Source organism: Molothrus aeneus, chromosome 4, assembly GCF_037042795.1.
Source record: "Molothrus aeneus isolate 106 chromosome 4, BPBGC_Maene_1.0, whole genome shotgun sequence".
Classification (NCBI taxonomy): domain Eukaryota; kingdom Metazoa; phylum Chordata; class Aves; order Passeriformes; family Icteridae; genus Molothrus; species Molothrus aeneus.
The window spans coordinates 48,300,735-48,412,932 of NC_089649.1; the positions used below are offsets into that span (position 1 = coordinate 48,300,735).

Genomic DNA, 112,198 nt, shown 5'->3' on the forward strand with positions numbered 1-112,198 from the left:
CGTAACAGCATCTGGGACCAGCCAAACCTGGTAAAGACCTGCTATTTCTGAGAAATCAAATTCTGTGAATCATCACCAGCCTTGGCTGGAGTGTTGGAAGAAAGACAATTCAGGTTTCTAATGTTGTGATTATCTGCCCATTGAAAGGAATGTTTTAGTAACAGAAGAAAGTTTAAGATCAGGACAAAACTTGTGATGGCTTACCATTTAAAATACTTTATGCATAAGCTGGGGTCAAAGAAGATGAATTCTTTGGATTCTCTCTAATGTAGCTCTCATTTTTTAAGCATTATAAGTTTCGACGTTAGAAACTTCTTTTCCTCTCGTGACTTACTCATCATAGTGGTTCACTAACTGATGACAATGATCATGTATCATCTTTTGGACACTGAGTCACTCTGGAAATGTGGATTTCCTGGCTTCTTCTCAAGAGAACAATATACTGAAAAGACCAAATAGAGAAGATGGGAGAATAGTTCTTAACAGTCTGTTTCTTAAGATATCAGTAGGAGAGAAATTATGATTACGGATCTTAGGGTTGACCTCCCAAATAGCTTTGTCATTACAAAATATGAAGTCTGTCTCTGAAACTCCCCCTCTGGGGCAGTAATGACTTGCATTAGGAGTCTGAGATACATCTACCAATAGCCTGATAGCCTTAAAAAGCCCAGTGCACTCAACTGTTTGTATTAACAAGGAAGTGCAGACTGATTACACATGATCACCCATTAGGCTAAATATTCCTAAAAGCAAGCAAAAAACCCCAGGTGGTTGATGCTTTTCAATAAATAATGTAGAAAGATTGTGAACCACTGTGGTTTGGTAATGGTTCAACTATTTACTAAGTTTACTAAAAATAGATGTCATGACACCTTTTGGGCACACAATCCATTCTGGAAAATTTATATTTTTCTGATCCTTTTTCTCTTGAGTGCACTGGAAGGCATCCTATTCTGTGGCTTTTCTTGTCACAATAGATGAAAAAAGCTCTTACTCTTCATGTTTTTTTTACTCAGTCTATTGTCTAAAAATAAGTTTGCTACTTGTATCTTGATATAAAGCTTTCCTCAATTTTGTACTCACTTCACAAACGTGGGCCAAATACAGCAAATTCAAGATAAACAAAGCCAGAAGTGTACACATTCAGATTGAAAAGGAATCCTCTTTCTGCAAGGTATGGAGTCCTTTCCTCAAGCTGACAATTAGTTGAGTCAATGGACACATGGAATCATAGAATATTCTGAATTAGAAGGGACCCACAAGGAGTTGAGTCCAACTCCTGCCCCTTTCCAGCCCATCCCCAAGTCACACCATGTGCCTGACAGCATTGTCCAAACACTTCTTGAACTCTGTCAAGCTGCTGCTGTGACTACTTCCTTGGGGAGCCTGTTCCGGTGCCCAGCCACACTTTGAGTGAAAAACCTTTTCCTTTTATCTAACCTAAATCTCCCCTGACTCAGCTTCATGCTGTTCCCTCATGTCACTGGTCTGGTCAGGAGAAAGAAGAGATCAGTGTCTGCCCCTCCCCTTCCCCTCACAAGGAAGGTGAAGACTGTGATGAAGTCCCTTCTCAGTCTCCTTTTCTCCAGGATGGACAGACCAAGTGACCTCAGCTGTCCCCCATACAGCTTCCCCTTAGGATCTTTGTAGGTGAGATTCTGTCCTGACACTGGGCTGAAAAGAAGGTTCACTGTGGCTAGTCAACGGTTAATGAGAAAAAAATTCTTCACATATGAAGTAAAAAATATGATCTGATAGGAAAATTCCTTTATACACTACCGCTTGTGAACATATAATTAAACACTCATTCAGCTGTGGGCTTGATTTATTTCAGACCAACTCAGGAATATCCAATCAAGTTCTAGTCTTGCCTATTTAATTGATTGAGGAGAAAGTAACTTAATAATTGTAATTTAATAAGACTGAAAGCAAAAAATGTGTTCAAAGCATTATTTGTCTTTGGATATGGATTATAAAATATTCAAGATGACCCTCATTTCTTGCTGGATTCCAAGACCCAGGCTGCTTTTCATGCATGGCTTCTTTTTATTCCTTCCGTAGTAAATCTCAGTTTTTCAACAGAGGCTCAATGTATTGAGGCTTGAAGTCTCATATGTTGTGAGCACTCAAACTGCTTTATTGTCTATTTTTCCAAGATTACCATCACTTTCTCCCTTTTTCCACAAAAAAAAAATTGGCTGCTAATGTCGTGTCCCTTCACTATATCTGGGAATATTTTGCTATTATTCTTTCTTGGAATCTCCATATCCACTGCTTTCTATTTTAACATCTTGAGTAATTTTTTAATGAAATAATTAGCAAGAATAAAAGTCATTACCATTCTTCATTTCGTAAGATATTTGTAAATGTTAACTAAAATCCTTTGTGCAAGTATTTTATTATATGTGTATGTGAGGTTATGACCATTAAAGAAATTCTTCAGTCAAAAAAGCCTCAATGTAGAAACCATCTATCTGCTGGTGACACAAAACTTGCTGTGTTTTTTAAGTGAACATAGCGCAGTATCACTATGGCTTCATTGCAGAATGTTGCTGTATATTGCTCAGTTACAGATAATAAATATAAATATGATATCTAGAAAGAAGTAGCTGAAGGATATACCATATTTATTCTTGATCTTAGAGGAAGGTACAGAGTAATATATTGCCACTGTCTTTGCCTTTTGAAAGAGATTTGGTGCTGAGGCATTATTTTTACTTTGAAAACTTTCTTCTTAGAACAGATTTCATTGTTAAAAAGCCATGTTGGTAGAGGACAGCTTGTGCTGGCTGCTTTTCTATATCAGAACGGCTGAGTGTGCCTCATACGTCTTGGCAGAGAGGCTGCCTTGCACTACTACCAGAAAAGTTGTGGATGCCCCATCCCTGGAGGTGTTCAAGGCCAGTTTGGCTGGAGCTGTGAGCAACCTGGTCTGGAGGAAGACCAGTTCCAACCTATCCCCATGGCAGAGGGGCTGGAACTAGATGATCTTTAAGGTCCCTTCCAACCCAAGATGTTTTTGGGTTCTATGATAGGCTAGAACTCAATGAAAAATTAGCAGCAGAAGAATCTCTGGTGGGAGGTGGGGGGAAATGGAAAGGCATGACTAAGAAAATGCAACAATGTCATTCCAAGATGAAGTTAAAAAGCATTTTTAGGGAAAGATCCAAACCGGGGGGGGGTGCGGGGGGGCAATAAAATGTCTGGCATGATGGTAGCAAGGATTAGCATTGCCTAGCAGCTATTCATTTTAATATTACATAGGAATTACAGCTGTGTGCCAATCCATGTGCAGGAAGCAATTAGTGGATAAAAATAACATAAATCCAAAAAAGGTAGTTGAAATCCAAGTTCAGAAAAAATTCTTTGTCTAAGTAGCTAAATTGAATCAGCTATTAATAATGCAGTGATCTTCTGAGACATTCAGCCCATAGAAGTGATTTACTCTCAATATGCCCAGAAAGCAGCATTCTAAAAGGATAAGCAAAAGTTTCAGACTACAGAGGTTTCCTGCTGCTTATGTACTTATGGCTCCTTCACTGAAAAGAAAGCAGCAGGTACATGCTGGGATCTTACTTTTGACATGAGATTCAAGGCAAGACTGGATAGACATCACAACCTAAAAAGTAGAAAGTGTTATTCCAGTTTCAAATTGACTCATGTATAGGCACACAGTTTGTGGTACTTGGGAGTGGGGCTGTGGCTGAGCCTCATCCCCAGTGGGTACAGCTGTGAGGAGCAGGTGAGCAGCATTGACAGCAATGAACCATGGAGTGCTGAGGTTACTGACCAACCACCAAAGGGAACAGAGGGCACACAGTGCAATGTGTGAATAATGAGGGGGATAAAAGGCTGGGCTAAAGAACAAGAAGGGCAGATGCTTGATGCCTTTAAAAGAGATGTGATGTTACTCTGTATGGGCAGGTGCCTGAAGGCTTCTGATGTGGTTTGGTGTTACTATGTTAGGGTGAAATTGTATGGTGATGTTCTGTGTGTCATGGCCATCTCAGCTGCGGTGTGTGCTGCGGCATATGCTGTCATACCCATGTATGTAAATCTATTAGTTAATTGTATTTTCAGGTCTTAAGGAATCAATCTTTCTTTGTCAAAATGTATGTATGCAATAGTAGATATTGTTAGGTCCAACAAATCTCTGCTAAATAAAAATCTTGGCTGACAATATGTTTGCAAGTACAGCTGAGCCTGTGAGATAGTTGATGGCTGACATGAAGGCCAGTTCTGCTCCTCTTTCTGCCTCCCAGTCAAGCACCTTCCTTTCTGGATTCCAGTGCAGCTTCACAATGATGGGGTCCTGTTCAATGGTTAGTTTATTCAGGGACCTGAGCTGACAAAATTAGGGTACAGTTGTTTACTTTAGGGTTTGAAACTGGTTCATTGCAAGTGAGACAAATGCTAAGGCTATAGAATAAAGAGAATGTTGAGACCACTTGATTTCAGCCAGGGGTTAGTTTCCTTTAGCTGTAATATGAAACTGCCTTTTACTTTCTTATAAAAATATATGCACTTAGGTAGGTAGATACAGGTTATAAAGAAACAGCTGTGTCAGTAGAACTGGACATGAGATGGACATAGCTTCTCTGCCTTTATATTTATTGACATCTGTTATCACCTCCTTTTGCTATTTTCTTCCTCTTCTCCCCTAGGACTGGCACATTTACAAGTGGTATGGACAAAACCTTAGATCCATGTCCTAAGCCACTCCATCTCTGGACAGTCTGGGGAAAGAGGGAGCCCTGTGCCATTGACAGAAAGATGGCTACTGCAGAAAGGCAGATGCTTGAGGACTGTGACTTTAGCCATGGTTCTGTGCAGTGGGTTACTGTTCATTAGTGTCATGCCTCTATTTTGTTAACAAGAGGCCCAGAAACTGAGATCAAATACTGATGTCCTGACTGTCTGAATTACTGAACTGATAACTTGCTATCTGTCCCTGTTTTGGACCATACCATTTCACTTGCTATGTCAGAGTGTCCTTAAACATGTGGACACTTGCCTGCCTTGTTTTATTTAGCAATAAAGACATATCTTGTGTGATTAAGAGAAAAGTCTCCAGTGGAAAATGCTCTAATATCCCACAGCAGTAATTTAATCCCAGTCCTTTTAAGCTATGGTCACCTTTCATACTCCCTCTAATGAGGCAAGAACTTCAGTGTCCAGGAGCAGGGTGAAGGCTCCATTCCCCATGACTTGTGATTGATATGAGTAGGTCTTAGCTCTGCAGGAGTGAGGTCTCAGTTGCTGATCCATGAAGGGGCTGGGCTCTGGGCTGAAGACTTAAGTCACAGATAAGTAATTTATGTATGCAGAGAAAGAAAATGTTGCACAGCTACTAGTTAAGAAACCTGATCCTGGCATTCAAATTACATTTACTATCTCATCTGTGAATCTGGCTGAAGTTTTGGATCAGATCATGGAGTGTGTTTCCACACTTGTTTTCCTTACATCAAATCAGCTATTGAAAGAAAATGGAATTTTATCTGAGTTGTTGCATGATAAACTCTTGGGTCACATGTTGGCACCCTTGCATTCTAGGTACCTCTAGGATCAACCAGCAATCCTACTGCAGTTAAATTAATAATGAGGATGTGACCTCAGAAAAAACAAAATCATCTGGACTCTCTTGAGTATTTGGAAAAGTAATTCTCTGACATAAAGACCCCACTAAATAGTGAAAGTGCTTAAAACTTTTGAAAGAGTGTTAAAGTTAGTATATTGTTCCCCTTGTAAACCTCTTGGATAGAATTTCATGGAGAAGTTGACTTTGGTTTAATTGAAACACATCAGAAGGCAGTGTTCTGGTGTTGTTTAATTACAACAGAAGGAAAAACAGCAATAGCAAAAAGTACTTGAGCAGTAATTTCAGCAGGTACATCAGCACTATAAGAAATCTCATTCTTGCTTATCATTGTCAACAGGGGGGGCATTGTTCCTTCAGCTCTTTCCAGTGAATCACCAGATTATCACAAATCAGTCCCCAAGTGCTATTTCAATAGCACGAATTGGAAAAATGAGCAATTTGCTGATGTACTCTCTATCTGTTCATTTTAAAATCTGTTCATTTAAAAAGTCTTTTTCCAGTGGATAATATGGGAAATTAACTTTGTGTGTCCTCCTGTTGTTGCCATAGGCACATTATTTCTGGGGAGCAGTATCTTCCAGGCATACACACTGCAGAGCTTTCCACCAGTACACCTCAGCACAAAGACTGCAATGCCAGTTGTACTGATTCCTGTGCAATAGTGAATGGCAAACAAGAAACCTAAGATCAGTCTAGAAGCTTGAAATGCTTATTAAGTGTCCATGTAAAAACGATGTTCATTTGGAATGGAGAGTAAGTTGAGCTGAGACATATGCTAGGATGGGATTTCTACCCATTTTCTTTAAAGATGCCCAAGCATGTACCCCTGATGACACAGTTGAATGTTAAGCAATGAAGGCACGGTCCAGTTTGGTGAAGGTTTTAATTGCAACTATGCATAAAGACTGAAAATATTCTAAGTGTCTCTTGAGGTTCTTTTGAGAGCTGAAATTAAAATTCAAAGGGAGAAAGTGATCTTGTTTTCTAAGATCTTAAAGAAAAAGATATATTTTTGCATAAAGAAAGAATAAGCTTTCCTTGTAAAACTTATTGGGTGTACTTCACCCATACCCTTCTGCATAGCAATCCTCATGTCAGAGCTGTCTCAAACATATTTGAAAAAACAGTGTTATCAGTTGGAAAGCCAGTGTCTATCAGATGTCAAAGTGCTGGGTTCTACTGAATTGAAATGTTTGATTAGAAGCCCCTTTCTTCCTTTTTGAGATTAATAATTTTCAAGGAAAAAGAAAAGATAGCTAATGCCAATAATTCATCATTCATATGTTCCATCTCTTTTCTGATGTTGAAGCTGAAATCTCATTTTGCAGTCAAAATAGTGTCTTTTGAGTAGGACAAGGATAGTGAGCATGCTATAGATGTATTTCAGAGAGCAGCTGAAAAAGTCAATTCAAATAAAGTTCCCTTCCTTCCTCATTCTGGTACCCAAACATTTAATTGACTCAACTACAGCTATTGTAAAGTGTCAATCTAAAATGTTAAAATGAGATTATTGGAAATTCTTGTTTAAATCTCTTGACTACAAGCAGGCAAAAATAATCCAGGCTGTAATTTTATAGTAATTTTATAGTGTTGATATTTGATTATATTTAACTCAGATTCTTTACCCTGTGTAACTCGTGTGATCTTTGCACAAAAAGCAGTCATTTATATGTTCAGTAGTACCTCTGGGATGGAAGCAAATATTGCAAATCAGGGCAGTACGATCACAAGAGTTCACTGGCAAAAATACTGATGATATGAAATAGCAGTCATGTCTCCTGAAAGCAGAGAGAAAAGATTTCTGTTGACCATGATGACTGAATTTATTAAATGGCTTTTCAGTCTACTTACTTTATTGTGAAAGGTCCTAAATGAATGCAATTTACTAATGTAGTTGGTTTCAAATATATCTGACATATTTGTGTTCCTGGCTTGATGAAATGTAAGAATTTTTTTTCTCTTGTTGTCTATTTAAACCTTTATTTGGACTGCAATACTTATTAAACATGCAAATGCACCATACAAATGCTTAGAGGGTAATAGCAGAGCTATAACTATAAATTCAGAGGAAGAAAAACATAATGCCTTAGTTTGTCTCTTCCCTCACTTATTTTAAGGACTGATTATTTAACACACTAATTCAACCTTATTATCCATATTAAAACTTCGCATAAAATAGTATGCTCAGCATCTTAATATATTGAAACAACAAGGGATACAATCTTTTTGAAGTGGCTGGGGAGACATTTGCTTTATATTCTAAAATGAATTTTTATGAAACTCCTACATGTGAATGAGAAGTTGGGTTAACAGCTCTTTTAAATACTCTTGTGAAATAGCTTTTAAAACCAATGATTGCTTTGCAAAAACCTCTAGCAGCACAGCTTGCATTTTCATGCAACACTTTCCTGTCTTATGTTGCATAATCCATTGGGTTTTAAACTTTTTCTCCAAAAAATGTTTTGTGTGACTTGTGTATCAGACACCTATGACAATAGGATATATATTTCTCTGCAGCACAAGAAATTCAAAGACAAATTACTTTATTTTACAGTTATATTATTTGATGCAATACATTGATTAAAAGGATTTGCACCAGTGGGGAATGGAGTCCATCACCTATAGACAGAAGCTTGGACATTCAGTTCAAGTAAGGATTTACAGATTATGGTGTTTCTATTTTGCTAGCTACTTACTTGCTTTCTGCTCTGCCAAAAGCAGAATGGATGCTGAGCTTTTCTGTACAATTGGAGTAAGTGTCCTTGAAAATTCAGCATACCCACTCACCACTCTTCATTCAAATTAGACAAATCTGAAGCATATGGGGAGAAGAAAGAGTAACTTAACTTTTCTCTCTGTATTTTTTTTTACCCAGGCAAATTCTTCAGAAATCTCAGTAAGAAGTGCAGAGTAATAAAAACTCAGTGCGTGTGTGATGGGAGGTTATTTGCTTGCCTGTTCTTTTTTTCTTTTTTTTTTTTTCCTCCAGTACATATCCCTTCTGGAAATATCTTTGAAGAAACATGTCTTCAGAGCAATATCCCTGAATCTTCTCATAATCTCCATCCTGTTTGGTCATTCCTTTTGTTTCTATATAGCAGCCTGTGGTCCCATAACTGAGATGGAGTTTGTTCTCTTGTATGTTGACAGATGAGTTCCCATAGTGTCACACAGAAGTCGGAAAGTGACTGGGGTGCCATTATGGGAGAGATGGGTCAGAAGGTATTTGGCAGATAAATATCTGCCTAGAATGTAAGAACCAAGTGCCTCAGTATCTTATAAAAATAGAAATCAGCTTGATTTTTAAAGTAGTCACCTCAGGAGAAGATATTTGTAGAGTAACAGGCCGCTGTTCTGAACACTGTTTGAGCTCTCCCTCTTTCTGGGTAGCTAAGACAAGGTTTGGATTCTGCTTAAGCCCTACTTTGGATACAGCCTCAACTGTCTCAGCACAGGGTGCCTAGGACCTAGGGACTGTGCACACACCAATGACTGGAAAAATGAGGGACGGGCCAGGCTTTGACAGGTCCATTTTCCTCCTGGGTGCCCTATCTGAGGTACGACTGCATATGCAGAAGGCAAATTGGCTCTCCAGAATACTACTCCTCTGGCTGTAAAGTACATGTACGGAGTTAAAGGGATTTCTTGAGTTTCTTGGTATGTTTGCACTTGACTGATAGAAATAAAGGTATTCTAGCTGAATAAAGGAAGAATTTCTCATAGTTATATCCCTTTAAAGTGAACCACTATTGGCAAAGCTTTGATGAGAAAATACAAAATTGTCTTCAATATACATATATAAGTAAATTCTCACCAATTTAATACTGTTTGAATGGGAATTATATCCTTCTGTCTTTAGGAAGGCCTGGAAAATCAAATGGTACAATTAGAGTCACAGGATACATTCATTGTTTGGTTGCAATCAGGATAAGGCTCGGACACCATGGCAGATTTTAATTTGTAAAGTCTATGGGTTCCTTCTCAAAGATTCTAAGAAATGGAACTGTGAAATGTTGGCAGGCTTTAATTCACTATATATCTCCACAGGAAGGATTTTAGAGGTCTGCAAATTGAAAATGTTTGAAACCAAAGTGCATTAGGTCATTACATAAAAGGAGGGAGAGTAGGATGATAAAAATACATATTTCAAAGCTTTATTTAAAACTCTGGGCCTTTTACTGGAAACATAAAAGTATACAAGTTAAAACAGAGATCACTGTGTCTTCATAGTATTGGGAGAACTAGTGGTCCAGCCTGCCCTTGTAAAAGGAAAGAGAGAATGTGCAGAGAGAGCCAGAGGCTTGCCTGGCAGGTAAGGGAGGAAGGGGAAGGGAAAGGAATGCTGGACACTGGCTGACTAGTAGTTTCAGCCTATATACAAACAGCCTGGATATTGCTGAGATTTAGTTGTATTGTAGTCACTGTATAATTAATTCATTTAAGCCTGGAGAAATGTCTTTGTCATTTTAAATCTAGGTAAACCCCTTCATCCATTAGAGCACAATGCAGTATTTTGAGGTGTGTGTGCATTTTTTGAAGGCATGGGCACTTGACTGAATCTCCAGGTGGAGATTCTTTCACGCTGCAGTTCAGTATCAAAAGCAAACCCCTCTACCTGGCAGCAGGGCTGTCCTGGAAATGCCTTTCTGGCATAACTAAGGCAGCGTCTGCTGGGCACGGCATGGCTCAGACATCAGCAGTCCCTCTCCTGGCCAAGTGTGTGAACAACCATTCCTTGAGCTCTAGGAGACATTTCCTTTTTTTTTTTTTTTTTTTTTTTTTTTTTTCCCCTGAGACTTAATTGCTTTTTTGCTGCAGAAAGACATATATTCTAACTTCAAATTTTATGGACATCCTACTACATTTATCGCTGTATTTTCTTCTTAAAAATAGGGGAATTGTCTTTTTATGATTTTTACAAAATCATAAAATAACATTTTGCAAAAGCTTTTCTGTATTTCTGGTTTGTAATTCTGGATAAGGACCTGGAAGTGAGTTGATAGAAGTTGTAAGCCTCTCTGTTAAATGTATCTGATAATAACAGACCAAAGTAGGAGAAAACTCTTTGCTTTTTTTATTTATACTTACCTATTTATCTTTAAGTAATCAAGGTTAAAAACAGGGCTGTAGAATTCACTGGAGAAGACACTCCCTTGTGAAACAAGGAATAGAGGGGGTACTCCTGACCATTGAGACTGGCTTTGACAGATGATCACAGTCTACGAAACACAAATTTTTAATCCAGCTTTAATAAAGGAACACAACAGTATCCAATCCAGCTAGTAAAGAAGTTTTTCAGTGGACTAAACACTTCTGTCGCTCTTATACCTGTGTAAAACTGACCTCTCTCTACCAAAAAGCTTTTTTTTTTTCTATATTTTCTTGTTTCAATGACATACAATTCCATGTCCAGGTACCTCTGAATCTCTGGTTTCTACTTTTAGCCTTAGATATCAAAGTTCCTAATTGAATTAATGAGATAATTTTCTTCCCTTATTATGGTCTTCTATTAACTTTTCTCATTTCTCTGAGATTTATTATCTAATCTTTGCTTGCCAGTGGCTGGAATACATTTGCCATTTGCTCTTGAGAGTTCTGGGTACAGTAAGAAAGATATGCATTCTAATCACATTCATTCTTAAATGACTTTGATAACATTTTTCATTCATTTTTTACTTTCCATCCCTTTTAGGATGGAAATGAACAATGCATATCTGCTTAATCAAAATCAGGCCTAATCAATCACACTTTTTTAGTGTGCAGATATATATATATATATATATACACACACACATATGTCATGGCTCATTCTCTCTAATAGAGAAAAAATAAATTTGAGGTAGTAGCATATTGAATAAATTATGGTGATGCTGTAGGGCCTGTAATTTTTACTATACAGTAAAATGAAAATGAGATGTTATATTATTAAAAATATTTTTTAATAAATACTTTTTGACAGTTTTGTAAAAATACTTTCCCGTTCAGCAGAAAATATCCAAACTTGATCTTCATCCATGTGTAGATTTTTATAAGACACTTTGAGACATCTCACTTATTTCTGACTTCTGTCAGCATGTATCTTACTCTTCTGAGGTATTCACAATATATGTTTTTATAAAATATACAACAATGATGTCACTGGATTCATGTTGAGCCTTAAGGAGAAAATCCTAATTTTACAAAACAAAGGAAAGAACTGTAGAACTGTTGTTTTCTGTGTCTTTTTGGAAGAAATTTGTCTCAACCAGCTAATATATCTCAAAAAAAAAAAAGTAAGTTTGTGTTTAAAAGTTCTAGAGCAGGAATGGTAACATATTTTAATACTGTATCTTTTTCATAACCATGATGAGCTGATGTAGTGTGGTTGCCTGGAAGAGAGCAGGTTTCATGTGTAAGGAAGCAGTGTACACATTATTTGTTCAAAAATACAATTTTCTGCAAGACAGCTCCATCCGAAAACTGGATGGTGATAGTATTTAAATATCTGTGCAATAGATGCTACCAGTATTGCCAAACTAACACCCATCAGCAGTGTCTGTAGGCACTTATGATAAAGTGTGCTCCTCAGTTTTGTACCATATTTATTATAAAATTGTTGCTAGAATTGATTTTTTCTTCTACCACCAAGAAATAGTGCTGAAACATTCAAGAGGTACAGAAGTAAAATAACTCCTATAGTTTTCCCAGTCAACACTGTCTTTCAGGAGAAAATATAGTTGAAGATGATAAAAGAGGGCTTTCCAGTATTTTCAAAGTTTAGTCAAAGAATGAGAAATACATCACAAAACAACAAGCAGAAAAGTGATGCTCAAACAACTGGTTTGCTCCCTTTTTCTTACCAACAGTTGTGTTTTTCTCTCTCACAGTCTCCTGTTGCAGCTGTTCCACTTTGCAGAATCCCTCTATTTTTGTGGGTACATCTATTTGAGACCTGTGGTTACTCACCTCTTTTCTTCTTCAGCAGCAAAATCTCTTTTTTCTTTGATATTTCCTAAAGACACCTTGTCAGAGCTTCCTACCTCCTTTTGCCCCTCTTTCTTCAGCCTTCACTGTAGTAGGCACATGGAAACAACTCTTGACTTTCTTCTGTAATGCAAGTAATCCTGTCATTTCCATGGCCCTTTTGGACAGATATTCCAAATTTCAATTCCTTCTTCTGATACATACATTTAAAAGCTGATCATTATTATTCCTGACAGGACCACATATACATCATATACTTTATTTCTCCTGCAAAAATCTTCCTGGTGTGTCCTAGGACCACAATTGCTTTACAGTGCCACTTTACATCAGTGATTCAGAGGCACCTCTCTTCTCTGTTTCTGACTAATGAACACTGAATTTAGGAACAGTACAAAAGAAGCTACTTGCAGACCTGGGACACACTGTGCTGAAGATCCTGACACAGCTGGAGCATCCACCAGACACACCACCTAAGGGGTGCCCAGCATATCTGGACCTTTGCACATGATCCTTTGACAATCTCCCTGCATCTCTGCCCCTGTTCATAGTGCAGCAGTAGTGGTCACTGTCTCCTGAGTAGACTCTGAGGATCTTGAGGAATTTTTCCCTTCTGTGAACACAATGAAAGCTCTTCCTTTCTCTTTCTCAGTTATTTTTGTGCACAGATTTATTTCTGTTCCCCTCTCCTTTGATGTTTCATGCCTTCTGAAAAGAATATAGTCATTCACAAGGTCTTAACTATTCAAGGCCATAAACACTTCATTTTAAACAGTTACCCTTAAAATCTTTGAACTCCCCCCAGTCCAGCATTAATTTTCCTGGGTTACTCGCCTTGAGTTAATGAGTTCTCTGTGCTCATTGCCCACAGCTTTGATTTGTTTTAGAGGTTTCCTTAGTTTCTCAGAAAAAGATTTCTTCTTTCTGCATATGAGTAAAATGTAAAAATGGTCTTCAGTATTCTGCAAGATTATTAATTCAGGAAGATGAAAATCACATTGTCATTCTCTATGGGGAAACCTATTATGATATCACCATTAAGTACTGATTAAATATACATTGTCCTTGTATAAATATATTATGTTAATAGTCCTTCCATGATCTTATAATACTTCAGGATTATTCCAAAACCAATATATGTAGAAAATTCCATTTTTTAGTTGATAATGTATTAATTTTCCTCTACATCCTCAGTCCATCAGATCACAGGTACAGAAAAGACATTGTGGACCATATGCAAAATTTTAGTGTCTTAAATATGTTTCATAAATACTGTCTGAAAATCATTAAGTTTATAGGGGGACTCATCCTGATACCTGCAGATAAATCTGGGTTAACAGCACTAAAGCCATGGTGTTACCGACCACTGAGTGTTCACCCTGCCACCTCAAAGGTGCAAACATTATCAAGCAACTTTTGTTGCTCCTATTCCCAAATTCCACACTGTTAACAGAATCTGAGCTGTTTTGAAGCTTCTTCACATTTCTTTCCCAAAAAAATCGCAGTATACAGATGCTCTCACTCAAGCACAGGTATTTGAGTGGAATAATGTGCTAGTTCCTGTCATTCTTCTGTGAAACACATCCAAAGGATTTGCCTTCAAAGCAGGCTCTGAAGTGAAAACCCTTGGAAAGAATTATGGGTCCTGTGGAAGTAATGAGAATTGGTTGGGGTTTTAACACTACAGCTTGGGTTTGCCAGGTGACTGCAATGCAGAGATACATAAAAACTTGAGGAAACACAGCAACAATATGCAACTGGTGGCATGTGATTAATGTTTTACCAAGTTTTGAGAGAGTTGAAGTACAGAACATGTAAAATAATGAAAACTGCAAACAAGCACTCTTTGTTAAAATAATATGTCTGAACAGTATTCAGAATAAACTTAAATTTACTCTTTAATTTTCAGCCATATAAAACCATACTGTGTCATTTGAGAAGACTTGCATGTCTTTACAAGTACTGTTTATAATTTTTGAGACTTGTTATCAATGCAGCTGATGTACCAGTGAAGTACAAAATTCTTTAATGCCAAAATATTTTTTTCACTTTAAGGGATAGAACACCAAAGACTCATTTTACATTTACAATAATGTTCACAAAATTAAAATATTAGTAACAATTAACTTTGGAATAGTAATTTTCCCAGGGTTTTAATGATGTAACACAGGAGCAGCTTGAAGCCTGTGAGATTTTTCTTAAAATGAAACAGGCTGATAAAAAATGCAGAAAGCTGAGAAGAAAATCACCCTAAAAAAGAAAGACAATTGGGTAAATAAATTATATCTAAAAAAAAATCTTTACAATCTCTTTGAATAACTTGATCCATTTGATTTTTTTTAAATATTTTTTTAATTAATGATAAAATTAATTAGAGAAAACACTCTGTTTATACTGAATTAAAGATAGATGTGCTGCTATGCAGAAAGAAAAAAAATAGTATTTTCCATTTCTTGAATGTAGTCATGAGGGATTCAATCCAGTCCCTCATGAGTAAAATCCAGAGAAGAAAGACTTTTCTCTGCAATCCAAACTACCCCAATGAAAGTCTGTGAATGCTACAAGACTGCCAAATTGGGCTGCAGGTACATCTCTGTGAATGCTACAAGACTGCCAAATTGGGCTGAAGGTACATCTCTGTGAATGCTATAAGACTGCCAAATTGGGCTGCAGGTACACCTCTAATATAAACAGTGCACAAAGACTGTCTTGCATGTTTCCTTCAGTTTCTTGAATGTAAGCTCTTGGTTTGTGGTAGACTTATCTCTTTTTTTTAGCTGCAGATTTTAATGTAGGCTTTAGGTTTGGAGCAATAGAAAGATCCTTATACAAAGAGAATCCCCTGCTAGTCCTTTACAATTTCAAGAACTAAATAGGATTCCATTCAGCTACAATTTTTTCCTTGAAGAGAAACTGAGAATTGTAACAGCCACATATACTTTTTTTATAGTGGAAATCATCCTGTTGGGCAAATACATAATTTAAAAAAATTACAATCAAGGATATGACAATATGAGGTTCCTGGTGAACTGTTGCCTGTGGTAAACGGGAAGCAAAAGAGAGGAGTGGGAATTCTGTGAGGACTGTAAAGCTAGAAGTTTAAGCTGTGTGACTCAGTAAATTAGATTAAAAAATGACTTTTTTCTTCAATCTCTTGCATCCCAGATCACTGTCCCTCTGCCTCTGGTGTTTGTGACAACAGATTGAGGTGCTGAGAGAGAGTCAGTGCTGGGGAGCATCTTGTCCCAGCTAACAAGCATGTTTGTGACATATGGCCATCCTCGTGCCTGCTTTTCAGTATAGTGGCAATTTGTGGTTAGCTAAAAGCTTCCTCCATCAAATGTGACCCTGCACTCACCTGGTAGGGTGGGGAAGGAGCTGTCCCTGTGCACCCACAGCATCCCTTAGGGCTTCCCAGGAAAAAGGGACTTGCAATGCACTAAAGCAAGCCTCTAAAACCAGGTGGCACAGTGAGGAAATTGTGCAGAGAGAAAAGGGAAACCCAAACAGGGAAGAGGGGCCTGATGCCATGTTCCCAAAATGTGGCAGGCAATTTGTCCACCCATGCCAGGGACTGGCCAGGCCAAGGTGATAACCTGTCCAGTTCTTAGAGAGACAACAGAGACCATCAGAATGAGCACAGAGCACAAAGGCTCACCACAGAATCAATTAAAAAGGACACAAGCTCTCTTCTCAAATAATCTTGGTGATATTTAATGAAGTCTTACCCCAGACACCCCTTTTTGTGTGGAAACTTGAATAGCACCATGCAGAGCTTTTGGGTAACACAGTTCTTACATGTAGACAGAATCATATTATTTTTATTGCAGATCCTGTCTTGTGTCCAGCAGTTGCTACCCAGACTCTCACAAATAAAATACTGTGTTGACATAAACTATCTGCCATATGCAACTATTTTTACATTCTCACAACATCCAGGAGATATGAGGGCAGCTGTTTTTCCTTGAAAATCCCTTGGCACTTACCAGCAGCTTTGACTCAGCTTTGTGAAAATGAATATTTAAATGCAGCCCAGTTTTCTCCCCCTTTGGAGCATGGATGGCTACTGCAGACTCACATATGAAAGAGAAAGCATGTTTTGGATTCCCCTAGTGAGTCATCACCCTTTCACTGGTGATTCACTGTTTGAAAGGAGAGGAAGGTAAATCAGGACTGTTTATATGAGCTGTCATCCATTTATCTGGTTATTTATTTATTTCTTTTAGCCTGGAGTATTCTCAAAGCAATGGAACGCAGCTGGACTGACAGTGGCTGAAGCTTTTTCTCAGGCTCTGGGCTATACTTGGCATCTGCATGTTTGGAAGTGAGGAGAGATGAGATGGACAACCTTCATCCACACTAAGATCTGTTGTGCTTAAGCAAGGAAGAGTGAAGGAAGGGTTCATACTGCCAGCTTAGGTGCATGCTAGGAGAAATCATTGGGTAATTCTACCTCCTCCACCAGGGCAGGCTGAGGAACCCATCTAACCACCTCCTCAGGTCCTGGGGTGGTTCTCCTCTGCCCAGCTTTGAAGCTTTCTTGCAGCAAGGGGCAGTTTATGAAACAGCAATACTTAGAGTAGGCACTGAAATCCAGCAGTTTGTTTATGCAGTTGTCTATATTATGATTTAATTGTTATCCTGCATAATATGTCATCTGCAGTGTGCTGAAAAATTAAATTCTTCTTTTAAATGCATAAAAATACTGTAATGGCAGTCAATTAACCCAGATATATATAGCTCCATGCTTCTGCAAAATGTGAGCAGACTGTTATAAACTACAGCTACACCCCTAAGCAATTATATGGTTTATGTTGTTTTTTTTTCCTAAAAAACATGGGACATAGCATAACACTTCTCCTCTTAGACTCCATCGATGCAGAAGCTGCATTTGTGTTAATGCAAGTATGGAGTGATGTGATTTTTGTTGTTGTTGTTGTTCTTGCTGAAGCTAGGCAAGACATTTCATGTTAGAACTGTCTTTGGATTATTTGTTGTTACTGATAGAAGAACACCTTTGTGTGTGTTTTAGCTAACATTAGTAAAAGACAGGAGGAAACTCTTTGAAGTCTTGGGAGGCAGAATCATTTTTAAAATGCAAACTTTTTGCCACCCAAGATAATGTAGTCTTGGATCAGGAACAAAAGCATTCCTGACTAGGAACAGACTGCTAACTGAATTCTGGCCATTTTTTTGAGGAGAACTGAAATAAGGCCAAAGGATGAATTTTTCTAATAAGGAATTTAGAAAGACATCCATTATTTTAAATTTATAATTTAAAGGCACTCTTGGTAGGAATAAATGCCCCATGGTTATTTTCTGCTCAAAATCTGGCACTGCCAGAACTGCCAACTTCAGCAATTTTCAGGCAATCTGAAGGTCTGTATTGTGCTTCTTGTTCTAGAGTGACTTGTGCTTATTCACAAAAGACAGTATTTTTGAACCAGTTTGTCTGAAAAGTTCATCCCTCCTCAATCCCTTTGTTTGTCATATTATACTCCATTTAGCTTTCTGCTTATTTTAACTGATCTTTCATGTTAATAGATCCCCACAAGCAGAATTTAAGTAATTAAATAGATATTTTAAACATAGAAATATCACTGCTTAATCGTGTCATCTGCCTACAGCCTGCATTATGGTGCTGGAAAGAGATGTTCAGAAGCACATTCTCTAGGAAGTTGTCTGAGGCCCTGAGGCTTAGGCAGATCCTGTGGTCATTGATAAATTCATGTGCATCAAACATTATTTAGGATGGCCAGTATCAGCTATTGACAGGGGGAGATGAGGCCTTTGCAGAAACAAAGATAACCACTGACGAATGATTCCTCATATTACCAGGCTGCACAGTCAGCACATGGCAATTTTTAGGCCACACAAAGTGGCAGAAGTCTAGTGTCTTTCCTTTCTTTCTATTCCTGGAAAAAGAGTTGATTATAACTGGCCATAAATTTGTAAAATTTTCTCTGAATATCAATTTCATTGTAGCAATACAAAAGGATTTGGTTTTGAGCTTTAAAATATATTCAAACAAAGGGGAACTCAAAATAGTTCTATATTGTAACACTGATTTTTTGAAATTAAGTATATTTCTCTCTTTCTAATAAAAGTTCTACTTGCCCCAAACTGGACACCTGAGACATGAAACACCATAGAAGTGTGTTGCTTTACCTTAAAAACATCTTCAGAGTCCAAGAAATACTCAACGGAAAGATAAACTGTATTTATACAAAAAACACAAAAATAATTATATTTATAGAACAATTTAACATGTATTTTCATTTCCAGCATCCTACCTTGTCTACTCAAGCAAAGGTCTCATTTTGCTGTAAGCTATACAACAGAAAACAGGGATTTGCAGATGAAGAAAAGCATTGCTTTTATAAAAACAGATCTCCCTCTCAACTCAGACCCAGAGTGATTAGCCAGTTCTATTTACTGGAGCTTTCCTGTCCCAGCTGGTAAATGTGTTACATTGCCCTCTGTCGCTTGTCCTGCATTTCTCCCACCAAGGAAGATCTACTCTAAAGGGATGAGGAAAGTTTCATTACTCCTGATAGACAGCAAAGACTCTCTGCTCACTCCTTCTGTAGATATCTTTTTTTTGGAGAAAGCTAAAAATCCTCATCTGGTATTTAAGGTCCAAATCTGGGAGAAGTATAATCCTGGGAAAGAAGAAACATTCATCAATATTTAAGGTGGGAAAGCTCATTTCTTTTTCCTGTTCTGCTGTACTTCTCAGGGCACATTGGAAAGCAACTTAAAGCCGATTACACACAGCTGAAATAAAGCTGGCACTGGCCCTTTGCTTCTGCTCTTGCTCTTCAGTCAGGAAGACTATGATAGTCAGAGCTTTTGGACAAGCACAGAAACCCTTCCCAATCTGAAAGTGACACAGTCAAATTGAAAAGTTGCTCAGACACTTACAATGATGGGTACTGCACAAAGTTGCAAGAATTTTTTGTGTTTCCTTGTTATACTAGCATCTAGTGATGGATGGTGCATCTCAAAATAATTTCAACTCTTAGAAATTTGTGCTGCAATTTTGCATAAGGAGGAGGAGTTTTGGACACCTGAACCTTCTTACAGAAATCTGATTTCCATTATGGTTTTAAGGGGCTCCTGAAAAAAGCCAGCTTCTTCCTTCTTTTTTCTTAGACTAGGAATCATGTATCTCTATGATGAGCCAGTCTAGGGTCAAAAACGAATTCCCCCCTCAACATTTTATTTCATCATTATTTACAGAAATAAGATAGCATACATGTTTAAAATTACATAGAAATTATGTCTTGGATATATATCTCAACACTTGAGCTTATATTTAACTATTTAATTAATGGAAATAGAAATTTTAAAAGGATGAAACAGTCTATGAGAAAATTAATATCATATTGAAATATGTTTTATGTCTTTTTAGAGATAGGAATATTTATAAAAAGCAGAATTTATACTAAAAATATCCACTTATCACATACAAAAATTTCTGATATATCACTTCGATTTTCACACATATGCATCACTTCATTTAACTCCAGTGATTATTGTTTATATCCTTACAGCTCAGAGTGCTGCTGGCCTAGATATAAGGGTGGGGATTATTCTCAAGCAGTACAAAGTAAATGCTGATTACCTCAATCTGCCAATTGTTTTTCCGGAAATGTTATACTGAAGAATGTACCCCAGATCAGAATTATGCATTAAGTTCTGTTTTGCATTACTTGATTATGTCCATGACAGAAAATGATTACTGGGACCTCCCTAGTGGCTACAAATCGGAGGTATTGTTTTTGAGTAATTTATTTTGTCTGAAGGATGGTGTAACTGTGTCATATAGATGATTCTTTTAAGCACAATTTTAAAGGAAGCATTCAATCTAGTGTTTTTCAGTCTGGATAATGACTTGAGGCCTTGGCTTAACCTCTCCTGTGTTTCTATTACCTCTAAACTCTAAGAAATGGTTATGAAATGTCACATACCTACCCTGCTATTCAATTTGTGCTCACAGAGGAAGTCATTCCAGTCTCACAAAAGAATTCTGAAACATCGTTTATCAGCCTGTGCAGAGTTTTGAGATCCTTGGCAAGGGGGATAATAGGATTGTAAGGTCCTTTGTTTGTTTTTAAGATTTTTTTAAATATCAAAATAGGGATTGAATTCTATTTATATATTGCAGCAAATATAGCACAAAAGAAATAAAGCCTTTTAAGTAAAATATGTTATTTATACTTAGAAAGTAACAATTTGGAGACCTGCTGCATTTCTGTGGACTATTTCAAGTCCTATTCAAACCAAGGGCATGACTCCCCACTTTCCAGGGTGCTTGCATCAGGACTCAGGGGAGTCTCACAAACCCTGGTGAGGTGTTGGATGCCGCATATCACTTAGAGTTAATTGAAATCCAATAATAAATGACAGCATTCAATACCATACCAGAAATAATAATGCAGAAGGGAAGAAAGGTTCCCTGCTGACTGTGCACCTGAGGGGGCTCAAACACACTTTTTCTAATCACCTAGAGCTAACACATTTGAGCTATGCTTCTATGCTTGCATGTAACCCAACAAAACAATAACAGCCCAGCAATACCACAGTTTTCTTCCCAAATACTTTCTAGTTCACCAGCAGCACAGGTTGTAAGTATGTGAGCCTACCAGAAAACCCCTTCTCTCTGTTAGTAATTATATTGCCTCTGATTTTTCTTGTTGCCACATAGTTTGTCCCTGTACTCAGCTTTTCTGTGATTTGGAATGCCTCACAGGCCTGTCCAACTTGTTTAAAATGGGTATGAGGGTTTATTTAAAAATTTTAATCTGAAGCATGACTTCAACGCATGAAGCTATGGCAAATCTCAAAGAGCACCATGGGTAATTGTGATTAGAGCCTATAAACTAGCACATTTTCCTTAGGAAAGTCTATGAGCACAAGCTCAGCATAAATACATACCTGCCCTGTGTGGCCTTTGAGGAGTGACAATGTGCTATCACAGCAACAAGGAGCCACTGTGACTGCTCTTCTTAATGAATCTGTTTTTTAAAATTTTTTGTTGCAACTTACATATGAAAATTAGATTATAGCTTCAGTATTATTATTACTGGAAGTATGTTTTGAAAAAGAATGGCATGAAAACCTGAGGAAAAAAAATCATTCTGCTTGGATTACATAATGTGTTTCATATAAGAATAAATCCTGAAGACTTTACTTTCAGTGATTCTTTTTCTCCCTCAATTTTGATATCTGTGAAGTCACTTTTTCTTAGGACAAGTAGCTAAAACTAGTTTTCTTTACTATGAGGGTTGATTCTGCATCTAGTATCAGTTGTTAATTCCTAATATCTGGGACTTAGAGGCAGATCCAAAGAAGACTTTGGATCCACCATGGATACCTAACTGACAGTGAACAGAACACATTTTCACATCTGTACAGGGAGAGATGAGGGCCTTGTGTCTTAGACACAGCCAGGGTTAGATGGTTGCTGAAAGAGTGTTTTTCAGATTTCAGCTTTTGCTCCCGTGTCCTAATCTTTGTAATTTTCCATAGTTTGGGCTGTCATTTTACAGGTTATTCTAAAGCAAAGATATTCAGCTTATTCCCTCTCTCTTCTCAGTCTTATTCCAATTTACAAAATATCTCTAAGTTGGAAGGAGCAAATTGTCTTGATTGCCCAAGTTTATTTCTTCCTTCTTCTGTTTCTCATCCTCTACTGTGGAGTCATTAAACCATGAAAGGAGAAGGAAACAAGGACACCACCAATTGCAAACTGCAACAATTAGGAAGCAGGAACACCCCAATTCAATAGGTAGCCTAAGAATTTTTTTCTTATTTCTTTCCTACGTCTCTTTCTCTCCTATTTCCCTCCCCTCCCTCCTTGCCCCCCCCTCCCCCCGACCCCTTCCATGTCTGTGCATCCTATTGTACATGTTCATGTTGGGACTGGTATTGATTCAGGACCAAACTTCATCAGAATAATTTCAGTTAAACACAAAAAGCGGGCCAGTGACATTAAGAGGGGATAATTGAGATGGTGCTTTGGGCAGTTAGATTGAAAGGAATGGAGATAGATAAGGATTGGTTTAAAATGCAAAAAGAGGGCTGAAATATTATTGCCAGCGTTATTTAATTATTTCCGAGTTAACAATGCAAAATGAGGGTACACTAAATATAAACCCTTATCTTTAATTATTAAGCCTGTCCTGTTCTACTTGTACTGGAAAACCTGAAATCAATGGGAACGAATCCCAGCAGCGATCCAGTTAGTACCAGAGAAAGATTGCATATACGAAAGGAGGGCAGCGTACTTTAAAAGACAATACAACAGAAAGTAATGCAATTTGAGGCGGAAAAAAGGAAAAAAATACAAGCGAGGTTTGTTTCCTTGTCTGCCTTCATCCTGAGCTCACATTAAATGATAGACTTTTCTTCTCTCTGCATTCCAATTAGACTGTGCCAGTGGGCAAGCGGGGAAGGGAATGTTAATGAGGCAGCCGGCAGCGGGCTGGGAGCCGGGGCTGGCGGCTCCCCGCTCCCGCCGCAGTCCGGGGCAGCGCGGCGCGGCTGCCGCGGCTGTGCCCCGCCGAACGCGCGCTTGACCGGAGGCGACTGAGAGGCTGAGGAGGGAGGGTTACGGAAAATGTCTTGTACCGCTCCGGGGACCGCTTTTCGCCCCGTTTCTCGTTCGCGCACCGGCAACGCTGCCGCGCCCGCCCGCTCCGGGCTCCGAGGCCGCGGAAGCCGCCCCGGGCCGGTGCCGGTGCCCCTCGGCGGGGACCCAGCGCCCCCCGTGTCCCGCGCGGGCCGGGCAGCGGGGGCGGCGGGCGCGGCCCCGTGACGGCCCCTGGGGCAGCCCCGCGCCCCGGCAGGAGCGGGCACGCGCGCGCGCGCCCGCCGCTCGGTCCCCGCTCGGTCCCGGCCGCGCCCGCCGCCGCCGCCCCGCGCTCCCCGCCGCCGCCTGCCCCGCTCGCCGGCGGCACCCGCCTCCCCTCCCTCCCTGCTTGCCTCCCTCCCTCTCCCCTCCCTCCCCGCCTCGGCCGCCCGCCCGCCCGCTGCTCCCAGGTAGGGTCCCCGGGGGTCCGCAGCTGCGGCGGCAGCGCCCGCCCGTGTCGGGGGCTCTGCTGCGCTCCGCAACTTCTCTGCCTGCGGGGGCTGCCCCCGCCGCCGCCCCGCGCCCCTTGCGCTCCCCGGCGGCGGCCGCCGGTGCTCTGCCGAGCAGCTGTCAAACGTGCTGGGCGCTCGGCGGCGGCGGGGGGCGGCTCGCCCGCGGTCGGTCCCCGCACCGAGCCCCGGCGAATGGCATGACTCTGCCTCCCGCCCGCCCCCCCGCCCCCCCGGCTGCGGTGTGCCGTAGTGAGGCGAGGGGTGGTTAAACCCCCATCCTCCCATACATACCGTTTTTATTTTTTGTTCCTTTTCGTCTCGGGGCTTTCACATCACGGAACAGGAAAGCATCTGATGCGCCGGCTCACATGCCACTTCTGATCATACATTGCCTCCTTGCACAGAGCAGGATCGTTGGGAAAGATGGAGATACAATAAGTTGCTAGTACCGAAAAGTGCTGCGGAAATCCAGTGGTTTCCTTTCTCCAGTGAAGTGACATATTTTCCTCGGGTTTAAGTTGAAAGCACTGCTTGGCGGAGACTGACTGTGGCTGAGAGTGGGTTTGTGTTTTTCTTGCACCGTTAGGTTTTGCAAAGAGCAGCGATGAAGAAGAAGCTGGCACTCTCCGAGATGCAGTTGGTTCTTCTCGTTTTATTGGTGTGGCTACCAACGAGGTGAGAGGATATTTAGTTTCGTTGTTCAGTGCGAACGTGTATGTTACAATCTGCTAAGGGTAAGCTTGTGTGAGGGGTTATAAAAGTACAGTATGTAGTAACGTAATAAAAAAATCTTTCTTAGCTGTTTGAATGCAGTATTACATAGTTTCGAGAGCAAATGCAGTAGAATGTAGTTTAAGGACCATAAAAGCCTGATCTCTTGTCCTTAAACGGTTTGTGAATTGATGCTTTATTCCACCATTAAAATAACAATTTCTTTAAATGCTTTTTTGGATCTTAAAGACTTGAGCTACTGCATGACTGTGATTCTGTACCATACAAAATGGAGAAATAGATTTTTATGAAGTCTCACTGCAAATCACTGTCCTTAAAATAATGCTCGTATATTTATTAATATGGCCATGCCTTTTTTTTCCCTTGATTTTTTTTTTTGTGGTCAAACATAATAGAATTCAAAATGATGCTTAAGCCTTAAACCTCTAGGTGGAGATAGCATACAACTTCACAATCACATATAATAAAACAATAGCATCATTTATTAATCAACTTTTCTTATGTTGTGTAAAGTTCTCAATTTCTAAAGTGACAGCATAAGAGCAAGTAATTTTTATTACATTACACTTTTGTGTTGCTCACAGTCTCTAAACACAATAATTAATTGTAGTTTGTAACTTTGATTTACTTGCTTTGGCTGTGGCTGCAGTAGGTCTTGTCCTAATATGGTAAAGATTGTATGCTATATAATGCAAGTTTCCTATGATTTAACATGTCTCCAATATTTTTGTTTGTTTCCCAGTGAACAAAATATTTTCTGAAACTGTATTTTCTATTTCACTTTATACCTAACTATGGTGCAGTATTAGTTGAGTCACAGTGGGCCAGATCCTGCAAACCCTACTCAAGTGAGTAATCTTACTGACGTCAAAGAGACTATAAGCGTTATTAAAGACTTTATGCCTGAGTAAAGTTTGCAGGATTCGACCCTAATTTGATGTAATTATATTGATCTAATATTTTTAGTGGGATCTTGAGTTCAAAAACTGTTGTATCTCAAAAAGAAGCTTAAAAATGGCAGAGACGTACTCTGGTAGTCCATGAGTACAACGATACATTTTACAAACCGAAAAGGTTATTGCAACTAAGAAAAAACTGACACATGAGTAAAATCACACATGGCATTTTCATGGGTTCTTTACAAATTATCTGATTTGGGTCGATTCTATGGTTTATATGATGGAAAGCACAGACTGCAATGATTTACATTTAAATACTTCTTTATGGCTTTGAGCTGGGACCAACATACAGCCTTGTCTTTAATCCTTTTATAGCTTGCTTTAGTGAAAATATCACCCAAACCTACTTTTGGTTTGGAGGAGGAGGAAACATGCTTGCTGTTTTGGCATTCAGAATATCTTCATTTCAAGATGATTAATACTCAAACATTTAGGGTTAAAAATTTAGGTAGCTGAAAAAGATATAAATGGTAATGTGCGTAGCATATGATGCTTTACTTCCTTGATACCAGTGTGCTGGTTTTAAGTAGTTAAGACTGATGAGCTCATGTATTTCACATGCATGGTGCTTAAAATTGTTGGCACGGTAACATTTGCATGTGTAAGGCTTTCTGTGTGTCAGGGCTTCCCTGGCACAAACCCTGTTGGTCTGGGTGCCCAGGTTCCAGAGGACTGTGGGGCACCACGGCTGGCTGGGCAGCAGGTTCATATTCCAGCTCCTAGAACGTCCCACTGAGATTTGATCCATAAAGGCTGTAATGTCTCTTTCTTTATTGGGGAACTTTGAAGCCATCAGTGTTCTACAGATTCTTCTTGACACTTCATTTATGATTCCTTTTTCCATCCAACATTTATAAGGTTTGTCTGCATCTGATGGAGTATCAGACAGTGCGTTTTATGACAAAATAGCATTTTAGAAAGATGAAGGCTGTCCACAGCTACCCTGCAGCTTGCTAGTCAGCACTGGTGTTCCCTCCCACCAACTGCTGGCGTCAGAGGACTCCCTGAGCATGATCGCTGGAGTTTTCCCTCATGTTAGTTCTTCTGGTCATGTACATTACATGACCATTGGGTGGAGGCAAATCCACAGGATTTATCCAGAGATAGAGTATGCCTAAGTGAGGACAGATAACAGAGCTAGAAGGAGATGGGTTTGTGCATGGGAACCCGGGTTATCAGCCCAGGAGTGACATCCTACCAAAGCCTGGGAGGCTCTTCTAGGGTTTTGCACCAGTGCAGCCTCCACTAATGGTGTTTGGGGAGCTGGAAGCAGCACTCACAGTAATGCAATGATGCATACAAGTACAGACTACTTGAAAATGACTTCCTGGATATTTTAAGTAGTATTCTGTTGACCCTTATATGTCTGAACTTGTTATATAGAAATTCTGTATTTGCATACTGTTAAATACACCTTTCCTGTTGGAATGCAGCAAGTAATGACCTGTCTGAAAAAAATGCATGTTGAGTGTATGTTAAAACATACTTAGCACCTTCTAAAATGTAAAATATCCATTTAGATCGGTGCTGGCTGACTCCCTGGAAGACGAAGCTAAGAATAACATCACCATCTTTACAAGAATTCTAGACAGACTTCTGGATGGTTATGATAATCGCCTGAGACCTGGATTAGGAGGTAATACAACCAATTAAAGATTGATTTTAAAAAATCAATTTTAATGTTCAGATTTTATGCAGTGATATTCTTCCTTCGGGGTTTTTTTTCCCCTAACAACTGGTATGCATCTTGATAAATTATTTATAACTACATTCACCCAGATGAATCATTTGAAGTTTGAGGAAGATAACATCTATGAATGGAAAGAAGGCATTTTCACACATTTATCTTAAGTAAAAAGAAAAAAATCTGGTGTTTTAACATAGTAAAACAGAATGTGAACAAAAATAACATCTAAAGCTGTTATTCCAGTCAGGGAATTTTGGTTGAACAAGGAATCCAGGCTTAATTCCCTGCAATCTAAAAGGTGTATGTTTTCAGAAATCTGCACAAGTGTTTTGTGCAATGCATATAAATTCCACATTTGAGATTTGTTCCTTGGCCAGTAAGTTCAGTGAAAATGTTTTGATTTTGACTTCTTTGGAATTGGGGTGTCAATGGTAATATACATTTAATTTCTGGGCACCTTGCACTTATTTGAGCATTTGGAAAAAAAATAGAGAAAAAGAGAATATTGGAGGACAGAGGTCACTGCACTCTTGTGCCATGACTGTCAGTTATTTTTCAAAATGTCAGTTCACATTTTGATTTTAAAGCTGTATGCCATGTTTTGTCAGTATGTGTTACGTTGGCAAGAAATTTAAATAATTTTTGTGGTGTTGAAAATATTACTGTGTACAGAAAAATATCTATGACATAGGGAGGGGCTGAATATCTCAGTTTTGACAATATTTTGTCTACTACTATTGTTTATCTGTGTTTATACTATCAACATTGACATGTATGATTCAAATATACACTTCTACTGCCATTATTATTATTTATAACGGTTTTGGTAATTGTAATTTTCAACCTGGAGACTGTTTCAGCTTGGTGAAGCTAATTCCAGTACAAAATCCTTGGGAGCCATTCCTGTTCCTGTTGATTTCAGGAAGATCAGGCCCAAAGCTAGAGACACACTCCAACTTCCATGAAAATTACAATAACAGCTCTGATCAAATTAGGCATTAGTTAAAGCTCAGAGTTTTTATCCAACACTATTCCATCCTGACCTGTGGCTCTGTTGCTGTTCTGGTCCTGGGGAATTGTGGCTTGAATCTGACGTAGCAGAAAGTGGGAGCTGACGCTGACTGAAACAGATTTCTCATTATGCATTGCTTTTAAACTAGGATGTCTTTTCATTTCCATTTCTGGCCTCTGTACAGTGAAGGCTTGTGAAATATTTTATATTCAAAGATTTCTTAATTTGGATGATACAGGGGACCTATAGTACCGTTGATGCCAGAATTTATATAGTAATTTTTTACGTGGAGTTTTGATTTCTTTGCAATATACTCAAATTTAGGAATTTAGGCATAGTGTAAACATACAATGACTTGCAGAAACATTTCATATCACCAAACTCATGTTGAATTGACAGGGCTTTTAATATAATGCATTTTATTAGAAAAATAGTCAAAGTTTTCTTGCTTACAAGGAATAAGCCATTTAATGAGAGCAGTCTACAGTTCCTTTGCATATCAAGCAATTTTTTTATTATTGAAATAATATTTTTGAGAACATGAAATACAGACCTAATGGATTTTTCTATTTTTCACTAAATTTGCTTCAAAATAACCTCCTTCTTTTTCTTTATGAAACCTCATAGATAATTAAAACATACTCTGAGAACAAAAAATTAAAGAATTAACATCTGTTTGATATTGGTATACATGGCAATCAACCCATGCAGAATATGTGTGAAATGAAACTGTGTCATGCATATTAAACCGTGGAGATTCATGACACATTAATCTTAATCCTCAAGAATACTTCAGTTGTGGATGGATGGATTCTTACAGTTTTAAAGAACACTTGTAAATGGCAGTTGTGATAATTCATGATACAAAGCATACCAAACAAGGCTTTTGTACATAGTGCTTAGTAATTATTTAGCTTCATATTTCAGGAATTTTCTAGCAGTTTATTCCTTTTTCTATACTGACCTGTAGTCTGAAAAGAGATGTGGAAATAATTAACCTTCTGTTTTTTAACAGTATGTGCCTAGTAAGCCTGGGATTTTCTAAAAGTGTTTTTGCAAGAGATGACTGCATTCTGACCATGCCACACATCATTAATTTAAGATACCTAGTCTCAGTTGTGTTTCACTTCCCTTTATATGAATCTGAAATAGCTCATTTGAATGCAGCAGAATGTTTACTTTGGCATAGCAGTTTGCATTGTCGTGCACATATCACTGCTATGACTGGGATCACAATCTGGCCTAACATGCTACAACAGAAATAGTCCAGGGTCTGAGATCCTTCTGAAGTTGTCTGAAAGCAAGAGCTGTTCATCAGCCCACTTTCACTTGCTGTGAAAGACATTTTCAGAGATGTTTTGCAGCAAGAATTTAGCTCATTGTAAAAAACTGCTCCTTTAGTAATGAAATATTTTGGGTTGATATTACCATTTTATCTAGTTATTGACCAACAAAAAGGAAATGTACAGGCTTCTTGAAAGTCTGTATATTAAATCCAGCTAAATAAATGTCTGATTTGGAGGTTGTTCTTGAATTAAGGGATAGATTTGTAATTAATTTTACTGGGACACAGTCTGACTACTGACAGTATGTAACTTGATGCTTTACTGATGCAATTCAAAGCAGAGTACTATTTTCTATAAGCTGTTGAGGAAGGTTTAACTTTTACTGGTGGTACACCTCAGTCAGATAAACAGGTTTTGGCTGTTGGTTATTGGCTATCCTAGCAGCTGGGATCCTTGAGTGATGTATGAACACTACAATGATGAAATGACCTGCAAAATGGGTGTGGGCAGGGGGAAGATGACACTGCACCATCTCCTGAAGCCAGAGACATCTCATATGACTTAGCTATATACCCCAGCCTGCTGTATTGATAGGGATGAGCATGGGTTTATTTGAGGGGAGATAATATTTTCTCTGTACTCATTTTATGCTAAGCACAGGATTGCAGCTGGAACACTCTTGACTGTACTTTCAGCTCTGAAGTGAACCATTTTACCCAAACATTCCATGCCATTTCTGTTTAGTCAACAAAATAAATTACAAGTTTGACTTCAAACCAAATTTTCCTGTATCATTAGCATTAATTTATATGAAATATAGCCATGCAAATGGCAACTCATACAGACCTTCATTGTTTATGACTTTCTACAAGTAATGAAGGTATTTTCTTCTTTTTATTTGCTGTAATGTTTGCAATACACTTAGGCTAACATTTTTTCATAAATCTTTTGCTTTTTATTAGCAAGTAGAAAAGCAAATACACACATTAATGGGCACTAAAACTAAGCAAGGAACCAAAATATCTGTAAGTGATTGAATTATCTGTCTGCTCTCCTCTGCCCCATGAACAGACATGATCATGCTGGGTACTTCAGTAATGTGACTATCTCCATAAGTTATTCAGTCTTCTTTACTTTCTCACATCTGAAATTAGCCTTTCCAACAGCTAAAGAACTTCTGTCTTTTCTACTCTCAGAAACTTATAAAACAGAACTGAATAGAAAACTTAAATGTTGGAGAAAAGAAACAAGCAGCAAAGCAAAAGAAAAGGGAAGTTACAAGGGCAGAAGACTGGACTTCATAGCCTAAAGTTTCAAGTGCCATATTGATATTGAAAAGATCTATGGAAATGTCAGGATCCTTCTGCAAACTGTGGTCAGTCTCATCAGCTTCAGGAATGGTGTTCTTATTGTAACCAAAGAGTTGAATGATGGTTGTTAAAAAAAGAGGAAGATAAGACAGTAGGTAGGTAAAAATTAAATGCGCTGTGAATCTATTTTGAAGGAACCATCTCTGCTTTGAAATGTCCTGATTGCTTTAAGCAAGCATCTGCATTGCATTTCTCACACAGACAGACCAAATCCTCTTTTTTCCCAACATTTTGTAAATCGGTTGAACAGGAAAACTGAAAAGAATTGAGGGGAATTCTTTCTGACTATTGTTATCAGAGAGATGGTCAGCAATGAGCACTTGCTGTGTGTGATCTTTCATCTTTGGAGAGCTGGATCTTTCATTGCATAGAATCAGTATAATGGTATATCATTATCAGAATATCAGACTTGGTGATTAAAAGTTTTGTGATGTGCTCACCAATATGAGCACAAGGGAAACTCATTTTTTCACATATTACCTTTGTCTCCTGCCTGGATCAGGAGAGCTGTATCCATATATATGTGTGTGTGTGTGTGTGTGTGTGTGTGTGTTTATCAATTAGCTGGAGGTTTTCAGTTGCCAGGAAACGCAGCCATGGTCATATGCTGATAATCTGGAATATGTTGAATTTAGGGCACTGTATTTATATATCACTGTGATTCAGAGTTTTTAATGAGCTTTGGAAGAGTTTGTAGCTATAGCAGTCCCTAGCCTGGGGACCCTCATTTGGCTAGTCCCCTAGCCAAACCTAATGGTGTTTGTCAGCCCCAAATATGCTTAATGCAAATTCAGAGTATCATAAAGGAAGGTTCTTTGTCTATTTTTTTTTTTTTTCTGCAGAGCACTACTAGAAATCTTCCACTACTGTTTTTAAAGGGAAAAAGTGCAGCTCCCCATCTCAGTTCTGGTTGCTTCCTTAGGCTTTCTTTGATCCAGGTTAATATTTTGGAAATGGTAATATCTCTCTGCCAGTGCTAGTCCAGAGCAATTCAGAGCAGCACTTGCATCTTCTAAAAGCCCACTGTCCTTGTAGCTATGCTGGGACACAAAGGGATAAACTACTGTAGGTATGCTCCTCTTTTGGGCATACCTGGAAGGGACTCATGGAATATCTGGCCATAATGGTGCTTTCAGAGGAGTCAGTGAGAAACTCATGTTAGAGCTGTGGATAATGTATATTGGCAAAAAGCATTCCTTGTAAAAAATGGAGAAGCAATAGAGAACAGGATATGAACATCTCATTAATAACTTATCCAGGGCATGCAGACAGTGCTAAGATGCAAGAACAGAACTAACTCAGTAGCTATAAGCATTCCAGGGAATGATTCATTAGGAAAGTGGAAGGATAAAAAAACCTACAGAAACCTCTTTGATACTTAAGAACAAATCAGAAAAATTGTCTAGTATAGTGTAGGGCTGAGTAACTAGACAGAGGTTATTTGGTTATTTATTTATTGAAGTCTGTGAATAAATCAACAGTGAAGACATATAAATAAAATTAATGCTACAGCTATGCAGAGTACTGCATAGTACTCTGGGGAAAGTGTTGCACAATGCAAAGCAAAAAAGTCACAGAATCACAAAATAAGCTGATTTGGAAGGGACCCACAAGGATCATTGAACCCAATTCTGGGCCTCAACAGCACCATCCCAAAGAGTCAAATGCTCTGCCTCAGATGAGTTAACAGAAATATAGGTACTGTACAGTAGTTATATGTGCCCATAGAGGAGCTAGTCTGGGAGGCTCTCCCAGTTCACTGAACATGTATATTTAGTACTTTTTTTTTCTCTCCTGGCAAAGCATCAGCATTTGCTTCTAATGCTAGAATTACTGCTGACGACACCAATGCTGAATTAGAGCTTTGCTTACTTTTGTCTTATCTGCAAGGAAGCTGTGAAAGCAGATACTGCAGATTTCTCTGGAGCTCATTGGTGCTCATTGTAAATCAGACTAATGGGGTGCTTACATTTCTTTTCAGTCAGATTTGATAGACAAAGAAATCAAAACCATCACTTTTTATCTGTCATGCAGTTATTCTGGGTTATTTAGGAAAGGGTTGAGAAGCAGTGGTCTTGCTGGTATCCAAGGTATTCTACTGTTGATTACTTTCCACTAAGGCCTTTTATCTTGTTAAATCTTGCAATGATTTTTTTTTCTGTCTCAAACATACAACTACTTGTCATTCAGGCTGACTAGTTTAAATAGCTAAGTACCAAAGGAATGCAATATCATAGTTCCAAAGTTTTTATTACCCTTGTATAATGATACAATTTGCATAAAGCTACCTGAATTGGAAATATAATTATTATTTAAATAATCTAACTCTAAAACATTTTCAGAAATATTTAAGCACATTAGAAATTCATCCAGGATAACTTTGGGTATTTTTATGGATTTCATGGGCTTTTACTAGTGGATTTTAACCAATCAAAAAGTTAATTTAAAATGTAGTAATCAATGTATATGTTACTTACAATGAAAAAAATTATTATTCAATCTGTACAAATGAAGAGATTGTATAATACAAAATTAATGCTATTCTAGGTTACACTTATAAAGAATATCAGGGAAATCCTTTCATGTTTACGGCTGTGATGCACCCATGGAGTACTCAGTTTTGTATATTCTTTTTATAGGAGACACACAGAGAATTACATTTCAAATATTTTCTTAAGGAAGATATACCAAAAAAAGAGTGCTAATTAAGAATGTAAGAAGGAAGCTATAGAGATCTCTTGTTCAGTTTTATAATTATCTAAAGATATTCTGAAGATTTTGGTGAAGAGCTATTAAATCAATTATTATTTTATTATAAAAGCATTGATGGTCTTTGACATTTTGGGTTTAGATGCATAGGATGCAGACAATATTTGGAATTCACTGCCCTCCATAAAGGTGAAAAAGTGGACCTTGGAAGATGTTTGATTTAAGGAAAAATGCCAATTATATCACTGTGGTATGACTTGCATCACTATTTAGTGATGTTGATTTCTACTTGTGTGACAACAACCAATATTTAAGCAAATAGTGAAGCATAACTTTCAAGACAATTAATTGGCAAGTTTTGACATTTTATTTTCAATGAAAATTAAAAACTTGGGATTAAATGGGCATGTATAACTCCTTCAACTTCTTTGTGTAGAAAAGACTGGGGTTTTCATAACCTTTGTTCTTGAGCCCTGTAATGGTAAATATACATTTCAATATATCTTCCGTATTTTAGCACCTATAAAGAAAAAACTGCCACGAGACGTTCATTCTGCATAGCAGAATGGGCTCTTACTACATTTAAGGCCTGATTGTGGCAAAACAGTGTAACAATACTGTGTCTTTATGAGACATACTCTAAAAGGAACAAAAAAAAAGAATTATTTTCATCCCCTCCTTAGCTTTTCTAGGCAAACTCATAACTGTTATAGTTATAATATAACTCATAACTATTATGCCAATGCTGATGATTTTCAACAGATACAGAGATAATGGCTGCTCAGAGTTGTGGTGGAGTTTCCATCTTTGTGGAGACCCTCACAATTTGACAGAATATGACTTGGGTAACTTGCTGTGTTTTCAGAGATTGCTCTGCTTTGGATCTTCCAAAGGTTCTTTTTAAACTTAGTTGCTCTAAAATTCTTTAACTGACGGCCAGCAAGACATTGAAATAATGGCTGCAGCTTTCCATCTTACTTGGAAAAGGTAAAAAAAAATTAGTATATTAGATCTTGAAGATATAGCTGAAGGAAAAAGTTTGTGTAAATGAAAGGTTTAAACTGCTTCAGAACAGCAGTGTTGTATAACTCTTGAGCTTATTATTCACAAAGACCCCACTGAAAAAAATAAGATTTTGGGTAGACAGGATCTGCAAAAATGAAGAAGAAATACCCTTGTTTGTAGTCTTAGCCACATTTTTCCTACGATCACCTTATGCTGAAGTCCTGAAAAGGGTTAAATATGTGAAAAGACAGTATTTTAAAGGACAGGCACTGTATTTCATCAAATCCTTTTCAGTTTACTTCAGCAATGTACAGGGAAGTGAAAAGCAGCGCAACACTGTGCATCCTAGAGATCAACACCTCCTCAGGAAGCATCCAGGAACCTCTAATCACTACCCTTCTAAAGTGTCCCAAGATACCTTCCAAGGCTCGTCCTGTTTCATTCTTCTGTTTTTATATTGCCTTTTTCATTCTAAATACCTGTCTATTTTGTCTATTCTTATAAAAAATGCCCAACTGTCTTTTTTGACCAAAATTTGATGAATTTATCTAATTCCGTCTAAATATAGAGTTAGCCAAGTCCAGGTGAGACCTGCCATATCGATGTACAGCTGCTGACATCCAGCTGTACCTGAAAGATTTCTTATTCAGTGGAACTGGATGGAGGAGGTTGAAATGATGTGAAGACAGGCTCCTATGTGGGTAGAAAGCAAAGATTATCCTTTACCCACAGATAAAATGGTTTTCCTTTTGTGCCAACACAGTTCTCTGGTGCTGTTGACTGGTCTGAGACAGATCTGTTGCTTCTGGCAGTTCTCCTGACTGCATATTCCTGTTTCTGTTTTCTTGCAATGCTACCATTTCGTGACTGTCTTTTAGAATAACCTTTTCAATGCACAATCTAGTGCATCCAATTTTTAGAATTAATAGTGTGGAGAGAGAGATAGAGGTATTTCATCAGAAAGGATCATAGAGGAGGACCTTGTAATTGTCTATATATAAAAACAGCACATGCTTTTATTTTTTTTCCCAGTATTTTGGTCTGTTTTAATTGTTAGTATTCATGGCTATAATAAATATCTAAAAGTAGCTTCTAAATACTTCAAATAACATATATGAAGTAGAAAAAAAAGCTCTTTTTCAACAACCTAGCATTAGCGTAATACAAGCCAAGGTGAAAAACCACTATGAGCAATAAATATGGGAAAGGGAAGGAGGGCAGAACAAAAGAGATGATGAGAGAAAGAAGATAAAATTGTCATACTAACCATTGACAACTTTTAAAAAACTTGGCAGATTTAAGCAGCTGAATGATCGTTTTTTCAAATATCCTTTGGAAACTTGAAAGTAGAATAGATAAGAAATGTTATCATTATGGTATATGCATGCATTTAAATTTCTGATATTAGAGTTGTTCAACAATGAGTCATCCATCTCAAGAAACAGGTATAGAGGATGTGTTGCTGTACTATTCACCAAACTGCTAAATTAAAGCAGCAGCAGAAGATTTTGAATTAATACTGTCAAAAGTCTAATAAATTTTTTTACTGTCAAAAGTCTAATAATTATAAGAATCAAAGGACTTTAATATGCCAATATTAATCTTTAAACACATTTTTATATCTGTTTTTTTAGATGTTAATGCTCTAATGAAATTAATCACAAGTTAAAATAAATTTTGTTTACCACTGTCACCCAATTAATAGTTTGCTTTATCATGCAGAGTATTTCACCACTAGTTTGTGGAAATTGTATGTAAATCACAAAAGTATGATTCTGCTAATCTTCCAGAAGTGGTATTGCTATTTGGGAACCATTTATGTGATTACTGTGTAGCACATGGCTCCTGATTTACATTCCTTAATTCCTTGCCATATGTTGAGGGCTATTTAATAATTGGAGCATTTAACACTGTGAAAGAAATGTAAATCAATTCCCCTCTTACCTGGGATTATTGTGCATCAGAGAACATTGAACACTGCAGTGAAGTTGTGCAGCTGCAGAGATTGGATCTAGTCTGGCCAAACTGCATTCATTTTTTAATGTATATACATACATATTTGGTCCTCCCCATGCATTTTTTTTTGTTGAACCAGTAGAGATCACATGTCCTTACCTGCAATTTGTTTGAGAAAACCTGGGTGTCCCATGTTCCATCTGCTTAATCTATGTTTTTTTACGGACTATAAATTAAGTATTTTATAATCTGGTAGTGTTATGACTAATAGAGTTGATTGAAGATAAAATGCAGTACTATGGACCACTGACCTTCACATATGGTTCAATAGAAATCAGTTTAAAAAGTGGTGTATGCTGTAAAATTTTCAAGACTGCTTGCATTTATGATATTTGGTGTGAAAGTAGTTTCCTGGAGTCACCTATCTTCATTTAGCATCTTCTTCTGTTTTAATTAAAAAACTTGCATACTGTCCATCTCTTAAATACCAAGATGACATGAAGGCAATGTATGTTCTGACTGAATGATTGCCCTGAATGTTGCTAGTTCTTCTTTGTTTGTCTCAATTGCTTGGTGCTGATTCTCTCATCCAAAAGAGATAATTGTCTTCCAACACATTCCCTCCTTTTTCTTTCTTGTATCCATTCCTAGTTGTTCTAAGACAATAGGTTCCTCAGACTTCTATCAAGAAATTGGGAAATATTATTATTATTATTATTATTATTATTATTATTATTATTATTATTATTATTATTATTATTATTATTATTATTATTTTCCATTCTTGCAAGTGTGTAAGCCTCTCAGCACAACACCAGAGAGCAGAAAAGGAATGGAACAGGTGAGGAAGTCTGTGTTTATATTCAAGAATTTAGAGATGGGTTCAAGGGACAATTCCTGCCCTTAATACACCAGCATAATGTTCTAGATGTGTCATTCTGAGTGACAGTCTAAAGGCTACTGTAGATGCCTGTTTATTCTCACTATTTGAAATAATAATTTAAAGGCTCACCGAATGAGAAGCAGCTGAAGAGAGTTGTATTGTGGTGTTTATAAATGAGAAAACCAAAGGTTTTAGTCATAAATGCAATGCTGTGTTTATATAACCACTCTGCCATCCTAAGGCATTCCATAGCATTTCATGGACTTGTTTGTGTCAATAGTTTTAAGTGAGAATCAAAAAGTAAACTTCTTTTTACCAGATCTTTAAATGTGAATTTGGTACTGCATCATCTCATGCAGTTTGTGAAAGGAAAAGGGAAGAGACTTCCACCTGGGAAAATAAATGAATAAATAAATAAATAAATAAGTAAAGATGAGAAAGGAGAAATGTAAATGCCTGTTACTTGAGATAAGGAAATGGTCACATTTTTAATAATCCCTTTTCATCTGCTGGGTACTAAAAGCTGTCAGAGAATTCTTAAAGAATAAATAATCTGGTTTGCTACTGCATGATAATGCTATTTTTAAAGTAATTGACTGTTTTAAAATAATATCTGCAGTAGATATTACCTGCATTTTCACAAATATTTCTGCTTAGAACAATATGCACTTTAAGGAACGGGGTTCTGATTAAATTCATATTAGGCATTGTTTCAAATTAAAAAAAACCCACCCTCTTTTTTAATTTATGCCTGTAGAAAATCCAACCTGTTAATTTAATATTACAAGCAGATTCCAGTCCCAAATATATAGTCTTTCCACATATAGAAACCTAGTGGATTCTCAAAGTTCCATGGAAAGCCAGAGGCAAATTCTCTTGTCATAGGCAAAAATAAAAGACAAATTTGAGGCTGCTTAATCCAAGCTCTGGGAGTACCCTGGGAGTATGTTTTAGAGGAGATTCAGGGAAACACTGTTATCTGTAAGTAGCTTGGAGACATTCTAGTGACTCAGCTGTGGGACTTTTGAGTGCCACAGTACACTTCTTGTACGCACTAAGACCTTTTTTAGTATTAACTGGATAATCGACGAATAAATGACAACTCTGTAACATATTAAAATGAGAATTAAAAATTGCTTCATTGTTGTCCATGCCAGTACTTTTTGCTTATTTGGGAGATGCTTCTTGAAGTATTAAAATGATTCTCTGTTGGATCAAGCCATGAACTCGTCGTTTGTCAGGACTCCTGTTTAGCAGGAAGCTTATTACCCATGACCATCCCCTGAGTTGTCCTGCCAGGCAAAAAATGTTAATAAAAAAATTAAAGACAGCTTGGCATCCAGTCTGATTTTTGCTGTGTCTTGAAACCATAACTCTACTCCTTCCTTCCCTGTGTTTCAGCAGCTGTGATGCTCAGGAATGTGTGAGGAAAGTGTGTGTCTACGTGTGCTTAAGCATGCTGGGTATTTAGGGTATTAACATGCACACAACCTCTGGCTGATTTTAGTAATTCATCTGGCTAGCTTTTTTGAGAATATAGAGTAGTCTGGATAAACATTAATTTCCTGTCCTTCATAGCTATTTTACCTGGCTTGAAATAGGAACTGCTGCCTAGTCGATAGGAGGATTAGAACACTCTCTAATTTTTTTTTTTTCATAGTGTATCACAGTCTTCTGAAATACTATTATAGAATTTCATTCAGCATTACATATGAAAAATATATTTGAGGATACTGCTGCAAAAAGATGCATTAAAAGTGCCCACTAATATGCAGCTCTATTAAATAAAAGCACTACCTCTTTCTACCATTGGTTGCTGTCATGCTTGAATGCAAAGTACAAGGCTAGCAAAAGATAAAAGAGCTGCAGCTCCATTTTTAATGACTATACAATCCAGGACTATAATACCCAGACACTAAGCACAGACATTAAAATTAATCTGTCTGAAAGGATCTTCATTTTCAATGCTTCCTTATGTCTGTTGATCTCTAGAGGACATCATCAGCATTTGGGACTTTGGAACATGTGAGTTTCATACTTTGTTCTGAGAGCAGCAAATTTTGGGAAGATGCCAGCTTCTGGTGATGTGAGTGCTTGCCACAGAACAAGCAAGACAATCCTTCCCAGAGCTTCATCACAGTTTCTCTCAGCTCCAGGGTGGCAACTTTTTTGCTGTGGCTGACCACGGATACAGACATCATCCAAAGGCTTCTGCTGAAGCTGGTAGTCACTAGGCAAAGACTTTTTCACTGACTTCACTGGGCTCTGGCATGCAACCCAAATTCCTCCTTAAATAATTAACATGGCTAATAAGCACTGTGACAGTGTCTGTTTTAGCTTAGAAATAGTAGTGTAGCCAAAGAATGAAATGCTCTGTGTATATCATATGCATATGTATATCTATGGATATCTATGTTTCCTGGACATTCCACTGAATTCTGTGGCCATTTTATAGGTGCTTGATGTGGAATTGCGATGTTCTTCCAAGAAATAATAAGAATTTAGGGTTTTTTAAATGTTTAGAATGTGGGAAGGTCCTGAAGGACAGCATACTTTCATAACTTTGTACTTTCACTGGCAAGTTGACATGTTGCATATTTAATATATATATATGTGAACCAAAGTGGCTTCTGAAATCTAATTTGGATAAAATCTAGAATGAGTGATCTTGGTTAGAAAAACAGCTGGGCCTATGTAAGTGATGGGCAAGCAATGAAATGCAGCAAGCAACAAAAATGAAGTTTTTGAAGAGCCAGTAGCCACTATACAATAAAATCACTTGTTAAGAAATCCAGACTTGGTTGCATTATAACTGCAAAGAGAAACTGGAAGCTGCTACTTTTTAAAAATGATACTGCTGTTAGGGCTAGATGTGGTTTGAAATGCAGGAGGGACCATCAGAGTGAGTGTATCAAATGGGATGCTTTATAAATGCTATGACTTGGAATAAAGCACAGAGATTAAACCTGAAATTAGCCTAGAAGTGTAAAGCAGCAGAATTTGCCAAGGTGTTCCATGACTTTAGGTACTGAGGTCATAAAATTCAAACATTTAAAAAAAAGAAGAGAAATAAAGACCTCTGAGTATAAGTTTCTGCAATCTGGAATAATTTTGGGAATTTTTCTGCCTTACCTACATGTTATGATTTTCTCTCTAGTAGCACAAATCTCCAAACAGAGTAGACAGAAATATGGTCTCATGCGAGTAATAACTTTGCCCTCCCTACTTGTGTGATGACACCAATTCAGGTCAGTTCAAATAATTACTGCTCTACTTTATCAAAGTCTGCTCCCTTCCAGACTCGTTTGAGTGCTCTTTTTGTCTTCCTCTGTCTCATTCTTTAGACAGTGTTGGGGCAGTCTGGTTCATTTTAGCTCCATCATGCTCATCCAGTTAATCTGAACAATGCAGCAGTCATATTTATTACTCAGCCTGGTAATTATAAACACTCCTCATCCTGATGGAAGCTGTAGTGTCTAAAGGGACCAGATTTAGTGCTGATGTTTTAGTTTTCATTTGTGTGACATGTGGTTTTGGTTTGCTGCCAAATGTGTTGTGTGTTTTCTAAATTCCTCTAACTTCAACATTTAAGTAATCTGTTTCAGCAAGATCACATTTCTTCCAGCCAAACTCAACTATATTTTCAATTTCATGTTTCTTTTGAACATTTTGTTCAACTTTAACTAAAAATTTCTCACACTGGTAGTTTATTTTAGAGCTGCATGCTTTTAAGTTATTTTTATTTTTATTTTTATTTTTTATTTTTTATTTTTATTTTTTTGCCTTCATGGTATATGAGGATGTAATGAAAAGGGAAGAAAGGGAGATTTGGTGGATTTCATGGTAGTCTTATGGGAACAAGTTTATGCCCATGTGTTTAGATTGCTCTTCCCAACGATTCAATTTACTTTTCAACATTTTGTCTCTCCCTTTTTAACGGTCAACACTAATGTTAACAATTATCCAGCTTTTACAAGTGTTTATACAACCAAAGCATCCATATACCTTTACAATGAACCTGTAAATTGGAGGAATACTCTATTAAAATGATAGGGAAAAAAATCCAAAAAGCTGTCTAGATAGTTAATTGCTTCCTTAATCACTTGGCAGTCAATACCTCTGAGATTGTCAAAATGTTGCCGGAGGCGACAAAAGTCTATGAAGTTCAACAGTAATGAGTGAGAGTACATATCTTCTTTTCCCAGTGCAAAGAACCAATTAAGTTATGCACTTTTGGGTTGTTTGAAATCTCTTTCATGTTAAAGTAGTGGCAGGATTCAGGCTAGACACTGGATGGTTGATTGGCCCAATGTGATATGAGCTGCACCAGTCAGTACAGCAGCCTTCTCATCAGGGATGAAGTACATTCTAGATTAAACATCTTAGTTACTCATAAGGCCTGATTTGGAAAAGGGATCTAAATCCATATTTCCCACTTTCCAAACCTTTTATGTAGACACGGGGCTTTTGATCATCCTGAGAAAGTGGCTTCTTCCACTGGAGATGTTTTACTTATTTATTTGTATAAAATAGCTACATATGTGTCAGAACATGGACTCAGATCTCTCTTTTCCTGCTGCCCTTTAGAGGCATAGAGGCATTCACGGTCTTTGGCCAGTTGGCCCCACAAGACTGAGGGCTTAGGTTTGTCAGTTTCCACATCTCCTGGAGCCCACATACAGTGGAATTCATTGCTTCCAACAGCCGGGCATCCTATGTGGAACATGAGAAAAGCTGGGCATGTTGGCACATCACAGAGATGGTGTTGGCATAACTGTCTACAAATGTGGCTCTTAAAGTTGATAAACTGAGTAGAAATCTGTCAAGCTAAGTAATTAAAAATGCTGAAGAGGAGCAAGCAGCTGAAGCCTTTCCTTACCAACACATGTGAAACAACCAAGTTTGGGTGTGAAAACTTTACTAGTCTCCTTTTCATGTATTCACAGGGGTGTTCCCTCTCATGTCATTCCTCCTTTCCTTGAAAGAGCCATGAGAGAAGCTGATGGTCGGATTTAATGGAAACTTCTAAAATAGAGAGCAGCTCTTGTCAAGTGCGTGCTCTAATTTAAAGAAAGGACATGAACTCAGTTACTGTGTGTCAGGTTCTGTCTTTACCACAAAGGTGAATTTTCTAAGACACAGCATTCTTCCTCAGTCTTTGGAAGGAATTATTCTGCTTTGTGTAAATAATTAGATCTTGAGCAGAGGCTTCAATTTAAGTCTGCTCTATCCCATGAGTACTGCTAGGCTGTGGAATCAGTCTCTTACTCGTTTTCTTGCTTTCTCTCTCAAAATCTTTCTGGCTCAGTAAATTTGTAATTATTTATAGTTTGAGGAACTCGTTGGGACTTGGTTGAGAGCCAATTCTTTAGGCTACTTGGCAGCATTGGGATTTTTTTGCCTTAAGGTGGAAATATAAGCAGCCGGGGAATTTTAGGTACTGACAATGTTAGACAGAAATTTAGGAATAAAGGGGATTCAGACAAATATAAGCGCAAAACTTAGTCATTATGATCTGGATCACAGAGGCATTCAGATTAACTTTGATTGATTTAAATGGAAACTTGGAGCTTAAATAACTTTGTGCAGCTTGTCCAATGTACTTTAAGAGATAATTGAGCACCAAAATCAGTCTTTAGCGCTATCCTTGAGCAACTTTCTCAAGTTTGTGGAGAAAGCATAAAATAAAGTTAAAACTGCACCTCAAATATCACTTATATCCAAAGTTCATCATTCACAGGACCCTTTGGAAATTTAAATTTGTGATCTGAAATAATAAGGTTTGCAAATTAAAGGTCACTTGGGAGAGAGAGAAGAAAATGTAGTAAATATAACGTTTGTGTGTGTGATCTGCACTCTTCTTTTTCGCTGAGAGTTAAGCCTCAAATTTGTCATATACATGTGAAAATTATCTTTGTAATGAGTAAATTTTCTCTCAGCACAGAATTTTTTTGTTTTTTAATTTGATATCTGGTAATGGTGCTAAGGCAGTTCAAACCAGCATCTTCTACATACAGCACAAAGAGTAAATACTGATTATAATATCACATTATTTGTGTTTCAGATGTGCCTACATATCATTCTGTGCACATTTTGTGGGTAACCTACACCTAAAAAAGCTGTTAGTTTAGCTAAAAACATATCTGAGAATGTTTTCACAAGTCATATTTTTTGCTACAGTAGAGAAGGGTGTTGACAGCTAAGCTAAATTCTTTTTTCCAGGTTAGTGTGTTTTTCTGATGGTCAAAAAGTCTTACTCATCTCTAAAGAAACACTAATGTTTAACTGAATTATTGTCTTATAGCAAATTCTTGTCATTTTGAACAAGTTTTAATTATTTCAGAATAATGAATACTGCTTTGCTGAAATAAAAGAGTAGGCTTATATGCAGCCCAAGTATTCTGTTAGTGTAAATGACATAATAGTATTTATGGTACTGCTTTACAGGGCTGCTGAATTTTTAAGTTCTGAATAGGCCTTTGGAGGGCCCCTGAAAGACTTTATATGGAGCTGTCATTAATTTAATAAGCGATATAATATCTGTAAATAGAAATCAGCTCTTCAGAGGTAAGTCAGTTGGGGTCTCTTAGCCTACTGGCTTTCAACTCCTGTCTCTTCCTCCAGACATTTTCTCTAGAATATATTCTTGTTCCATCAACACCATGAGAAATTAAGTACAGTGTCTCATTCTGGTCTTATTTACACCAATGTGAATCAAGAGTGCAGCTGTTAATATAATACTTAGTAGTATTATACTAGAAGCTCCAGAAGTTAAACGGTAAGCTTATTCTACATAAGCTTTGTTAGAGAGGGAGATTTGAAAGACAATCGTGGCCCATATGAAGACATTTTCTTGCTGATAGTTCATGGATAAAGTGAGGCCATTGGAAGTGAAGTGCTAATGTTAAGGGCAGAAATGGATTTTTTCTTCTCACCGATGACTTCAGCTTATAAATTGGAAGTGGTTTTATGTAGGGCATAAGTTGCTTTGAGACTGTTGTAATTTAATAGTGGATAATGAATGAAGATGCTGAAGTTGGATAAATAAAAATGGTTGCATAAACCACCTAAACCAAAAATAAAGAAATGGCAGAACATGATTTTGAAATATCTGTGTTCCCACAGATTTTGCTGCTGTTACAGCTCTGTGTTGCATGACCTCCTCTGATCCCCATTCCCTGCCAGCCAGTCAGTGTCTTGAGCTGTCAACAGACACACTAAGGAGCTTGTCAGATAAAGGCAGCATGTTGAGTTGGAACAGTGTTTGATGGATTAAGACCCTGGCTGTTTCACCTGTGCAATTTCTGACTGGTATTATGAATGACATTTTCAAGGCCTTTGGGCAACATTGCCAAGCATGCCCCTGGAGACCATATTACAATGTCAGAACAATGTCAATTCCAGATAAATAATTTTTTATAGAAAAATAATTAAATTAACATCAAGCTTTTGACAGCATTTCCACAAAAACTCAGAAATCCTCAGTTAAATTTCCCATAGCACTGCAACTTGACCTCCTTTTTTTTGTTGTTGACATACTTATTTAAAGAGCAGTATTTTATTTTTGCTTCTTTTTAGTTTTTTTTTTGCATGCTTTAGCAGCCTTTCAGTTACAGCCTTGCAGTGTTCTTACAGGCACTATTAATTCTACATTTAAAATAATGTTTGTCTGAATATTTTTATAGTATACATTAGAACTGCGTATGTATACTTTAAAAGTTCTATCCCACCAAGAAGACTTTCGATGGTTTTGGATTACCTCAAAGAGATTGTCTTCTATTTTAGCTGCCCAAAACCTGTATTTACAGCTTTATTGAATAAAAATTGAAATTAAAAAGAATAAAAAGCCCAACCCAATCTTTCAGGCCTGTTTTCTTCTGAAAACAGCCTTGACACATTAATCAATAACATAGCCAGTTTCATGCAAACAAACATCTGGAACCTTTCTGAAGATTTTGCAGTGATCACACTCCATTCTTCTCTTCTTTTAAACATACATAGAGTGAGCCATGCATGTTTTGTCCCTACCCTCTGTGAAGAAAGGAATCTAGATTATTTTGGTGAGAGGGGGAATGAATAATACTCAGGTCATTCTCAAATATGGGAAATACTCTAAAAATTTATTTCAATAAAGGTAATGCTTTCTCAGCATTCTTCAGGAGAGGGGGAGCTCTCAGGTATGCAGAATCCTGCATGTCTATCTACCTCACATCACAGACTGGAACTCTGTGTACCCTGTCAGGGATGCAGGCAGCTGAGAAGGGACATATGAAAGAATTCGAAAAAATTTTGAAAACTACTGTCAGACAGCAGACCAAAGGAACTCATTGAAAATTTAAATGCCTCTGTGGAATCTTAACGTTTTGACAAACTGGTAAATGCTCCTGAGGAGCCTTTTCATCTGACTTTTCTGATCATCTCTGTTACTCAGCCTGGATTGGTTTAAACTTCAGCCACTGCAAATTCTATGCCAAGCAGCCTACTTCAGCTGAGCCATCTCTTCTGCTGAGGCACAAGTCAGCAGGATTTCAGACCATCAGAAAGGGTATCCCAACAGCTGGAGAGCTGGCATAAAGGAATTGGTGATGCCACTGATACCAACTCCAGCTAAGTGCTGAACCACTTTTCTAATTTTTTGACAAGTCAATGATGTTGACATTTTCCAGTGTGGTTACTTAGTATTGGACATCTGTAACCAGACTTGGCAAACACCTGTACTTCACCTTACTTGCACATAATTTAATCCTTCTGCCTCAGCTTCCCAAGGAAAATTGAGGATAATAAAATTATTATCTTCATAGAGGACTTGTTATAATTAACATTTTTTTTTTAAATCCTAAATGTAATTAAAATACACAGCAAACATTCCAGCTAAGGACAGATAAGGATGTATAAATCTTCTACAATTTGTTATATTATTGATTTTTCTTCCTTTCTGTTTTTTATTTTCCCCAGTAATAATATCATGTCAGTTCGAGTAAGGAAGGGGAATCAGAAGAAACCAGTGCTTGAGAACCATGTGCAATGTGATCTTAATAATTACTGGGTTTTTTTTTTACTTCCATGGGATGTGTTTTTCTTCCTTCCTTTATCATTAATTTTATTGACTATATTTTGTCAGTTTACCCTTGACTTCCATCATCTGAGAAACTGGTCTGATCTAAGTCAGATAGGGAATTTTTTAAACATTTATGACCAAAGTAAGTTAGAAATGGTGCTGTAATAGCCTTTGCAGAATTTTAGAGTCATGTGATGGTGGCAGCTACTTGTTATATTCTTTGCCTGAGATTTTTTCCCCTAAAAGAAGCATCTTAAATAGAAATTATATCCTTACCCTTTGCTGTTCCCATTTCTTTGTATAACTTTCAAAAGCAGTGATTCAGAATAACTTAAGAGCCCACAAGTATAAATCAATCTGCCCCCCTTCCTCCCAACAGAGTGTTTTTTAAAATCTAGGCTGTTTTTCAGTATGGGCCTCCATTGATTTCAGCACTTTTGAAAATCAGGCCTTTTAGTTACATGCATATGTGTCACTTGAGGAAACAAATTTTATAATCCCAGTGGGAAAAGCTTGTCCTTTTCTCAAAAAAACAAGCTCAATTTTTATGCAAACACATGTTGCATTGAACATCTTTTAGCTGAGTATATTCCTTGGCTTTTCCACAAGAACTGATGATCCAGAACTGTTTGAATCTCTGGTGGGCTAAGTACGATGACTGGTGCTGTTCTTGACAGAATACGAGTTATAAAAAGCCTGTAACTGTGACGCCTGCTGGATGAATTTTGATTAGAGAGCCCATTTGAAACTGTGCTTTGTGCTTCTGAATTGTTTGTTTGACAAGTACATACTCCTTCAAAGCAATAGCTACAATATTTGTTGTAAAAAAAGGATGATGTATTTTTTGTTTTTGTTGACGTTTATTCAGAACCCTCAAGTTCAAATTTGTAATTCGGAGGTACCTTTATTTTAGCACTATGTAAAGTAACAAGGAAGAAACAAACACAAGATTCAGGCTGCTAACACAAATGGTAACAGGAGTAATTCAAGATTTATTACATTTCAGCTTCTTTTGTCTTTAAGGACTTGTTTTCTTTAAGGTAGGGTATGAATAGAAACTTCTTAACTATGAAGAATTTGGAAAATAAGAGGTAAAAATATAAAAAACTGCCATTTCTTCCTTAGTGTACTTTTTTTTTAACACAAACCAACAGGGAGAATCGATAGACTGTTCTAATAGCAGCTGTGGTCAATATGTTTGCTCTCCTCTCTGTCTTCTCTACTCATTTCTGATGGAAAAATAGATCCAGAAGAGTTTAGAAATCATATAACAGAATATGGGAATTTTTTAAAAAATTAAAACTTGGAATGCAAGGCAAGCTTGAAGATTCCATGTCCTGTAGTTTATTCTATGCAAATATTAAAATCATTCCTCTGTGTCAAATAAAAAAATCACATACAAATAACTGGTAGCATTAGAATAAGTTTACAAGAGGACCATGTTTCCAAGCATTTGGTGGGTGGGGAGCATGCAGGTAAAGATTTGCCAAGTGACTTTGTTGCCTATAGTAGGGTTCCTTCAAGTTATACAATTATATTTGAATTTAGCCTTGATACTCTGCTGTTGGGATACTTGATTGTCAGTCATATTTTTGTAACACCAGTGCTTTTCTTGAAATTTTAATTAATATTTTGTATTGTCATCAGTACAGGCCAAATTTCACAATTAGTCCCTGCAGCTCCATTTTACCTCCTGAAGAGTAGCTCTCTTGTCACTCTCCCATTTCATTCCAGTCTGTGCCAGGTAACCATTTGGAGATAATAATCTTTTTTTTTTTTTTTTCTGGAGAGTCTCCCACAGGCAGCATGAAGTCCCTAGTCCTCTGAAATGTACTTGTGGCTCTTGTAGGATACTTCAGCCATATCTGTACTTTATCCTTGTTGAATAGCAAAGGCTGTGCAGACTCAGCACCTTTTCTGTCCACTGACTTAAAATTTGTTTGTAAGAAGTTTGGAGTAGAAATCAACTTAGCTTGTGTAAGGATGCTTCATAATGGATTTCAGAAGTCTCTATCATACAAATAAACCAATCTTAGGACGTGCAGAGGATTTTTAGGAGTCAATCTTTATTTATTTGCTTAAAAAGCAGACATGATCCTGGGAAAAAGATTCTTTTTGGTAGGAAGGGCTTTTTGGAGTCCTATATTTCTAGCGTTTGGCTGAAAAAGGAAGTTTCCTTGCAGATGAGAACAGATGAATATTCCTCGTCCATGCTCCAGAAGTTGTCTGAAATCACTGTATTTTTGCAGCTACATCCCTTTGAAAATGCACTGCTTCCCATGCAGCTGCTCATGGAACAGTGCTGGCCTTTTCCTGGTGCCTGGTAGAGACTGTTCTCATGAGTGAGCACCACTGGTTTCTCCCAGTGAGGAGCAGGGATTGTACTGTTGGCCTCCATATAATTAGAAGTAAAATTGGCTTGTATCATGTATTTGTTAAAAGGCAGCTTTCAGGAAAATAGAAACTATTATCTACCCACATTTAATAATGATTAAATAGGGAAATATAATATAACAGCAGGATCACTTATACAACAGGCAGTTGTATTATTTTTGGGAATGGGAAATTCTGCAATGAGTCAAATTGCACCTAGTTTTATTCAAATTTTTCTTTTCCAATCAGCAGCTGGCTTTAAGGCAGAGAATTCCTTGTGTTGTCTGTCTAGAATGCTGACTGTGTGTCTAGAATGCAGACTGTGGTTGGCAACTGCTGTTAAGAAATTTCCTGTGCATGCTGCCCCTCTTAGTGAATATCATTCTATTTTGAGCCTAATTGAAAACTGAAGATAGAAAACTAAGCAGTTATTTTTCCCTGCAGTACAATATCTAATATTCTGATTTCATGGCTGTCTGACTGCAATGATTGGGAAGGACATTTTCTCAAAGTGTTCACAGTACCACAGCAATGTGTCATGAGCATTGCCTATCAAGGAAAGGAACTGCTATATTAAAATATGTGCCACTTAAAAACACACCCAATTGAAAAGTAGGATCCTGTTGTGTTACATTTGGTACAGTCAATAATTGCCTTTTCTTGTCTTTTTCTTTGAAAAAGCTATTAAGAATGTAGAAAACAGCCTTCAACTAGAAAGACTTTAATAGGAGAGATCTGCAACAACAGAGGTAACACCTCTGCAACAAAGGCATTTTGTGTTCAGAACTCTCCTTCCATGTTAAGTCCACGATGCTGGGGCTATTTTTGCTGGTAGAGAAACGGGATATGTGTATGTAGTTGCTGGTGATTGTATAGCTAAACAGGCTTAAACAAACTACTCTGTGGTACAAATGCTTGTTTGTTAACCTCTGTGTTAAGTGGGAAAGAAACCCCCAGTATTTACAACAGGACACTGGTGAGGGGTAGTAAATAAGGAGACAAACCTGTTCAAAATGTCCCATAATCTTACATAACAATAGAAAAAGTACTGTCAATTTAAAATGTTTGCTTGTTTTGTTTTTTTTTTTTTCTTTTTATATCAGATAGTATTACTGAAGTCTTCACTAACATCTATGTGACCAGTTTTGGACCTGTGTCAGATACTGATATGGTGAGTTCCTGAATCTTTTGCATATATGGGTAAATGGTGTAAGATATATATAAACTTCCTTTAAACCTGTATTCTTTTACTTATTGTGGATGGATTTGAAACAATCTTACTGAAATCAGAACATGCCAAACCCCATGTAGTTTGAAATTTGAAAATTGATTTATGGACTTTTCATGATAAGTGTGCTTGTGTTAGCTGTTTAATTTAGACCAGTAAATCTTCTGCTTTTTCCACTGACTGTACTTTGGTTTATATTCTGGAGAAATCTTGATATGGATGAACTGGATTCCTCTTGCATGAAAACCTGAAAACCTGGAGTGAAAGGAGCACTCTTAATATTGGCAATAGACTGAGGGACCTGATGGAAATCAAATCTAAAACTTCTTGAAAGACATAGCTTGGAAGCTGGGTCATCAACATGATTGTGGGGTTTTGCAGATCTGTCCTTGATAGTTTGCATTGTTTAGTAAGCATTTAAAGAAGTCAGTGACATTAGAAAAGAAAGAAATGTTCAGAATATTGCTCTGGATTATAAGGAATTGTTTGTAGGCTCACTGCAAATAATACAGAGATTAGGGAGAATGTTTCAAACTGGGTAGAAAGACCTGATGGATATAGCTGTCTAAAAGGAAAGGGAAGGACAGTCTCAAACTTACTTTACCTGTCATGCTCCTGTTCACTTGCCTGGTGTAGGGAAAGTGGTTTAATTGACTCTGGGAAATGTGTAGGAGAGAACAAAATTCTCAGAAGAGTCAGCAACAATCTTTTACTTGCAAAATGTAGAACATCAAGATAGAATAAGATACTTGACTGATGTTAAAAAAACATCCAAAGTAAGTACTTCACAAAATTTATTTTAGCAAACTTAGCCAAGCTTAACAAATCCAGATACAGGACACTGAATAAGGCATTGACAGGAATTTTTTAGTCTGGCTGACAATGTATTTTGAGAAGAAATGAAGAAAGAGAAGGAAAGGATAAGAGCAGAAAGATACCACCATCTGTGGATTTAGTAACAAGACTTGATTTTGATGTCCTTTGGTCTAAATGGTATCTTGATCCATCAGGGGTGGGAGAAACCCACAAAACACAAATTCCAGAGGGTTTATATATGCTTAGCTTTAGATGGAATGCCCAGGCAACTTCCCTGGGGTAGGGAGTTTTATGCTGTCTTTTGCAGCACCTTGAATCTGTTGCAACACTGTGGATCCTGCTCAGTCCTCTGGTGGAAGACCCCAGGAATTATTCTGGGGGTATTTTTGGGGTCTTTGATGGTTTATGAAATTTTCTAAGACATGACAACTGCCTCTCAGTCAGTGCAGTTGAGCCCCTTATGCCCCATCAGATGGGATGAACATCTTCAGGCCTACGTGTGAATGTCCCAGTATGTCTGTCCCCCAGGTGGGGAGGAGTTTCACAACTGAGCCACTTGTGTAAGGAAGGACATCAGCATGATAAAAAGTATTAATCCACCTCACAGGATCTGCTACTTTTTGGCCTCTTCCCTCATCTGTCTCAAACCCCAGCTTCTTGATAAGCCAAGGCTGCTTTGTCATGGTCATCCCCTGGTGCTCACACCCTCTGCACCTGGGCTGTTACTGTGCTTATCCTCAGCAAAGCACCTGCTGCTTTTGCAAATGGCGGATTGTTTGAGCCATTAGCCATTAACATCTCAATCTTTCACACTACCCTTGCCAATCCTGCAAGAAATTATTTTTGAAGTGTTTCAAATATTCTTTATTATGTATGAGACATATTAAATACTACCTTGGTGTAGCTGTAGATACTAAAAATTAATATTTTTTAAAGTAAGACAACATTTCTTTTTCTATGAAAAAAATCAGGTTATGCATCATACAAAACAGGGAACATTATGATGTTATGAACAAGTTTATGAAGTTAAATTTTTCATGGTACATTGAACATTTTAAAAGTTATTTGCTTACTGGTAAGTTAAAAGTTATTTGATTACCAGGTAATCATAGCTTTGGAAAATATATTCTAGTGGGGTTTTGTGTGGTTTTTTTGTGTTTTCAAGCTCTGTTTTGAAAGTTATGAATACACAGGTAAGACTTCAAATGAAAGGCCATGAAAGGTGATTTCACAGGAGAAATAGACTTTTGTTTATATTACTGTACATGTTGCTGATTCTCCTGAGGTGTTTTTTTCTGATGATTTTAGGTTTATGAAATATTTCTTATTTTGTTAATAATTTTGTAAAAAAGGTATCCACGGCTATGTACAAAGATGATATGAACATCTTGATCTTGTTGGTCTAGTATCTCATGACTTCAGACTGCTGAAGTCTTGCATTTATGGTATTCCTGTGTAACAGGAATATGATATTAATCCACTTTTAAAGATGATTACTGAGCCACAAGGAGACTAACCCAAGGCTGTGCAAGTCATCTGTGCTTAAATGGAAAAGTAATGAAAGCTCCCTGAGCCTATTCCCTCCCTCCCAACACACTTCTGACATCAGTGGATAAATGTATGGAGAACTCTGGGTGCTTATTTGCATAGACATATAGACAGTGCACAGATCTGTGCAGAGTTGTTAATCAAAGCAGAGTGCACTGCATTAGAATGGCAGCTGTTACTCTAATGGGTAGGTTTATTTGCACATAAGTAGATAGATAAGTAAGAGCAGTTTAATTCTTATTACTACAAGCTTCAGGGTTAATTTAGCTTGTTCTGTTGATAATTATAGAATAATTTTGAAACGTATGAGCAGTCAATGAGAAAATTCCAACATGTGAGTTGTGAAATAATAGCTTCCAAACCATCACATATCCTGTCGAACATGAAGGTGACATTAGGGTTTTAACCATGAGTACTTTTTCATTTAGGAGCTGCATGACTGAATCAATAATTTAAACTATTATGTAGAGAATTCGTTGATATTTTCTTCTGTAAATGCTGGAAACTCAGGGATATTATATATTTTTTAAATTTCTTCCTTAAAAGGCTTTATTGCAAGAATAAATTTGACTCTTGCCCATGTCTTCTAGAATTTTTAGAGGATCCCAAGCTCAGATTTTTTCAGGAAGATTGGTCCCATCTCAGGAAGTCCTCTCCTGGCACAATGTGAATGGTGAGGCCCTCAGTCACGTGAGGTATTTAGGCTGAACACTGCTGTTGCCCAAAACTCTTAGGATTATTGCTGCCCCTAGGATTCCTTCCACTGCGGTTTCTAACAGTAATAAGATCATCAGCTGTGTGACTGCACCCCTTTACATGATCTGTTTTGCAGTTTGTTTTTTCCTCCTTGGTCAGTGTATTGTGAAGAATGATGGTGCTTGGAAGAAAGGTGCTTTTGAAAACAGGAAGGGACTCACTGACATGTGAGATGTTTAATATGCATTTACAATATGGAATAAGGAAGTGACAAACAAGCAGTGATGGGTGGATTGGAGCCAAGGACACAGTTCTTACGTAGTGTTGATACACAAAGTTGATAAAATCTAATTCTGACCTTTGTTGTTGCATTGCTATGAATTCATGAGGTCTCTGTTTCCCTCACTAGCTGTTCCCATTAATGGTAAAGTGGTATGGTGTTTGATCTGTGACTCAGTCATTGCTGAGTGTGGGTTTTTATTCACATTTGCTGTATTTCTCCAGTATCGCAACTTTGCCAAAAAATCATTATGTCCAGGGGAATTTGATCTTTGACTGATTTGAAGCTAGCTGGAATTGCTGTTGATAAATTCAGGAAGTAGAAGCTGAGGCTGAGATTTTTCTCTAAATGTGTTAAAGTCAAAAACATTTGTTGCGTGTAGTGGATTAACATTTTGACTAAGTTCAAAAGATGCTACTCTCTGTTCTGACCAAAATAGTCAGCTACCAAATGTGTTCTCTCTTGGCCAGGAGTCAGTTGCAAACTGTGCTTCAAATGAACAAAAATATTTTGGTATCTATACCTTTTGTGTCAAAGAAAAGCTATTGTATGTCAACCACTCCATCTAATGTCACATATGCAGTGCCAATATATAAGGATTTTCAACTTCCTTTCGCAAGCTAATGAGAATCAAGGAAGGCAAAGCAAAACACGAGTTTAAACAGATTTTATTTTTGCCCTTCTATCTTTTTGAGTTGTTGTTTCTCAGAAATGTTCAAGTTCAGTATTGTGATGCTATGCCTTATAGGCTTCCAACCCAATCAGTGATAAAAATTTATTTTGACATTAGCCTGAGAGAAGAAAAGCTGCATTATTTAGAAAAACAAACAAATGAAAAAATTGGACAGAACAACTGAAAAACAAAGCATCTCTTAATTTTCTGAAGTGTTATAGGATTAAGTTCTTGTTACAGGGGCTAATTAAAGCATTTATCATGAAATTAAAATGTTTAATATTTGAAAATTCAGAGATAAAGGATGAACTTCTTTGGACTATAATTTGTAGGATATAAAAGGATTGAACATCAAACCTGATTATTTTTCTATTTTTAAAAATTTGTTTGAAATCTGGTTGACTGTACCATCACTATAAATCTACATGCTGCTCACTTGAATTTCCTCACTGAAAGCTATGTATTTTTACCTCTTTTTCTCAGCTTGGTGTCCTTCCAGGCTGTCCTGGCACTTTGGCTCCTAAAATTTCTCCCACAGCCATAGACATAGTGCGGATGTCTACAATTGAAAAAATTATACATATAATAAATGACACCTATTTACTCCTCAAGCAGTAGTTATTTTATGTAAGACAGATTATGTAGGTACTGAGTCCCTTATATAAGGTCTGCTGTGAAGAAAGATTTGCCAAGATGCAGCAAATTTTGCCTCAGAACAGTCTTTCTGATTGTTGTTGGGAATGGTCTTTCCTGCTTTCCTCCAACACATGGTTAGTAGGTGGCAGGACTTGAATCAGTTTAGCTTGAATATTAAAACTAAGACGCCTTCTGAAACTTTTGTATTTCAACTTGCAGTCTTAGATTTTCATTGCTATTGGGGAGTTTTGTTTATTGTAGTTGCACCTTTATTCCCAAGTCGCTTGTAAACAACAATTTTTCCTAATTTCTTGATGATAGACTTCCTATTTTTCACTTTGAACTCAAGGAACAGGAACATTCCTTTGTAGATCATCATACACAGCTGGTATGTGTATGATGTGTATATTCATCACTACGCACACTTCCATCTCATCAGTTTTCAACTGAAATGTCAATAAGTGTTTCTGATTTTTCAGATACAACCAGATTAGAAATTTTCAGTGAAGGCTGAAAGTTAAATACAGAAATAAGCAGAAGGTTTGTTACAGAATTCATCACTACAATTGAGGATGGTTCTTTAGAGGTAGTGACTGACCTTAGAACTCTGTTTCTTTTTTTCTCTCTGTTTTTCAAATTTCGTCACTTCAGTTTGTATTTCAGATTTTGTTTGGGAATTTTTTTCTATGCAACTTATTTTTAGCTCTGTTTCAGAGTCTAATTATTAGGTAGAATTCCTTAAGAGAAGCTTTACAGAGCTGGTATGATATTTAAGTCTGGACAGAATAAGGGAATGCATCAAGATGATTAAATTTTCAAATAGATTAGAAAAAAGGTACTGCAGTTACTTTTACGTAGTTATTATTTGAACTCAGTAAGAGAAGACTAAAGAGTAAAGGAAATGCTACATACACCTGGAATTTTTGGGACGAATTGGGGAACATCTAGGTTGTGTTTTTATAATTGATATATTTCTGAAAATCAACATATTGTTGGCTCAGGTAATTGCCTTTGCAAGTTAAATCCATACACTGAAATTTTGATGAGAATATCTCACATGATCTCTTGCAGAGTTTCTATCCATTTATTCTGTTGGGAAGGCTTTTTCCTTTGTGCAAAGTCCTGCCAAGGGAATCAGTATTGGAGATTGATTTGTCAGAGGTTGTGTCCAAGCCTGTCACTGCCATTAGCTCTCTCTGTACCTTTGTTTGGATTCCTGTTCCTGGCACCAGGCATCCACTGTGTTTCAGGGTTGCTCTTTCTCCATGTCTGAATAAAAAAGGGATAATGACAAGTGTTTTTATTTTCAGTGACAGCAGAAAAACATCCTGTACTCTCTTTTCTAAGTAATCCCTATTTGTATCTTGTACAGAACTCTCTTATCCCTCCTTGGTGCTTCTTTTAGACTCAGCTTTCATTCTACATCAGGTATATGGAAAAAAAGAGAGAGAAAATTATTCTGAGAAGGTCCTTTTCATAGATGAATATGAATAGAAAGACATTCTCTTCCCTAGACGCTATCATTCAAACTGGTTAAACACATTTTTTCCAATTTTTTTTTAATACTTCATGTTTCGATTAAATGCCTAGACAGAAATGACTGAGGTTGACAGATGAGGCAGAAATAAAAGGCTTGAAACAAGTTCTTCAAATAGAGAAAAATTGTGCTACAATTCCCTAGAAATACTCCACATATTCTTGATAGTATGAAAGGGCATATGTATCTGGCAGGCATTACTTATGTATTTAAAAATGAATACATGTTCCTTTGAAATGCAGTGATGGGAATGTGTTTCAATTTTTAACAGGGATGTGAAGGGTTTTGATGAAAACTAACCAACAGTGCTGTTTCAAACCAGAATCCTCCTTCATCAGAATATTTTCAAGGATTCCATTCACTAGTATGTAAGATCCACACACTGAAGGACCTGATGGAAATTTCTGTCTGTATGCTGTTTTTTATGTCTATGTTCTGTGTTGTGCACACATCAGGAGGTAGGTTTGGAGAAGAGAAAATGGACTCAGTTTATATATCTGTGCAGTGTGGTTTGATGTTGATAGACAAGGGCTTGTACAGAGCCTGAGTAGTCAGTACTTATTACTGGAGCATTGAGGGGATTTGGAGGAGAACTCTTTCAGTCCTCATATCGTAAGACAATTTCTTGTTTTTAGAGAAGAGAAAAGTAGAAAGTGAGATGGATTGTTTGTCCAGTCTGGTAGGTGGGCCTAGGCAAAGCCAAGCAGTGCAATGATGAAGTAGCTTATGCAGACTGCTGTAGTGTGTCAGTCCTTCCTTCTGTGTGCCATCTGCACCCTGCATGGATCTGCCCACAGAGACAACCACCAAGACAACCAACTAGTGATGTGATCCTCCTACTGTAAAGCTAAATTCAGCACTCACTGAAAATATCTACTGTGCAGGTTTAATAAATTGAACTGCAGAAGTTGCATCACAAACTTACACTCGTCACACCGATGAATATCAGGTTATGGTAAGAGTGCATATAATGGGCAGATTAATTTTCTTTGACTAATTACATTTTTTTGAATCTTCTGTCTAAACCCCTTCTTGGTTTTCTTGCAAGTAATTTTGATGCTTAGATACATACTAATCATGTTAGTATTCTGCTGCACCAGTTACATACTAAGGTTGTTAATGTTTTTTAAAAAATCCAAAAGAGAAATTACACATTTCCTTAAGGCAGATATGAAAACAAGAATGTACATTTTAAGAACTAAAATGAAGAAATTATACTGATATAAAAATAAATATTAACATGCAGTCCCTATATTAGCTAGGCAAGATTTAGGTCCATGAATCTGAACGGTCTCATCAGTGTGTCAACTGCAGTATTTCTAATGGTTTTAAGGATTCAGTGGAAAGCTATATGTGCCATTTCCCCTTTGCTTGCTTTTAATTTTTTTAATTTGTGTTTTAAATGTTTTATATTTTGCATTATTTAAAATTTGTTTTTGTGGTTATATATATATATCTGTCCATTAATGGCTATGAGAGTGGTCAGGAAAAAGACAAATACACTTTAGATAAATGACTCAGAAAAATCTTTACAAGTAGGGAATGAGGAACTCTGGCTTGAACTATTCATTAAACAAAATGCTGTGTTCCAGAAGGTAATTAATAAAATGTTCCATCTGCTTCAGGACAATACTGCTTGCTAATGGACACTTACAATTTTTGAGCTATTTGGAACACGTCCATCTTTACTCCAGATGCTAAAACTTCCAAAATTTGCCAACCATTATTGGAAAGGAAGAAAGTACATTTTTTTGTTGTTTGAACAGATACAAATCTGGCCTTAGCAAAAAAAACCCAAAAACACAAACAAACAAAAAAAAAACCCAAAAAAAACCCCAAAAAAACCCCAAAAACTGTCATGTAGTGGGGAGGGATTGCTTATACTCAGGTCAGTTAAAGCTTCTGCCAGAGACACTAACATCTTTTTTATGGTATGTAGTGTTACGCACACCAACTGCATATTAAAAGAGGAATAAAATTCCTTGCCATTTTATTCTTCATTGAACTGGCAGAGGGTCAAGTGTTTCTTAAAACTGTAGCAAGAATCTCATTGCCTGCACCTAAAATTTCATGTAAGGTAGTATAACACGTATTTGAAAGATTATGTTTAATCATAGTGCATTAGAGTCTGGCTGTATAAGCACCATTTTAGACAGGACACAGTAGACAGCACTTTCTTGTCTAGAAATTATCACAAGACTCCTCTGAAAACTTGGAAGTATGATCCTGTGATTTTGAGGAGATACTGCACTGTATACTGCAGAGTGGTTAGGTTATATCCAGAGAGAACAGGTGTTTTTCATAGGAGAATATTTGCAGAATGAATGAAATTATATCAGGTATTAATCTGAGTATTTTTTCTGGAGTCCAGATTTGCCTTTGTCATGGACATTAGTCTTGACTGAAAAGTAAACATTACACAGCATTTATCACAAAGTGATATATCAAACATATTGAATAGGAATTAGTCTCAACATCTTTATGTAGCAGCTTTTTGTAGCTGGCTTTTTATCATATTGATTATATTCAATGTACTTCAATTCCTTCCTATTTTTTCATTTTTTAATATGGTAAACATCAGTAGGGATATTCCTGATCATAAGTAGAATAGATTTGGCACAGAAGGGAACGTAGGGTCAGTGAATATAGCACTGGGCTGCAAAGGCAGGGGTTGTGTTTTGTTCATTTTAAATGAACAGTGACAAAATTCAGATCCTAATACTTCCATTGAAAAAAAATGCAAAGAAGTCTGTAAAAGATAAGTTATTTAAGAGCTATGAGATTTTACTACTATTGTGGAAAATGGAAACAGAAGGTGTTTGTCATCATTCACACCAAACCTTGGTTTATCCTGTTTCCATCTTCTAAATGAGATGTTCTGAAATAAAGATCTCCAGCACAGACCAGAGGGTGTTACAAACCACCCTAAATGTGAGGGTAACTCAGGTTCTTATTAATTGATCCTGAGAGCAGATTAGGGTGATATAACACTGAATGACCGGTGTTTATAAACACATACATACATATATATATGTGTGTGTGTGTGTGTGTGTGTGTATGAGTTAATTTTGGAAAGCTTTGGTTCAATGGAAAGGGGGTATGTAGCCATTTTGGTTATTAGTATCAAGAGCAATATAGCAGTACAAAAGCATAAAAATAACACTGAAGAAAATTTGTGAGGAAATGAAAGAGAAGGAAAGGAGAATAGAAAGATATCACCACACATGGATTCAACAAGACTTGATGTAGTTTCAGCATTTGTTAGTCAAAGTGATGGCCACACTTTTGATCTGCCAGGGGTGTGGGAAGACCATGAAACATAGAGTTAATATGTATGTTAGTATTATGTTCAGGTTTACATGGGAGTGCCCAGACACCTCTCCTGGGGAAGGTAGCTTTACACTGTCTTTTGCAATATGTGGATGTGTTGCAAGTGTGGATCATGTGCAGACCTCAGGTGGAAGACCCCAGAAATGAGTCTGGCAGCTATGGCCTTCTCCTGCCAGACCCAGCCAGGGCTTACTTCCAGCACATCTGCAGAGTTGGCTTTTCTTGTGGATACATTGCTTCAGCCTTGTCTACTTCTCCTTAGACCTGAGGTAATGGGACAATAGTAGCACCTTTATCTTATCTCAAGTTCCTATCTGGAGGCTTAACTTGCTGTCCAAATTTCCAGGAATTCACAGAGGCATACTGGGGAGAGGGAGAGAGGGGAGTTCTGTGGTCTCAGAAGAGCAGTTGCTTCTTTATATGCTTTCCCATAGTGGGCTAAGTCCTTTGGTGATTACCTTAACAGTGTTTGAGCCATTAACCATTACCTGTGGATCAGTCAGAGATTTCCCAGTAGGATCTTTCAAGGCTGCAGCTCATTTTACTGCTCATTCTTTCCTGTTCATTCTACTTCCTTAGCTGTTGCCATGCAGCAGGTGCAGGGTTTTGTGAAATGTTGCTGGTTTGATTTAGTAGCATTTCATGTCTGCTTTTTTTTTTCTATTTTATTTCTCTCGTAATTATTTTTATGAATGTTGGAAGACAGTAAAAAAGCAGGATCTTTGAAGTTCTTTATTGATGGAAACATTGCAAAAAGGTTCAGATTTATATTCTAATCATTTATGTGCAGAGCTGTTTGTCAAAAGAACCTGTAGGATGTATCACTCACTCCTGTTGAATTTCAGTGGAATTTCAAAGTCTTAATCCCTTCAGGCTCTTCTTCCCAATTCTTTATACCTCAAACATCAGTCTTACCATAAAAATGATTTATTGGTAAAGCCCCTCAGATGAAAGGTACAAGGAGGCTCTTGGGGCAATTTTCCTTTAATTACCTGGTATTTCTATCCATATTTCATATACTCCCCTGCTGCTCCTGATCCTCCATGATATTAGGCATTTTGTCACTTTCCCTGGTCTGCAACTGAACTGATAGGTAACTTGTTATTTGTAAATGGGATTTTAAGTCACATGATATCTAACAAATAAAACAACATATAAATCAGCAAATAAAAGAGGACAATTAAATGTGATCTATCATAAAGAAGTGAGCAAACCACTTGTTATGAGGCAGTGTCTCCAGCAGTGATGAGGCACTGAACAAAATCCAGTGTAATATCAAAGAAATGCATGTTTTAGAGGTTCATAGTTTTGTATTAAACAGATATATTTGCTAAAATATTATTAGAGAAAATAGAAAATGGGATTAAAGAAAACCAAGCAAATAAATGTTCAGTGTACTGTTGTGTTAGTTTTATTTAAGTTTATTTTAAAAATTTAAAATTTTAATTAGAAAAATGCCAGAATTTATTACATTAATGTATTATGTATATACCTCTTGGTATAGCTAAAAACTGAGCTTCTGTTTTTTGTCAGATTAGTTTATAAGTATCCATAGTTTCCAAAATATCTCTTTGCATCTGTCACCATTCATAAAGAGAACAGCTTTCTCTCCTGCCCCCGTCATGCTCCTTCACATAACAAAATTCTCTTTCCTTTATTCCTCATTCTCTCCTTAGCCTCTGGCCCTGACCTGGAAAAGTCCTCACAGCTCTTTGGCTTGCAGACCAAAGGAGCTGAAGAGAGCTGTCACTTGTCTCTGTCTAGTCAGCACTCCTTTTGTATTGCTGTATGACTGATTGAGAAGAACCCTAAGCCTTGTTAATCAGCACATAAGGGAGCCAGCAGAAAATGATAGAGGCTGATAAGTTCCTTGAAGTCACTTTTATATTGAAATCCCTTGAAAATTTTATATTGGTTAAATTTTATCAGGCCTTGTCCATTCAAAGTAATTTACTTGAAAATGGTCTATGCAGAGCAATTGCAGTAGTACAGACTGTTGCAGCATACTAATATTTTGAAGTCATGAGATGACATTTTGTACCTGTCCAACAAAACAAAGTTGCACCAAGGTAGCATTTGCCAATATGCCGAATACAGTTTGCTTCCAACATAGTTTTTAAGCTCTCCCATATCCAATTTTTATGCTGGGCAAAGCAAAGCACTAAATCCATTTGCAGTTTCATTTTTGAAGATAGCTGATAAATTTAAGTTATCAATGTTTAATCAGTTTTTTGTTTGTTTGTGTTGTGGTTTAACCCCAGCCAGCAACCAACTAAACAGCAACAAAACCCACCAGATGGGATACCCAGCCTGCTGACACAGGCATCTGGTCTAGGTCATCAGTCTGTTTTTGCTTACATCCTTTTTTCCCCACTGTACTGCCTTCCCAAGACTAGGCATCAGGGTGATATTCACCAGGCGGTGTGTGTCACCTGTTAGTCATCAGCTGCTGTTTCCTAACCAGGTACTTTTGTTCATAAAATCCACACCACTACAGGGCCTTACATTCCTCTTTGGAAAAATCTTATATCATTCTGTTTGTATATACTGTACCCCTTATGGGTTGCCTTGTTTTCTTCCAGGCTCAGCCATTCTCCATGCTCTTGAAATGCTGGGTTACTCTACTGGAGAAGATACTGAAATAACTATTTAATCTTGTGTATTTTTCCTTACTTTCCTTCCTTACTGTGTTTACTGTTATTACCCAGGTCACAGGTACTTTGTATATCAGAAACAGATATAAATATTGAAAGAGTTCAATATAAAAACAACACCTAGCAATCATGAAGAAGGATGTCATACCCTTAATACACTGACTTCCTGCTTATTATTCTCAGTACTATACAATTTTTTTTGTGATGATTGTTCTCCCTTGACAATTTTGCAAAGGGAATTTTGCAGACAAAGCTTTTCTATTTTTGTTCTCAGAAAGCAGATTAGTGTTTCATTGTGTCAAGAAAGGCATATATTTATTCCATTACAGGAGTACACGATAGATGTGTTCTTCCGTCAGCGATGGAAGGATGAGAGATTAAAGTTTAAAGGCCCAATGAACATTCTTCGACTGAACAACCTAATGGCCAGCAAAATCTGGACTCCAGATACATTTTTCCACAATGGGAAGAAGTCAGTGGCTCATAACATGACAATGCCAAACAAGCTTCTACGAATCCAGGATGATGGGACCCTCTTGTACACCATGAGGTATGTCTGTTCATCTCTTCTCTACTCAAGCTATTTCTTGATGGAATTTTTCCATTGAACAATTAGATCAGGTTTCAGGAGAACTCTCCTTTGCTTTGTTTTTCTCTAAGCAGAAAGAAAGCTAGAAAAATGTATGTTTTGTTTCCAGTTCTGTTAAACTCTTTTGGCTGATAATGAGTTAGATAGTTTTCTTATGTGTGCCTCAATTTTTGTAATGCATTGAAGATACTGAACAGCTGAATAAAGTTAAGTGAGACCTTCAGGTAGAGTTTACCAAGTCTGTTTTCGAATGATTAAGGTAATGTAGGAGTTGACCTATTACTGCAGCCATTGTACTGAATATGTGAACCCCTAAGCAATTTTTTTATTAAGATTGGGGGAATAAAAAAACAGAGCAAGAATGAAGAGATAATAATGTCTCAAATTCTTTCCAGCAAAAGCTAAAGGAAAATATGTCTTACTGTGTAATTACTGTTTCTTTATATATAATTAAAATATTTATCTTTAAATTTTAATTTTTTCATCTTGTGCATCATTTGTAGCTAAGATAAATATTTCAGCTGGTAAAATGTATAAAATTTACTTAGAAAATAGAATATAGAATATGAAAAATTATAAAAAATCATGTATACACAGATATTAGTAGCATTTTTATAAGGCTGATTTCTTCTTTGGTAACTCTTTTGGCAATAATGTTTGTTACCTATGTGAATTTTTTTGAATATTTTACCCAAGTTTCCAGAAGCCCTTGACTTAGTTTTTTTCTTTTTCTTGGAGAATACATAATAAATTGAAGTTGTCATGAATGTTGACTTAAAATCCCCAGCCTAAGTCAGATAGAAAATGTGAGCTTCAAAGTTAGCATGTACTCTGGTACTTTCTTCATGCAGCCATGCCAGCATCCCTGAAACCCAGTTTTACAACACAGATCTGAAACCCTTATGCTATTGAGAGTTGATGAGTAGGCTGCTGATGATATTGGATGATGTAGTGCTTGGAGAGATTCAGAAAAGTTTGCTTGAAGTAAATTCAGGCCCCCAATGTTGTATTTTTGCTTTGGCTCAAATTAATATTCGAGAATAATCTGTCTAAGCTGACTGAAATTCCTTCTCCAGAGAGTATAAGAATCATATACTATTATAGGAAATACTGTTTGAAACCATTATGAAGCATAAGCTGGGTCAGGTTAATTATAATTGACTAAGCATTTTTGTTACTTGTGAGTATGTTGGTTCTCAGGGTATGAGATTAATGTGTACACTGATCTGTTTTGCCTAGATTTTAAACAGCTATTTTTATCATGTCTACATAAAATGATTGTGTGATTTACATCAGAAGCTCATGCAGTTCTTTCCTTTGCCTTCAGCCTGTTTGCTGATTCTTATCTCCTGGTGCCCCTTGAATTCAGATAAACGTTGCTGGGGAGTGGAGGGGTAGAAATATGAAATATTTTTTGGTGGAAGGCTGGGAGAATATGGCAGAGAATGCAATGACTAGGAACCACTGGGAATACAGAAGGATGTAACTGATGTTTGGGGCTGGATGAAGAGGAAGAAAAGGCATACAGAAAAAAATCTCTACCCAGAGAAGACTTAAAGGATAGGAAGGAGAAACAAAGGGTTTTTTCTTGGCTTTTTTAAAAATTAAAAATAATGGAGAAGTCCATGAAATGCTTTCTTCAAATTGTTTTAAATTATTTTTATTGTAGAAATCCTACTACAATGATACTGGGATGTTTCACAAAATAGGCAAAAGTGGACGCTTTGTTAACATACGTAACATATACACACTTTACATAAAGAGTACTCACTAGTAACATGGAGAATGAGCAGCAGCAATCTTTTGAAAGAAAAAAAATATTTTTTCTCTGTATCTTCCATTCAAACTGTGAAAAAAATTGAATTCAAAAGACTGGAGTAAGGTTCTTTGGCAAGTTAATTGTATTTTAGATGCTCCTTTAAGACCTGTAGTAGCACACAAGTACAACAGAATATTATGAGAAGAAAATTATTTTTCTTAACAGCCTGGCAGTTCTTAATTTGTATTTTTCTTTAAATGACCTTTGTTCATAATTTTGAGGTCAGCTTTTACAGGTTCTTGATATGATAAGTAAATGCCTTTCAAAGGAACACACAAATTGGAAGAAGTAAAAGTAGATTTAAATTCTTGTTAGTTTAATATAAAATTTCAATTTAGTCTACTAAATTGGCATGAATTTCTGTTCATTTCTGTGGAGCTGATTTTCTTGTCCTGCTAAATGACTTAAATGCATAGAGATCTTTTGCCTTTTAGGCTTACAGTCCAAGCTGAATGTCCAATGCATTTGGAGGACTTCCCTATGGATGCTCACTCATGCCCACTGAAATTTGGCAGCTGTAAGTATATAATGGGAAGTAGAGCCTTGATTCACTTGATTAGTGAATATCTAACATTTCTCAGCATAATTTTGTTTCAGTAAATTTTTACATGAGAAATGTAAACCACAAGATGGGACTTAAAAAAAAAAATCTGTAACCTGACACATCAAAATCTCTTTTCTCTATTCAAGTATTGTGTCTTCTAGTTTATTTTAAAGATTTCATTACTCCAGTTAACAATAAACACCCTGCATCTGATCAACACTGCACTGGTCTACTTTCATTACAGTGTGCAAATCACACTGACCAACACAGAACTGGATGCATGTAGCCTGCGTAGCATTAACAAAGAGCAGATAGAGGAATTCAGTGAGTGGGTTTTTAAAATTTATCACCAAAACTTAGTTTCTCTTTATTGTTAATGATATTTTTAATGTTCTTATTCAACGAAGGCAATAAAGAATGGCTTCGTGTGATAAAAAATTTCATTCTTTAGTGCATCTGCATGTTACAGACAGGTGGAATTTGACCTCACTGGTATTATTTTTAACAGCAGCATTATTTCACTTTCTTAGATTACAGCCATTCTTCTTCTTCTTCATTATATATATTTTGGATGTTTTACACTAAAAACTTTATTTTTTTTTTCCCTTTGGCTGCAGCCTACATTTTTCTGCTGGGCCCAGGAAAGGAAATTGGGTTTTTTTGAGGAAACAAGTTAAGCCTATAAATTCTGTCTGACTTTACAATAATTGTAGAAACCACAGAATACAAAACGGGGGATATGCTGCCACTAAGGACCTCATTAACCACATGATGCTTGTCATAGCACTGTGCTACTGTGCACACTCTCTCCATCATGCTCCAATATTCCTTTTCCTTGGAGTTTGTAGCAAATTAAACAAAGCCTGTGCTTCTGATGATGTTTCCACATTTGTAGGAAATCTTAGCTATGGAGATAAAAGATCATTAAAATGAATACTATTTGCATCATGGAGCTTTCTCCTGCCCCCTCAATATTATATTTGTAGTACATAATGCAGCCTAAATAACTAACACCAGAGATGTGAGCCAAAATCAGCTACTGACTAATAATATTTGCATATATGTACCCAGCAAGGCATGTTGGATTAATAAGGTGTTGCAGGAAAAAAAAGACTCCTCTGTAGCCTCAAAAAAATTTGAAAACTCCTGTAATAATGGAACTGATACTCAGGCCAAAAACCTACTTTCTTCAGGAGCAATTTTAGGTTGGAAATTCTTATTACTAGGTGTATTAGACTCTGTGAATCACTTCTTTTTTTTGTCAATTTTTTTGGTCCTGATTGTTTGTTTCTCTTACCAGCTTGCTCTTTTTTTCTCTGCCTATGATTTTCTAATAATCAGAGGAATTCTAAATGTGAGCAATGTGATTTTAAAAAGTGTATTGTATTTCTCTCAAAGTCACCCGTGCCTGTTGGCACATTCTCAGGGGACTCTTATTTCTGTTCATTTTGAGTGGCTTCGCACACATTTTATTTCTTTACCTAGGACTCAATTCTAGACAACTGTCCATTTTTCAGCTTTTATTTTGGGATAGAATCTGAATGATGAATAGTGGTGAAAATAAGCAGGAATCCTGAGGATTTTGGTTTAACTAAGGCAAGTTTGCCGGTGGTATATATTTGTCACAGCTCTTCATATGGTGCTAATCTTATGTTGCTAGGAGGATCATCAGCATATATGAATGTCTCTTTTTATACATAAGAGAAAAGCCACAATGAATGTATGGGAGAAGCTGTAGCTTAATAGATTGCTTTTCTTTATTCTTTTCCAAAAGTCTAGCTGAAAGTGAAGAGAATGGAGAGAAATTAGCATTTTGCCATACTGCTGGTTTGCATTAAAGCAGAGATATTTTTGTGTAAAGCTGGAAGGATACATGGGAAGTGCTAAAATCTCTACTTGCTACCCACCTGCTAGATTTTGTTAGTCATGCAATTTATGGCTAGTTGCATGAAGAAGCTACTTTCTGAGCCTCTAGAGATTTCTCAAGTGAAAATGTTTGCAGACCAGCAGTAATGATGCTTTACTTTTTAATTACACTGCAATTATGGTGTAGGATTTAAAATGTACTTGTCTCAGTCAATCAAAATGAACACCCAACTTCTTCCGTCAGTAGTTCACCCTTTTTCTTTCATATCCCATCTGTTAATAGCATATTAGACTGGAAAAACTTTCAGGACATACTCTTTTTTTTCTTACTTACTGGAGAGGCATAAGTGCTGTTTAAAATTCAGTGTTGATTTGCTTTCATACTAGTTATTTTGAGAGACCAGGCTAAATGTATGTTTGATCATGAATGTACTGAGAGAGCAGCCTGTTTAATGTTGGTGTGTCCCCCAAAATAATGGACACTAGTGAGATTTAAGAGGGTAGGCAGAACAAGGTGCCAGGGTGTTTTCACTGCTGGCTTGCCATATTTAAGTCTAGATTTCAACTAATAATGAAATTGTTGTGATACATCCCTGAGGTTGAGCATGGAGACAATGGAAGATCAGAACTATACAGGAATGAATTTTTAAAAATGCCGTGTGTCCTAAATCTTGCAAATTGTTCTTCTTTTCATCTGTGTTATCACAAATTATAAGATACATATAATAATCTCTGACAAGTCTTTTAACAGTGTAGAAGAAATGTTGTTTGTAGTTTAATAGAAAGAAATTGTGTTTAATAAGATCACAAGTGAGTGCCCTGTTCCATGCTGCAATAGGCACTTACTTTACAGTAAAGCTATTTTAAATGACCAAAGATACTTTTTACCACATAATTTTAAATTCTTTGGGGCGAGTTTTATTTGAAAAATAAGTAGCTCTTGTAATTCTGTGAGTTTTGATGGATGCTATTTAATTTAAATTGTTGATGAAATATTTTACCTTGTTTCTCACAGATGCATACACAACTTCAGAAGTGACATACATTTGGACTTACAATGCTTCAGATTCAGTGCAAGTGGCACCAGATGGCTCAAGACTGAATCAGTATGATCTTTTAGGCCAAACAATTGGAAAAGAGACAGTTAAGTCAAGTACAGGTTAGTAAAAGAAATTTTGAAATATTTTGGAGAAAAAGGCAGTTACTGGCTGTGAAAACTATATTCCAGGTGGTGTTACAGGCTTCTGAAAAATAATGTTGCAAAATGGGATCTATTAGGCATGTACTGTGCAAGTAACACAAAACAGCACTTCACTGATTCTTTCAAATTATAATTATCTGAGATAGCAGAGATGAAATTGCCCTCAGTAACTGTTTTTTAAAATGCTATCTGGAGGTTCATGTTTAATCCTAACATTTGTAACCCAGAGTTGGGATATTTGTTAAATTTCATGTTGTAAATGGCATAGATTTTGTCTATTAAATGGTAAAGCAGACAGGTTTCAGCTATGTTTCCCTTCCATCCTGTTTTTGACATGAAACACTGGACTATTCTACTAGACTCTAGACTGTTTTCCTGCATGTGCCACACTGTGTTGGACCCCCGTGACCGCTTCTGACCATAATTAAATTCTCAGAGAGATGTTGTGTGAATGCAGAGAGTTGCTTATAAGCAGAAGACTTCAAGGTTGAAGTACTTCTCAGTGCATACAGGAGTTCCTGGAAGTTCCTTAACACTCATCTTTCATGGAACACAGTGGGAATAAGAAATAGCTGTACTCAAAATCTTTCTTACATTCTACAGGATGCTATTGCAAAATACCTCTGGTACAATATAACCCTAGAGCATTTGTTTCACATAAATATAGCAAATGTTCTCTTATCAAGGAAATGGACTTTCTGAAGATGATTACCTTTTGTTTCATTGTATTTTTTTTTTTTGTTTGTGGCACCTAGGTGAATATACAGTAATGACGGCTCATTTTCACTTGAAGAGAAAAATTGGTTATTTTGTCATTCAGACTTACCTCCCCTGTATCATGACTGTCATTCTGTCTCAAGTGTCATTCTGGCTGAACAGAGAATCTGTACCTGCCAGGACAGTCTTTGGTGAGTATATTGAGTAGCATTAGCTCGGTTTGCAGTAGCTGAAGATGCTGGAAAGAACTTCTGAATTAAAGGGCTTTTTCATTCAAGTTAAAGTGTTTGTAGAATGTTAGATAGATAGATATGATTTCTTTTCCAAACAGCTTTCAACTGCAGCTTACACATCTCCCGGGAATCCCAGAGGTCTTGGAAATTAGTACATGCAAGCAAACTGTCCTCATATCCTTGACTCTTAAGAGAAAAAAAAAAGAAAAAGATGATAATGTTTCTATTTAAAAAGTAAATTTAGTAAACTTAGATGATTTTCTGAAATATCTTACTTACCTTGGTGTTATCCAAGTATTCCGGTACTTGGTAGATAAGCAAATTTCTAAATTTATATGTAAATTAGGCTAATTAAATTTGAATTCGTTGAATTATTTGTGTTAAAATTTCAAGCTGAAGTTCTTTTAAAGAAACCCTATTCCAGGGGTTTGGGCAACACTTTTTTGCTAATTCAAATTGGAGATTACTGTGAGGCAGGTTCAGCAGAGCAATAAGATGGTGTTTCTCAAAGTAACGTCTTTCTTATTTGCCAAGCAAAGTTCATTTAGTTTGTTTGCTTTTAAAGAAAAAGAGATCAGCAAAATAAAATTATTTTCTGTGTGAAATCACCCATCAAAAATGCTGCATAAAATGGTATGCTTAGTCATCAGTGAGCACCGTGTACTCTTCAAAAAATAGGCCAAACTCAAATGCATATTAAATATGATGCACAACAAAGCATTTACTGTCTCTCCTGGTAGAAAACATGCCACACAAAGCACTGTGAAAATTGCAGGTTTGAATATGAGCCTTACAGAAGTCAGATGAAATGGGTCAGTGGTTTCAGTGGGACCAGAATTCTACCATGGTTTTCCAGGCAGCTATCAGGCAGATTCTTTGTCTTTCTTCACAATCTTCTGTGAATTTATCTATTTTTGATTATGAAAACGTACACTCCTGTTTTTCACCCTCGCAAGTACACTGTCAAATCCTTCTATATCTCTGTCTTTGCCCTTTTCTGTATCCACTCCAATACATATAGGACAGTGTCACTGGTTTCTCCAAAAAAGTCTCACATCTGCTCTTCCTAAAATGCACTTTCTGTTACTGTGTCACTGTTAACAAGGCCCTCCATCCATAACAAGACCCTGGGATAATTTTCCTGAAATGTGTCCCTTCCTGCACACCTGTTCTTTATTCTTGATTTATTTTCTGTTTAATTTATAATTTTTTTTAGAAATAAGTGGTATCTGCATGGCAGCCTGCTGCTTTACTCTCCTGGGGTTTAGTATAATATTGGATAATGAAGTGTCTTGCTTCAGGACTGATTCAGTCTTGAGGGAAGTGCATAGGAGGGCCACAAGAACAGAGTCACACCACTCAGTGACAGCAAGCCTGAAATCTCTTGACTAAAAACATTGAGTTTATTGCAGACATGGCAGTTTTATGCTAGTATTTTATTCCTGCCACACAGACATGCACCCTGTATGCCAGTAAGGGCTCTGTCCCCTTCAGGCACCCTTAACCCAGGGAAACAAGACACATCCAGGCTCTGCCTTTTGAAGAAACCTTAGCCCTAGCATGCAGCATTTGCTCCCCAGGCTTAGCCTTTTTCATTGGGTTGGGTTGGATTTTCCCTGAGGAGCTATTTCATAACATTCTTTGACACTCTAGATGAGATTGTCAGCAGAAGCTGCCAATGGGCTCTCTAAATGCACAGCCTCAAGTGGATCTCCCAGGCTTTCTCCATACCTACTGGCAGCAGTTGTCACTGGGATTTCTGATACCCCCTGGTCTATTGCCTGAATGTGTTACAAAAATGTGCAGTTAGTCAGAGTTTCATAACAAAGTTCCTCTATAGCTCTTTAGTGGTTTTTGAGCATACTGAAATATTCTTGTCAGTTGGAGTTGGGCTGGTACACTCAAGGTTTCATCTGGGTGATTCTTTGGAGTAGGCTCCATCCGGTTACAAGAGAAGCTCATACTGCAGTCACATTAATGAAATGAGCTACATTCAGCAGAGAATATAAAAATTTTAGGGGGTATTCCTTTACATTTTATTGATCATACTTAATTTTTAGTTTTTATATGGAGTAGTCACTTGTTAGATACCCATTTTTGCATTGTGTATTGAATATATCAATTTTAAAATGTAATTAAACAGAACTTATGAGTCTGACAAAGTGTTTTTAAAAATCAGTGAGAAATTTATTTCAATGACCTTCTTGAGAGCTAAGGACCAACTACAGGAATACTGTTCCTTTCAATGAAACATACCTTCAAGTTATTCAAAGCACAACTTAGCATGTATTATTTCATGGGTGAAAGAAGTTACTTTTCTTTTCCCTTTTTATTCTCTTGCAATGTGGTTTCAAGTTCTAGGCTAACATTAGGGGTTGGTATAATGAGGCTTATTTTATAGTTGAGCTCTTTAATCCCCTTTCTTTATGGCATCTATTTAATATTATTACTATATTGCTTCAACTTTGCTTTAAATTATTGGAAGAAGAAAGTTTCGTCATCGTTGATTAAATAAGTCTTGAATGTGTTTTCTCTAGCAGATAAATCTGATTGCATTCTTAATGAAAGAGAATAAGACTGGTTCATAATGCCTTCATTTAGTGCAAGATTACAATCTGCTTCATTTACTAATGTGTTTATTGTCATGCATTTAGTGTCAACAATATTAGCAAAACTAATCTTGTGCAGCTTCTTGGATTCTTGCTTTGTTTTAATGGGTCATAGCACTTAGAAGCATCACATGTGTTTGAATAGCAGGATTAGATGCAGGTGACAAATCAGAAATTAGTTTTCTTAGTTCTACAGTTATCTATCCTTTAAGTCACATGGAGTATCAATGAGAATGATAAAATAAATATAGTTAGGTATATAATCTTTGTTAACTGAAGCAGGAAAGAACAAAAATTAGTCTTATTATTTATTATATTTAAATTCACATAGCTATGTTCTTTTGTCAGTTCACTGTGATAATTTTATTGTTACACAGTTTCTGTGTCTGTTTTTACTTGTTCTTGATGTGGGTTCTTTCCATGGGGTGCAGTCCTTCAGGAGCAGAGTGCTCCAGAATGGGTCCCCTGTGGAGCCACAGGTCCTGCTTGAAGCCTGCTCCAGCACAGACTTCCATAGTGTCACAGCCTCCTCCAGGCATTCAGCTGTTCCTTTGGGGGGGCCTCCGTGGGCTGGAGGTCGATCTCTGCTCCACCATGGACCTCTGTGGGCTGCAGGGCCACAGCTGCTTCCCCATGGCTATTACCACAGGCTAAAGGGGGATCTCATCTCTGGTGGGGGAGCACCTCCTCCCTCTCCCTCTCCACTGACCTGGGTGTCTGCAGAGGTGTTTCTGTCACATATTCTCACTTGTCTTCTCTGCCTGCAGTTGTGTCTGCTCAAAATTTTTTTTCCATCTTAAATATGTCATCCTAGAGGCACTGGATGTGTTGCCCTTGGGCTTGGGCTTGGCCTTGGCCAGCAGTTGTGGGTCCCTCTTGGAGCTGGCTGGCTTTGGATCTCTCAGGCATGGGGGAAGCTCCTGGCAACTTCTCGCAGAAGCCACCACTGCAGCCCCCCACTACCAAAACCTTGCCATGCAAACCCAAAGCAACTTTTTAATTGTGACACTACAGGAAGAGGAACCCAAGAAAAGTTCTTGGAGAACTTTGAAGATTTGTTCTCTGGTTATTTTTACATGGGAATTGAATAATAGAGACCCGTCCTTTTGAGCAATTCTATAAATACAAAGTACATTTTCCCATTTTATTGAAAAAAAATCTCAAGTGTCTTTATTCTTCTCTCCTTCCACATGCTGCAGATTATCTTTTGTGCCTTTAGAGATATCCCACCACTCACACATTTCTGTTTATAATTTCTTAATTGGGAATTTCTGCTTAATGTAGATATAATTATATAGTGATAGGCAGTGGGTAGTGGAAAACTAGCCCTGAGCAAGAGACTGAGCTGGCTGCAGACAAACCAGTATGTCTCCTCAGCTTAGTTTTGTGTGAAGACGCTAGTTCATATTCCAGGGGTGGCATAATTGCATGCAGCTTTTCCTGGAGTTGGGGTAAATAGCATTTGCCATTTGGCTTTGGGAATAAACTTGTCTGTTGCTCCATGGGAAATTGTGTTCCATTGCTCAGTATTGATACAGTGAAGCAGCATGGTACCAGTTTCACTATATGGATACATAGCTTACCCAAATGATTGAATTCAACTTTTCTGGAAAGAGATTTTGTTACAGTTCTTGTCTCCCAAGATATTTAAAAAGGCTGGTTGGTGTTGTTATTTTAGTGAAAAGAGTGCTTGAGCTATTTTCTGTAATCATTCTCTCAATGGTTGTTCAGATTTACCTGCTGGTGTTCAAGCAAAAAAGTATACTCCTTTTGTATTGCATTCCCTGCTAACCCATATACATTGAGTAAATAAAAGCAAACAGCATCCTGTGTGCTGAAATGTTATGGTGCAATGCTTTAATACCATGCTACGTACAGAATTTTTAAACTTTTGTTTACACTTCTATTTGGTCTCGGAGTGATAAAATGAAGTGGTAATCTGTATCTCTGAAATGGTCAACAATCTTTTCTTTCTACTGTTATTTGTATTTATGAATCTCTTTGGGTTTTGGGCCAGGTTGGATATCTAATTACCAAAACACATTTGCAATTGCTGTTAAAAAAATAATGAAATTAATTTCCTAAATTAAAAAAAAGTGATTTATCAATCCTTTTGTGATATGTTCTTCAACCATTATGTGTAACTAATAAATGTGGGCATAAAGTAGTTATCTTGACAGATTTTAACTTTATTATATATGTGTTAACTCCTCTTATTTCCACTCTCTGTTTCTAGTTAGACATTTCTAGCTTTTCAGATTACCTCTTCCACTGTTATAAGCATAACAGAGCTGCTATTTTCCAGAGATATAAGGTTAGTGCCAGTGAAAAGTGTTGAATTTGCAGCTCAGGAGATGGATTTTCTCTCTCCAGTAAGCAAATGCTGTTTAAAAAGCAGAAACATAAAAAAAAAAAATCCCAGGCAATCAAATAGCTCCAGTCTTGGCTGTAATGGATAAACCTGTAGTGATAGAAGATATTTAGCTTTGTAGGCATGCACTGCTGCGAACAAACCTTGTAAGGATGTTCACTGTGAAGTAAAAATGCTTGGTCTTCTTTGGAGAAAAAAGGTGGTTGGATGGTTTACTTTTTGGATCTTTTTCAAAGACAAACTGATGACTGCTCACGGTCCTCACAAAATAATACATGACTGTTTCTTCTGGCATCAATTCAGTTGCCACATCTGCTGGGTGCTGGGCTATAGAAGAGAGTTCTTGCCCTGTATGTAAACTGGTTTTTCTGCATCATAGTGAGGTATCATGCAGTCTTTACATAGCCTTTTAAATGTTTTTTGACCACTTCATTGTAGGGGCTACAATCTACTTGCTGATTTTATACCAATTTTAGGTCACTAGTGTTATGAATTAGATGAGCAATGATGAACAGTTTTGTTCTGATCAATGTATGGGTTTTGTGAGGTTTTAAGTTAAACCTTTAGGAAATAAATGAGTTTTGTTTTTTCAAGTTGACCATGTTCTTCCACATTATTAACTTTTCAGTCCTCTCAGGTTTAGCAGTGGCAAGGAGGCAGGTTATTTCCATTCAGTCCTTTTTCATAAAGAAGACTTGATAGAACTGATTTTTCAAATTAACTATAATGTGCAAAATCATCTGTCTTTTCTCTGAAGAATAATAGCAATCTAAAAGGACTAGAGAATCCTAAATTGACAGATATTAAGATAAAATTTCCTGTCCAATTTTTTCCCATTCAATTCAGGTTAAATGTCTGTGGTAGCTTGAACATCACTGAATTTATAGAGTGAAGGAATAAATGAAAGTATGTTGGCAATGGTCTGACAGTGTGCTGCTTGATTAGCATTTGGGTCACAAAGTGGTGTAATTTGCTGAACTTTTTAGAGAAATTGTCAAGTTGTAGCATGTGGTAACAAGATATAAATTCACAATGTTTTAACTGGGACTAGGAAAGGTCAGCAGTAAATCTTAAATCAGGTTTCTGAAGAAGTCAATGTGGTTTCCAGAAGATTAATTTATTCTATAAAGTGGGATTTAAACTGAGTAATACCTTAGCAACTGTATATATTTACATGTGGATAAGGTCACCTTATATCTGAGAAACACTCACTTTACTGAACCTCTGTATAATTATAATGGTTTATCTGCAGCTCAGGACCAGTGTTAAAATTTACATGTGATAATTTAAAATGTAAGATAGTCTGTCTTTTCCCTGAGCTGCTGAAAATAATTAAGCCATATGTTCTGTAAGCATTAGGAGAGACTAGTTCTTTACAAAATATATTTTTTCTACAGATTTTTGTACTGTTCTGTACGATAGCTGCTTCCTTTTCATTATATAGTCTAGTAGATGCCAACAGTGTCATGGCTGATTCCAGGCCACCCACTTTAATTTATGGAGGCTGAAAAACAGCAATTAGAGATTTATGTTTGCTAAGGTGTCTCCTGTGTGACTCAGCAGAATGCTTCTGTGTGTTGTTTTCCCTGCTGCACAGACCTTTGAAGGCACTGAGGCTGAATCCACTTAGCTTTGCTCTGTCACCCTTGTGGCACCTTCAGAGATGGAGAATCTTTACTGGAGGGATGAAAATTGTGGAGTCTGAGGAGGTCTCAGTAGATGCAAATGCTGCCTCTCTTCTCTTTCACACAGTGGTTAAAATTGCTTCTTCTCTTGTAGCAGAAGGAAAATCAGAGCTCTGTTGATCCTCCAGAACCCAGGTGACAGATTGCTGACAGCAGAAGATCTGGCTTAGGGAGAGTCACTTTACTTTCTCTTGGGAAGCCTCCTACACCAGTTTTATGAGTGTGTATTTGTTGAAGCTGTGATGTGCTGTTACTAATACTTCTGCCATGGCATCTCCTTTGCTGTCATAGTGGAGTGTAGGTTTGCTGATCTGTGCTGAGTACATCACTTTGTGTTGCCTTTAATTCTGCAGACGTGCTTAATGGTGTGCCACAAAGGGAATAGTTTGGTTTGTCTACGTGTGATTCAGCCTGAGGTGGGAGAACGGATTTACTTAAGGAATGGAGACTGTATTTATGGCTGTGGATTTCTGCTTGCTAAATCTGACTCAGACAAAAGTTCTTCCTTTCCGCCCATGTATCTTCTTCCTGATTCTTTTGGGAGGGATTTTATTTTTTTTTACTGGATCCTCATTATGTAAAAAAGTACTGCAAAGTTCCTTTAGTAACTGCACAGAGAATGCACAGCCTTCCTGTATCACCAGCTCTTGTTTTCTGACATAATACAGTTACAATAATCTGTCATTTCAAATCAATACTGTTCTAGAATACAATCCATGTTACCTGAATGAGAACTTACACTGTTTATATCCTTGAGTATGTCACTGAATGGTTAGTAAGACAGCAACTGTAAAGAAAAAAATTTCTCATTTAAAAAGGGTATTTCTGTAGTAATTTCAGTAAATATGGGAGCCAAACCTGCAGCCATTGCAGAGAAGCCAGCTACCAAACATTAACCTATTAATCATTATTTCTCTAATGTTGCTAAATATTATGAATCTGTGAAGAAATTATTAATTTTGTTCCTTACAATAATGTATCCTGCCCTGACAGGTTAAAAAATTTATTTTCTCTAAGTGAAATCATCAGCTCATCTAAAAAGGAAAGTTTAGACAAGAAATTGAACTGAAATGCTTCAAAGGAAAATCCAGATACAACATTTAATACAATTCTAGTGATGTTTGTCACCAACTTAGAAAAAAAACTTTCATTGTGTTTCAAAAGCAAACCATGATATTTTTTGGTTTATTTTTGCTAACATTCAAAATCAAAGTGAAATTGTTGATGTTCTGTTTTTGTGTCCCCTTGCAGGAGTAACAACTGTGTTGACAATGACAACACTGAGCATCAGTGCTCGAAATTCACTCCCCAAAGTAGCATATGCAACAGCTATGGATTGGTTTATTGCTGTTTGCTATGCATTTGTATTCTCTGCATTAATTGAATTTGCAACTGTAAATTATTTCACAAAACGAGGATGGGCCTGGGATGGAAAAAGTGTAGTGAATGATAAGGTAAGTCCTAAGGAAATAGTCCTCTTTTCAGTCAGTTACTTAAACCAGCTCTAATATATTGTTATGATATTTTGCTATATATATTAAAAAAAGCTTTAAATCAAAAGAATATACATGTATTTTCTGTCCTGAACAGGAATATTTCTGCCCTTTTGCTAATCTCATTTGGTTTCACTAATCCAGATTTGGTTATAAAGAATATTTTTTTTTTATTTTGGGAACTGTTTGTCTTGTTTTTTGACTCCTCAGACACAACTGTTTATCTGGTTATTCATAAAATTTAATCCAGATTATATTGGTGGATCACTTTTTGTATTTTTTAATTCAGTTGAGTTCAAAATAAAAAAAATACAGAAATATATAATGCATATTAATTTTCACGGTATGTAAGGTTTAGAAAAGCAAATTAATGTCCATATATGTAAGTACTATGAATAACAAAATCTAGAACTTCTGAACATTTCCAATATTCTGAAACGTGTTCCTAATGATAGGTAGACATTAATGTTAAAACCACTTTAGATAGCAGATGTACAAAATTCTTCACCTATGATGTGTTGATGCTTTGAGTACACAGAAACACAGTCATGCCTTAATTTTCTGCTCTTTATAATGGTGTAGCCGTGATGGAATGAAGAAGTTTTGTCCTGAAAGAATTTCTCATTTCATAAACAGAATGAGCTAGTGATTTTTGTATTTGCATTTTAGAATTGTAATAACACAGAACAATTGTTAAAGCTCACTCATTTTGACTGACTTAATATATTTTATCCTTTTTTCCTATTGTAGTCCTTGATTTTACCAATGAAAACAGAGTTCTTCTGAAAAATACATAGACTTCTGTGATCCTTCTTAAAATAGGATAGAATTTTATTTGCTTCCTAAATGATTGCAGTAAATATGAAGCAGGTTTCATTAACCGATTTCTCATCATTTTGAATGCATAAGGAAGCAATTCATAAAGAAGCAAAATCACAGAATCACAGAAATTCTAGGTTGGAAGAGACCTTTAAGATCATCGAGTCCAACCCATGTTCTAATACCTCAACTAGATCATGGCACCAAGTGCCACATCCAGTCTTTTTTTAAACTCTTCGAGGGATGGTGACTCCACGACCTCCCTGGGTAGATGATTCCAGTATTTGACTACTCTTTCTGTAAAATACAATGTTCAGTCAGTAGTAAAGGAGAATTAGAAGAAATGTTCATTCTTCATAATTTCCTGTGATTTCTGGAAGGGCATGTGCTATCCATAACTTCAGGGTCTGTTACCTCCTGCTAGAAGTAAATCAGGGCGAGTTTATCAGCATGTCTTGAGTGAAGCTTTTCAGACTGGCACATTGCCTTGTGTGCCAGTTATTGCCATTATTACAATAATGGTAGTTATAATTGTAATAATGTAGGGAGCCCTTATAAACTCACTGATCATCCTTTGGTTATTCCTTTAAAGTAAAACAGCATTGTCTCATGATATTAGGAGTTTTAAAGACTGTTTAAAAGCTAGCCAGTATTCCTTTCCTAGGAGTGACAATAGCATCCATTGCATTTTAAGATTTATATACCATCCATGTGTCCAGTTCTCTTCTTCAAACTGACTTAACAAAAATATAAGCTTTTAAGATAGTCATAGTTTCTCAGACAAAATTATGGTTCAGCCTTATTATGCAGGTCTCAATAATGATATTACAGATACCTTTTAAAAACACAATAATTGTGTCTGAAAGGAAGGACTTACAGATGAATTAAAGCGTTCCTCTCATAATTTGATTTGGTAATTTGCTCTTTTTTTAGCTGAAGGTATCTGTACACCTAAAGCCAAGCTTACTTTTCACTAATTAAAATGAAATATGTTTCCTCAGTGACAGTTGTCTGTGTTCACATTACATGGAAATTCTTCTCTAAGTGCTGTTGACAGGGAATTTGCCTCACAGGAAGGCAAGTGCAGGAAAAAGCTACACATTTGATCAACTATTTTTCACATGCCAGTTGATAAGGAACAATGCTGAATTCCCAGTTGATTCCCAGATTCTCTTTTTATGTGACACCATCTCCTAAGACAAGGTATTATAGGCACAACATCCAACCATGAAGATCCTAGCAAGATTTTTAGATGGACCAGATAAATATCAAATTGGATGTAATTTAAAACCAAAATTGGAAATGGAATAGATGCCTCCCAGTGGAAGTAAAAAGCTGAAATGCCCCTATATGAGAAATGTCACAAGAATTCCCTTACTTGTGTCACTTCCATCAGATTAAAAATCAAAACAAACCAATACAACTGATGATTTCTTATATGATCCAGAAATTAGCTATTTTTTCATCTGCTTAATTCTGTATTTTGTGGAAGAGATGGACTAAATCTAAGATTTATTTGCTTGTCTCTAAATTACATACATATATTTTAAATTACATTATATTATTGTATTATTTTATATATAAATTATATATAAATTATATATGTTATATTTATATATATCTAAATAATATATATTGCTTCCTGAGAAACTGCCTTCCATTCTTTCTTGTAGGTAATTGGAAATTCTTTAGTCTGAGATTGCTGCAAAGCATTGGATTAATTTACAGTATTAGTCTTATTGCGGAACTAGTCTGTGAACCTATGTATTGGTCTAAAACCCCAAGCCTGTATTCATTCCCTATACATCCCTGTCCCCATGTGTCCACATGGACTCTCCAGTGACCTGCCTCTGGCTGAACTTCAGCCCTTTGAAAGCATACACAGTCCCATAACAACACAGAACTGGTGAAGTTGGAATTGACCTCTGGAGATCATTACATTTATCTCCCCTAGTGCAAGCAGGGTCAGCTAGGGATGGTTGCTCAGGGTCATTGTCCAGATATATTTTTTAATATGCTTGAAGATGAAGATTCTACAACCTCTCTAGGTAACCTATGCCAGCACTAGGTCAAGCTCATAGTAAAAATGGGAGGTTTTTAACACTTAAATGGAATATTCTGTATTTCATTTTGTGCTCATTGCTTCTTGTCCTTCAACTGTATTTCACTGCGGAAAGTCTAATCTTTATTCTCAGATACTTACATACGTTGACAAGACTCCCCCTGAGCCTTCTCTTTTCCAGGCTAAACAGCCCCAGCTCTCTTGGCCTTTTGTATTTCAGATGCTTCAGGCTTTAAATCACCTCTGTGGTCCTTCACTACACTAGTTTCATTATGTCCATGTCTCTCTTGAGCAGGGAAACACAGAACTGGATCCAGCACTCCAGATGTGCCTCACCAGAGCTGAGTCAAGGGGAATGACTACTTCCCTTGGCTGGCTGGCAGCACTCTGTGATGCAGCCCAGGAGGTTGCTGGCCTTTGTTTCTGTGAGGGCTCACTGCTGGCTTGTGTTCAACTTGGTGGCCACCTGGACCCCCCGGGTTTTTTCTACAAAGCATCTTTCTAACCCATTAGCCTCAACCTGCCCTGGTGCATAGCTTATTCCTCCCCAGGTGCAGGACTTAAATTGCTCTTTTCTGAGCTTCTTAAATTAATTTCATCCCACTCTCCTCATCTTCTGCTGTTTTTTAGGTTCTTGGTCTGTTTTCATCATTGTTATGCATTTTTTAACCAATAATTTATGAGAAACGGAAATAGTTTTAGGGCTAAATCTCAGCTCAGTTCTAAAACTATCAATCTGGATTCCTTCTTTCACTTAATTGCAATCTCTTCCTGACCTCTCTATATGTGTGCCTATGTATATATATATATGTGTAAGCACATTTCTCCAGAGTCTCTGAAAAATGTATACCCTTAACTGAAATTCATGTATTTATTAGTGATATGTTATGACATGCCCAAATGATAATCATGCTAGTTTTATGTGAGAAAGGTGGCCTAATTTTAATTTTATTACCATGATGGGTAATCTTCACAGAAAACATTGTAAAGAACTTGCAATTCTGTTGTAAGGAGACAGATGCAAAGCCACTACAGAAAGGGCAATGCTTCTCCAGTTATGCTTACAGTCACAGTAACAGAGACTTCCTCACATGACTTCAGTAGGGCATTTGATGGTGCAAGAGCAATCTTATGTCACCTCAACCTTCTTTTTGGATAGACTGGAAATGTCTTTCTTTATATCTGATTTGATTGGCATGGTATTTATTTTAATATGCTCACTTATTTCTTTTATTTTTGAAATTATGTTTTATTAAGTCTATTCTGGCAAATACACATGAAATATTTAACTTCCTGCTGTCTTCCAATAGAAAAAAGAAAAAGCATCTGTCATTAAGAAAAACAATGCCTATGCAGTGGCTGTTGCCAACTATGCTCCAAATATTACCAAGGACTCAGTTCTACCAACCATCTCCAAGAGTGCTACAACTGCAGAACCCAACAAGGCAAAACCAGAAGCAAAGCCACAAGAAGCAAAGAAGACATTCAACAGTGTTAGCAAAATTGACAGAATGTCTAGAATAGTGTTTCCAGTCTTATTTGGTACTTTTAATTTAGTGTATTGGGCTACATATTTAAATAGGGAGCCTGTCTTACTTGGCTTTGCACCATCAACCTAAAAGCTGACTTGCACTGAGGACTTCAAGCATCATTCTAATCAGGTAGGTTGTTCGCTATGTACAGTCCGACTAATAACTGCTAATCTGTGAACCATTCTGTACAGTGTGTATATAAATGTCTTGTCTGTGTGTCTCCAAAGGAGGGACACAGCGTTAATTCATGGGTCTGTAAACAGATAGCACCCATGGCAAATACAGCCAGCTCTTTAAAAGTTAAACCCAGGGGACTTCTGTTAAACTAGGATTCAAATATACAGAATTATATTCTCTCCGTACAATGAGATGAAGATGTGATCCTACATAATTATTTAGGAGCAGTATTTTTTTAATTTAAAGTTAAAATATTTTTCTATAAAGTAACTAATTCTACTTTAGTGAAAGAAACCGTCATTTAAAAAAAGTGATTTTTTTAAAAAGGTGTAATTGTTTCATACAATAGTAGTACCCATGTACATACCACAGTACGGAGGTCTTACAGTTCTGCTCTTCACAAACATTCTGGATACAAGTTAGATTGAGGAGGTAGTAAACACTACTGTATGGCAAAAGCCACAAGTTTCTTACTTATGTCCTCTTTGAAGTTGTTAATAAATTCATCTAATTGATTTCAGGGAAAAGGGTAAATCAAATTCAATATCAACCGACTTCTGCTAGTGAGATACTTATTTTTTCACTGTTTATTTATTTGATATTACTAAGCTGGATTATCTGGTTCAGCAAAGCTGGATTTTTTTTAATTATTATTTTTGATTTTGTTCTTAATTGAATTATTTTCAGGTTTCTAGAATCACTCAGAAATTTTTCTGGTTTAAGTTTATCAGTAATATGATATACTTTTTTTCTTTGCTTAATGTTTTCCTAAATCCTGCCATTACAATATTTACCTGTATTTGTCCCAGGAAGCACTGTTTTCAACGGAAACAAGAACCATGATTTAAGTTCAGGAATATGTCCATATAATAAAATTTACTGCTGCTTTTGTAAATTGCAACTTTACATTTTGCTGACATAACTTTACAACAACTTTGTATACTAGAAATGATTTTGCTAAGATTTGAATGTTATTTTTTTAATAAAAGGTCATGCATCATCAGTAGGCATCAACTGTATTTCATATACAGAAATAAAGCAAAATTGGCAATTTTATAAGAACATTTAATACTATCAGTAAAATTGTTTTTCTTCTGAGCCTTTGCAAAGATTCTTTATGCCCCTAAAGGCCTGGTAAATCATAGCATAAATAATAACTGTGTACTGTATTTAGATTTTAATATACTTGGCCAATCAAAAATATTTTGATTCACACATACATTAGCAGTTATTAGTTGACCTTTAGAAAAGATACACCTTTATGATGATGTCTTCTAGTAGAGACATATGTAGTCGTATAGTGTCATTTATTGCAGTTTTGTACAGTAACTTGAGTATAGTGCATAAAATAGATATGTTCAGAGTTTAAAAAAAAGTTGTACAAATATTTCTAAAATCAAATAAAAGAGTATCTTAAGACATGGAAGTGTGCTAAAAACAACAAAGAGAAACACTGCTTTCTTTTGCTGTTTTATTTTCTTGCTTTTTCTTTGCTTTTGATGTGATTCTGTTTTGTACTTTGTGTGACAGTATAGATGCCAAGGTCACAAATGCATATTATAAATAGAATTAATAGTTAAGACAGAGTTGACATCAGTAAAATAAAGACATTTAGTAGGTTATAAAAGAAGGGGAGAAGCATGGACAAGGTGTGTATTCCTTGAATTCCCTCTAATTAAACTGTCAGACTAAACCTTTCTCATCAACAGTAGCTTAAAAATGAGCACTTTACTCAGAACATGAAAATAAAAATATCCTTATTTTCATATATATTTATATGTAAATGTAGATCTTCCATGTAACATGGAGATGTGTGCAATAGTGTGATTATGAACAAAAGGCTAGAAGGCAAGCAATAAAAAAAAGGGTTTATTCATGGTATAAGCATACATTTTTAAAATGTTTCATTTGTAAATTAAAAAATTTTCCCTTCGACATCACGTTGTCCAGGTATGGATAAATATATAAATATGTACATATGTACAAATAATTGTAAATATTAGGACTGTAGAAAAATCCCTTCACTTTTAGCTCTGTTTTTGGCAAAGGGCTCTGACTGTATAGTTTAATGGAGGCCCCTCCTAAAATGCTCTTGAACTTGAATAGCTCGATTATGTTTTCTGTGGCTGAGGTCTCCTTCCTGTGACCTAGTGAGAGTTCTTACCTTCTGTTCTTATTGGCAAGATCTAGGGACTCTCCAAACCTCACCAGACTGGAGTGTGAGAAACAGAGGTTTGTGTTTCACCCTTGGCTACATCCCAGGTACTCAAACCCTTCACAGTGTTGAAACTGTGGTGTATTTCTTCATGCACGACACTGTATAGTTAGAAGTCTCCCCATGCCAAATGTGAGTGTGCTCAGTCATGTTGTATTATCTGATAAGGAGGGATCTTGCATCCTTATCCAAGAATGGGACCTCCTCAAAGGCTTTTAATGGTAAAGTCTTCTCCAGCAAGACTTCTCTGGAAAATACCGTCTGGGTAACTCAGAGCTGCATGCAAAAAGCCCATCTTCAGTTTGCACAAGAAGCCCGATGCTGTCTCATGCTAGTCAGCCCTGCTGCTACCACTTTCATTAGGTACAAGTATTTTTTCATCCACTGACCCTTTTCTCTACACTGGCTTGAGTCAGTAGAAAAAACAGGTGTTTATCACATGGTAAAGTTACGTTTATTGCCCACTTATATAGCAAAGTAGGCATACTATATAAACTCAGTAAAAAAATCCAAAACATTTTAAATATATACATGCAGTTATTATTGTGGGCATCACAAGGCTTTTAAATGGGCACGCTCCAGAAAATTTAGTAAATTGGTCAACGTTAAAGCAATCTCCTGTGGGAAAAAGGAGTATGCTTTACTGTTTCACTGCAGAAACATTTACAGGGGCCCAACTGAGTACACATAAGTTGCAAATTTGTAAGACTACCAACGATAAGTGGATAAGTGAATATAAATGTAAAGATGGGAGCATTGTGCAAGGAATACCAGAATACAAGAGTTAGGCCTTACTTTCCTTTAGAAGGAATCTGTGTCATTTCATTTACCATAGAATCTGTGTCTGGGATTTTAAAGCTAATGTCACAAATCTATGTGCCAAATATGTAGAGGTTTCCTATAATTTGAGTAAATCTTGCAGGTCTTAAATACTTAAAATGGGGAGTATGAGGGAGAAAATGCAAGTCACTTCTCTATCAAGGACTTGCAATGGAATCTGACAGTGAATTTTTTGGTTGGCATATTAATCTAACTGACTTCTCCTATTATTCTTGGGTCAGTGTGTCATATTTTATTATTTAATAAATTAATAAAATAAATACAAAGATAAAACACTGTGGTAAAGTTAGATTGGAGTTACAGTAATTCTAAATGAGCCTTATGAAGTTGGCTTCCAGTGTAGTACTGGGGCACATATTTCTGGATGTGTCAGGTAATTTAACAGTAATTTATAAATCAGCATGAAAAGTAGAGATCAGCACAGTTTATCAGTCAGAGTTGTCTGCTGGAGGCTTCATGACAGAAGAGTAGAAAATTCTCAATTATGCTGTGGCCAATTAAATTACCTCCACCTGTCATATGTGAGCTAATTCAACTTGTAGCTGCTGCATTGTTGAGCATCTTTAAAAAAATATTATGGTAGGCGTTCTGAGAGATGAGCTTTAGTTTGGCAGACCACTCATACCACTGAACATTATTCTAAATTAAGGAGCCAATTTGCCCATGTAGTCACAGGAAAGAGCATCTAGAGACTGAACAGGAGCCTTACTGAATCACCTTCCCTTCCCCTCCCAGTGGTTACAGATAGCATACAGGGTGATGTGACTTTTCAAAAGAGACCAAAAACTGTCTGCATGAAATCAACAAGAAGCAGCAGGGAGGAGGTAGGGATGCATGGGGGAGGAAAGGAGAAAAGAGAGCACACAAATGGCTTTGTTACCATGGCACTGGAATGTGAGATAACTGAGGAGGAAGTCACTGAGGGAGGTAATGTGTATTTTTGTTTCAGCTTCAGTTCTGAGCCTTCACTGCCACATGTGAGTTGTGGACAATAACTCCTAGAGCACATAAAATGGAAATACTTGTATAATTTTACTGAACTTGAGGGACACGAGTTGTGCCTTTGAAAGCGAGAGGCCTCTAGTGACTGCTTTGTGAAAACAGACCATGCAATACTGTGTGTCTCCTGCTGTTTGGAACATCTTGGGTGGAAGGAGAAAAGAACCTTCAGAAATTAAGTAGAATTTTGTTAATTCTACACTTTGTTTTCTTAAAAAGCATGGCTTTCACTTAAGCACAGAGAGTCAGCACTCATCCTACATACCTCTCATTCCTTTTCTGAAAGCTTAGTAGTGCATAGGTTTTGCTTTGGCCTTCACGAAAAAGATGAAGTCTATGCTGCTGAACATTACCACTCCTAACCAGTTTGCATGAAAGATTATTTCAGTGTGGATATGAAGCTATCATCATCTGTGCCCGATTATGTGCAGACACATAATGCTAAAATTTGTAAAGCCATGCAATGAGTTTTAAAGTAGAGGAAGAAAACATTTTAAAATAAACCCAGTAAGTTAAGTGGCTTCGTTAAAAAAAAAACACAGTTTGGCAATTGTAGAAATATCTAAACATACGTAAATAGACTCTCCAAATGTGTTATAATTTCATGTCACATATAAAGTTTTTGTCTTACAGAAATGCTAAAATAATTACGTGAATTTGTGTAAAAGTCAGATCACCCTTCAGCCTTGAGTAAAATGAATGGTTTTTTATAAAGCATTGTTAAGATTCCTTCCATCTCATCACAGCACCAGTGAACCTCCTGTTAGAATCCTCTTAGTGCACAATATAAATTCTAGTTACATCCCTTTAATATCTCTTTTTTTTTTTTCTCTTTAGTCAAGGAAACCTCCACCTCATTTCTGTAGATGACCCAAAGTCCCTAAAAAAATAGAACCTTAAATTATTTTCTAAATCCAATTATTAATTACAGTCATCTGAGAATCAGTGAGGGACTTTAGGTCTTTAGTAGTAGAAGTTAAAGGATCAAAACTTTGTTACAATGCCTGGCATATGTTAATTGCATAAAATGTTTTCTTTCTGTCTAGTTTAAACTCTTAATTTTCTAGATTCAGATCTTTCTAGGCGAATCTTTTAACTCATGTTTTTGGAGTCTGTGATTATATCTTACTGGAGGAGAATAAATTTTGAGGGCTTGACATCTCTGATGGAGATCAGGGCAAAATTTGCTCTGAAATTAAAATAAAACTAATTTACATCCTCATCATATTTATCTCTATCGGTGAAATCAGTAAGGACTTTTCCAGAAGAGGAGTACACCTAACTACACCTGGACTCTCCTTTGGATATGGATTGTCAGTTCTCTAATCCATGAAAATAAGCCCTTAAAAGAAGTGTCAACCATACTGAAATACAGAGCTTTGTCTGTTTTTTCCTTGATATTTATTAGTACCCTTTAAGAATATTGTGAAAGTGCTGTAAGTTAGGATGAGGTGATAACACTAACAAAAGAAATTTGGAGGATACTTTAAAATATGCAAGATAATGTATACTCTTCCTCTAGTGTTGGAGTCTACATAAATATATATGATTATATTTTTATTGTTGGATAATTTAAAAGTTCTATTTTGCTTTCAAATTATTTACATAATGTGAATACTTTACTTGATAAGGTGTTCTGGAGTGTGTCCTTATGCATTCAAGGTTTTTAATGATTGCAATGAGTGCTTTCATTCATCTGATATTAAAAGGGGTGAGCTTCAACAGGTTGAAGTGTTATATTTGCTTTCCTATACTTTATCCATCAAACCACGCCGTTGAGGATGGATGGAAATAGCGAATGGAACAAGATATTACTTTGATCAAGTGCTTTTGATATTCTTTATTAGATGTTCATTTTGGCTGAATTTATCAGTTTATAGGCTGCTGTAGCTTAGCAATAGCACGGAATGCAATGTAGTACTTTACATCTGTTAGAACACATATGCACCGTATCTATAAACTGTTAAAATATCAGTTCCTAAACTGCACCCCTTCACCCTCTCCCCTCCAAATAGTCACTTTATTGCGAAACATTTGAAGGCACTTTAATTTTAATGGAAGTGATTACACTAAATGTTGTTATACTTGATTAAAAAAAAATAGTAAAAACAAAGTGGTCTCTGATTCATACATAGTTTGCAATTTCTCAGCTGGGCTGGAGTCAGAAAACATTTATGCATTGTATGACACATCTACTTTAGTGAGTCACTTAGGTGTGAAAATACATAGGACTTGGAAAATAGGCACTCCCAGTATATTAAAAAGAAATAAGGGAATGAGAAGAATGAAACCAATAATTTTGAACTTAAACACCAATCAAATATGCACAATAAGAAACTGCATGATAAATGTAAGTATACTTAACCTTGAACATCAATGTCATATAAAATCTTCTGGGTGACAGTTTACTTATTTAGTAGGTTTCATAGTTATAAATAATTAAAGAAGATTATAATATTCTGTAATTTGTGACCTTGTTTTAACTGGGAAAATCGTTACTTTTCTAAAATGTAAAAGAAATAACTGGATTTATGTTTGAATGTGTCACTGCTTGCTGTTGAAGAATATTTATTAACCACATGCAAAATATTGCTTAACATTATCTTTTTGTACTTCTTATTAAAGTTAATTTAAATATAGCACATTTTGTATTTTTGTTTTTAATGCTCTGACAGCAGAAATATTCAATTCCCTTCATGTCTTCTCTCTTAGGACTTGTGTGTGGGTTTTTCATTTTCTTGTTTTTAAACAACCCATTACAGCCTCTACAAAGGTGCTTTTTTATTAAAGACAGTATTTCCCAAAGGAAACAAACGATATATTGGAAAGAAAATATTCCTCAGCTTGGTGAGAGTTTAACAGATTTCCTATTTATATAATGAGAATACCCTCATGTATTCATATTACAAATGGCAATGTTTCATATTTTCTGAAGGTTATAAAACATGTTGCTGCTGGGTATATACTAACAACTGAATGACGTGGAGCACAAGAAACCTCCTACCAGACAGCTTAATTCATCAGTGGGAGTATATGGGGTAACAAAGCTCACTTAGAAACAAACAGAAGACTATACTGTTAGTAAGGTGTCGGTTTGGATTTGTTTTTGTTTTTTTTTTTTTGCTTTAAAATGAGCATTCTGATTCCAAATCTTTCAGTGGAAAAGCTGTAGATTTTTCTGGGATGATCCTTTCTTTTCCTGTAAAGTCACATGTTCTCACAAGAAACACATAAATGTTCTTCATGAATGATGAAGTACATGACATCCTTCCTTTCAAATTGGAGAGACATGGATTTGAGACGTGGATGATATGATGGGTAAGGAATTGGCTGGATGGACACAGAGAGAGAGTTGTGGCAAATGGCTCAATGTCCAGGTGGAGGCCGATGACAAGAGGTGACCCTCAGGGTGCTGTTTTGGGACTGATGCTCTTCAATATCTTTATCAAGAACACAGACAATGAGATCCATGCACCATCACCAATGATGCAAAGCTGAGCAGTGCAGGTGACACAGTAGAAGTAAGGGATGCCATTCAGGGGCACCTGGATGCACTTGGGAAGTGAACCTCATGAGGTTCAGCAAGCCCAGGTGCAATGAGCTGCGCCTGGGTTGGGGCAGTCCCAGACATGAGCCCAGACTGAGAGATGTCCTTGAGAAGACATCTGCTTGGGGGTTCTCGTGGATGAAAGTATGGCCATGACCCATCAGTGTGCACTCACAGCCCAGAAGGCCAATGGCATCCTGGGCTGCATCAAAAGCAGCTCAATGGAGGTGATTCTCCCCTCTGCTCTGCCCTGGTGAGACCCCACCTGGAGTACTGTGCCCAGCTCTGGGGTCCTCAGCACAGGAAAGACACAGATGTGTTAGAGCAGGTCTGGAGGAGGCCATAAAGATGCTCAGAGGGCTGGGACACGTCCTGTGAGGACAGGCTGAGAGAGCTGGATTGTTCAGCCTGGAGAAGGGAAGGCTATGGGGAGATGTCATTGTGGCCTTTCAGTACTTAAAGGGGGCTTATTAAAAAGAGGAGGAGGGACTTTTTACATAGATAGGGTAGATAGTGATAGGAGAGGGGACAATGGTTTTAAACTGAAAGACAAGAGATTTAAATTAGATATTAAGAAGAAATTTTTTAAATTCCTCAGGGTGGTGAGGAACTGGCACAAGTTGCCCAAAGAAGTGGTGGCTGCCCCCTCCCTGGAAGTGTTCAAAGCCGGGTTGGATGGGACTTTGAGTAACCTGGTCTAGTGGAAGGTGTCCTTGCCAAAGGCAATTTATGGAGGGCTAAGGGATTAACAGCAATGCAGAAAATGGTGCAAAATATAGTATATTTTTTTCAGGAAACACTTAATCCAAAAATCGGACTGTAATGAATAAGAATTTAGTTTCAAAAATGTGTTTTATGTATGGATAAGAAGTAAACAGGGGCCTGAGTAATATTTGCAGAGTTGACAAATCATATGGGAGAAAAGAACCATTTAAGTAGATCCAGCATGGAAAACATTTTGAACATTTTGTCCTGTGCATTTGTGGTGGATAGGAGTCAGAGTAAAAGTGAAAGATGAATATTCATAACATTTTAAATATTGAAAAGCAACTCTGCTTTCAAGTTCTTTGCAGATCTTTTGAGACCCTGCTATAACTTATTAAAGAGGAAGGAATTTAAGGTCTTTTCAACTTTCCAAAGATTAGCATCACTTTTTGCTAATGCTGGACATGAGTGACATATACAAAGAATGTGGCAGTTTTATGAAGATTACTGGTTTTTGTAGAGCAGCATATTTAACTCCTGCGCTCCTCTCCCTCCCCACCCCCCCCCAAATCAATTGTTAATGTTGGAGCTAGTAAGAACCAGCAGTTAAAATTGCCCTCAAGTCGTGACTTGACATTGTTATCTTAAACATTTCTGATGGAACACATTTTCCTTCAAAACACCTTTCTGTTACTCTTTTCTACCACAGCCACCTGACACAAAACAGGTTAGTGCTCTCAGAAATTACAGTGATGGGGGTTTAGTCAACCATGCTTCAAGTTTCATTATAGGTAGAGTTCAGCTCTTTTTACTGTAGGTTGTATACAATGGTAAGTGTTTCTATTTTTAATAGAAGAGTTCTGACAGCATTAATAGTCTAGAACAAGTGTCCAGCAATGAGCCAGTGATCAGGTGATATGGGGAATATCAAAGACTAGATCCATCTGGCAACTCTGCCAGTTACCAATGGTAACTTCACACCTCACACTAAGACACAGTATTTAAAAAAACTCCAAAAAAAAAGTTGAAAAAACCAGGGAAATACAGGAGGCTCTTGAAGTGCATTGAAGACAACTTCCTGGCTGAGGTGATGGAGGAGTCAAGGAGCTCATGCAGCTCTGTTGCAGCTCATAATTACAAAAGGAATGGACAGGATAGTGATGTGCAAGCCTTGGGTGACCATGAGATAGAGGTGTTCAGGATCCTTAGAGGAAGGAACAAGGCAAAAAACTGGATACCAGCCCTGGACTGCAAGAGAGCAGACTGGTCCTGATCTCGGCACAGTGCTAATTCCATTCACAGCCCCAGGCAGCTGAGGGGAAGGCTTGAAAGAGTCCCTTGGCAGATGGTTCTGGAGAGAAAAGAGATCCAGAGCATCTGGTTGATTTTCAAACATATTCCTCTCCAACCTCAAGCAAAGTCCAACTCAGCAAGCATCAGGTCAAGCCAAGGTGGCAGGAGGCCTGTACAGGTAAGTTGGCCTTGACTAAACTCAAATATAAAAAGGTGGAAGCAGGGGCAGATGACCTGGAAGGGATATGGCGACACTCTCTAAGTTTTTAGAGTGTCGTGGAAAAACAAAACTCTGAGGATGGGAAGGATGCAAATATTATTCCTACCTTCAAAGAGGGGTGGAAGGAGGGTCTGGTGACCTACAGGTCATCTTTACCTTGATTGTTGATTGGTTTCTTTGTAACAAAACAAATACTCCTGGAAAACATTTTCAAACATCTTAAAGACAGCAGACCCATTGAACTCCATGTGTGTGACATTACTTGTGAAGGTCTGGCATCAAGGAGTGAATCTTTTCCAGCAGTATCACTAGTATAACATTACTATTAGGCTACTAGGATTTTTTTCTGATTCTGCAGATTCTTTTTTCCTACATGAAAGAGTTTAGCAAAAATTAGCTATATCTCTTGCATTCCCACAACAGTCAACACAGTAGGCAACTCTTCACCATTGCCCCCTTTCTTACCTTTTATGCTGATGTCTCATTTTGCCTTAGAACAACAGTTTCTATTCCTTGCAGCTACAAAGAAAGCTTCTGAAGTGTACGCTCAACATCAAAAGATACAGCACTCCCTGAATCTGCAGACAATCTGACTCAACAGATCACTTCTGAGAAGTGTCATTTTAGTGTGTTGTGGAAAAATCAGTTAATCATTTAATTGGTCCTCCAATTAGGACAATTTAAGTAATTTGAGCATGGAAGAGGGTTTGTTTCCTCTGCCAGGCTACAAATACATATTTTTAACTTTGGTGCTTAGGAGATGGGAAAGAGGAAATCATAAAATAAGAGCCAACTGAGGTTTATACAGTGCTACACTATAATGAATCAAAAAACCTGAGTTTTAAAGGTTGTAAGCAAGGAAGGATGTATTTAAAAGTACTTTCTCAAGTTATAGAGCATATAATATACTCATATTAACAGTACAGACTCCTGCCCTTTAATAAGGACTTTTTCCCGTGGTAGAACACATGCTGGAATTGCAGGCCCATTTTGGTGTTGGCAAGGAGAACCCTTTTGCCCACCACAGAAAACCAGTGTGTGAGAAGGCTTTTCATGCGTTTCATGACTTTAGTTATTTCTTCTCTGTTGAATGACTAGATCTCTTATTACAATTTGACATGCTATATTTATGACTCTGAAAGTGCATTAAATAGTCCTTTTAATGCTGAGATGCTACAACTGAATCAACATGTTTCCTGCTATCCATTCTCCATTTTCACAATGAAAATTTCAAAATTTTCCATTCACTTCTGTAGACAATTCATGGCAACAAGATGACTTCTATTTATTCTGAGCTAATCACAATGTCATAAAGAGATGACTACTTGAAATTGTTGCCTTTCTCACTACTCACACATCACACTTGTTGTTGAAGCCTAGTATTTATGTCTGAAGTGTAACTGCTTTGTTGACAAATTATAATAATGGCAAAACTTTCAAGACCTTTGAGCATGATGCAAATATCAATATTATTGTAATTATTTCACTGTTGATGAAATAGTGATTATCAATCATAAATGAATCATCACAATGAAGTGAGAATCTTCTATGAGTAATATTTTGTTAATTTTAGCAGTGTATTTGGGTTATGACAAGAAATATATCTCAGCTTGACTTCCCTCACTAACTCCCCCTGCAGGTCTTATCCTTTTCTGCTCAGAGTTTCTACCTGGTTTTATTGACTGGATGTTTTTTAAATAAACGTGATTAAACTATTCCCTTTCCACAGAGAAGTATAACTTCTGACATTTATTTTTTTATGTATGTTGGCTTTTCATTTCTCACTTCAGTAAATATTCCTGAATCCCTTACACTTGCTCAAGCACCAATTACTATATCCTTGCATCCAATTCCATTTTTCAGTAACAGTTAATTTTTTTTCATTGTGCTAAGTGTTGCAATCACAGATTAATAGTACTTTTCAGAATGTTTATGTCGTTCATCAGAATTTACTTTGATCCATGGTGAAGGAGTTTTATAAGTTCTGAATCTCTGATTAATAGATGGTACATATATTATTCACAATGATTAATGATTTCATTTGCAAGTTCATTTATTGATTACAATTTCTAAAATGTATACCTCATGTAAAATCTGAAACAAAAGCTTGTCAGCCTAAAGAGTTCTTCAGTGGAGTAGTGGGCCATTGCACATCATATTTATGTATTTGTTTTAGAAGGAATTACCACTGAGAGGATAAAGTCTGCTTCCTGTCTATATTTTGAGAAAAGCCATAGCATTTGAGTATGGAACAAAGTGCAGCATTGTACTGCAAACAAACAAGAAGGCTGGAGTGGCACAGGGAAGCAAGCATTTTTGACTTAGTGAACACCTGACCTTATGATATATACAATGGTCCCATGTCTACATGTTACATTTCATTTAGAGAAAAGATCAAATCAAATGTTATAAAGTACTAGTCCTTCACCCTGTGTCTTTAGCTCAGATCTCTGCTTGAATTGCAGAGCAAGCCCTCCCTGGCTGAAGGGGTCTGGTGTGGGCGGTATTCCCACCTTGCTGAACTTCAGAGGCTCCCTGCCATGGAGCAGCAGTGACCAGAATCCTGTCCAGGGGAAGGCCCCAGGTAACCCACATTTGTTAATGGCACAGGGACACAAAGGCAGAATGGGATTCTGTTGAAGCAAAACCCTTTGGTACTCATGTCACGTCTGATTTGCCCTCTTGCCCATATGGTGGTGACTTGCCTCAGGTAATCCTGGATTAATGGACCTCTTCACGCAGTGCTTTCCTGCCCTGGTGGGCTGTGATCTGCTCTACATGACTTTGGTTTTCCCCTCCAGGTTCTCTGGTTCCCTTCAACACCAGCAGGCACCTCGTGGGGCCACTGTAGGAGAGCAAAGCTTAATGCCTCTGTCCCACATCCTGTGGTGCTCTGGTGACCTGTGACAGTTCATTTGGTTTGGTACATAGTAAGTGAGCCACCAAAAACTGCCTGAGGAAGGCAAGAGCCCTGATGATCACCGTCTCATGGTGCACCTATGGAAAGTCCATAGTTGTCTGCTATCTGACCAGCTCATTAACAAGTTCAATTGCAGTCCCAAAGGAAGCACAATGGAATGCAGTGAGGATGAGCCCAGTGCTCTGTCCTCCCATCGTAGTGGTTCATAGCAGGGTCTTGTTGCAGCAAAGAGAATTAAATTACTTTCCATAGGCATTGTACCAAGAACTGTTTTCAAACTACCTAATCCAGGATCAATGCCAGCAGGATAAGCCTGGAGGCATTATCTAAAACCTTCAAGGACCATTATTTTTTTTATAGTTTGCCGTTTTGCATAAAAGCTTTTAAAATATAAAGAAATGTTGAGGCCATAAAATAACCTGGGTATCTGTTTAGCAGTCCTTTGATGGTTTGTCAGTGAATTTCCCTCCCCCACATATTATTCTTTCTCCCCAAAAATGGTTTAATTTAAAGAGCAAAAAGCTACAACACATCTGTTGTGTGGTATGGTACCATAGGGAATAAAAGAAAATGAAACATGCAAAGCATCTAAGAAAATAATTACTTTAATTGAGAAATAATTGGAAGGAGAGAAATTGTTCAAGTAGAATACTTCAGGATAATGACTCACACTATTTTCATAGCAAATTACAGAACTAATCTTGTCAATTTGGCATATTATTTGTATATTTGAATATTTTTACGTATTTAAAATTAAAATCTTAGAACATTTTCATGTTTCTAATCCAAATTACCTCCCAGTCTGATTTACCTTTAAAGAATTAATCCTTATCATTTTCTTTTGCACTTCAGAAAATCTGACTACATAAAGGAACATGATTCATTGATACATCTGTTTTAAAAAGCAGTTCAGCAAAAAGCACAATAGACATATTTCCTGCCAAACTGGAAATATGGTAATTTCAGTGAAGTCTTAGAGTAGGGTAAAAATGTAGATTGCACAAAGCACATTGTATGCACAAGCATGAAAACTAAGTTTCTCATTCATAGGGAGCACCTATAATAAAAATGAGATGTCTTCCATGAGAGAGATTACGGGTTCTTTAAGGACTACTTTTGAAGCAATCATGCTTAATATTTAGAAAAATAATAAGAAAACCTGTATAAGTTTTCCATCTCACCTGTTCATGCAACTGTGTAATACTCTTTAAAGCATAAAAATATTTAACAGGCACCTGGATTTCAACAAATGTGTTGTGAGATAGGAGTATGTATATTCATTTCATGGACTATTTCCCTCATTGCGAGTCAGAAACACAGTCTAGGTAATTTCCATTAGTTAGATAATTGAGGAGTTACTCAATCTGACACAGAAAACATCAGAATGTAAATATCAGTACCTGTACAATTTGTGAATAATTTAAAATTAGTATATAAGTGTTTAGGAAAGGTTATTGCTATTTTCAATAGACAATATTTTGAGGCAACTCACATGCTAATGCAATCTCTGAATAAACAGACCCTTGACTTACTATCTTGCCCCAGGCAGCTGATGGTGCAGATGTGCAGCTCCAACCTGGGCATGTTTCCCTCTGATAGAGGCATCCATAAGAAAGAAGAAGCACAGATTCTTTAAAATCAATGAAAAAATATTTTTTGTGAGTTTCTCTTCTTCTGTACTGTTTTCTGCCTCAAAACATTAGTATTTAGATGTGCTTTTTATTTGGAAACTATCCCACAGAGATGTTGGAAGAAGGGGCTGTAGTTGGTTTGATTTCATACTTAACAGGGGGCTCGTGTTGCAGTTGAGTTTTAGAAATTGTTCCTCTACTTAGAGTGTCTCCCTTTTGTTCTTGCAGTCTTCTATCAGATTACAAGAGGCTATATAACAAAGAAGACATTATGTAATAATGTATCACTTCAAATGAAATGTATTTCATATTCAATCTTCAGTACTATATATCCCTTTCATATAGTCATATTTCAATAGTCATATTTCAGAGTCACCATAAATAAATTCAGGGTTAGATTGTACCTCTCAAGGTGACTTGTTCAGGATAAAGGCAGTTGTTATTGTGTTTCAGCTCTTTGTAATGCACGTACAAGGCAAGGAGGGCTTTATCAAAAGAAAAATGTTTTAGTTTTGTGCTTTTTCCTCGTAGCAGAAAGTCAGACAAACAGAGAGCTATTGAACTTGTACTTTCTCAAAGAAAACTTGCTGAACAATTGAGGAAGAATACCTTTTTACAAAACCAGTTTGTTTAGATTCCATTTGGTCATGTTTGCTTTTGATTTTCCCTAACACATTTCATCCCATTAAATTTTTCCTTAGTTTAGTTGAAAAGAATTTTTCTTTAGGGTCAGGCTTTTCCAGTGCTTTTCTAATTTTTTTTACACCTTCAAACTTTTCTGAAAATAATTTGTTTAAATTCCATTCATTTTGGGTATTGGGGGTTGTTTTCTATTAGATTTTGGTGTTGATTGTTTTCCTGACATGTTTCATTCTAGTGAATTCCTTCTTAGCTTAGCGAAATGAATTTTTCCTTGGATTCAATACAAAACGTCATATTTCTTTCTATAAATGCATGAGAGTTTACAAGAACATTTCTGAGTCTCCTTTCTCCTCTCAAGCCCAAGGAAGATTAGATTCAGTACAACTCTTATTTCTGAGGCACAGAACTCTGGGGAAGAAACATTTTTGTTTACAGAAACTTCTGCATGCAATGGAGAGAAGTCAGGCGAAATACCAGGCAAACCTCAAGTACATAATACCCTTTGCAGATGGTTTGAAGGTATGAAGGCATAAGCATTTATAATATATGTAAAGCCATAATCCTTTCCTTAGCTTTTCTGAATCATCTGAGAAATTCTGCCTGGTTCCTGTAGGCTGGCTCAGCCACTGCTAAGGGAGGGGATGCTCAGAGGTTTTTGGAGCTGCAGATGGGTGCAAGGAGCACAGTGAGCCTCCTGCTCCTGCAGGGCAGCAAGGGCAGGGAGGGAACTGCCAGCTGCCAAGGTGTTTGCTGTCTCCTCTTTTTCCCTTGCAAACTGACTTAAGACTGCGCAGGACAGGGTGCAGGTTAGTGTGACCCATCCTTTTGCAGCAGATGAGAGGGCTTGAGTAAGATAAAATAGCAGCAATGAAAGTTATCCCAAAAATCCATGGTGGAGAATTACAGTGAGTTTGCTGCAGACAGTGGGAGAACTTATCAAGACATCAAAGAAAACATGCAGTTAAGTCAAGCAGAGGATCCATATCATTAGATGTTTTTTTCCTACAGAAACCAAAATTTACTCAGAAAGGGCCTAGAGACAATTTGAACCCTTATTAATTCCCAGAAAATCCCATGTTAGCACTCTATAATAAAAATGATGGAGTGCATTTTTTATGTCAGGTGCCTTGGAAGCACTTTTGGGAATAAAATTCCCTCCAGATGCATCAGATGTAAGCAATCACTTTACCTGGTGTATTTTGGCAAAGTAGCTTGCTGTATTTTTTCCATTGAGAAGCAATTGAGATTGTTTAAGTATTGGAATAATGTGGAAGAAAATTAGAATTGTAACAAGTGTTAAATAGCCCTAAAGGAGCTTCTTGGCTCAATAAAATCACAATATTTTTATAAGAGATATTTAACTTAAATTTATTTCAGATATTTTCTACCTCTTCCAACTTGCATGGTGTTTCAAATTATTACTGAAATTTTGTGTGGGAGCATATATTAATTCTTGCATATTGGACTGATCCCCAGGGAATTCTCTTAAAGTAGATCACATTGTAGCTCTTGATAAAATACAGCTCAGAGTTTTACAATTTCCTTTCTTTCAGTATTTCCATTCCCAGTTCAGTTAGTATGAATTGCATGAAAAATAATTTTATCTTGTTTTCCCTTTACCTTGCCTCACAAGAATTCTTCTTCTACATATTTTGCATGCACAAAGAGCACATCTGTACTTTCTTGTCTGAGCAGGAAGAATGAAATGGTCCCATCACTTCCTTTTCTAGAAATAATAGCAAAGAAAGGTCAACCTCAAAGTGTCATTTCCTCAGATAGCTTTTCTTAAGCTTGATTTTGAGATCTATGAAGCTTTTGCTAACCCAAGAGGCTTTTCCCTCCAACACTATAAACCTCGTAGGAGCCTGCAATACAAACCTACTGCTTGTATTGCAGCCATGGAAGAGTAATTGCAGGGATATGGTGTCACAAATAGAATCCCTCAGTTCTGTTACATGTTTGTATTACTAGTAAGTTTACCTACACTGCTTCCTTGAATTTTAGTTGTGTTTTCATTGTCATGGGCATTTTATGTGAATTGGCAAAATAACATTTCTAGGTCATTGTCTGTAAACACTTAATTGTTTTGTCAGAATGTTAGGGCTGCTGCACAATATCCAGTCACCACAGAATCTTCAAGATCCTGTTTAAAGCCCAGCTGGTAACTTTGCAGGTAATTTTAAGTGAGAATGGTTTGTTTTCCACTAGAGAGGCCTTTACACAGCCACAGGTAGAGCTGGGAGATGACTAAGCATTAGCTAAGCTCACTGCTGCCTACTGTAAACAATAAGGGAGCACAAGCAGCCTTTTTTATCCCAGATTCTTTCATTTAGTGTATGAAAACAGGCTTGAGACATATATTAATACCCAGGCAGTGACTTTGCTCTGCAAGAGTTGTCTTTTAAAAGACTTGTTTGTCTACTATAGTATCCAAGAGTTACTTTTTTCCTAAAAGGACATTTCACACTTAAATGTCATTTCAGCCTTGAAGAACTACTACTTAAATCTGCTGAATGCTGGATCATCCCTAAGGGATTTCAGGACACCACATAAAGTCAGCTTTTATAGGTCTTGATGCTTTATGACTAAGACAGTATTTTGAAGTAGAAAGAATGTCTACAAAATAGATACGGGGGAAAAATTTAAAATTATGCTTAGGCAATTCAGAATGGAGAAAGCAACAAGCAAGCACATTAATAATTTGCAGTATTTAATCACATGCTACTGTGTTACTCCTTTTAAAAGCAATTTCCTGAAGATATTATCCCTAAAAATTATTGATTTATGTTAGGATGCAGATTATTTAAGAACTCTGCAAAGGAATGAGACACATTAGGGAGATAAAAACATGGATTCTCTGGAAATGACTTTTGCAAGGGTTATGCATTCAAAGGGGGCTGTAATATATTATCAAAAGAAGTGTTGTGTTATACAAAGTAGTTTGTTATCTTTTGGTAACTCTGTCTTGGCCTGACTGGCCATGATTTTTATAAGGGATTTCAGAAGTTCTATTCATGAGCATTTTTCACTAATTTATAAATACTTGTTTAAAAAAAATACTTGTTTTATGTCATTTTATGTAGTATGCAGTATCTACTAGTGAAAAATTATAATTATACCCAAACATCAAACATCTGAGGAATATATTTCCAGTGTTATTTCCTCACAGAAAAGTCTCAGAAATGTAATGTTAAATAGAAGTCTCCTGCAGACAGGAGGGAGTAGGACTTTCTGTGCAAAGGGAAGAGTTTGATCTCAGGTGCTTCACAGGAGCATTGGAAGAGGAACTGTAGGTGGAAAAGACAAACCCTCCAGCCAGACTTGCACCAAGATGGGATTACATATTTTCTGCATTTGCAGCACCTAGAGCATGCAAGCATTCCAGAGATGGACAGGAAGTCAAAGAGTGTCAGTATGAGTGAATTTAGGGTACAGGTAACTTCTCTGTGTGTGACACAGGGCTTCTAACTCTGTGATTTAGAAGAACCACTCAGTGCTGGCAGCTCTCTAGTGCTGTGAAGGCTTGTGCTCCTCCCTTGCTGCAGCTTGTGCCTTTACCTGTGCTGGCCCTGCTTGTTTCCAGAGCATCAGGGAGTTAGGACAGCCTGCAGCAGAATTCCCATTATTCTCATTTTGATTGTCATGGCATCAAAAGTGATGAAACATACCTAGTCACAAGGCCTTCATATATGCACAGTCTTTGGTTAAAAGAAAAGCTGTCCTATTAATTTGTCTATCATTACATTGGATGAATATGCAAAGAAGAATAAATAATACATGAAATATGCCATATAACTTTAAAGAGCAGTGCATTCAAATACAGTCAAATACAGTTTCAAGGTAGCAGACCAAATTCTTTGTGTAGTGCATCTGGGCTAATGAAACACACACCTCATACAAACTCGGGAATTTATTGTTAGTCCAATTAGAGTATTAGAAATCTAATCGAATTTTATATTACCAATCTAGCTACAATTATTCACATACAGTTGAAATTAGCCAATTGAAAGAATTTCTCATTTAAAATACAATTGTTGAACACAGATTTCCTAGTCTCTTTTACACACACCTTTATTATTCTGGGTCAGCATATAGATGGAGTTACTGTTAAGCAGAATATAATAGATAATAGGGGACCGTGGCTATACTGTGGATCCAGCATCTGACCTGCTTCACTGATAGGAAAATGGTGGTTATAGTAGAATTTCTTTCTCATCATTTCTTGTTTCACTTGGTGTTATATTTATGTGTTTGCTAATTAACTTACTTACTCTTTCTTCAATGGTCTGCAAATTCTGTGTTATCATTAGGTTTTAGTATATATGGTATGTTTTCCATGTCTTAAGATACTTGAATTTTGCTGCCTTTGTTATCTCTACATCTAGTTCTACCCTGGTCTGTTGCCCTAAGAGTTCTGATGCCATCCTGCTCTTCACTTTTAAGGCCCATTCTGCATCTTGTGCTTGAATTTTTGGAGGGCACTGGTTTTCTTGAAGAAGCCTGGAGCCGTTCTTTCCCAGTAATGTAGCATTATACTAGCACAATCCAGTCAAGCACACAGCCTCATTCAAGAGTAACTCAAGGGTTCATGCCACAAAGAGGAATGCTCTATGGGCACATCTATTTGTATACTGATATGTTTTGGTAACTACTTATTATTAAATATCTACTAGTTATGGCAGTATCACTGTTATGGAAATTGCTTCACCAGAGGAGGGATTTCAATCACTAGAAATGGAGTAGGAATTTTAAAAAGTTTATAGTGTGTTACTTTAGGTGTTAATAACTTGTCAGTATGAGTTAGTAGCTTTGGGAGCTGAGGGCAGATTTGAACATTTGAACTCAAATCTTTAGTGCACTTTGCACATTGTCAAAACTGTGTAGGATTAACTGTGGAGAAATTCTGTTTGAGTGCATTGTATGTGAAAAATTCATTGGTAGGTAGGACTGGGATGCTGTTTCTAACTCTTTGATTCCATCTTGTTGTTATTACAACCATGATTTAATTCTGGTGACAGACTTAACAGTTGCTTCAATCCATTTATGTTTTGCATAGGTATTTACACCACCTTAAGCAGGTTGGCAACAGAAGGAGGGCAGACCAACATGCTGGATACCCAACCCTCTCCCATTCAGGATCAGACATTTTGACAGTTACATATTTAAAATATTATTTGGAATTCCTTAGTGAAATCTGTGGACTGGCTACATTGCAATAAAGACCTATAAAAACAAAGCTGATTTTTCAAAAGGGTGTTTGAATCTGGCAAGGAATTCAAAAATATTTAATTAAAGTTTTAAACACATTAAAAGGCAGTAAAACTTATAGCAACCGATGGAAAAATAGTGTCACCAAGACCTCATGGCAGAACACTCCCCTGGTATTCTGAGAAATCAGCTCCAAAAAGTCAACCCTTCTTAAGACCTTCAGGTACCAACCATCAAATCTCTTAGTCCAGCAACCAAATGTTCAGGGTGCTGCTCAAAGCGAAAATTCTGATTGAGAGCCACATTGCAAATTGATCATTAAACCAACATACCTCATCTCCTACCTCCTGTAGTTCTTGAATGAGTTCTAAGTGCTGCTTGCTTTCAATTTGTCTGTTTGACAAATGCAACCATGGTAAATCCAAAGCAACTGCACTTAACCTCTGCTTTGCTTGGAATTTTTCACAATTTTTTCAGACTTGGTGAAGACATGGTGTGTTTATAAAGTGTAGTGTAGTTATAAACTACCAGAATGAAGAGACAGGTGAAGTATTCTATGAGCAGCTGGCTGATGTTTCATGATTTCTAGCCCTTGCTCTTGTGGGAGACTTAACGTGCTGGAAGTCTTCTGGAAACTCAACACAGTGGAGAGGAGGCAGCCTAGGAGGTTCCTAGAGCGTGTGGAAGGTAATTTCCTGACACAGTTTGTGAGTTAGCCTACTGGGGTGGGACTCCATTAGACCTGCTGCTCACAAGCAGAGAGGGGCTGGTGGTTGGGGCTGTATTTGACACAGAGACCATGAAATGAGAGAGTTCTCAATTCCTGATGAAGTAAGAAAAGTGGTCAGCAACACCTCTGCGTTGCACTTGCACAGGATGGTCATTGACATGTTCATGGTTCAGAGAGTCCCTTGGGAAACAGACCTTAACAACAAAGAGATCCAGGAAGGTGGGACATACTTTCAAAAGTAAATCTTAAAGGTGCAGGACCAGACTGTCCCTATGTGCCAAAACACAAACCATCATGGAAGAAGAGTGGCCTGGTTGAACAGAGGGCTGTTGCTGTAACTTGATAGGAAATAAAGAGAATTTATGACTTTTGGAAGAAGGGGGAAGGCAACCCAGGAAGAGTAAAAGGATGTTGCTAGGTCATGTAGAGGGAAAATTAGAAAGGTGAAAGCTCAACTAGAGCTCAATCTGGCTACTGCTGTGAAAGTTAATTAAGAATGGTTTTATGAATATATTAATGACAAAAGAAGGGAAAAAGAATATCTACATCTTTTTATTGGATGTGGAGGGCAACATGGTCACCAAGGATGAGGAAAAGGCATGAGGTACTTAGGTACTCCACACTTGTCACCAAGGATGAGGTACTTAATGCCTTCTTTACCTCAGTCTTTAACAGAGAGGCCAGCTATCCACAGGACAACCAGTCTTCTCCCTTGGTAGACCAGGACAGGCATCCCCTGCAACCCAGGAGGAAGTAGTTAGTGACCTGTTGTTCTACTCAGACACAAATCTGTGGGGCTGCATGGAATTCACCTGTGGGTACTGAAGGCACTGGCAATATGATTTTCTCTTACTCTGTAGGAAAACTACTGTTAAAAGCCACCATCACTATTTACAATGTGAGAGTAGTGCTTGTGTGCATAGTTGTGGGGGGATAGAATATAAGAGAATAGTGCAGAAGGCAATCTCACCCCTGAGGAGCTGCAGCTGTGCTAATCACCAAAGAGTAGGAACAGGCCTGCCCTTAACAGGCCACAGCTGTGTCCAATAAGGAGACGAGTGCTACAAAAGAGTGGGTTAGCTGGGTGCGGAGAGACATGCAGTTTGTTGGTTGTGATGTGAAGACAAAGGTGTTAGTGCTGTGAGGAGCTGCCTGTGAGAAATCACTGAGAAGGTATGGGAGCTTTGCAATAAGATGACAACATATAGTAGTTACTTTACTTTTTCAAATCTGTTTATTCCAGAAATGCTCCAGCAATGCAGTCGTGACTCTGTACTTATAGCTGAGACAACAGGACCACTGCAACAGAGCTCTAGAGCATATGTGTTAATAAAGAAATGTAGTAGCTTGAATGATTTAGGACAATACATCTATTTAATTTTAGATTAGCACTTGGTTACTGAAAAAATTCAGCCTGTTCTCAGGACCATCTTTCAATTTGTAGACATTGACATTACTGAGATCAAGTTGTGCCAGCCTGAAGATAATCTATAACTTGGATTTAAGTACTTTGCTTTCCAAGCACACATACCAGTAAACCATACAGATGACTTCTTAAAATGTTACTTTTTTTTTTTCCCTACATATAGATTTAAAAAGCAAGATTGTTTCAGTATAGTGATTTCTTTTTTTTTTTTAACCAGACTGCTTCTCCAAGGAAAATTTGATGTTATTTCAGGGAGCATTCTTACAGGATAAAAGCTTATTGTGCTATCTTGAAACATCTCTAAACAAAAACAGCACTGAACACTAACAGATGTAAGGTAAGATTACATTAGGTACATCTAATAACATATCCTGCCATTTTATGTTATCCAAACTCTATTTAGATGCAATTTAATCTTTGGATTTATTTTCAATACATTCTTAATCACCAATGGCTTGAACAGGATTATTAACTCATCTGTCCTCAACAGATGCAGTGTGTAAGGTCACAAGTTGTCATACGTCTTGAAGAGTTGTATACTTGTGAATAGGCAGCTTATTTTGAGTCCAAACAAGAAATAGGTGCTCCTGGCTAACACATTCACATAGGTTCCAGCCAGAATACCTGCTGCTAGCAAAAGTCTTCATCATCCTGAAAATGCAAGTTGCTTTCCTTCTTAAAGGCAGTTAGTTTTTAGTCACCATGACAAAATTGTTCTGTGATGCCAAATTTGACTGGGGACTACACCACTGCTATTGAAGAGTATTTTGCATTTGCAGTAGGCCCTGGCAATCCCTGTGTTTTGTACAGCCATGATTCACTTTATCTGGGCTTACACATGGACTACTGCTTGGCACAATGTTTCTATGACCCAAAGCCAAGAGGTAGCAGGAGTGTGTTTTTTCCATTGGTGCAACATTCATGCCTTGGTTCTGGCCAGGATGGGGATAATTTTTTGCAGGAGCTAGGAGAGAGTATGGCCAGGGCCCTGATGTGTTTTGATACCACATCACCTAGCTGCCCCGGGGGAAAGAGACTCTCTCTCTTCCCAGGAGAAGGGGATCCTCCATTTGAGTAAACAGTGTGGCCGTGGAGTGGTCCGGTTTTTGTTTATTGTTGGGAGCTTTCCATGCTCCCAATTGTTTATTTTTCTTACACCTTTTTTCATTGCTATTGTTGCCGTTACTGTTTCCTTTCTCACCTCATTGCTGTTTCCAGTTATTTGCTCTTATCTCAGCCCATGTGGGGGGTGGGAAGGGAAGCATTTAGTAAAAATGCTGAGTTGGAGAATACCATTCCTAAGCAACAATCATTTCTTACACTGGGCAGATCCTATTTTGTTATAAACCCAGCATGTGGAGCTACAACAGCTATGAGCAAAGGATAAGTTTCCCATTCTTGCCATGATTTCCCAAGAGAGCACAGCTGGACTTCAGGTAATGCTCACAACCAGGCTATAAATGTCAAAACCTGAAGGCAGGACTTTATCAGATGGCAACGTAACAATCTACTGGAAGCACTTTGTGGAACTAGCAAAGCCAAGCAAGGTTCATGATGGACACAGGCTCTGCAGAACAGCAACACTGAAAAGAGTGACTGCCTTTATACCTTCCTTTCTTTTTTTGGTTTTTTTTTTAATAGGATTTTTCATTCAAACCCTACACTTTTAACTAAGTGGACTTTGTGCAACTAGCTCAGAAATTTAATGAGATATTTTAAGAAATTGTACAAAGTCTTTGATACTACAGTGGCTGCTTTGAGAAATGTCTGGGATGAAAAAGATTCAAGCTGGAAAAATGGAAGTAGGAATATAGTCCTCTGAAAATAATCTTTTCATTGCAGAAACAGTGTGATGCAGGAAGAGCTGCAAATTCTACTGTAAATAGGTATCCAAATTCTGGTATTGATCTGGAAGGAAGCAGGAACTGTCATAGAATATCATGAGTTGGAAGGGGCCCACAAGGATCATCAAGTCCAACTGGCCCTGCAGAGGGCATCCCCAGAAGTTACACCCTGTGCCTGAGAGCATTCACTCACCAAACACCTCTGGAACTTTGTCAGGCTGGTGCTGTGACCACTTCCCTGGGAGCCTGTTCCAGAGCACAACCACCCTCTGGGTGAGGAACCTTTTCCTTTATCTAAACTAATTTTCCCCTGGCTCAGCTTCAGGCCATTCCCTTGGGTCATGTCACTGGTTGCCAGAGAGGAGATCAGTGCTTGCCCCTCCTCTTCCCCTTGTGAGGAAGCTGTAGATTGCAATGAGGTTTTCCCTCAGTCTCCTCTTCTCCAGGCTAAACAGACCAAGTGACCTCAGCTGCTCCTCATACAGCTTCCCCTCCAGACCCTTCATCATCCTCATGGCCACGTTTCGATGCTCTCTAATAGCTTTGTCTTTTTTACGTTGTGGTGCCCAACACTGCATGCTATGATAAAGATATATGGAAGATAGATCATGGAAATTCCTCAGCTCTGGGACACTGGCAAACTGTACAAATGGAAGCTTCTGCTCACCACCTGTCATAAGCCTGTGGCACACTGAGACTGGCAGCTACTAACATACTACAGCCTTTGCAATACTTCCTAAAAAAGTGAAGGTGGGTCTCTGGATGGACAATATTTTTCCAGAAGCTAAGGAGAATTTAATGGGGGGGGGGGGGGGGGGGACATTAGTACTTTAGAAGAAATAATTTAAAGTAAAGGAGATATGAAACAAAATAGATGAGAAAATTAAATTGCATTTTATTTTATTAAATCAGACTAAATAAAGCTGTTTTACATGGCTAATTCACTGAGGTGAATCTTTGCAAAAACATGCAATGCTTTTAACATCTATTAGGGAAATCAAAGACTCTGATATACAGAGTATCATTTGCAACATAGCAGAAGATAAGTATCACCAGTTCTGTCAGTAGTATTATTTTAGGAGATACTTTCAAGAGAATGGTTGATTTACTCCAGAAGAGGATCATTCTTAAGAATAGTCATCAATGATGCAAATCAAAGCAGCTGTTTCATCAGTCTCCAATCAAAAGGGTGAGTTGGTATTGATAATCATAACTGATAATGGCCTTCCTGAGAGCATCTGATAAACCACAGGATAATGTGTCCACTTTCAAAAATAGATGATTTCTCTGTTATTCACTAGAATTATCTCTGCACAGCAACATATTTTGTCATGCTAGAATGATGAGTTTTCATCATATGCAAATGCTAGAATATGCAAGTCTGTGATTAAAGACAACCACAGAAAAAAGAGTTTGTCTAGGAGCAGCAGACCTAAGACTAAGGGTCTTCTAGTCCTATTTTCTGGTATTGTTTGAGAGGGAAAATTATTCTTCTCTGGGACATGTTTAAAAAATATAAAAATCAAGGCATTTTCATCATACTGATGATGCAATGAATTAGTTTTGAAAACATACCATGAAATATGTATTTAAAATATTGTCAGACTTGAGTTATGACACAGTGTAATATGCATGTATTCTTTAACCTCCATGCTATGCCAATGCTGTTAAATGTCTATATGTTGGATATTACCCACAAATGATTTTTCATAATCAACAGTATTTACCTTACACAATCTAGTGAGGACCTGTCATAATAGACTATTTTTGTCTCAATAATTAAACTAGGGAGGAATGCTGGTTTTACATGATGTATTCTGACACGATCCTACAAATGTAAATAAATCTATTTACCTGGCTGCTGAGTTTACACCAAGGTATATTGTAAGGCAGTTCTATCTGATTATGTGGTGAATATCCAATAGCAATTAAAATAATTCGAAGTTCAGACAGATCTCTGCTTATTTCTCTTGTAAGCACAGGAGATACTTATGACTGTGATGTATTCAATTGGGTTATTAAACATTTGTTTCATAAAGTGTAGTATAGTAACCAATAACTGGAAGATGGAAGAGGAATCTTAAGAAAAATGGAGATGCAAAAGATAAATTTAGTGAAACTTTAGAGAATGTAAAAGGAGGCAAAATACAATCTATTATACTAAAAAGCAATCTCTACATATCTGAGACTTCTGTTACAATCGAGAGACCTAGAGGTCAATTAATAGCAGTTGTAGAAGTTCAGCAAGTGACATAATAAATTTCAGGCAGAGTGTTAATGTTCTGGACAGAATTACTTTGCTCTACCTTTAGATTTGCTATGGGATACTGTTACCAAGAGTTAAATTGTCATTCTGGAGAAAATGTTTTCCAATTATCAGACAGACCAGCCTTCTGAAGAGACCTTTTTATCTCTTGTGCTTTGCAGATTAAAAAACTTATACTCTAAGGAGGATTACTCAGGATAGGGTCTACTGAAAAGCCACTTTCAACTTTCAACAAAGGCTGGGGCAAGTATCAACTGAATCTTTTTGAAACTGGAAAAAGTACAGACCACAGTCTTTACCTGCCCCATTATTTTTCATTTTCACATGTCTTTGTCCTCCTGATCTGGCTGGAACAGTAAGTGCTCACAGTAGTCAGGTAGAACAGCTGCCCTGTTAGCCTCTAACAAAATAAGACCAGATAGATAATCAAATAGTATTCTCCCTAGAGCATCCTATAAGCCATGAAATTATTCTTATTCTTAACCATTTGAAGGGGATTTTTGTCCTAGATGGAGACAAGAGAAATCAGCAAAAAGGAAAGATTTCTTTGCTATGGTGTTTCAAAGTATGGGTGAACATACACCAAACATACATTGGCATGCTGTTTTGCCATGATTCATGCCAGGGTGCTAGTCCTCTAATAATTTACTGTGCCTTTGGCTACACTGGCAAATACTGGAGTAAAATAAAAGCAGATCTTCAGAGAAAATCCGCTGTACTGAGAACCCAGCAGCCACAGTGTGGTTTGGAGGGGATTTACTTTAGACTAGTGCCAAGCTAGTTCCATAGACAGATGACCCATTACTGTGCTGGAGCACAGTACATTCCAGCAGCCCTGGTAAGCACATTCAGAAAGATGCTGCAAGCACCTTCATGTACCTCATGGCCCACTTTTAAAATGAATGCTCCTCATTTGCCTTGCAGTGCAAATGTAAACTGTGCACTCCTTGTACATTTGTGCCACTGGGGTCCACTGGTTGAACTGTGTCACTTCCTTGACAGGGAAAAGAGAGCACAGACTGGAGATGAGTTTGAATAGTGCCCACTTCCTGCACATGACTTTGGGGCTATCCAAGCTGGATTTAACTTCCTAAATTAACTAGTATGCACCTTGGTGTACAAGTCCCCTGTAAGACTCCTTGCCTTGTCTGCATCATACATGTGTGTGCCTCACACTTGGAAGCACCCCTCTTCCCACTGGTCACCATGTTCCCTCAAAAGCTGGCTGCTTTCAGGGATGTGTTTTAACAGATGGTAAATCCAGACTCCTGAGAAATCCAGAGTCCTAGTCTCTGTTTATTGGGAAATTGTCTGATAGGAGAAGGAGAAGCAAAGTTAAAAATGTGCTCTTAGGGTGAAGAAGAGTTAAGGATTGTGGACTTATGCCTTGTAAAACAGGAAAGATCAAAAAGTATTTATTTGCTGTTTATTGGCTTGTGTTGAGAATACTTGAAGGTCTAGTGAAAGGCAATGACAGTAGTAACAGACCAGGGGAATGTTTGCGGTTTGAAGTTATCTTTCTGTACCTAGGCACTTCAGCCTAGTTACCACAGATCTGTTTACACTTCAATTTGTTTTTCATTTCATCTTAACTTAAATGGAGGGGAAGTGTAACATGCTAAATGTAAAGGAATATCATCTTATATACTGCAACACTTCCCCTTCCCCAGATGCAAAGATAGGTGCTGTCTTCTTTCTTCATCAGTTTTTCTCTACTAGAGATTACTTCTCCTGCTTAATTTTTAAGTGCAACTGAAGATATGTGTGTTCATAATAATTTTAATGAGTAATGTGAGTGAGTAGTTGAATCCAATGTATCAGAGATGAAATCCTGATTAAAATAGTATTTAGTTATGAAAAGTGAGAATTTTATAATTTATTTTCCATTAAGATGTTGACTGTTTCACTGAAAGCAATTATTTTGTGGTTCAAATCACAATATGCAAGCTGCACTGAAGTTACATTTCTGCATCTTTCTCTTCTCCTCCTGGGGATATCCACCACCATCAAGTCTTAAGGCCCCTTTTAAAAAGGCCTATACCAAAATGTTTTCATTAGTTTTCTTTATTTTTTGAGATGTTCTTTACATTTATTGTAGCACTAGGCTATTATGCTGTTTAAGATAGCTCTTTAAGTTTATATTAGAGTAAACATTCAGGTAGGATTAACCATGATGATGCATATTTAAAACCACATTTTCTGAACTTCCCTAAGAAGAATGGAACTGTTTTCATTTGGGTTGCAGGTTTTCAGTACCGTGCACTTGACTCTGTTCTTATGTTTGTGCTTACTCAAATACAAGCACACAAATTATATGTGTGTGCATTTTGAAATTGTCCCTGCCCATGACAGGGAGACTGAACTAGATTACTTTTAAAGGTCTCTTCCAACCTAAAGTATTCTCTGACACTATAAAACTAAGGTGTGAGGTGTGTTGCCCTCTTTTTTTAAGTTTTTCTAAGCCTTCTGACGTTTACCTTCCTGTAACGAACTTTATGTAACCCTATGCACTTTATGGAAGTAACTTATTGTTTTGCATTCTTTTATGGAGGAAGAAAAATTTGATGGACTGTTGGTTTGTCCAGTGTCATTGGAGAGGTGGCACTGTCATGCTCCAATCCACTATCTCTTTTGGAAATATAGAAATGTTGGAGTCAGAAAGTAAAGCTCTCTTTTTTGCCTTGGAGAGTTGCATGTCCGCATCGTTTTATTTCATGTCCTACAATGAGAGAGGTGCACAAAGAAAACTGTTTTGTGAATGCACAGTTAAGGTCTGCATATGCAATTTCATCAAAATATTGTTATGTAAAGCTGGCTTTTGAAGATATGACTGCAGTGGTCCTTGAGCTCCTGCTGCTCTATATGCTGTTTTTTGGTGGAGGACAGAACACCACAATAATTTGTTCTTCTATCTCTACACGCTGGATAACTTTGCTTTCAGCAGGTAAGTGCTCCTTACACAACCACATGAGAGCCATTAACTTCCCTCAAGTACAGTGAACAAAGATGGGCCATCCACTAAGTCTAGGTTTTCAAAGCTCTTATGTAATCAAAATGGTATGCAGGCATACAAACCATGCATCAATTCTCATATGCTCCTCTCTATATATCAGTATAGATGTTTCTCTCTATCCAAGAGAAATTCAGCAGATGTAGGATGTCAGCTCAGTAAAATTACATGTGAGTGTTTTTAAGTTCCTCTGTGGTCCTGAGCAATTGAATTGTGAAGAATCAAAATGCTCTTCAATACTAAGTGTGAAGCCTCCCAGGTGAAAAATACAGTGATATTTGCTTTTTATATATTAATGTGGCAGATTTTTTTCCTCCTCCTTCTATTTGGACTTCAGCTTTAATAACAAAAATTCTTTCTCATGTCCTTTTAAGATGAATCACATTGTAGGTACCTTGTGGTTGAGTAAGTGCCTTCCAGACTGGAAATCAAGAGTTTGTGCTAAGTGCCTTTGCTCCTTTTATAGTGCATGAGCTTAGGTGTATTATTATGGAATCCAAATCAATAATTACACTTTTAAGAAATTAGGGAACCGGTGATCTCGCCTGGCTGTGTTTTAGAGGTCTTTTACCTTGGATTATCCTATCTTGCACTCCTTAAATCTGAAGAGTAGAGAAAGTTTTCCAGTGAGTTTGGGCAGAGTTTAGGTGCTGGGCTGCTCAAATTAGTGCTCCTCCTGTTTGTATGGGTATTTCTCTACAGTCCTGGAGAAATTTCAGTTAATTATGAATATATGTCTTCTCTGGATTTTCTACTACTAGGCAGCAGCAGAGTTGACAGCTGAGATGTGATGTTACATTTAGGTACTTACAATCTTTACCAAATTCAACCCATGAATTATTTTTGTTTTTCCATTTGTCAGCATGTTATCACTTCCCATTTTATAATTGATATTCTACACTGTGATGAT

General features: G+C 37.2%; 1 protein-coding gene across 2 annotated transcripts; it reads left to right on the top strand.

The window, feature by feature from the left end:
• The first annotated feature begins 23,870 nt into the window (after nt 1-23,870).
• Nucleotides 23,871-88,485, top strand: GABRA2 (gamma-aminobutyric acid type A receptor subunit alpha2). 2 transcript variants are annotated; one of them, XM_066548463.1, is made up of 10 exons: nt 23,871-24,135; nt 24,234-24,322; nt 26,859-26,974; nt 49,781-49,848; nt 62,405-62,625; nt 64,918-65,000; nt 67,909-68,052; nt 68,850-69,002; nt 76,961-77,163; nt 81,394-88,485. In XM_066548463.1, exons 2-10 carry the CDS (start codon nt 24,252-24,254, stop codon nt 81,700-81,702), a joined length of 1,368 nt encoding a protein of 455 aa, XP_066404560.1. In that variant the 5' UTR covers nt 23,871-24,135; nt 24,234-24,251; the 3' UTR covers nt 81,703-88,485. The 2 variants fall into 2 exon arrangements, with proteins under 2 accessions (XP_066404560.1, XP_066404559.1); XM_066548462.1 differs by having other exon boundaries at nt 23,871-24,322.
• Nucleotides 88,486-112,198: the final 23,713 nt, after the last annotated feature.

Excerpts from the sequence above, each read along its gene's own strand:
- GABRA2 (XM_066548462.1), top strand. The coding sequence starts at position 24,252 with ATGAAGAAGAAGCTGGCACTCTCCGAGATGCAGTTGGTTCTTCTCGTT. Across the intron at positions 24,323-26,858 it reads TTGGTGTGGCTACCAACGAG|ATCGGTGCTGGCTGACTCCC; the intron begins GTGAGAGGATAT and ends ATATCCATTTAG. Across the intron at positions 49,849-62,404 it reads CTGTGTCAGATACTGATATG|GAGTACACGATAGATGTGTT; the intron begins GTGAGTTCCTGA and ends ATTCCATTACAG.